This window comes from Mauremys mutica, chromosome 3, assembly GCF_020497125.1.
Source record: "Mauremys mutica isolate MM-2020 ecotype Southern chromosome 3, ASM2049712v1, whole genome shotgun sequence".
Classification (NCBI taxonomy): Eukaryota; Metazoa; Chordata; order Testudines; family Geoemydidae; genus Mauremys; species Mauremys mutica.
The window spans coordinates 98,779,493-98,919,405 of NC_059074.1; the positions used below are offsets into that span (position 1 = coordinate 98,779,493).

Here is a 139,913-nt window from a genome sequence, read left to right on the forward strand (position 1 = left end):
AGTTTGGTGGGTCAAAACCCACACCAAGACTGCAATGTAGACTAAGATGGAGCACCCTGATAAAGAAATAAATTTCCTGTTTAAACTGAGGTCCCTGGCTGTTGTCCAATTGGGCATTCAAACCTCCAAGGCTGTGTGGCCTAGTACAGGGCACATAAAAGTAACACATAAGGAAATATGGACTACAGTAAAACACTAAGTGTGTTCATAAGAAGAAAAAATACTAAGTAAACCAGTTTTCATCTGAAACATCTCTTTTATATATAAAGCTATAGACTACCCGTACGGATTATGAAGTGAGGCAGTCAAAACAAAAAGTTAGTTCAACAACTAGTCAGCATTGCTTTTGTGTACATTTCGTAGGCATAATAATTAAAATAAGAGAATTAGGAACAAAACATTGAATTATAAAAATTCTTTTTAAATAAAAAAAAAAGGTAATGGCACTAAACCAGCAACAACGTTATTTAAATTATCTAGCCACCAGGATGAAATTTTACAGCTGTTCTTCTCATCAGCACTTTGTTCCTGATTAGAATAACATCTAGAGTTCCAGTAACATGTAATCTGTTTTTTAAAGAACGACAGATAAAGTATTATGAACACACACAGTTTGTTGTATTACACATCTAAATTGCCTTAGATTCATTACATTCTAGACTCATAAATATTTGCTCAAGCATTTTTTTTTGTTTCTTACTCCTTTCCTTGTATTTACAGTATAGTCTTTGTTCTATCCACAAGACTGCTTGTGTTATAGAATCCCTGGGAACAATTCTTCCTGCCCCATTGCAATATTCTCTGTTGTTTTGATTAAAAACAAAAACAGAAAAATACCAAAAACACACAAACACAAATTGTTCATTTGTTGTGTGTCTTATCTATATGGAATAACTAACCAGCAGATGTGCACAAAACTCTTTCTATAAATAACACATTCTATAACCTTTACAGTTATATTCTATTGCAGATCTATGTTGCTGATGCAACAGATAGTTCTAACAGTGTAATTTTAAGTTCACTTGTGAATAATACAGTGTGAGAGCCTGATCCAAAGCTCATTGAAAAGATTCCCTTTGACGTCATTGGGTTTGGATCAGGTCCAAAAGGCCTGATTCTTCCCTTGGACGTGTATGCAAGACTCCCTTTGAATTCAATGAGATCAATGTAAGTGTGTCCAAGGGGAAAATTTGGTTCAGAGGGTATGTTTTCGCTGCAGAGTTAGATCAACCGAGTGGCAACAGCACTGATCTAGCTCAGGTGAGTTGCCACACTCAAGTTACTGGGTCTCCATTGGTGCTGCACTCATGTGTGTGTGGCGCTAAGGGGCATATCCCATGTTTCTTCACCCAGTGACTTCTGAGACTTGTTTGTCCTTCTGGGGACATGGGGGGAATTGTGGGAAAGCACTGATGGACTATCAGCTCTCAAGTGGTTTAGCCTTCGTACTCATTGCAAAGTGGGCAGGTTACTAGCCCAAGTGAAAGCAGAACTTGGGCTTTAGCCTATACCCCAGGATGGGCCAGCTAGTCCAGGTATAAAGCACCACTATAGTTGGGTAAGAGGGTTTTGCGTGTGGTCAGCAGCCAGTTTAGCAGCAGCACCAAGCAAGAGCCTGGGTTAACTCTGCAATGAAGACATGCTGTGGGGGGGGTTGATAGTTTGCTAAATGTGAATTTCAGACCACAGTTACTCGTCACAGTTGTTTTATTTATCCCAAATGTTTGTGTTCTGCTATTCATAAGTAACTGGCAGTTTTTGGCAGTTCGCAAAATGTTTTGAAATCTGTCAGATGGTCTAAGAAAATCCAAAGTAGTGTACACAATGTCCCTGTATGGCACCGTAAAACAACTCAGTGCCTCTGCATTGGATACTAACATTCCAATATTAGAAAGGACACTACTAAGGGTTGTAGGCTTTCAAATGGACCTTGACATGTGATCCCATTTAAAAAATTTTTACCATCAAGAATCAAATCAAATCACCAGACCAATAATATAAAAGGGTGTGCAACTTAGTTTGTCTAGCAGGAATGCTGGGCAGAAATAGAAGTTTTCACAAAAAAAGTCACTATCAGCCAATTTTCATCAAAATATACCCCAGAAGAAAAAAATTGGGGCACACTGATTAAGACAGAGATAGGATATATTACATTACAGTTTGTCTCCTTTGAATCTCACAGTGACCGAGGAAACTTTATGTCTCTGGAATCATACTTTTTATTTAATATTTATATTACTATAGCACTCAGAAGCCCCAGTCAGGATTGGGTTCCCCACCGTGCTAGGCGCTATAAAAAACACATATCTAAAGAAAGACAATATAGATCTCCCTAGCGCAAAAAGGTTATAGATACAAACATAAGACCTGCCAGATGGGACCATTATCAAGGTACAGTGGTTGTCACTGAAAAGTCAACATTTAACTTCAGTTACCATGCAATTACTCCTGAGTCTAAATATGCGTGGCGGGGAAAGCTAGGATCACAGATATTGCTGCGTGGTGACTGTGGTAAATGTTGTCAAGTTAGTGGAAACCACTTGTAAGTGTTTGAATAAGCTTGACAATATTCCTTTAATAGTACAATGCATTTGAATGATAAAACAACATCCTGTCCTTTTAGAATACACAGTATTACGAAGTCCAGTTCACAGATTTTTCTTTTGTAATTTGTTATGTGTTTAACTATGCTTGTATTTTATAACCCACTCAGCATTTGGGTTGAGTTGGTACAGGTCCTTCATGTAGGTATCATCATCAAGGCAGCGTTCTCCTGATAAAAAGAGAAGTGTGATTAGATTTAGTACACCTAAAAAAGGGAATTTACTTTCAACATTCATAGAACTATTCCAATCCATTTAGGTTTTTATACTGTGCCCATCACCATGGTATCTAACAAAGCGGAGGAAAAGTGATATCAAGAATTACTCTCTTATTTTTCTCTTCTGACTCGAAGGGGCTGTACTTTATCACTGGTCTACAATTTTTGAGAAGTCATCTGCTTCAGAGATAAAATGTGCTATTTATTATGTATTTTGATGTGCTGAATTCAAATATGACAATTAAAACAACTGATTGGCTACTGTTTCTAAGTTATTTAAGTTTTTACATTTTATGTCTATGTATATTGTGTAGATAGTAGAGTTTTAATCATAAATTGTAAACCTAGGTCTTTTCATGTGTTTATGGTTGCTTTACATGATAATATTTCACCTGTCCTGTTTATGTAACACTTTAAAAATCAGCAAAAGGGTTATATAACTAAAATTTATTATGAAACAAAAAAGGCAAAAAACTATTATGTACGTAGTTTAGTCCTATTCAGTGTCTACTCGGCACTTCTTGGCTTGTCTCTTGTATTCATTAAATGGAGCATCTCTTGTCACTGTCCAGCAATAGTCTGCAAGCACTGATGGGCTCCATTTGCCCTGATAGCGTTTCTCCATTGTTGCAATGTCCTGGTGAAATCGCTCACCGTGCTCGTCGCTCACTGCTCCGCAGTTCAGTGGAAAAAAATCTAGATGAGAGTGCAAAAAATGTATCTTTAGTGACATGTTGCAACCAAGGCTTTTGTATGCCTTGAGGAGGTTTTCCACCAACAACCTATAGTTGTCTGCCTTGTTGTTTCCGAGAAAATTTATTGCCACTAACTTGAAGGCTTTCCATGCCGTCTTTTCCTTGCCACGCAGTGCATGGTCAAATGCATCATCTCGAAGAAGTTCACGAATCTGAGGACCAACAAAGACACCTTCCTTTATCTTAGCTTCACTTAACCTTGGAAATTTTCCACTGAGGTACTTGAAAGCTGCTTGTGTTTTGTTAATGGCCTTGACAAAGTTCTTCATCAGACCCAGCTTGATGTGTAAGGGTGGTAACAAAATCTTCCTTGATTCAACAAGTGGTGGATGCTGAACACTTTTCCTCCCAGGCTCCAATGACTGTCAGAGTGGCCAATCTTTCTTGATGTAGTGGGAATCTCTTGCACGACTATCCCATTCGCAGAGAAAACAGTAGTACTTTGTGTATCCAGTCTGCAGACCAAGCAAGAGAGCAACAACCTTCAAATCGCCACAAAGCTGCCACTGATGTTGGTCATAGTTTATGCACCTCAAAAGTTGTTTCATGTTGTCATAGGTTTCCTTCATATGGACTGCATGACCAACTGGAATTGATGGCAAAACATTGCCATTATGCAGTAAAACAGCTTTAAGACTCGTCTTCGATGAATCAATGAACAGTCTCCACTCATCTGGATCGTGAACGATGTTGAGGGCTGCCATCACACCATCGATGTTGTTGCAGGCTACAAGATCACCTTCCATGAAGAAGAATGGGACAAGATCCTTTTGACGGTCACGGAACATGGAAACCCTAACATCACCTGCCAGGAGATTCCACTGCTGTAGTCTGGAGCCCAACAGCTCTGCCTTACTCTTGGGTAGTTCCAAATCCCTGACAAGGTCATTCAGTTCACCTTGTGTTATGAGGTGTGGTTCAGAGGAGGAGGATGGGAGAAAATGTGGGTCCTGTGACATTGATGGTTCAGGACCAGAAGTTTCATCCTCTTCCTCATCTGACTCAAGTGAGAATGATTCTGGTGCATCAGGAACCGGCAGTCCTTCTCCGTGGGGTACTGGGCGTATAGCTGATGGAATGTTTGGATAATGCACAGTCCACTTTTTCTTCTTTGACACACCTTTCCCAACCGGAGGCACCATGCAGAAGTAACAATTGCTGGTATGATCTGTTGGCTCTCTCCAAATCATTGGCACTGCAAAAGGCATAGATTTCCTTTTCCTGTTCAACCACTGGCGAAGATATGTTGCACAAGTGTTGCAGCATATGTGTGGGGCCCACCTCTTGTCCTGATCTCCAATTTTGCAACCAAAATAAAGGTGATAGGCTTTCTTAACCATAGTGGTTATACTGCGCTTTTGTGATGCAAAAGTCACTTCACCACAAACATAGCAGAAGTTATCTGCACTGTTCACACAAGTACGAGGCATCTCTGCTCACTTTGGCTAAACAGAAATGTGTCCCTTTGCAAAATCAAACACTGACAAATAAGAGCGCACGACACTGTATGATTTCTAGAGCTGATATAGGGCAATTTGTTCAGCAGAGTGATGTAAGCTTCGTTATGATTGCATCATTCATGACTTCTAGGAATAACATGATGCAATTCATATCATGTATGACGCAATACCAGCTTCAGATTGCATCATTCATTGTTTTGCCTAAAAAGCAAGTACAGTCCAAACCCAGTCATAGATTTATTCATAGATCCAGTCAAAGATGTATTTTAGTCATTTCTGATTTAAATTGAGATCCCTTCCCTTTATAACTCACTTATCCTCCGCTATTCCCAAGTCAAGGGTCGTATATACTGACCCAATAGCATACCTTGAAAACTAGAGCCTATCAACAATTTTAAGCATCATTTTCGTTCTCAGTGACCCAGAATTAGTAACGTTTGACTACATTTATTTCAGAAGCATTTTGCCTGTAGAGCAGTGTATCTTGTCCATAATTAGGTTAGATCCTTTGGATGATGTAAACTGAGGTATTCCATTGACTTCAGTGGATCTATGCTGATTTACACCAGCTGAGGATTTGATGCTACTGGGGATAAGTCAAAAGGCTTAGTTTTATATTTATATCTGAAGGTTGTTATATTTATGGTCATTTTCAATTCCTTTGGAGGGGAGTTCAAGAGGTGGGGCCTCTGACCAAGAAAGCTGTGCACCTTACCACTCCCAGCTCTTACCAGTCTTGATCTTGTTGTTAACAGTCCCTTTGTATCCAATGTGCACAGCTGTGTTGTGATAGGTCAAATCATGGAGAGAAAAGCAGTTTAACTTCTGCTGCTATTTTATCCTAGTCTAGTGTCTAGTAGCTGTTACAAAAATAATAATTTAAGCATAAATGACCATAAGAGTATTACAGTGATTAGAAAGGCAGCAAGTCAATATTAGTAAAGGTAGAACCATGAATATGTCTCCTTGTTTGGGTTGTAGTCTTCTATGTTTCCAAGTTCTTCAAGGAATTAATCAGCTATATATACGCGTATTACATCCGCAAACTATGCTGAAATAATATTATTAAGGTTCCAAAGTCAAGCATTCAAAAGTTAGGAAATGCCAGAATTAAGGTTGCACGAGCAACTTTAATTCAGCCCCCTGTGCACATGCATTATGATACAGTCGTTAATTTCGTGACTGCATCCCTGACACAAAGGGTGCCCTCTTGCCAAACTTCAAATCCCCGCTTCAAACATGAAGGCACAAGAGCGTCTCAAAAAAATGGTTAACGTAGGCAGTTTTCTCTAACTTTGCTATCAGAAATAGCCTATCCATTTAGGATGAAATTTCTCCTCCCTCTCTCTGCCTCCCCTCCCCTCAGCCTGAGGCAGACACACAGCATGGAACATTTCAGCCCGAACTTTTACATTTTTGCAAAGTTATAAGCAACTGAAAACAGGGTCTTATAATGCGTAGTGTCAGGCAACCTGCTGATGCTACCAGCCCTGCACAGATTATACATGAAGGAGGAAAGACTCAGCAGCAACAGTCAATAATTAAATATATTGGTCATATTGCTGCATTTTATAGTGAGCTGTTGGCTCTTTCCTCTTTTGTGCAATCTCTGCTTGAGTTTGCTATGTCATGAAGAAAATGACAGCCAAGAGAAGAGCCAGGATACAACAAATGAAAAGAGAGTCAGCCTGTCTGCCTGCCCAATAGCTTAAAGTCAGGAGGCTTCTCTTCACCAACCCCATAGTAACTGCTACAGTAATTAAAAGTAGAAAACATAAGGAGTGATAAAATGCAATTATCACCAAGAGTTTATTAGCAAAGTGGAGGATTACTCAGGAGACTTCCAGCATTCCACTATATGCCATAATAAGCTTGCAGAAAATCTCCAGCTTGCCACATCTTCACTTTAACAGGCACATAAAGTAACTACATTTCAAGTAGAGAGACTATTCAATAAACCGGTTTCTTCATTACAAAATAAGCAACCAGATATAAATTAGCAGTAAAAATTTCTCTCTCTCTCTCTCACACACACACACACACACACACACACACACACACACACACACACACACACACACACACACACACACCTACTCCCACAGCTCTTCCCAGTATTACAAAATATGTGTACTCAGATTATATACTATCATTACACACATACATGCAAAGCAACCCAGTGTTATTTATATACAAACATTATATACTACCACAATACCTGACATGTAGTACCATATAGGTCTCATTTCCACTGAAGTCAATTACAAGCTCTTTTTCTATAATATTAATATTGCTATAAAGTAAACAAATGCTCCTCTCCTAAAAACAGCATTATGAAACTGAGAAGATAGTCTTACTTGACAGATGCAGAGAATCTGTGCAGACAGACAAGGAGAACCTGTGCAGTCATTTGATATAAATGAATACTATTTTTTTTATCAGGCATTAGGCACAGAATAAAAACCTTTGTGACTAGTTGCCCTTATAATGCTGTATTAGAAAAACTGAAGCATGTCTATAACATATTGTAAATTGTGCCCATAATAAAAGCTGATATTGTAATGATTTTTGGTTTTGATATAAATGTTTAAACTATTTTTAAAGCAATAACATGGTAGAGAAAAAATAGGTTAGCATCTGCAGAGAGTACAAAAGTATTAAGTTTTTGCTTAAAGATATAAATTTTGGTAAACTTAACAGGCCACTGTTAATAGAAAAAACAATGTAAATCTAGTTCATGTTCTCTAGTTCATGAATGATTTTTTAATTTGCTCAGCCCATTAAAATGTGTGGCTAGGGAGTGATTCTCAGTGTAGACTTTAGAAAGAAACACTTTTTTGTTCATTAAAGAAGAATTCTAGCACTGCATTCAAAATGGTGTTCTGGCATTAATTATACTAAGCCACTCTCTTGTTTTAATAGCCTGTTATTCAGAGCTGGGAAACTTGCATCACGGGAAGGCCAGGGAATCTTTCCCATTGACAGTGACTTCCCCTGTGTTTGATGTGGAACACAGGAGTGGAGGTTGTAAGGGAAGCTCAAACAGTAAGCATGAAGAGAAAGACAGTTTTATTGTTCAGTGCGCTTAAATATTTTTCCTTTTTAAAAATAACTCATTAGGAGAAGCTATGATAATGTCTCTCTCCTTATAGGGAGATTATAAGATGCTATGGGCTACTGTGCCACCTACATGCTGAGGACACCAGCTCTGTGCTTCCTTCTCACTAAGATCTCCGTGATGCCTTATCGGAGTAAACTAGGGCCATGGATTAAAAGGTAGCTGGTTCAGGCTCATCCCAGGCAAAACAGAAGTGATGCCAGTTGGCAGGAGACAGCTCTTGAGAGAAATGCGAAAGCCTGTGACCATGATCTCATCTCTTCTCCACACTCAAAGCTTTTGGACTCTTCTGTTGCTAGACACTCAGATAGCAACAATGTTCAAAACCTCTTTTTCTCCTCCATGACTGGGCAGGAATTGGTGGTAAGCTTTCCTGCCAGAAGACAACCATGCTTTCATCACCTTCAGACTCGACTACCCTTATAAGGTACACCTGGTAAATACCAGGAAGGCTGCCCAGTTATTACAGTTTTTATGGTATTTAGCAGCCTAACTGCTGAACAGGACAGACCAACTTTGCCCAGGTTGCCTGTGCTGCTCTGGGTCCAATTCCAGGTTCTGGTCCTCATCTACAAAGCCCTGAATGATGTGAGCACATTACTTCAGTGACCACCACTCTCACCTCACACTGGCATGGAAGCTGCAGTCAGTAGGGACTCTTCTGTCCAGGGTACAACTTGTAGGGGCTGGGAGAGAATGTTCTTTTTTAGATGGCATAAAATGACGGAATCTGCTTCTGCTGTGGCTTGGACAGAGGCCATTGTTAGGGTGAGTTACAGACTTCACTTCTTTGTGTCTGTAATGCTAATATATGTGGCATGTGTGTGTGGGGGGGGTGTCTGAGAGTCGGGCCCTTCAAGTAGGAAGTTATGAAAAAGGAAGAACGGACAGTTTCTGGTTGGAGCATGCTTTGTATATAAACTTGTGGGTAAAAATATTCATATAATGATGATGGATACTTTAGAAATGCAAATAATCACAAATAAATACTAATAGGAATGCCAACTTAGCAGATATCCATGATATAGATTATTACATACTTTTGACCTACCTCTTACGATCCACTTTGGGCTTGATTCATCTGCCAAGGAGGACTGTGATATGATGTGCACCCTTGCCCATGCAACCCTGAGGCACAAAAGATCTTTCCCCAGACATTTTTGCATGTGGGAGCCTAGACAGGGTTCCACAGAACCCAAGCCAGCAGAGGGTGCCTGTGTTGAATCAGCGAACCCTCTGGATGTGAATATTCTGGCCCCTACTCCCTTTCCTTCCAGCACTGCCCACCTTTTAAGCTGTGCCAGGTGGCTCTGCATGAACATGCAGCTACTGGGGTCCAGAGAGCTACTGGCGAACCCATGGAATGAATGAATCAAGCCCATAATTTATTCTAAAAACTTTATGAGCCAAACTTTTGCCTCATTCACACCTACATGCACCCACAGTAAGTCAACAGGGGTCATGTGGATGTAACTGAGGGCAAAGTTAGGCCCAAGCAATCTCATTTCAGCAAGGGAATCTGTTGAGAAATCATCCTTACCAATATTTCCTCCAATTTCATATAAAAATACCTCTTCTTTCTTGAGAGCTTGGACAACTCCACTGTTAGGAACAAAACAAAATGATTAGCTATCCCACCAAATAGCTTGCAATCAAACCACTTAAATGTGCCTGGGAAATGCGATGGTAGTTAAGGAAACTGACAATGCATCGAAATTATCCCTTCATTTCTATTTTACCCATCTCTGCACACACAGAAAGGAAAAACACTATCACACCAGTATGATAATGCAAACAAGAGTAATCCTGCGTAGTAAATTATAAAGAAGAAAAATAAATCAGACTTGAAGGAATTGAGACTTTTAGAAAAGATTAATCTTTTTATTGATAGTTGATAGCCTGACTTTGTGCTCCTTGGCTCTGCTCTGAATTGTTTTTTTTTATTTTATTTTTTTTACTGTTGCTGCAAAAATGAGTGCTCCCATCATACATTTCATATCTCTGATATAGCAGCACAAATGTGTAGGGGAAGGCATAATCATGCTCTTATTTTCCTTTTTATTTTTCTGTAACTAAAAGGGGAGCAAACCATAATTTTTTCCAAAATTGGTGGTGAAACCAATAAAATCCTCATCTGATTGCGATGAGATGTGCCAACTTGCAGCTGAAAGGAATTTTTTGCCAAAATCATAAGCCCCTTTAAAAAAAAATAATTTGGATAAGAATAAATTCTTAATCTTAAGAAGAATGGAATGCTACTACATCATCATTAATAACTCTATAAATGATGTAGAAACTGAAAAGTTATTTTGCATTACCTCCCTCACACTCACACACACACACAAACACAGTAGGATCCAAAGTCCACCTAAGCTAATGATGTTAAAGTCCACCTAAGTTTCCAATGACGTCAGTGGAATTTGGATTACGCCCAAATATAGATACTGATTTACATCTGTGTGTATCTCTCTCTCATAGATGTAAATATATTTAGATATGAATTAATGTTTTTTCCTGAAGGGTTTATCTTCTCTTTTCCCCATTTCTTTTTCTCTTAGACTTCTTTTCTTAGAGTTCCCTGCTAAATTCTCCACAGGAAGATATAAAAACTTACTATGTTCCATGGATGCCATTCCTAACCCAGCTGACAAAACAGCAATTAATTCTCTACCAACATACTGCACTTTGGCATATTCCTGAAGGCCTCAATATGTAAGGATTTAGGCTGTAAGGAGCGTTAGAAGTGCTTCTTGGAACAATCCAAATCGTTAGTTCATCAAACGTTTATTTGGACGGGCTAAATTCAGCTCATGTGGTCACTGAAAACTCACCTTAATTGTTAACCATAGCTGCTCTTTTGTCAAACTATTTTAAAACGTTTTTTTGTGATATGAAATACTAAAAGCCACTTATTCTGAAATGTTAGTAAAACAAAAAGGGATTTGTACCTCTTCTGGCTGAGAAACCTGGCTACTATATCACTGGCTTTTAGTTCTTCCGTCAGCTGTATTGCCATGGAAACTTTCGAAAGATGAGGCGCTTGCACCCGTATCACTCCCTGAGGAACATCAGCCTGCAAAGCAATAATGAAATTGGAACAAAGCTGCTAGCAGCTGGCTTTGATGAGTTTCTCCAAATACTGCATGGAATAAGTAATTTAGTACAATGCTCTGTAAGTATGCTTAACTACTGTCTACATCACTGCAGAAAAATGTTAACTATGTTGTAATTTACTAAATTACATCAGACCCTCAAATCTCTTTTTAATGGCAATAGAGAACTTTATAACAAAAGAACAGTAAGGTTTAATTATTTTCCATAGATGTTATGAATGATAACAGTAACGATTATTGCTATATTAAGAGACAATTTCAGCATGTTATGAAGTTTGTGTGTTTGAAATAGTAATACATGAACCAGATTCAGAAAGGAGATGTTGTATGCACTAGCGCCAGGCAAAAATTTCCAGTTTCCTTTAACCTGAATTTCACAAAAGATCTTACAAATGTATTCACAGATCTGCCTAATTTGTTCAATTGATTTTTTAACAAAATCTTTTCCCTTTCATATATAGACACTCACAAATCATTTGTGTAGCTTTTATCTTCCTTTTCTTGTTCTCAAGACTTTGTTCAGCTACTCAGCATGCACTTTTGACTACATAATGGATATATTTTATTTCAATCTATAAATCCCGTGGTGATGAATATCAAACTTATATCAGTGCAGAGAAATGATTGCTTTTTCTATTCAATATACTGTACTGACATCTGGCATTACAAGAAGGCATAATTTATTTATATAGTCAGTCCTAATTTCTATTCTTAGAAAATTTAGATAATTTTTCTGTACACATAAACTACCATTTGCCTGCCTCCAAATGTCCTTGTTTTGATAGGAAAAGAAGTCTGAGTCAGGGTTACTACAAAGAAGTATGAGGAGTTCTGAGAGGTAATTCTCTTTTTTTTTTCCCTAAACACTGTGATTGTAAAGCTGAATGTTTGTTATTTCATTATCAATTAATAATATCAGAGGTACAGAGGTTATACAAGTAAGCCTTGAAATATTCACATACACCAACGTGAATCTGGAGCAACTCCATTGAAATCAGTAGAGTTAAAGCAGTGTAGAACCAGTAGAAATAAGATTAGAATCAGACCCATAGGTTACTGAGGGTATGGCTACACTTGCGAGTTGCAGCACTGGTGGAGGCTTTCCAGCGCTGCAATTAGTAAGTGTCCACTCCTGCAGGGCACATCCAGCACTGCAACTCCCTGGCTGCAGCGCTGGCCGTACACCTGGCTCAGCATGGGGAATAAAGATTGCAGCGCTGGTGCTGCAGCGCTGGTCATCAAGTGTGGCCACACACCAGCGCTGTTATTGGCCTCCAGGGTATTAGCAGATATCCCAGAATGCTTTTATAAATTACTCTCTTTGTTTTGTTATGCAGCCTCTCTTTGTTTTGTTGTGAACTCGTAGCTCCGTTGATCCCGGAGCTGCTTATCTACAAACACAGCTCCTGTTTGCTGTGATCAATCTGTGAACAATCAAATGAGATAATGAGGCAGGCAGGGAGTGAGTGTTTGCTTGACAGAAACGGGGCAGAGGGGAGAGAGGGAGTCCGTTGGCTGCAGGCTGTTTGCAGTTAAGAGTTAAGGGTAAGGGATCGGGAACATGTTCTGATTTTTCAAGTCAGGGAGCGGATACACAGTGTTGGCTCCAAAAATCCACTCTCTCTCTCTCGCCCGCTCCCTGTCACACTACGCCCCACCCCACCCCCCTCTTTTGAAAAGCACGTTGCTGCCACTTGAACGCTGGGATAGCTGCCCATAATGCACCATTCCCAACAGCGCTGCAAATGCTGCAAATGTGGCCACACACCAGCGCTGGTAGCTGTGAGTGTGGCCACACACCAGTGCTGGCCCTGCACAGCTGGACGACCAGCGCTGCAACTACCAGCGCTGCAGATTTGTAAGTGTAGCCATACCCTGAGTACAAATGTCATCAGACTGTAAATTGCACCATGGTGCTGAGCTCTGCAGTGATAAAATAAGTCTGATCTTAAACCAGTGGACTAAGAACAATCACAGCTTAGGCTGTACCCCAGCTACTTTCACAGTCTTTTCAAGTATTTTACAACTCTCAGAATTGAACTGCTGGATTTAACACCTAGTCATGTCTAAAGAATTTACAACTGATCAAGAGTTTGCAAGAAACTACTAGCAGTGATAGTGATCATGACCATAAGCATCTGTCAAACTGTATACACAAAGTTTACTAGCTTGTGCTTAAATAGCTCTTGCCTGTCTTCAGAACTGTTATGAACATATTCACTGTCAACAAGGGAGCAATCTTGAGGGTGGAAAGGCTATTATACTGAATAGCCTTTCATTGTGTTTTGCACAGTAAATTTAAATCAGCCTTCATTTTAGTATTCAGTTGGATTATAGTGATTAATTTTTTTGCTCATCTGGCATATGATGGATGTGTGTGAAAACTGCTTGGCTTGATTGTGTGAGTGGGAACAAGTGTGTTAAGAATTTCCACAATATTGTGACATCAAGGTCATAGGTCAAATGGAAAACCTGTTTCATAGCTAAGGAAAATGAACCTCTTGTCATCTTCAACTCCTAAATTTCTTGGGGGAGTTCATGTTCAACCACACCTACATCGAGGATACCTTACCTGCAGAGAGCGATCCTCAGCCCCACCTAGCCTATGTTCAATGCAGCTGATAGAGAAGAGGGGAGGCAAAAGTGGCTTTAAAGTATCTTTCTGCTTTTCCCATCTCTGAGGCTCATCATGGGATAAACTGGCTGCTACAAGTTACCTTGTGTGACAAGGTGAGAGAGACAGAAGTTGGTACAATAAAAGATATTACCTCACTCACCTTGTCTCTAATATCCTAGGACTGACACAGCTACAACACAGCTAAGTTACCTTGGACCATTATGCAGCCAAGGACTGCTCTGTCCTGCCTGTGACATGACCCCTCTCTGCCTTGTAATGTCCCCTATGCCAAGAGAGAAGGGATAGTGGGTGACATATAACTGGCTATGCCATCCAAAGATTTTCCTACCTCGAGGGAACCCCCAGTTGCCTGACGAAAGCTGATTTCAAGTCCAGCTTGGTCCTTGCACCGCAACAGTAAGGAGACTTAACCAGAGCCATGGATCTGGCCCACACAGCTGTAAATATGGATGTTTTGGAAAGCAAATAACCCTCTGGAGCTTCTAAGAAGTAGTCATTAAAGCAAAGCCTGTCTAACACTTAAGTCCTACTTAGCCCCTATTCTAAGAGTGGAACTTAAATGGTGCATAGGGAATGTGCTCTGCAGAAAGGTGAAGATAATCGCCCACACACAGGCTATAGGGTGAAAGAGAGACCCTACTGCCATTTAGAAACTATCCTGCACATTTCGGTAATTTTAAAATTATGGCATTAACTTATAATCCACACACTGACTTCTGTGGGACTGCACGGTATGTAAATTGTGTAGATATTCGCCCCATTTATTTAGAAGTCTAATGCTGCAAACAAGGAAACAGATGGACAATTAAAGATGTGCTCCTGAGAGTCCTGAAAACGCAGTATTCTACAGTTATCTCTGTTATTTCAGTATTCTAAAGAACAAGTCCAGACGTATCACTTACTGTCTCATCACTGTAAGAAGGCATTTTGTGTAATCAGGAACTATACATTACAATCACAAGTCTGAATAATATAAGATATCCAAATATGAATACTGTGCTTCCCTGCATCAAATATTATGGAATGCCTTGTACAGGTAACAAGGATTTATGAAATAAACTGAAATTCGATTTTTCAGTAACCCTACAGAGCCTTTTCAGACTTAAAGTCGGTACTTGAAATAATACAGGCATATTTACAGCTGGGTTATGATCCGTTACATGAAACGGTCCTAATTCTTAAATGGCTTGTGGGGAGCGGGGGGAGAGAGACACAGATGTTTTTGACTGTAAATGCTCAGCACCACCACCATCAGTTAAAAATAAAAAAGATCTAAAAATAGTGATTGATTGAACTACTTCACTATATTCTGCTGCAGTTTCTGTATTGCAGCAGATGATGGCAGCATTCTTTTAGGTGCCAACATCCTAATTGTACTGAACGGTTTTCAAAGACTCTATATGCCATTCCTATTTTAAATTATAAGTGTAAAGGAATTATATGTTAATGTTTGGCTATCTCCATTTTAAAAGATAGATAGATGGAAAACTCACTGTCTGCATGTGTATTTGGAAGGAAAGTTGAGTGGTGTCTGTTTTGAAATTGTGTCCTGCTCAGAGATGTTTCAAATCTGGCATCAGCCCTCTGAATATAGGTAAGAAACGTTGAAAACTCTAGCCCCCATCTTGCAGTACAGATGCAATGTTGCAGATTCTTTTACCTGAATGGAGTTCATTGTATACAAGGGTCTGCACTGATCCATTTGTTTGCAGGATCAAGGACTAAGCTTTTGCCTAATGGCAGAAATGCAGTCAAATACCATGCCTGCAAATGCCACTTCTGAGCCACTCTATACAGGACTTTGAAATGCTGATTTGTTAATGGTACAACACTGATACCAGAGCAACCATCTCTAGAGGTAGCACTTTTGCAAAGAATGTCGCACAATGATCATTCTTCAGATGGGTATTCTTGGGGTGACTGTGTGGAGAGGACTTTAATATCCCAATATAACTAGTTACTGATATATTTCTACTTCCTAAATTATGGCTGCCTTGCAAATACATCATCAGCTTTTTTAATTCTGTGAAGAAATGGACATCTAAGTTTAACTGGCAAGTTATTTAACCTACCTTTAAATGTCACATGCATACTTCAACTTTTCCTAAAAAAATCTCTAAATTACACAAATTAGGGGTTGTTTTCTTGTAAAAGTATATACTTCTCTGTTACATCACCTTGCAACAAACCCCCAGGGTTGTGTTTTTGTACAAGTACATGGATTTTTATGTGTACATTCTTTTCAGCCTCTCTACAGTTTGCCTGCCTGTTCTATTCCTGTGAGAAAATAGGGAACTGATATAAGCATGAATCCTATGCTGCAGTGTGCTGCGAAAAAACTAAATCCTGTTACCCAGGACAAAAGAACAAATTAGACAGGAAGATCAGAGGGATGTTGCAACATACACATGTGGCATAAATCAAACAGCTGACAGGTCTAATTTTTGGCCTAATGGCTTTGATAAACTTGCTTACCTAATGGCCTTGATGAACTGTAGTCCTTATGTATCAAAGCTTGCCCACAGCCACAAATGAAATAGGAAATCAGACAATTCAGGCCAGTGCAGTTTTACAGCCTTCCACAAGATGTCTCTAGCTCACTGAAATCTGGAATATGACCTCTGCTAAAGTAGATCTGTTACAGTCATCCAAGCCCAATTTTTATTCATTATGATACAAGGGAAACACATATTTGGTGTTACTTGGTTGTGTGTTTAAAATATCTATTACCTTCACAGGGTCTTTTTCAGATACATTAAATTTAATAAAGTAGATTTTACTGGTAAATAAACTAAAAAGTAAGTTATATTTAACTAATTGGAAATAATGATGCAACCTGTGTGTTTGGGGTAAACACCCCACATTAACAGTGACAATCCAATTAGAAGATCCAATGTTTCAGACCAACAGGAAAAAAATTCTCCAAAAACCACATGCACTTTAAAATCAGAATATGTTTATGCTGAGTGGCTGTTACATTGAAATCTATCCTTAGTAATCACTTCCAGGACTGACAAAAATTGGTTGCTTAATGAAGATGGTGCTGTAATGAATATGAAGCCAAATTGTACTCTCTATCTGAGAATACAATGGGGTGGAATCTTAAGACAGTGGAAACTTGGACAGATGACTAGGGAGGAGTATAGAAATATTGCTCAAGCATGGAGGGGTGTAATCAGGAAGGCCAAAACACAACTGGAGTTGCAGCTTGCAAGGGATGAGAAGGGTAACAAAAAGGGTTTCTACACGTATGTTAGCAATAAGAAAAAGGTCAGGGAAAGTGTGGGACCCTTAATGAATGGGAGAGGCAACCTAGTGACAGATGATATGGAAAAAGCTGAAGTACTCAATGCTTTTTTTGCCTCTGTCTTCACAGACAAGGTCAGCTCCCACACTGTTGTCCTGGACAACACAGGATGGGGAGGAGGTGAGCAGTCCTCAGTGATGAAAGAACAGGTTAAGGACTATTTAGAAAAGCTGGACATGCACAAGTCCATGGGTCCAGATCTAATGCATCCGAGAGTGCTGAGGGAATTGGCTGATGTGATTGCAGAACCATTGGCCATTATCTTTGAAAATTCATGGCGATCGGAAGTGGTCCCGGACGACTGGAAAAAGGCAAATATAGTGTCCATCTTTAAAAAAGGGAAGAAGGAGAACCTGGGAAACTACAGACTGGTCAGCCTCACCTCAGTCCCTGGAAAAATCATGGAGCAGGTCCTCAAGGAACCATTCTGAAGCACTTGGAGGAAAGGAAGCTGATCGGGAACAGTGAACATTGATTCACCAAGAGCAAGTCATGCCTGACCAACCTGATTGCCTTCTATGATGAGATAACTGGCTTTGTGGATATGGGGAAAGCAGTGGACGTGATATATCTTGACTTTAGCAAAGCTTTTGATACGGTCTCCCACAGTATTCTTGCCAGCAAGTTAAAAAAGTATGGATTGGATGAATGGACTATAAGGTGGACAGAAAGCTGGCTAGATCATCGGGTCTAACGGGTAGTGATCAATGGCTCAATGTCTAGTTGGCAGCCGGTATCAAGCGGAGTGCCCCAGGAGTATGTCCTGGAGCCAGTTTTGTTCAGCATTTCATTAATGATCTGGATGATGGGATGGATTGCACCCGCAGCAAGTTTGCAGATGACACTAAACTGGGGGGAAAGGTAGATACACTGGATGGTAGGGATAGGGTCCAGAGTGACCTAGACAAATTGGAGGATTGGGCTAAAAGAAATCTGATGAGGTTCAACAATACAAGTGCAGAGTCCTGCACTTAGGATGGAAGAATCCCATGCACCAGGCTGGGGATCGACTAGCTAAGCAGCAGTTCTGCAGAAAAGGACCTGGGGACTACAGTGAATGAGAAGCTGGATATGAGTCAACAGTGTGCCCTTGTTGCCAAGAAGGCTACTGGGCTGCATTAGTAGGAGCACTGCCAGCAGATCAAGGAAAGTGATTATTCCCCTCTATTCGGCACTGGTGAGGCCACATCTCGAGTACTGTGTCCAGTTTTGGGGCCCCTACTACAGAAAGGATGTGGACAAATTGGAGGGAGTCCAGCAGAGGGCAATGAAAATGATCAGGGAGCTGGGGCACATGACTTACGAGGAGAGGCTGAGGGAACTGGGCTTGTTTAGTCTGCAAAAGAGAAGAGAGAGGAGGGATTTGATAGCAGCCTTCAACTACCTGAAGGGGGGTTACAAAGAGGATGGAGCTCAGTTGTTCTCAGTGATGACAGAACAAGGAGCAATGGTCTCAAGTTGCAGTGGGGAAGGCCTAGGTTGGATATTAGGAAACACTATTTCACTAGGAGGGTGGTGAAGCACTGGAATGGGTTACCTAGGGAGGTGGTGGAATCTCCATCCTTAGAGGTTTTTAAGGCCTGGCTTGACAAAGCCCTGGCTGGGATGATTAGTTGGTGTTGGTCCTGCTTTGAGCAGGGGTTTGGACTAGCTGACCTCCTGAGGTCTCTTCCAACCCTAATCTTCTATAATACTATGACAGCGATTTTATAAGGGTTGTGTCTTGTACAGGTTCTACTGTATATTTGGTTACTTAACAACTTGACCATTTGTCCTCATTCCTGTTTAAAAAAAAAAATCCTCTCCGTCTACTAGATTTTAAAAATCCCTTTCCTTTCCCCACCCAGATATTGTATTATAGTGCCTGACAGGTGTTTCACTGCCCTTGTTATTGACTGTAAGTCAGTTGTGATCACATTCCAACGTGGCTACCATCTGACCTGGTAGTGTCCAGAACTGAATAATATGCACTACATATAGTTGCTGAGTGTAGTTCTATATAATGGAATTATTATAAAGAAGAATGTGGTGCATAGACCTTTATGCTTTTGTGGTGGCTTTCCACTGCTCTCTTCTATGGTTCACCATCAATTAACATTGTGCTGGAATCATGACAATGTACCCAGAAAATTCAAAGAGCAGCAGAAAAGGTATTTTCTAACTGGAAACGCAATCAATTCTGTGCATATTTAGCAACAATCATAATATATACTTTGGGAAGTTTAACAGTCTCCAATTAAGCCTTTGTACTATTTGCTAAAAGATAATGTATGAACATGTTTTAAATGTTATTAGGATATATAAACACAATAAAAGAAGACAATACTTCAGGACGAGATTTTCAGAAGTAACCGGTGGTTTTGTGTGCTTGTTTTTTTGAGTATCCAAACTGAAAAAACCCTAATGGCACTTGATTTTCACAGGATGGGTGCCCAGCACTTTCTGAAAATCAGGTCCCTTTAAGGTGTGTCTAGTTGGACACCCAAGAATTGAAAGTCACTTCTCAGTTACATCCAGGTAAATCAATTCACTTCACTCTAAGTAAAAGGAGAACACGGCCCAATAACTATGATTTGACAAGAGCGTATTTTCTTACATCATTGGGGCTCTTGTCTTGCTTTTCATGTTTTTCCTTGTCATAAGCCATCTTTTTCAGCAGTTTCTTCATAGCTTTGTCCTTTTTCTCCTTCTTCTGACTTGCAGTGTTTTGCTTTCTCACTTGGTTGACAATAAATTTAGGAATCTGAAAGAATATGCATCTTAATTATTAACACACATATAACTTCCTTGAAATACTAAACACCTACCAAAACTTTCTAAGTGACAGGCTGTCAGATGGGCCTTGCAAAAGTTAATATTTATTTCCAGTAACAAACACTCTTAAACAATCTAAGGCCTTGACCCCACATTTGGGATCTGCTGGTGTTGAAATTAATGAGGCTATTTAAGGAGTAAGGTCTCAACATGAGTATGAGTGGCAGAACTGGGCCCTCACATAGTGTCTCTACTTCCCTGAATCAAAAAATATTACGTAAGGAATCTGTATTACAGAGTTTGCCCCATAATAATTCTGTAAGTGTTAGACTGTTGGAGGAGATTGGAGATTGTTTAAGGTAGCTAGTGGAAAACAAAGCCCCAAATTTCACAGGGCTGACCTATATCCTGCTTGTAGGTCTTTCATAGGAACTGTCATGACACAACTAATTTTCTCAAAGGACAATTTCAAAACAGGCGACAAAGATCTTGAGGTTGAAAGAAACAAATTACTCATTAGATGGGTCACTGTTATAGACTATACACAGGTATCCCAGATGACTTATCTTTGAGGTCAGGTATTCTACATAGATATATAGTCTCTATATCACATTAATCGTCAGACTGAAAAAGTCTAATTTTCCTCTCACTTATAATGGTTTTACCATTCGTGTAACTTCACTGAAAATTACCCATCAGTTAGGGCCCAGCTATGCCCTTTGCTGCCTCTCCCTCCCTTCCCCTCTCCCCCTCCAGTGTGTCAATCTCACCTCTACATCACTGGTAGGGGTTCAGATGCCTCCTTGCTCTTTGAAAGCAATGATGGTTTGATTGTGATTTTGTAAGACTTAGGAAAAATGCATATTTTTTTAAAGAACAAACTTACTGTCCAAAGAAGTTTTTGGTATTTAATCATAAAGCGCATGACGTTTGCTGTTCCAGCAGCCATAACAAATTCGCTTTGTTCAATAGTCTTTGAGCCTAACCCATGAAACGTGAAGAGGTTTGGGGCCATCACCATTGCAACATTATTTAATGTCATTTTATTTTTATCACGATGTTCAATTACCCTTTCGAGGAATTCAAGCAGTATCTGAAATGAAAGTAGCACTTGAAGGCAAGTTCTGCACATGAAAACATCATATAGAGTGAAGAATCATGTTATTTATTCTTTGAAAACGCTTTTTATGTCCTTGTTAAAAAATAGAGTTATATAAAAAAGCAAACAATGATGGGAAGTGCAGATGGGTTTATACACAAGGTTGCAATATGAACCTCCTTACACCACTTTACTGATGAGGTCAAACCCTGACTTAGAATGTGAAGAAGTAAATCATTCTTCATTAGCTTTGGGGTAAAATTTTCTAAGGCATCTAAGGGTATGTCTACACTGCAATTAGGCAATGACTGAGGCTCATGGGGCTCGGGCTAAGGGGCTGTTTAACTGCAATGTAGACATTTGGGCTCAGGCTGGCACCTGGGCTCTGGGACCCTCAGCTGTGCTGAAAGCCGCCTTTATTTACTCCAGTCATGCAGACTACAGATGAGTAGAGCAGTGCTTTGTGAGCCACAGGTAGTCAGTGGAACTGCTTCTGTCACAGTGACAAAGCACCTGTCAGTCTCTAAGCAATGACACTTTCAGCTATCTCTAGCCCAGCCTCTGTGCATTTCCAGTGGGGGTTTTGTCAAACTAGACTAAAAAAAAACCCAAAAAACGTATCCAGGCAACTCTGCACCATATACAGCTCTTCTAAAAATTTTCTTTGGTGCAATTTCAACAGTGACCAAAATCAAAGCTTAGCAGAGGAGAACAGAGCCAAACAGCAAAGTGATCTGGAAGGTTTAGAGCAACGGGGGCAGTTGGTATCAAAGGGAAATCCTAACTCACAAAGAGGGAACATAAACAGTACAGATAAAAAATTGGGATATAGGCAAACAACCGCATCCATCACATTCAAGTGAGTTTATTTCCTTTTTATTTCTATGCTATTCTAAAATTGATTTTCCATGTAAACCAGCAATAGATGCTGCAGAAAAGGTACTGAATTGGGATTGTGATTAGAAGGTTTGAAGGAGAGGTGGTTCATTACAAGATCATTATTATTAGAATCTCTTGTAAAATTTTCAGGCGTGCTTAAGGCCTAGATTTTTAAAGGTATTTAGATTGTAACACCTAATTGATTTAGGAGCCCGAGACTCATTTTCAAAAGTGACTTGGGAACTTTAGGAGTCTAAGTCCCACAGAATTTCAATGAGACTGAAAGTATGTCTACACTGCACTCTGAGGTGTGATTACAGCTCAGATGGACATACCTATGTTAGCGTGATGAAAAATAGTTGTGTAGATGCAGCAGTGTGAACTGCAGTGTGAAGTCTACAAGCCAACCCAAGGCCCTGGATACCTACTTGCATTGCTGAAGCCTGCTCCACAGCATCTACACTGCTGTTCTTAGCCCTGCTAACTTGGGTAAAGCTAGCGCAGGTATGTTCACCCAAGCTGCAATCACGTCTGGGAACTGCAGTGGAGACATAACCTTAGACTCCTAAGTGCTCAAGTCACTTGTGAAAATGAGACTTAGATTTCTGAGTCACTTACACAATTTTGAAAATGTTACTCACTGTCTTAAGTTACCTCAAATATGAAAAAAGTAACAACCAGCTAGTTAAAATATTAAAAGGTACTTGAACTTTTCACACTAGATACATTAAAAATAAGCTCACTTTTCTAATGCATACTTTGTTTTAAAAAAATGAATAGCCAATCTAACCTTCAAAGTGTCTCTGTTTGCTTCAGGTAGGAGTAGTACCAAAAGATTCAATGCTTGCAGTTGATGTTTCTTAGTTGGAAGATCTGCCAAGGAAGCATATACATCTCATTTCTTTAAAAGTTTTATTTTTTTCCTCCAAAAAAGGCATGATTTTAAGTTAAATATTCTTGTAAAATGTCAAGTTTATCCTATTCATAGATTTTCTACGTAATGTTAATGAGCAACAGCAGTTGCAGCAGTGACCCAGCAGTGATAACAATAGTGATAATAGCAGTATTGAGGATGGCGTTGATAACTGTCAGGACGATGTTCCTATTCTCGAACAATTGTACTTATTTTATTGCACATGAACCTGCAGAACAGCCAGGCACATTTAAAATAAATAGTTATGCAAACGAATGATCCTCTGGTCTATTTTGCACCATCATCCTTAGCATAAAACAGACTTAAAAGTTGTGGATCTAATCTAATCATGCGAGGATTCCTTGGATGTGGTAGAGCCACCATAGGAGCTCCTATATGACCCTCTCCTGGCTGCCAACATGGCTAATGGAATGAGGACATGGACAGTGCCTTCTTAGTTCCCAGCAATCCCTGGTTGTTGGAACAGCCCCCAAAGGGCTACTGGCAGCCCATACAACTTAAAGCATCCCTGGGGCAACTCTAAGTTGCACCTAGGAACTGACCTATAGCTCACTGGCTGCAGAATAAGGGGTGCACAAAGGAGGCTTAAACCTTTATCCCTACCCCCTCATGACTTGTATCACGTGCTCTAGGATGTTGGCCACTTTCCTGTGACATGTGATGAGATTTTGTGTGTGTGTGTGTGTGTGTGTGTGTGTGTGTGTGTGTGTCTTGCTCTCTTGCCTCTTTGGGATCCTCTTAATGCCTTCCTCCAAAAGTGACAGTTCTTCTAGTCATGGACAACAGGAAATGGATTTCTTTGAAACCTGTCAGGACCCTCCTGCGTTGGCTGGAGGAGTTAATAAAAGAGGGGCTCCCCACACCTGCTGGACTTCTAAGAAATTGCAAAATCAGTATTACAAACACTCTCTTTTTAAAGCAACTGGTGTGTGTTCTTGCCCAGAATGGTGCTTTATTAGCCAATAGGCTACGTTAGAGTAGATTCTCACGGTAACTGGCTGATTATTGGGGAACTGATGGTAATCAACAGCTCTGATTTTTTTTCTGGCATTTAGATACCAAATATTAGCAGAAGCAGCATCTTTTATCTTCTGGTTGATTTCCGGCTGAACTGTAACTTCCTCACTGTTGCTTATTTAAAGAGAATGATCATTTATAAACTGCTACTATCTTAACTGTAGTTTTTTAGGGCTTGTTTCACTGAAACAGAGAGCTTGAGTTACCCAATCAAGCTAGCCTAGCTCCAGTGATGAACAACCACACTGAAAATCAACACTTGTGCTACATCGAGTTATTGGCTCAGCAGATGGTAAGTTGTTATACAAGCTACTGCATCCCCACTGCATTCCTAGTTCAGGTATCAGCATCACTTAAGTATCAACCCACATCTCCTTGACAAGCCAGCTAGCTCTAGCATAAAGCACCACTTAACTCACGCTAGAGAATTTTGTGTGTGGATGGGAGTCGGTTCTGGGGCAAAACTCAAGTTCTAGCTCTAGCTAGCAGTGAGTGAAGGCAACTCAGAAATCATGTTTGCCTTATAATTCACCTAGTTTTTCCCAAATACTATGATATAAATCTGCGTGTTTTCTTTCCCATGTGTCCTAATAAATGAATGTTCTGTGAAAAATGTCTCATTTGAACACCAGCAAAGCAACAGCCAATCTTTCCTGGACAGAATTAATCCTGTTGCTATTTAATGTATTGCTCGGGCTCTCATATTGTTAGTGAAAATGGTTTCACAGCCAAGGTATATTTGTAGAGATAACTCCCTTCTCTGTGTTTAATACACTGCTGTTTGTGGTGTTGCCTCTGTAAATCTGAGACCCAGAAGGGACGCTGCTTACTCTGCACGTCCTGGAAAGCTTTGAGATATTCCACAGTGAGCAGTGGCTGAGGCAGTTCTCGGATGAAGAGTTTTAAAAGACTTGCTGCATCATGTTGCTTTACACTTTCCCAGTTGAAAGTCCCTTCATAAAACTTTGCTTCCAGTTCTTGGCAAAGACTCTGAAAGATAGCAGAATAGAAAGCACCACCAATGTGGAGTTTTATTCACGCTGGTGGAAGATGTGTGCATTTCCCATGTAGCAATACCTTCCACCCTTTGAAAAAAACACATCTGAAATTATCATTCAAGCACCACCTGCTATTGCTACTTTGCTACAAAAAGAGAAACTCTAGACCAGAAGTATTAGAAGTGTGCAGTTAAAACCAAATGCTAATAGGCACCAGACAGCATAGCTGTTCCCAGGGCACTGGCATACGCATAGGGCCAAATCCTGCAGTCCTTCCTCAAGGTCAGATGATAATTTGTGCAGGAAAGAGCCTGATAAGAGCCAGATAATTATGCAAGTTGAGACTCAAGAGTCTCCTACTGATACCTTCCGCTGAGGCAAAGTTGGCCCCCTCTTCCTCTTGCAGCACAGGGAAATATCCAAACCTGTGCATGGCCTGACATCTGTGGAGAATCTCAAACCAACTGTGAGGCATGTGCACAGATGTTCAAGTCCCCACTGAATGGCTCCCATGGGAGTCTTCACTAGTGTTGGACCTTAAACCTGCCCTTGTTTTGAGGTGGGGATTGGATTCTACAGCATGGAGGGTAAGCAGCATCAAAGAACACTGACTGCTACAGCATTGTCTTTTGAAGATATAACTGTGTGGTTCTGAGGGGGAAGGCTGCTTTAGCCATCACCACCCTTTGACAACCATACTGGAGAGTCTTCACAGGGGTTCAGAAGGAGTGGGAGCATGTCACAGAGCTGCTGTTCCTGATTTGTGCCTCCCACTTCAGATTTCACTCCATTAATTTCTTGCACTACTGGATGGCTCAAGAGACCTGGAGGCACCTAGTTACCAAGAAAAAGAATCCAGGACCTGACCCATGCCAGGAGAGGGGAGAAGCCACTCCAAATGTGGGTGATAACAAGCACCAGGAAAAGGGAAGCGCTTCAACCACACCCTTTGGGAAGGGCTATCCCTGTATATAAAAAGATTGTGTTTTAGCTGACGCGCAAGTGTGCTTCATAACAGATGAAATTTAAACTGTCCACCCTAAAGAAAAATTGCGACAGAATTTAAAAGGAAGCATCAACCTAGACCATTATTTCCTTAGCAGAGATTTTCTGTACCAGCCTATAGAATTCTGAAACTATTCTATAATTCTCTACTGATTTCTGGAGGACAATAAAATTTCAAAGAAACCACAAAGAGTATTATTTTCTGTTAAATTCTCCGCTGTTTGTGTAAAACATTGATAATGCTCAATGTTTTACAAAAGCAATAGGTTCGTTCACAGGAGAAGTTCTTCCAAATGTTTGATCCTCATTATTTTTGCAGTTACTTAGTGAATGATTTCTTATCTGGAAACACTCCCCCTATTAAACAAAACAAAAAACAAAGTCACCCCAAAAATGTGAAACTGTTGGAAAGTGGAAATGAAGCACTAAGCAAAGTCATGAAGCATCTTAGTTACTGGTAAATCAACAAAGCCAGTTTCCATAATATTCTTTTCCTTCAGTTGTTTCTAATGAAGCAGCTGTTGGACAAAGTTCTACATGACAGAGACTGGCAGATATCTTGAGGCAGCTGAATCCATTTAAATATTCTTTCCATTTAGAATTTAAGGTCTCTTTAGACCATTCTTATAACAGGCCGCATCTTGATGTAAATCACACCATGTATTTGGTTTTCTGTATTAAAGCAAATACCGAGTTATGGTTTTTGTGTAGTTGGCAGTCACTCTGTAATGCGAAGAGACTGTGAATAGTGACCTGAGCAGTGTATAATGTTGTTTGTAGAGATAATGGGAGAGACTCTCTATGCAATTTGGCTGCTCGGTGCTATTCTGCAAGTTGAATCTGGCCCTTAAAATGACCTAATTAGGCCAGTGAATATTATCCTCCAGTGGCATACAGCCTACATAGCAGCCCACTAGTCATCTGGCTCAGGGGGCTCACCTGGTTCAGGTACAGACAAAGAAGTTGGAAATCTTGTGAGAACAACTCATGAGATTTTGGCACAGCAGAATCTGAATCTTAGCCTTGATTGAGCCTCAAACTTGACCTCCTGACCTCTTCCCCAAGCATAATCTGGATCAAAACACCATCTCTTTGGCTAGTCTAAATCAAATGTGTTTTATGTAGTTTTATTAAGATTTCATTGCCAATCTTGCCATTACAAAAGTGTTAACAAGACAAATGTAAAAACGGCAAATGGGCCGTTCAGGGTATAGGCTTTCAGGGTTTTGAGAGTCCATGCAATATTTTACCTTTACTCTTGCTGCTACTCCTGGTATTCGAAGAAGTCCTTCTGTATCCAATCTTGCCTCTTCTATCTGAGAAATCAGCTGTTAATAAACAGAAGCCAAGGTTCTAATTAAAATGTTACTGGAAGATAAATATGAAACAGTGAAATCTGTTTTTGAATACAAATGATTGCAAAGTGGATTATCATTGATACAATTATATGTGTCCTACAAGGAACACCTGATACTGCTCCTTTATTTTTCATGTACACTATTAAGAGTTTTTTTAAAAAGGAAAATGTAAAGTCAACACTTTCTACAGAGATAGGGAATTATTCAGATTTCAAAAATAAACCACCAACTGCTTATCACACTAAAAATCTACACTAATAAAAACTATTTACTGTAGTGCGAAAGACACTATATTAACTTTCATATACACTGCCATTTACCACTTTACCAAGGAAGATCTAATCACTGAAAAGACTTCAGGTTTACTAATACTGATGGTCTCATAACAGACTTAAATGAGTTGCTAATCCTATGCATGTTTTAGATGAATTAGAACAATCACTGTAAAAGATTTATACTATATTACATGTATGTGACTGATATGGCAATTTCCTGCAAGATTCTTGGAAGACCTTGTTGTATTAAGTTTATGTATTAGTGTGGGCTGGGATTATATGTGACCTCTCTAGGGGGAGATGGGATAGATGTGAGACCTGAGAGTTCAGAAGACTATACTGAAAATGTGCCAAAGAAGGATGGACTTTTTAGACAATAAATGTGAAGTGCATTTCCTGGGAAATGCCTAGAGAGAGGTTAATGCAAATTCCCCAACTTCTATTATGCAAAAACCCAGCCTGTTGAAGCTATGCTTGAGGAGAGGGTCACTGTCTGCCGATTACCTGTTACAGAAGGCAAAGACCAAAGGCCTCAGTTGTATAAAGAAATGGTTCATCTGCCCAGCCTCTGTTCTGGTTCTGGATGTAAGATGGATGAACTTGTAACCATGGAGAAAACCTAGTTGTGGGTGTTGAAAGCTGGAGTTGGGGTGACCTCTGTTAAGCTTTCCAGCACATGTGTAGATTCTTTTTATTGTTTTAATGTTTTCTCTGTAACGCTTTTACTATAATAATAAATGTGGTTGCTTAGAAGGAGCTGTGCAGTAACTTGTAACTACGGGCAATACACTGGGCATAGCTCTTAGAGCAGAAACAAAGTGGAGGTGCTGGCCTGTTAGGCAGTCTGGCTTGCTGGGGTATCACAGTATCGGTCAAGGAGCTGTACAGTCTTGTATCTGTGGTCAGAGGGGATTGAGATGCAGGATTTCACTTAGGGGAGGTGACAGGTAGGAGTCAGAAGCCTTTAAGTGGGCGCCCCCCAGAGACGGCAGAGGGGGAGCTACAGGTACAGTGGCCCTGAAACTGTGACAGTGTATTTGGTTGGATAAAGGATATAGATGATTGTGCTCACAAAGGGATAAATCTAATTATCACCCAAAGAAGTCTGTAAATATCAAATGGTTACACCACCTATTATTTCCTAGATCAATGTTTTCCAAACTTGGGACGCCGTTTGTGTGGGGAAAGCCCCTGGCAGGCCGGGCCGGTTTGTTTACCTGCCGCGTCCGCAGGCCCGGCCGATCACAGCTCCCACTGGCCACGGTTTGCTGCTTCAGGCCAATGGGAGCTGCTGGAAGCGGTGGCCAGTATATCCCTTGGCCTGCGCCACTTCCAGCAGCTCCCATTGGCCTGGAGCAGCGAACCGCGGCCAGCAGGAGCCGGGATCGGCCGGCCGCGGACGCGGCAGGTAAACAAACCGGTTCGGCCTGCCAAGGGCTTTCCCTACACAAGAAGCGTCCTAAGTTTGGGAAACACTGTCCTAGATTAACACTTGATGCAGTGTTTAACTTGGGCAACACTTGTAATGTACATGTTTCTGTGCCAGCTAAGGTTTGAACTATAAACTATGCTGTACAGCAGCATTTTTAATTGCACAAATAAAAGGGGATTATTTACTATTCAATGAATTTATGTGATTGATACAGATCATGAGAATGTAAAAAAAGCCACCAAAGTTGGAATACATCATAAAAGTTGATTTGTTCAGAATATATTTTCCTGGTTAAAGACTTCACTTATTAATACTCATAGATCCTGATTCCCACATCCAAGTTGCGCTTGGACATAGTGGACAATGGCTGTGGGGAACAGCTTAATCCTTGGCCTCCTGATCCTCACAGAAGTTAGGCCAGCAGCAGGACTATTCTAACTTCTGCCACTGGGCCTTATGCCAGTGATGGATCAAATTTAATGGAACTCTGCTCTCCATGCCCCCTCCCACCTACACCCATTCTTGAACGCCTCTACGCCAGAGGTGAGAAGTAGCAGCTGGCACACCACCAGCTGTCCCCCAACTGAGTTTCTCTGAATGAGAGGAATTCTAACTGTCTATGTCCAGCTGTTTTAAGGATGCTTTGCACTGCTAAGTGGTGCAAAGTGGCCTTAGCAGACCAGATAATCAGTACCATAGTCTTTCTGCAGGTCTCCCCATTGATATAAATAGGGAATTCCATATACATATTCTTAGTTTTGAAGGTCAGAAGGGACTGTTATGGTCATCTGGTATGACTCCCTGCAGAACACAGGCCGTAGAACCTTGCCCAGTAATTTCTAATTAAGTCTATAACTTCTGGTTGAGCTACAGCAGATCTTTTAGAAAGACGTCCAGTCTTGACTTAATGACTGTATGTGAGGGAGAATCCACCACATCCTTAGGGAGATCTAGGTGAGTCAGGCTCCATGCATCTTAACAATTTTAACTAGTTTGAAAGTTCTAATATAGGAATTAGCTTTTCAAAGTCTGGAACCCAGCAGGCCATATCATGCCATTAGTTTTTAATTAGGACTCCCTACTGAAATCATATCTATAGGACGTTCTTAAAAAACGATGTTATGGTATTAACCAATATTTATAAAATTCACAAAACTGGAAGTAAAAATGACAGAGTTGGCGTTTTGTTTTTTAGGGAGGTGGAGGTTTTTTTGTTTTTTTTTTACAAAAATGCTTATTTTAAAAAAATCTTCCCGTTGAATTGGTTTGTTTCAGTGATGTGCAACTGATATTTTAAAATTCCTGAAAATATTCTCTTAATTTGTTATGAACCCCCAAGTCCAGTAGTGGATGTGCTGCAGAAATGAGAAGGGAGAGATGGGAAATCCATTCACATATTTCCCCATTTAAACAAAAAAGGATTATTATCAAGATGAGATCACACAGCAAATAAATTAAGTGTATTTTCTAGAAATGTTTATGTAGAACTTTCTTCCTGGAAAACTATACTGAATAAATTGATGGTATAGCGAGGTGACCGGAATATATAATTTGCAGTGCAGTAGGGTGAAGACCTATTTGGAGGAAGTGGGGACTTTTTTTTCCCTTTTTTTATTACTGTCCATTTGGTACAATCTTGTCCACAGAAAAGGTAAAAAAACTGTTCTTCAGAAGTATGTTTTGTTTTGGTTTTGTTTTTTATAGTCTCTAAGAGATAATTTCTGGCACGAATGATATAGCAGTAGTGCCTAGAGAGGGGTAGGAAATTACTATAAGTCTCCTTTTGATTTGGTGGAAAAAAATAACAAAAAAGCTCTCAAAAACCTCTAAAAGGCCTCTCTAGCACTTCAATTATTTGTCTTGAAAAATAACGGCCTATTCTCCTAGGAATACATTTCTACAACTCCTGTTAAACAGAATTTGGCCTGGAATGGTGTTAGATGTTGGACATCTAATTTCCCGGGCTTACTAATAAACCCTGACCAAATCATGGCTGACTTAATACACCTTAGTAATGTATTTTTCTAATAATAATTCACTAGATGTCCTAATTAATTACTCTACTCTAGCACTGGAGCATGCCAATGGCAATTCACAATACTTCTAATGTAAACAACTTAAAATTACTTGCTGAACTGTATTCTCTACTCCACTAACTCAAAGCTCATGCTAAAATAAATTTGTTAGTCTTTAAGGTGCCACAAGTACTCCTGTTCTTTTTGTGGATACAGACTAACATGGCTGCTACTCTGAAACCTGTCAACTAAAGTAAGTTAGTAGAGCAGAGAACGGTACAAAGGCCATGTATCCAACTTAGTGCATTAATAGTACAAAGCACAGCCCTTAATAAAAGCTACAGTCTCTTCTAATGGAGATGAATGCTACATTTGAGGTTCACAGTACAGAGATGGTATGTCACTGTGAAAACTTAATTAGAGTGAGCATATGAATCCAGGACAAATGCTATCACCTCTGCAATCCAGTAGGTTTGTAACAAACTGACTTGTTCATGCTACTCACTTTGTGAAAGATCAGTGGTATCCTGGTGCCTGGTACTTTCTTCTGATCCTGTTCCAGCAAAACTGACAGTGGGACACCAAAAAGACCTGAGTCTACACAAAGAAAAGAAAATAGAGACACAATCCACATCTGCTCGAATACATGAGATAAGTGGCACAAAACACATTTTCAAAGAGATAAGCCTATTCAATACATTCAGAGCCATTGATCTTCTCTTCAGCATATCTGAATGTCTTCATCAATCAAGTCATTCAGAGCATGATTAAACAAAGCACTTGGCTAAAAGCAAAGCACTTGTTCATCTCCTCCTTCACCCATAAATGAGGAGTCCTCTGTTTTACCTTCAAATTGCCATCCACACACTCTGCAGTACAGTGAAGGAAAATGCATAAATGAACCATCTGCATGATTCTGATTTGTGGAAAACTGTTGTGTTGATGACCCAGAAATGCAGATCTTTATCACTCAATACAAGTTTAGATGCCAATAGCTTTAGTAAGCTTCCCAAGAATTTGGCTGCTAAAATGAAATAGATGTAATTATACTGTAATTCACATTTACTCTAAACAGTCCTCTCCCTCTGTATTTTGAAAGAAGAGCTAGTCAGCATTCATTGTGCTTTTTTGCATCCTATAGTGTAAATAGGTTGATAGTGCATCTCAAAAAAGGAATATTTTAATATGAAAATTAAAGCCAAGCTTGTTCCATGCTCATTGTAAGCTCTTGTTTAAAATGGCCATTATCTCATCTTATCTAACTTTACTTTATTATATGGTCCTATATGTTTATGGTAAGAGTATTCTGCCTTAGATAAATACTAATCAGAAGTGAATGGTTTCTGAGAGAGAGGTACACTGGCAAACTATTGAACCTTAAAGACTTGTGTTTTGTAACTACTCTGCTGGGATAAGGTTAATGCCTACAAAGATCATTTTTCTGGAACTGCGTATAGAACAGTGATACAAGGTAAGTGGACCAACTTCTGTTGGCAGAAGAAACAAGCATTAAGCTTCACAGAGGTCTTCCTCAGGCTGAAAGAAGATAATCAACATTTCCCAGCCTAAATACAAGGTGAGAAAGATGGTTAAGCATAAAGTGTTCACACATGCTGTAGAAGACCACTTAAAATGAAACAGGCAATTAAGAGTTAGAAAATAGTAGGGTGTGTTACAAATTGTTGTAATAAGCCATAAAACCAGTGAATCTGTTAAGTCCGTGGTTTTTAAGTGTCTTGCAAAGTTATGAATTTAAGTTCCCAGGCACATCTTTTTGAGGGTGTTGTGCAGGTTTACTTTGAGAACCAGGATTGAGAAGTCAGCTATGGAGTGACTGCTTTGGGAACAGCGTTCACCCACGGGTGATAGGGTGTCTGTTTTTTTATCATTTTTCTGTGTAAGTTCATCAACAGGGTAGTGATTATCTGGTTTTACCCTCGTAGTTGTTGTTGGGGCATTTGATACCCTGGATGAGGTACACCATGGGTTGTGATAGGCTCTGTTTGCCAGAAGCTGGGAGTGGATGACAGGGGATGGATCACTTGATGATTACCTGTTCTGTTCATTCCCTCTGGGGCACCTGGCATTGGCCACTGTCAGAAGACAGGATACTGGGCTAGATGGACCTTTGGTCTGACCCAGTAGGGCCATTGTAAGGTTCTTATGTGTAGTAGTTCCAACACACAAATCTTTAAGATTCAATAATTTTCCAGTGTACCTCTCTCAGAAACCATTCATTTCTGATTAGTATTTATCTAAGGCAGAGCAGTCCTACCGTAAACATATAGGCCCATATAGCAATGTAAAATTAAATGAGATGAGATAATAGCCATTTTTAACCAGGGCTTACAAAAAGTATGGAATAAGACTTGGCTTTAATCTTCATATAAAAACATTCCTTTTTTGAGATGCATAATAATCACATGGATCTCGAAAAGTGTGTTGTGGGGGGTATTGATCAACATAGCAGTGAAGGTATGTCTGCAGGTTTTGTATCTGTTGTTCTGACAGCCGCTGGTGTCACTTTGAGGTGGGGAGCTTGCTTCTGATAATGAGCTGGGCAAGGCTCGGGGGTTGTTTGAAGACCAGAAGAGGGGGTTCAGGAAAATTTCTCTCAGGATGTGGTCCCCATCAAATATGGGTTGTAACTGTTTGATGACACTCTGTATGGGTTCTCATCTGGGATGATAGGTGACATCCAGCGGTGTGCAGTCAGTGAGGTTTTTTTCTGTACTGAAACAGGTTCTCCCAGTCATTTGGGTGGCCGGTTCTATGATGTGATCTACTTCTCTGGTGCAGTATCCTTGTTTAGTGAAGGCAGTCTTAAGTGGGTTTAGGTGTGAATATAGAACCATGATATCACCTCTTATGTCAATGTAAGTGTCAAATGAGTCACCATAAGGAGTTTCTTTAGAATGTGCCTTATTTAACAAGTATATTGAAAACAGGCCATTATCTGTAAAATATGTGCACTCACAACGACCTACACACACACAAAATCCTTCCTGTGCATGCTCGCTGAGCTACTAGGTAGCAGAACCCATGTGGATCTGCTGTGGTGAGGGATGAGGTGCAGGCTATAGGAAGCCCATGCAGAGGTTTCACCCCCGCTTTTTGCAACAGAGCTGTGTACTCTCCAGCATCTCCAGCCACCCAAACACAAAGGGAAATGGCTAGTGGACCCACTACCGTATGAATCCAATGGCCAAACCATGCTGCATGAGGTGGGAAGATGGAGATGCTGCAGACCACAGGTCCGCTGCAAACAGAGCTGTGAAAAATCTGTATGGACTTCCTGCATCCTCCCACTATCGCATGGATCCTCTGACCAAATTACATTGCAGGTGAGAGGGGAGAGAGACAGAGAAGCTACAGGGTATGTCTACACTGAATCTGGGAGCAATCCTCCCAGCCTAGGTCCTTGTGCTAGCATGCTAAAAATAGCTATGTAGACTTTGCTTTCATATTGCAACTCAGGCTGGGGCTGGAGCTCGGGCTCAGGCTTTGAGTCACAAATCAAAGCGACATCTACACAGTTATTTTTTGGAAATTGGTGCAAGCCCCCTTAGCATGAGTCTGGGCCTGGCTGGGGGGCTTGCTCCCATATGTAGTATAGACATCCCCACAGAGGGTCCTGCACCCTTGAGGTGGGAATAGCAGCTGTCAAGCCACTCCATTTCTTGGGAGGCAGGGTGACACGCTATTGCCTCTTTAGGGCCCCTAAATCAAGTTAATCTTTTTGCATTGGGTGCAGGACAAATAATTTGAGCCAATTTACCTGTTTTTCCCGCTGGCAGTCATTTAAAAAACATAACAGAGATAATGTTACATTAAAACGACATAGGTTTGGTAAGAAGGCCTATTCAAATACACAATTAAAAAAATCAAGAGAAAGAAGTATTTTGCTTGCACACCATTTTCTATTGGTTGTCGCACAGGAACTTCTGCAGGGTGGAAATTCATTTAGGAATCAAGGTCACAGAGAGGGTTGTGTGTATGCTTTTGCATTTAAAAAGTTATTTTCTTCTACTGTAAAGCGAAGAGTGTATTCAGAGGAATCAATTGCATCCTGCTGTATGTCTCTCAACACTGTTGCTTTCAATTATTTAAAGGGAGCTATTTCACTGTCACATCCACTGAACCTTGACAACAGGGTTTTGGCCAAAGTGGGTTTGTGATTAACTGGTAAATACATTTTGAGCTCTTGTAAAACAGTTAGCAGAAGGTCAGAAAAGCAGACAACTACCAAAACACTGAAAACTTCTTGCAACTTGAAATAGGTTTCCACATATTTCTAGCTTTTGAAAAGGAGTCAGGATCATACATAGGCTCCAGTGGCTTGATGCCACAGTGACTTGCTACAAGAACTGCCTCAACAGACTCCCTCCCCTGCCCCCTAGTGTGTATGATGCCATGCCAACACACAACACAGAAATGGGCCAGCAACGGAGATCTGCAAATGCCAAAAAGAGGTTGCGATCTGAGAAACACAGGATGTGTTAGGGCACATCAATATTAGTTACTACAGGAAAAAGATGGCAAATTATTGCCCTGGGCAAGAGATGCAGGCTGAATGTGGAGGGACCATATAGGGTGGCACATGTTGTGCCTTATACAGAGCTCGGCACAATGCAATAGATCAGGATAAGGGTGATGACGAAATACCTACTCCTAAGCAAATCCTCCCATCCTCATGAAAAGGGGCTGCTTTAGGGACTATGGAGCAGATTCTCAGTATAAGGCTGGAGAAGTGCTTTCGTCAAGCCAAACACAAGTTATCGGGCTCACAAAAGGAGGAATTACAATGATATTCTATGGCCTGTGTGATACAGGAAGTCAGCCTAGGTGATCTAACGGTCCTTTCTCACTTTGGAAGCTCTGAAACTATGAATCTCTGAAAGGCTCTGAAGCAATGCTTCCATCGTACTGTAGTGCTATCCAGAGGATTCCTTTCCCTTGCTCCCAAAGACATCTGCCCAGTGCCTGGCCTAGAATGCCTGGCCTAGTACTAAAGTTAGCTGCCAGAGGATTTTAGTCCTAAAATCCTCCTTAGCTGGAAAAGTTTATGTGCATGAGGCTGTTTAAATGTGGAGAGAGTCTAGAGCTCGCTGGCTACAGTGTAATGCTGAATCAGGGCCTATATTACCAGCTAATGTACATCTCTTCTTCCGGAATCATTTAAAAACAACCCCACAGAGACCCGTTTGTTTCTAAAGAATTTATAACTGTACTACTCACCTTTTGTTTTGATTTTTATGGCTTTTTGTTGCTTGAATTCTGTCCCGAGTAAGTCATACAGTGCGGTTAGCTCAATCAGTGCTAAGGAATAGACTTTCTTCATGTCCTGAGGGGCCAGATCACCAATCTTTGTGGTACCCGTTTTGTCCTTTGGCAATCTGAAATTCTAGAACATAGGATTTGCATCATGGCAAATAAACAATCTCAACACATTGAAGGACAAAGAAAAGTGACAAGTATAAAGGCCATTCTGCTGCGGTGGCACCATTTTTGTAATGAAACACGTTGCTACAGATGGGTGCCACAGGAGAGTGACATAGTTTAAAAAGCAGTCTGTCTGCAGCATGTAAATTCCCTATGCTTGTTGCATAATCAAACTTGCCTGGCAAAACCTATACACTGCAATGACCATATCTGATTGCAAAAAGCAAATCTCTGATGGATAGAACCCTGTCTAGCACACACAATTTGATCAGTATGCACTTCTGGGTGGTATCTCTTTCCTTTTTCCCTTTTTTTATGTTGTCTATTTAGGTTCCAACTTCACTGGGGCTTTGAGTAGATGCAGAAGTCTGCCTAGATGCAGTTGACTGTAGGATCAGGGTCACAGATGATAAACTGTTTGGGGCAGGAACCTGTCCTCTTATGTGTGTGTTTACACCTCACTCATTCTTGGGTGCCACCTAAAAAATTAGTAATAGGAGGCTCACTGTTGTTCCCTCCCTAATTATTTACTAGTGGTATTACCATACCACCTTGGACCCCAGTCATGGTGCAGGGCCCATTGAGCTAGGCATGGTACAAACACAGAACAAAAAGATACGCCCTGCCCATAAGAGCTTATTTGACTTTACTTCTGCTTCCTGTGATACAGGAAGTCTAACTCTAGCAGGCAAGGGCTGGTTGCATCTCTTTTAAAGTATAACACACCAAGAACCAGGCAGGAGGATTACTCAAAAGCTAGACGTGGCATTCTTTCTGCTGGAAAGGACCCTGGATACCTTCATAGTCCTCTAGCCTCTGTTGGCTCCAAGGTATAGCTGAATTTGGGGTTGAAAACTCTGTATGGCTGCTGAGCCAGCCCTTATTTATGATTGGTGGATGTAACCAGCTTCCTGCTTGGGATTTAATTAACACACTTTATACGCTTCTTGTTTCAAATCAATATATAGGACCATGTGAATATGTGTGGGTGAGGAAGGGAAGGTCGGTACAGATCACACATATCAATCGTCAGATCACTCCTTTTCTGAAATGTTTCGCTGCCTTAGGATTGTTCACCCCTAAGGTTATGGAAAAGGCCATAGCCACTTCGGTGTGTAGAGAGTCAATAAGTAAAACTCCAGTAAACTGTCCTTTGAATGTGTAAATAATGTGTGACTCTTCTATAATTGAGTCAAAGACGTCTCATAAGCCAGGCCACAGTTTGCATTCCTATTTTTCTCTGCATTACTGAAGTGTGAATCAAACATTTTTCAAAGCCATTTCTCAGTGTTTCATTAGTGTCAGGTTTATTGTATTAAAACTAAGGGAACGTTCAGTAATTATTACTGGCAGAAATGTTTGTGTGCTTATCTAAATTGAGTGTTTGAAGAAAATTGAAACATTATTATTCCAAGCATTGAGTTTACTCAGACATGTTTGCACACAGTGTTTGACAAAAGAAATTGCTATGTTTTTTTACACTGGTTATTAATTTGTAGTTTGTGTATGAGTGCATGTTTCTAATGTTTGTGAAATTCTAAGGCTGTTAGTATTGATTTAGCCTTATTAAGAATAAGACACAGCTGTTGAGAGATGGGAATGTGAAACCAGGGAGAAACGAATCCTTGACTCTTTGTTATAACAAAAAATAAATCTTTTCTGAAGGGTTAAAATGCCTCATTCCTATACATGCTCATGTGTTATGTGCCGGGCATCTTAGAAGGTGCCATAAGCAGTATGCTTATGCACAGAAAATGTGAAATCCAGAAATGATCAATGTATCTGTTGAAAAGGGACCCCCCCCAACCTGTACATCTCTATTACAAGTGTAAAGATAAACCCATTCTTCATTCTCATCCTTTCACCTCAGTGGCCACATGAGACTTCTGCTAGAGTCCATTAATGCTCTTTAACCAACAAAAGAGGTCTCTATTAAGTGATGCAAGGTACCTCACCCCTATTAGTGTAGTGAGCAAGGAACTAGGGCCAACACTAAATGGGGAAGATCCTCAGCTGGTGGACCTTGTCAGAATTCCATTCATGTCTAGCTGAGGGTCTGCCTCAATAAATATAACCTGAGTTTTCTGAACTGCAATGAAAATAACTATTACTGAGCAGACCATGTCAGGCTAAAGTCCTAATTTTTAAGCATTACTAGTCCTCAATTTCTTTAAGATAAGGTACAGTGTTGAAAAGGTACTGGCATATAGTAGGCATAAGAATAAGATTTCCATATTTATTAAGGGCCGAATACTACTCTCCTAAAACACACACACTGGAGGGACCCAATCCAATGAGAGCAGGACCTTTAGGGGCCCGAAAGAAATAAAGCTATAGCATTCTGAATCTTCCTGTTCCAACCAATATCACAGAAACAATGTCAAAAAGGCTACAATGAAGTTTATGAAATGACTACCGCAATGAATGAGAAACACCTACAGGAAGTTGCGTATCGTCCTCTTTGCCTTTGCACATTTTGCCTATTGAGCTGTCTTTGAGATTGGCTGCCTGCTCTGCAAATGAAATCTCTAAATTGATATCAGTTTCAGAAACTGGCACATCCTCAAGCAGGGTGGTCTTTTCACTGATACCAAGGCTGAACTCCGGATCTGAAAACAGAGGGGGGGAAAAAAGTCATCAGCACTTTCAAATATTGTCTCCCTCCTCCTCTGGTTTGCATGAAAGTAAATGTTTAGGACTCCAGACAGGTTAATCCTGTGCAGGGGGTGGAAACTCTTGGGATGAAATCTCTTCTGGAGTAACTCCAATGACTGGAATTATGTCAGCCGAGAATTTTCATCTCATGGAGTTGCCATGGAATAATTCTGCCAAGGGGCAGAGTTTACCCACTCCTTATCCTTCATGGAAAAGGCAAAGCATTCTATCCCAAATAAACCAGAGATTCCTGGGGTCTGCCAGAACCAAGCAGCTTCTGCTCAGAAGTCTCTTGCCTCAGATCTGCTTCCCATCCTCCTCTCTTCCTCTGGTGCCCTGCAACCATTAACTACCCAAGTCCGTCAGCAGCCAAGCTTCGCGGGGCAACCCTGAACACCAGTTCTTTGTCCTGCAGGTCTGAAACTGGGGTGTGGGATGGGGGTGCAGGTGTGGGTGTGGACATTCAATAAAGCATGACCGAGTTCTACCATTCTTATCCCCTTCCCCTCGTGTAGAGCCTGAATCTCTCAAAGCCGCTACAGAGACGCTTCTGTGAGGAAGAGGTGAGCAGAGAAGAGTGGGAGCATGTGATGGTGGCACCACTTCTCTTTTCTTGTTGCCCTCAAGAAGGAACTGAGCACTGAACAAATGATTTAGGATAACAATTATTTTTTGTTTTGTTTTTCAAATAGAGGCAGTTCTTTTACCATTTAATCCAGAAACAGCCTGCTTTTATAGGTAATTACCAGATGTTTTTCATTACCAATGGGTCACTAGTATCAGGCAACAAAAGAAGGGTGCAAAGTGTTTTCAGGGGAAAAAATAATTTTAAATATTCTATTCTGTAAAAGAAAAATTCCAGTCAATACACAAAACAATTTATCTTATCACAAAGTACCAAAGAGAACTCAATCAGTCAAAGGCTCTGACTGGGTGAACATTCTGACATCTTCACCACCACCACCACCATCGTTGTTATTTGTAACCTGGTATCCCCACAAAGCTCCCCATCAGGATTTTGGTCCCATTGTGAGAGGTTCTGTACAAGCACACTGGAAGACACTCTGGCTCCACTGACATCAAAGGCAAAATTCTCAGTGACTTCAATAGGGCCAGGATGTCACCCTCTGGTCCCTGCCCCCACAAGCTCACAATCTGTTTAAAGACAAGATGCTGCAAGTGAGTGTGAAAAATAATGGAATGGGAAGTGGGATGGAAGGATGAGGAAAAACATAATAAGAGCATGTGTTTGTACAGACTAGCTGTTGTGTAATGAAACACCCAATAGATGCTTTGTTTTCACCGCTGTGGGAAACTTAGGGGTGCCAATTCTCAGATGTCTCTGAATTCCCTACCCCAAAAGGGGTAAGCCATGGCCCCTAGGAAATAGCCTCACCTTGAACAACTTCCCTATACTACTTCACTCTCACTGACCCTAGTGTAAGGGCTATGGTTGGGATAGTCTGGGTAAGGGAGAAAGTGCAACTGAAACGCTGCTGCACTCCAGCTATTCTCTGCTCTCCCTGGCCCACTGAAGGGCTTAAGCAGTGCTGCTGTTTCCCAAACAGTGTGGGAAAGAATAAGTCACAAAATAAAAAGTTTTGTTTTATTTAAAAAAGTTGGCCCACACTGGTTTGAAAAGTCTATATTTAAAGTAAAACTATTTGTGGAGTGCTTGGAGTTGAGACCATCCCATGCAAACTGCCCCAGCCAGGGCCATACCCTTGGAATTCTTTACCCTGAAGGGCTGGCCTTAAGATCTTCAGCGTTGTGAAACCAGCAGCATCAGTTTCAGAGTAAGCCATAATGTCTAGCACGCGGTAGGCCTTTAAGGTCCATTCAGCAGAGACTGAAGCAGCTCCAAAGAGAGGAACGGTTTTAATTGGGGGCAGTATGCTTTTATTCTACTCACAACTGAGTGTAAAGCTATGAGAAGTAGAATAAAAGAATTGTAAAATATACATATACGACCAGTTTCTCTCTTCTGAGTAGCTTCAGCCTGAACTATGTTAGAACCTCAAAGGCTTCACTGAGCAGATGTGAACGCTCAAGCTGAAGCTGAAATTGGAGCTGCTGATTTCAGAAAAGCGATATAAAATGTCTTAGAATCACAACACTTTTTGGGCCAAATTCAGCCCTGCATCAAGTCTACTGACTTCAGTTGGATTACACCAGATATATTTGGCCCCAGTGTTTAATACATTTAAACTGATTTTTTTAAAAAGTAAAAGGGGAAATAGGGTTCTTGTTCCTCTATTATTATTTTTATCAGGATGTTGTGGTTAATGTGGCTTGTCTGATCCATGCATCTTTTGCCCCAGATCAGCTTGGAACAGAACTGTTGCTAGCAAAAAGTAATGCAGTAGTTCCTGTTTCAGCCCTCTGTTTAGATGGAAGTTTGGGGTTTGTTTTTTGTTTTGTTTTTGTTTTTTGAGTACTGATGGCTTTGTAATGCTATACAAGCTTCAAAGACGTGTGGAAATGCGTCTGTTCTTATTTGGGGGTTTGATGTTTGTGCAGGCCTGATCCTACTGCTTTGTGTTTATTAACTAGGAAACAGCTGTAAGAGGAAGTAGATTTGCTGTGCTGTCAATTTGCCAGTTGTGGTCAAAGTTTCGTATGACAGAAATGTGAGTGTGATACAAAAAAAGTAAACACTGGATATTAAAGGGGACAGGCAAAAGGTGTGTTTTAAAACTGGGCCTGCATCGTCATTTTGCTTCCGTGTGATGTATAAAGAAAGCTTGTGTTTAAAAAAAAAAATCATGGGAACATCAGAAAGGTTAAGTCTGGTCTTTCCTGGAGAACATAATGGATGTCCCAGAGGATGTATACTCTGTACTCTGACTTATGTAACTGTTAGGTCTCACATTTTTATTGGAGGGGTGGAGTGGTTTCATCTTTAGTTAACATGTTCTTCCTAAAAAATGCTAATTGGTCATTGAATTTATACACACAAACTAACAGACAGTTTTAGACTGTCATTGTTTCACTAGCTCTCCAAATAGAGAGTCTTTCAGGCAGCACAGTCATTTATTTCTAACATTTAAAAAAAGGCAGGAAGAAAAACTTTTGAAAAAATGTTTCAGGCCTTATTTATACACCATAAAAAAGCAAATAAGGGCACAGCTCCATTTTTTCCTTTAAATTACCTTTAAGGAGATTCAGTTCTTCCTTCAGTTACAAGGGTACTACTGCCACTGACTTCAATAACTTATGTAACTGAGGCAGAAATAGACCTTATTTTGGGGTTTGGGTGATTTTTCTCTCAATTTGGAATAGGAAAACTACTACACGGAATGTTTGGAGCCTGATCCTGCTTCCATTGAAGACAATGGGAGTTTGGCCACAGTCTCCTATGGGAGCAGAACAGGCTCCAATACAGTCGACTATATTTATGAAAAGTTTGGGAAACAAATGTTGTACTAATGTGTGCATTAAGCTGAAACTAGCAAACAAACATCTCTCACATTTCCGTCATTCCCCCTCTTCCACCTCAGTGCTGAAAGGGGGATTAGGGACTTCTAGGAATCACTAGGGCATTTTGTGGGCCTCCTTGCTCCTTCCTGGACAGATACGTGGGGCATTCTCCATTTAAAGAGAACAATTCTCTCCCACTCCCAACCATGCCTCATTCTTTCCTGACTGACATCCACATTCCTGGGGCCAGCCAGGAAGAGTTTATAAATGCTGCTGGCCTCAAGTGTCTCACAGTGGACATGTGTCACAGAGGGCTGAATCCCCCCTTACCCTGAGGCTTGGGCTGGTGCAGAGCCTGAGGGAGGTGGCTTGCCCCACCTCTTGCCTGCCCTGAAACACCTCCTGCCCCAGGAGCACCTGTGGAGCGGGGGGGAAGGGGCATTCTTCACCTGGGAATATACCCGGGGGGGGGCTGCTTTGTAGCCCCTTTGTGCTGACACAGCCAACACAGTGGGCTTGCAAGGCGACCATGAATGGGCCCATATGGAGCACACTATGCCACTGGTCCACAGTCTGTGTTGTCTGCATATTAGTTTCCAACTGGAGTTGGTTTTGACCTATATAGGTTACATCCATGTATCATATCTACCCATGTGCTAGCGCTGCAATCATACTCAGGAGGTTCTCAGGCTAACAGTCATCCAGTAAAGAAGGGCAGAAGCTAGTGATGGGACAGTGGCTGGAAAAGCGCCTATAGGTTTCTTTTGGTTAAGTGATGGTAAACGTCAAGCAAAGGAGTCAACTGATGTACACAAGGGATGTGGGAATTTGCATAATCATAAGAGAAAGACATGCCCAGCTTGCATAGGACCCAGTCTAACTCCCTTTAAAGCCAATGGATATCTGTCAGTGAGTGTTGGATCAGGCACGAGACACTCCAAGGCCATATTCCCAGAGGCTGTTTATGCGCACAGTTTTACTAAAATCATTGGAATGTTGCCAGCTGAGGATCTGGCCCCAATTCTGGAAATTTCAGAGTGTCTTTCAACTAAGCCCTAGTCCCTCCAGGTCTTAGATGAAAGTCCCTTAGCAACATCTGTTTTCTAACTGCCTGATCATTATGCTTTGGGTTTACCCTTCTAAAAGCATCTTACTCAGCATCTTACCCTGGAAGCTGGCCCTCCTCCTCTGGATGCTTCAGATACCTAACTAGGAGCAATCATCGCTTTCAGAATATAACAAACCATAGATTTCACATCCATTAACAAGTTTAAAAATGTGGAACATAGAAAACAGAGGCATCATTATGATTTAAATTTCTAAAAACAGTAAAAATCTATTATAACAAATGATACTAGTGCACTTTTCAAGTAAAACTGGTAAAAGCATTTTAACTTTACAATAATGCCTCTGGATTTAGATTTCATAGGTATTTGGTGTCTTTCAAACCCCAGACAATGTTTATTTATTGCCTTTAAAGCCAATCACTGTTTACATAACACCATTAGTCTTGAAGAAAGGGATCGTGGAACAGCCCTGAAACAGGTGCAGTAGTTTTTAATGCAGCTCAAGTTGGATGGCTTTCCTGCAAAAATGAACTGATTTTCTTCTTGTTATAATCTCATGAGCAGAGCCCACTTTGGCATGTTGGCAAAAGCAAACATGTATTAGGATGTAAGTAGGCTGCATTTGCCTTGCCCATCGCAATCTGTGCTGGGGAGAGCTAACATATGGAATTTGCCTTTCACAACTTCCCATTTTTAAAGGGTTCATCGGGGCTACTGGAAAAAAAGCACCAGATGTGATAAAACACTGCAATAATTGCTTGGTAATTTTCCAGCCCCAAATTTTAGTATAGTTTATTGACACAAGCACCAGGCTTCTCTTCCTTCCTTTGTGCTGACCCAGCATTTTGGCAGCTCTCCCAGTTGTTCACAGTTCTTACCAGCAAAAGGTTTGCTGAGAGCAGGAGAGGGTAAGATTAATAATCCTTCTGGAAACATAAGAATTGTGTGGGGCTCATTTCTACCCCTCTCTCTCTTTTTACATTGTTTATGTTTTGTTATTCATCGTTCCTGTTTTTATCCCTGTTAGCTATTTCTCCAAAATACTTTCTAAAATTTTGAGGTGGTTAATCAGTCTTCCTGTCTATGCAGCTACAAAGTGTCCAGCATAATATCTAGATCGGGGTGGGCAAACTACAGCCCACGAGCTACATCTGGCCCATCAGGGCTTTGGATCCAGCCCACAGGAGTGCCACCCCAGTGGCACCGTGGGCCCTGCGCCGCTCCCAGAAGCAGCCAGCACCATGTCCCTGCGGCCCCTGGGGGCAGGGGCAGAGGGCTCCATGTGCTGCCCTCGCCTCCAGGCACCACCCCCCACAGCTCCCATTCATAGAATCATACACTTTAAGGTCAGAAGGGACCATTATGATCATCTAATCTGACCTCCTGCACAACGCAGGCCACAGAATCTCACCCACTCACTCCTGTATCAAACCTGTGTCTGAGCCATTGAAGTCCTCAAATCATAGTTTAAAGACTTCAAGGTGCAAAGAACCTTCCGCGGCCAATGGGAGCTTTGGGGGAGGTACCCACAGGCAAGTGCAGCATGAGGCGCCCTCTGCCTCCCCAACCCCAGGGGCCACAGGGACATGGTGCTGGCCACTTCCGGGAGTGGCACGGGGTCAGGGCAGGCAGACAGGGAACCTGCCCTGGCCTCCGTGCACGCCGCCCCCAGAGCCGCTCCAGGTAAGCGGCGCCGGGCTGCACCCTGCACCTCTCCTACACCCCAACTCCCTGCCCTGAGCCCCCTGCCTCACCCTGCACCCCTCCTGCACCCCAAACCTCTGCCCTGAGCCCCCTGCTGTACCCCACATCCCTCCTGCACCCCAACCCCTGCCCTGAGCCCCCTTCCGCACTCTGCACCCCTCCCCTGAGCCCCCTCCTCCACCCCAACCCCTTTCCCTGAGCCCCCTCAAACACCCTGCAGCCCTCCTCTGCCCACACTCCCTCCCATACCCTAACCCCCTGCCCTGGCCCTGCATGCAATTTCCCCACCCAAATGTGGCCCTCGGGCCAAAATGTTTCCCCATCCCTGATCTAGATGCTCTCCAATCACTTGTTTGGGTTTTTTTTGTTTTTTTGTTTTTTTTTAAGGAAAGAGTAAGTCTCTAGAAAAATAACAGAAGTATTTAGGCCAAATTCAGGACTTGAGTGGCTGGAACTATGACTTCATTGTACCTTTATGGCCCAGAGTACTGTTGCAAGAGGTGAGCAGCTACATAGTCCCAACAGGAGCTCCAGGAGACATGCAAACCAGCCACAACCCCTTACTACGGGGGCTGGAGAGCTACTGTCAAGCACAAGGGGTGAAATCCGGATTCACTGAAATCAGTGGGAGTTTTGCAATTGATTTTAAGGAGGCCAAGATTTCATCAAAGGGCTGCAATTAGGCCCTGTCCCTGTGTGGGCTGGTCTTTATGCCCTCTCTCTGTACCTCACCCTGTTGTTCAACTGGACAGGGCAGGGCAGAACCTACCCCTAAAGGCAGGGAACTCCCCCCTACTTTCTGTTCTCTCCATGAATATAGTCAAACACGGATATTTTCTCTCACTTTGAGCCCTAAATATATAGCAAATCCTTACATTTTTCTTAGTTCTTTTGCTCTCTCCTCTTTACTGATGAGCTTATCCACAGCTCTTGTTTCTTGTGCTGAAAGTGCAGAAGAGAGACAACCAAGGGGATAAAAATGAAGAGCTGAGAATCAGCCATTACAGCGGACCTTTATCAAATTGTTCTGCTGTAAAATCATCACAAGATTTACCAGACTTTTCAAAGGACACCATCCATAAATGCATTTTAAAATGTTACAAACTTGGAAAGATGTGGGCCACAGCTACATTCATCCAGTTTATCCAGTGGCTTTTTTTTCTCTGAAATGTTACTGAAAACGTGGACCTGTTCTTCAGTATGCTGTGAAGCTAAGACACTATGGAACACACACAAAAAAAAAAAAAGAGCAGAGGAGCTGCTCAGCATTACCATCTTTCACTTCATCTTGAGCTTCATTTTTATTCTCTATTGCTGTCACAGATGAGGGCTCACTCTCACCAGAGACCTAAAAAAGCAAAAAGAAACCAAGCCATCTTTAAGCTCAAATACCAATAGCTTATTACAGCAAATGACAGAATGTAAGCAACTCCTTTGGCCCTGATCTTGTGTGTAGGTAGACTTGCAACCCAGGAGAGCCCCTCTGAAGTCAGTGGGACTCCATAGGGGTGCAGCAGTCCACCCATGGACTGTCAGTTGTGGGACTGGGGTGTTTGATAGGAGCCTCTTAATCAGACATGGGACATAAGAAATTAAGTCCCTCAACCAGAAACACAATTAGACACAAACTTAGTTCTGGTGTCACTACTGCTTCACCATAATATGCAAAATGAATGGGAAAGGCTAGAATTTGAATTAAAGCCACAGTCTGCACTAGCACGGATGTAGAGGGGAGATTATATATAATATAGGCACAGAACTGGGACTCAGGAGACCTGAGTTCAATTCCTGGCTCTGCCCCTGGCCTGCTGTGTGACCTTCGGCAAGTCACTTTAACCTCACAGTGGCTCAGTTTCTTTATCTGTAAAAGAGGCATATAACGCTGACCTCCTTTGTAAAGTGCTTTGAGATGTTCGGGTGAAAAGCACTATATAGGAATTAGGTATTATTATTATATTATTTCAATGGGAGCTCCCAGGAGGAATTCTGATTGACTCAGCCCAAAAGTGCAAGCTGCAGCAGAAGCACTGTCACCCTGGTGCAGAATGTAGCATGCACTCCCTCCTGTAATTTGATGGGTCCAGGACAGCTCTGGCCCTGCTGTCATCCCAGTCCTTGTGGGGGGAGGCTAGCAATGTTAGCTGTGCATACTGTTTGCATTCCCAGCAACAGTATCGCTGGGCCATTCCACAAAGGGACAAGAGGGAGGGAGGACAAAGGCCACTTGTGCCATTTGTACTCCCATAGAGCAGCCTTGCAGGGCCAACTACAATCCAGCCCTGAGTTTGTAAACAAACAAGACTTGTGAAGTTCCATTGCTTGTTTATGTCTAAGATTATTATGGATACAGTATTCAGAATTTGCCAGGAAATCTTTATACTCATGGTCCATACAGTTTCTTATTTCCATATTAAAGTTTTATTAACTCCCTGCACAGCCCAGAATGTTTACTAGATGCTGTGTGATCTGGCTCTTGCCTGGCATTTTAGATAAATGCTGTACAGTCCAAGACTTGGGGAGAAGAGTGAACTGCAAAACTTTGGTAAAAAAGCAAGTCAGGTTCATTTTGTTTTAAAATCCAAGATCCTGAAAGGCAAATCCTACTCCTACCTCTGTGGGTGCAGAGAGCGCCAGAACTACTGCTGTTCCACAGTGCTGGGGTGGGGCGGAGCAGGAGGTAGGGGGGCTATTGAAGGGTATATGCAGTCCCAGTGCATAAAGAGCATAGCTCCAGAGGACCCTCAGTGAAGTCACACAGCTGCTCTTTGAGGACATGGCAGGGAAGGATGTCATGGAAGGATCCATGACTCTATAGCTTTTTCCCTGTCCTACCTCTTTACCGTTGGTAGAGGAGGGATACAAAAGATAAGCAGAAGCTGTATTAGGTTGGAGTATCAGCAGCAGAGTGGCTTCACTCGTGTTTTGTGGCATAGAAGGGACAGTGGTAGGAAGATTTTTTTTTGTTTTTTGTTTTTTTTAATTTAGACCCTTCTCTTTGGTACATGCTGCAGGATTACAGGTACTTGTTTGTGCTGCATAATTTATGGCTTGAATACAAGAACTTAAATGTCCTTTTTCATGCTGAATTAACACAGTTAAGAGTGAAATGACACTGCTCTAAACTGCATTTGATCCCACCTCTGCGATGTAACAGTATAACAATGTATAACATATTAACACAACTTCACTTTTTGGTATAACCTGTTTCATACAAAATTGGGCCCCAGAATGTTTTGCGGAATTAACTGTCCCAAGTCCCATATTCCCCTCTCCATCCATATGCAGAGGGGAGCTTGATCTTGGTGAAGGGGAAGTTCTGTCTCTGCAGCATGTATCTTACAAACTTCCTCTGGAGAATTTTAGTTCCACGGTGTTAGAAGGGATGGGTCAAATGTGGGGGGGGAAATCAACCGGTCTTGGTTTCTCCACCTCGCTGCCACCACTTGAAGTATAATGCTCAGGAACAAAAATGAGGGCAAGTGGCCACAAAGCAAATGTCAAGGAACCAGGCCTCCATGTGGATGGCCTTGCGCCACCATCAGATCAGTGTCTTCTCCCAGCTGAAGGCCTAGCTGCTGCTTTGGCGGGCTGGAGGGGAGAAGAGGTCAAACCCCAACCCTCTCAACAGAAAAATTACCAGGCAACTCCCTAAACTGAATCCAAGTTTCTTCTCCCATGTGTGGCTTACTCCTGTGTAGGGAAGAATAGCTCTTCCTTTTTATGTTTAATATTTTCTTTTGAAAACTCCACTCTATGTGCTAAAAGTATTCAGCATTGGCCTAACCTTGCTGCCACTGAAGTCAATGGGAGTTTTACTATTGACTTTAGGGAGCAGAGTTAGGCCAGTACTGAACCCTTCTGAAAAGGCCAGCCAGTGATTTAGCAGAGCAGAACAAAGCCAAACCACACTAAGGAGCTTACTTTTTCCTTTGAATCACTTTGTTGCCTGAAGATATCTCTGACGTCAGGAACCTGGTACGGCTTGTTTTTTTTCCTCAGGGTTTGTGAGACAGTCTCCACTCGCTTCTGTACTGCTGCTGTCTGAGTTCGTGTCAATGTGGACAGAAACACCATGCTGTCTAGGGACTCTCCTGTGCTCTCACTAAAAAGGTTTGACAGCCCAGCTTCCTTTAACCACTCTTCTTCCAACTCTCCCTCTGTGCCAGGAGAGAAGAGAAAAATCAAAGGACATGAATGCTAGATTTTGGGTCTGAGCTCTGTAGCTGAGCACAATGGGTTAAAGTCACACAGTGTAGTCTGTGTGAACCTACAGGAAAAGGTCCAGGAGGATCTGCAAGTGGAGTGCAATTCTTAGCATGGTCACACATTCTATTAAGGGGATGCTTATGGTGTCTAAACAGTTAATAGGTGATTAACCTTTTTAAAAAAAAATATTTTACTGTAGATTGTGATAGTCTGCCAAGTCAACAGGTGATCTATAACAGTCTATAGCACCTTAAGCTGAGGTGCTTATAACCATCTATCTCATAACATGCTTATTAATTTTATGAATTAATCCTTCATAAGCATTTACAAACATGACCCTTACTGCGCTTCACTGTTTCAACTTCTAACTAAGCAGTACAGATCTGTTTATCTGACAGCTGTCCCTATTCCAGTGGAGGGGGGTGGGAGGAAGCTTGAAAGCCTTTAACCAGCACCGCTTTATTTATAGTTCAGTGCTCAATCTTTTTATACCATTAACTTAAATTTGTTTGCCTTGTTTTTTTAGTACATTAATTCCTATAGCTTTTCACTAGTGTGATCTAGTTCAATTTGATCAGGGGTGATTCAATCTAATAGGCGATTTTAATGCAATTTTTAATTATCTCTACTGATGCCATCTCTCATCAGTACTGATATCCAGTAAGATGATCATTGCTTTGTTGTTTCTAGCTGATAATGTATCTTAAGGCAGAAGGCATCTGTTAATTATTGCAATTGACCAAGAGTGTAATATAACTTGTACGCTTCAAACAAATGTTTACATAATGGTGCTTGATTAAAAATTGCTACCAAACCCTGTACTGATGTGGAGTGGATTGTACTGACCTTTGATGTTGCCCTCAAGTTTTTAATGGTCATTAAGTATATAGAGCTGGAGTCTCATGTCAGTTAAGTCAATGGAGTAGCCCTGGATTGACATCAGTTTATCTGAGATATGAATCTGGCACATACTCTTCAATATGGTTATTCATTGTAGCCTAGTTTCTCTTAAACCCCAGTGAGCATCTTTGTATTCATGGACAAGTGAAAGAGTAGAGCTCTTACTGAACAGCAGCAGAGTCCGTATTAAGCATTTGTTACTGCACTGGGGCCATTGCCTGAACTTCTTACTCTGACAAAACTCAGGGGAAAGTGCCTACGGGAGCTAGTATGAACACAAGGCTCCCTGAAAGTCTATGAGACTTGTGATCTTAACTCACTGATCATCTATGAAAATCCCACCCCAAAACTTTAATTTACCATTTTCAGAATTGTGTGGGGGGGTTTCCTAACAATTTTATATCTTCGGGGGAAGCACACACCATATTGTTGAAAATAAATCCTTACTTTACATTTACATTACTTTTACATTCTGGTATTCAGGGCTTTGGATCTTTATTGGAAAAGTCGTCGGTTGCCATATTGGATCAGTCCACCTCATCCATAATCCTGTCTCCGACAGGAACTTGTACCTGATTTTTCACAGGAAGGTCTAAAACCCCCATCATAGATTATACCATGTCACAACTGTAGCAGTTGTTGCTTCTTAAACCCAGGCAGTCAGTGGTTGGCTTCTGTTCTGAAGCATGAGATTGTATGCCCATTATGCAATTTTATCTTACCTATTGTAATTACGAATTGTATTAACAAATCCTTTTCTTCTTAAAATACAAGAATATAAATCTGTCTATAAAGTTTAAACTAGTATAATCTGAAAATAAAGAACATCTGGAAATACCTTTTAAGGAAAATAAAACTGGTATTTTATCTCTTCTGGCATAACTCTCTTTAAGGACAGATTTTTTTTTTTAAAGCAGGCACTAATTTTGGGTACCTCATTTTTTGGGTGTCCATTTAAGGCACCCAAGGCCTGGTTTGTAGAAGTGCTGGGTACCTCCTATTGACTCATTTGGAGTTGTTGGATCCTCAGCACCTCTGAAAATAAATCCTAAGGTGTCTCAAAATCAGTGGCCACTAAAATAATCGTTCATCAAAATGTTACCATCAGGCTCTTTCACCACAACCACTTCTTGCTCTCTATGATTATTTTTGCTGGTTTCATGGATGTTCTCAAGTTCTTTCCAATAGTCATCCATAGACAACTCATCCAAGGAATCCTGGGAACTTGAGCGGTCAATTTGTGGCCTCTCTGTGGACTTCTTAGAGTTGTCATGGTTCATTGTATACTGGCCAGATCTGCGGCTATAAGAATACACAAACAAATTAATCTTCAGTAAATAATTCAGAGTGCAAGATATAGCGATATCAGAACAGACAGTCAGTATTAACTGACAAAGATATAAAAGCAAACTTAACACTGAAATGAACAACAAGACACTAATTACACTTTGTCTGGTATGTTTTAAATTAACATCTCCACTATGCACATCTTCTAAATCTGGAAGCCCACCAGAGCATTTTCATGGAGGCCAAGTACTGGGGGGAAGGGAGAACAGAATGGATCCCAAGTTCTCTGAAATTAATCTGAGTTTTATTAAAAGTTTCACTAGTTTTAACAATATCCCAAATTTAGCTCCACTGATGTTAAATAACAGGAGATGTTTTCCCAGTAACTAGCAATCATTTCTTCTCCAGCTCCACTATGAATTACATCTCTGTCCATGAGTGTCTGCATATAAAGATAAACTTCTAAAATATGAGCAAATTTCCAAGGGTGATTTATGTTGAAAAACAAGCTGCTTGATAATTAAATGAGGAAGTGCTTGGTATTCAAATTGTGGATAAGGCATTACCGATGCAGCTCCTCCTGATGAAGATATTGATTACTTGTCCTCAATAACATTCAGAAGAGGCAAGGTTCATGGCCTAATACAACTGTTCTGGCTGAGAGGAAGGGGAGTTTTCACATTAATACATGTTTTAGATTATTCATAAATTTCAACATCAATTTTGTTACTTACAATGTATACTAAGCCAGGTTTTTCCATCCAAGTAACATGCTAATCATAGAATATTAGGGTTGGAAGAGACCTCAGGGGGTCAGCTTGTCCAATCCCCTGCTCAAACAGGACCACCACAAACTAAATCATCCCAGCCAGGGCTTTGTCAAGCCAGGCCTTAAAAACCTCTAAGGATGGAGATTCCACCACCTCCCTAGGTAACCCATTCCAGTACTTCACCACCCTCCTAGTGAAATAGTGTTTCCTAAAATCCAACCTAGACCTCCCCCACTGCAACTTAAGACCAATGCTTCTTGTTCTGTCATCTGTCATCACTGAGAACAGCCGAGATCCATCCTCTTTGGAAACCCCTTCAGGTAGTTGAAGTCTACTATCAAATCCCCCCTCACTCTTCTCTTCTGCAGACTAAATAACCCCAGTTCCCTCAGCCTCTCCTCATAAGTCATGTGCCCCAGCCCCCTAATCATTTTCATTGCCCTCTGCTGGACTCTCTCCAATTTGTCCATATCCCTTCTGTAGTGTGGGGACCAAAACTGGACACAATACTCCAGATGTGGCCTCCCCAGGGCCGAATAGAGGGGGATAATCACTTCCCTCGATCTGCTGGCAATGCTCTTACTAATACAGCCCAATATGCCATTGGCCTTCTTGGCAACAAGGGCACACTACTGACTCATATCCAGCTTCTCATCCACTGTAATCCCCAGGTCCTTTTCTGCAGAACTGCTGCTTAGCTAGTCGGTCCCCAGCCTGTAGCCGTGCATGGGATTCTTCCTTCCTAAGTGCAGGACTCTGCACTTGTTGTTGTCGAACCTCATCAGATTTCTTTTGGCCCAATCTTCCAATTCATCTAGGTCACTCTGGACCCTATCCCTACCCTCTAGCGCAGGGGTCGACAACCTTTCAGAAGTGGTGTGCCGAGTCTTCATTTATTGACTCTGATTTAAGGTTTCGCGTGCCAGTAATACATGTTAACATTTTTAGAAAGTCTCTTTCAATAAGTCTATAATATATAACTAAACTATTGTTGTATGTAAAGTAAATAAGGTTTTTAAACTGTTTAAGAAGCTTCATTTAAAATTAAATTAAAATGCAGAGCCCCCCGGATGGGCGGCCAGGACCCGGGCAGTGTGAGTGCCACTGAAAATCAGCCCATGTGCTGCCTTCGGCGCGCGTGCCATAGGTTGCCTACCCCTGGGTCTAGCGTATCAACCTCTCCCCGCAGCTTAGTGTCATCTGCAAACTTGCTGAGGGTGCAATCCATCCCATCATCCAGACCATTAATAAAGATGTTGAACAAAACCAGCCCCATGATACTGCTTGATACCGGCTGCCAACTAGACATGGAACCGTTGATCACTACCCATTGAGCCTGATGCTCTAGCCAGCTTTTAATCCACCTTATAGTCCATTCATCCAATCCATACTTCTTTAACTTGCTGGCAAGAATACTGTGAGAGACCTTATCAAAAGCTTTGCTAAAGTCAAGATGTATCACATCTACCGCTTTCCCCATATCCACAGAGCGAGTTATCTCATCATAGAAGGCCATCAGGTTGGTCACCACGACTTGCCCTTGGTGAATCCTGATCATTTTGAAGCACATGGAGGAGAAGAAGGTGGTTTCCTTGAGGACCTGCTCCATGATTTTGCTGGGGACTAAAGTGAGGCTGACCAGTCTGTAGTTCCCCAGGTTCTCTTTCTTCCCTTATTTAAATATGGACACTATATTTGCCTTTTTCCAATCATCCGGGACCTCCCCTGATTGCCATGAATTTTCAAAGATAATGGCCAATCGCTCTGCAATCACATCAGCCAACTCCCTCAGCAACCTTGGATGCATTAGATCTGGACCTATAGATTTGTGCATGTCCAGCTTTTCTAAATAGTCCTTAACCTGTTCTTTCCCCACTGAGGGCTGCTCACCACCTCCCCATACTGTGTTGCCCAGTGCAGCAGTGTGGGAGCTGACCTTGTCTGTGAAGACAGAGGCAAAAAAAAGCATTGAGTACTTCAGCTTTTTCCACATCACCTGTCAGTAGATTGCCTCCCCCAATCAGTAAAGGTCCCACACTTTCCCTGACCATCTTCTTGTTGCTAACATAGCTGTAGAAACCTTTCTTGTTACCCTTCACATCTCTTGCTAGCTGCAACTCCAGTTGTGCCTTGCCCTTCCTGATTACACCCCTGCATGCTCTAGCAATATTTTTATACTCCTCCCTTGTCATCTATCCAAATTTCCACTTATTTTAAGCTTCCTTTTTAAGTTTAAGCTCACTGAAGTTTTCACTGTTAAGCCAAGCTGGTCGCGTGCCATATTTGCTATTCTTTCTGCACATTGGGATGGTTTGTTCCTGTGCCCTCAATAAGGCTTCTTTAAAATACAGCCAGCTTTCCTGGACTCCTTTCTCCCTCATATTAACCTCCCAGGGGATCCTGCCCATCAGTTCCCAAAGGGAATCTAAGTCTGCTTTTCTGAAATCCAGGGTCCATATTTTGCTACTCTCCTTTCTTCCTTTTGTGAGGATCCTGAACTCAACCATCTCATGGTCACTGCTGCCTAGGTTGCCACCCACTTCTACTTCCCCTTCCAATTCTTCCCTGTTTGTAAGCAGCAGATCAAGAGGGGGACATGGCCCCTAGTTGGTTCCTCCAGCACTTGCACCAGGAAGTTGTCCCCAACACTCTCCAAAAACTTCCTGGGTTGTCTGTGCATTGCTGTATTGCTTTCCCAGAAGATGTCAGGGTGATTGAAATACTCCATTAGAACCAGGGCCTGTGATCTGGAAACTTCAGTTAGTTGTCTGCCATACTGAACAGTTATTTCTGTAAACCTAGTGCTTCCTTTGAACTGGACCCTGAGCGACCAATGACAGAGGAAAGATGGACTGGTAGTTAGTGCGCTAGTCTAGGACTTTGGAGATCTGGGCTCAAGCCTCTGCTCTGCCACAGACTTAGTGTGACCTTGCAGTGTTAGCTTGTGGCATAACTTGAATGTTGCCCCTAACCAGACTGTCCTCTGCACACACAAATCACTAGCTCAAGTTAAATGGCTTTTTAAACTGTGAGCGAACTGGCCCATCAGTGGATGTGGGTTAAACTGCGAGTGCTGCTGATGCTGGAACTAGTAATGAAGTGGGGACTTCGCTACTCTATGCCGCTATTCCAATTACTGCGGGCAGCCCAAGTGGCGTTTTGCAGCGTGGTTACTCACACTCGAACTAGCCTAACTCAAGAGGCGTTAACCAGTGTAGATAATTTGAGCTAACACTGCAGTGAGGATGAGCCCACTGTCTCTCTGTGCCCCAGTTATCTGCCTGTAAAATGGAGATAACAGTACTTTCCTACCTCAGCGTTGAGGATAAACACATTAAAGATTGTGAGGTGCTTAGAAACTATGGGCTTGCCAAACACCAGCTTGCCACACAGTAACATCATATGTGGACATTTTCAAGTAGTGCCAAGCCACACTCTGGGACTTCCTGTGAGCGATAACAGTGTCCACGTGGACTTTGCTGCACAGCAACCTGGTGCGCTGCAGATTCACACCCTGGCTTGCTGCACAGTAATCTGCAGTGTTGACAAGCCCTAAAATGGACAGAATCAAGTTATTTTATAAATTCTGACAAAGCTTCAGTGTGTCATGGGGGGAGAGGGTTATACAAGACACGCTGCTCATTTTGAAGACTGGGTTTCTCTGTCACAACGCAACATCTGTTTCTCCATAAAAACGTTCAAGTAGTAAAATGTCTGCTGTTATATAAAAATAAATTTTTGGCTTAAAGACTGGCTGAAAATAACTGCTACAAATCACTACATTTCTGTTGTTTAGCTCCTCAAAACATGAAGTTTGCTTAGTGAATTATATGAGTAATGTGTTCATTCTGACTGGCTGCAGCTGAGTTCAGTGGGAAGTATTGTTTGCCTCTAATGAACCAGCTAGATAGCATCTGGATATGTAAATCTCTGCTTTCTGATTGCATTAAAAGATGAGTATGAACTTTATCTCCCATATGTAAATTTAAATTTAAAAAAAAAATCAAAAGCATAACTGCTTTTTTTTTATTGCCTTAATGGGAGAAATATCCAGATATTTCCAACTAAGACATTCAGAATGAATGTAACAGCCAAATCACTTTATGCTGTAATGAAGACAGATCTTCAAAGATAAAATAGGAACAGGCTGGGTCAGTACTTGAATGGGATATCTCAAAGGGTTTGTGGAAAGTTGAGGACTTGATACAGTAGATAGAAATTTCCCCCTGATTCTGTTCTGGACTGTCTATATTGAATTTCATCTGCCATTATAATGTTCATAATTTTCACTCAGCTAGCTTTGTTAGGTCCCTCTTAAGTTCTTTGCAGGCTTCTCTATGGGTGACCTAAATAATTTCATCTGCAAAATTTACCACTGCTGTTGTCCTCTTGTCCTCATTTTCCAGATAAGTAATACATGTTAAATAATACAGTCTTACTACGATTCCTTGGGAAACCCTGCCATTAACCTCTTTCCATACTGAAAATTGACAATATATTCGTTCCCTGTTTTCCATCTATTCACAAGTTTTTCTAATCAAAACAAAAAAGTTTGCCTCTCACTGGATGACTGCTTTCTTAATAGTTTTTTTTTTTTTTAACAGCTCAACCAGTCTCTAATTCTTTCAGTACTCCTGGATTGATACCACCTGGCTCCACTGATACTGGATTTTAAGGGTTTGATCTTGCTCCCACTGAATTATCAGTTTGTTCTAGGATAGTATGTCCCCTTTAACTTCTCAATCCCTGACAGTGCCTCTTCTTTATTACCTTCAACAACAAGCTTTGGGATAGCTATCTTCCTTAGTACCACTATCTGTGGTAAAGAATTTTTGAAGGGTTCATTTTTTGCTTGAATAAACTTTTTGTGTCTTGCCATTCATCCACATGCTTTTCCTTTGCCCTCCTGCTTCCTTTATTGTTTAAAGCTATGCACAATTTCTATAACCTTAATGATAGTGTGCGTGGTTTTCGTGGGGACAGGGGAAGTTAACACCACTATAGTTTGCTAAAGTAGCCCTCATGATGAGTCTAAGAAATGTATTTAGCTTTTGTTTCTTGTCTCTTTCTAGCTTGCTTCTTCACTACTTTTAAACTCACTCTTCCAATATAGTTTGATAGTACAGTCCTAGATTTTGGTACAGTCCAGTAAACAATTGTTCAGAACTATAATTAACAGTTTTTGGAAAGTGCAGAAATCTTTTACATTTTAAGTGGTAGAGAAGGGAAAACTGCTGAATAAAATGTAACATTTAGTGAGCTGCTACCTCCAGATTTGCTTAAATAGTAAGAGTGAAATCCTGGCCCCATAAAGCCAATGGCAAAACTCCTATTGACTTCAGCAAAGATTTCATCCTATGGGTGCAAAGTTCACTACTATGTCATTCAAGTTACAGGTAATTCTTCCTGCCAGTTGAATACACTAATCAGCCAACAAACTGATACACAATTCCAGGAAGGAAATACAGATGAAATGGGTTATACAAGGGTTTCGGAACAACTTTAGAAGTCCTACATGTATGTGTGTCCAATTCATGATTTCTTTTATACCATATGTGCAGGGGTGAGCTGGAGCCGATTCGCACTGGTTCGCGCGAACCTGTTGTTAAATTTAGAAGCGGTTTTAGAACCGCTTGTTAACTAGCTTCCCTGCGAGGGAAGCTTTGATGGGCTCTGCCTGGGAAGCCTGTAATTCCTCCTCCTGGCCGCCCGGGGGCGCTGCGCTGTGCTGCGAGAGCCATGTGAGCTGCCTCCTGGCCCTGTTGCTGCTCCTGCTCTTTGGAGCTATGGCCCTGGGGCTCCTGCTGCTGCCTGGTGAGTCCCCGGCTGCGTCCTGCTGCTCCCAGCCCCCCCCCGTGTGAGTATCTGCGCCCCTCCCCCGCCTTCCCTGCCCGCAGCCGCCCCCTGCCCACAGCCGCCCTCTGCCAGCCCCAGCCAGTCCCTGCCCCCAGCCACCCACAGCCGCCCTCTGCCCGCAGCCACCCCCTGCCCCCAGCCACCTGCCCCCAGCCGCCCCCAGCCGCCCTCTGCCCGCAGCCAGCCCCTGCCCCCTGCCACCCCCTGCCCCACCCCCTGCCCCCAGCCACCTGCAGCCACCCCCTGCCCCCAGCCGCCCTCTGCCCCACCCCCTGCCCACAGCCGCCCCCAGCCAGCCCCTGCCCACAGCCGCCCTCTGCCCACAGCCAGCCCCTGCCCACAGCCGCCCCCTGCCCCCAGCCAGCCCCAGCCACCCCCTGCCCCCAGCCACCTGCAGCCCCCCCCTGCCCCCAGCCAGCCCCTGCCCCCAGCCGCCCTCTGCCCCACCCCCTGCCCCCAGCCCCTGCCCCCAGCCACCCCCAGCCGCCCTCTGCCCGCAGCCACCCCCTGCCCCCAGCCACCTGCCCCCAGCCGCCCCCAGCCGCCCTCTGCCCGCAGCCAGCCCCTGCCCCCTGCCACCCCCTGCCCCACCCCCTGCCCCCAGCCACCTGCAGCCACCCCCTGCCCCCAGCCGCCCTCTGCCCCACCCCCTGCCCACAGCCGCCCCCAGCCAGCCCCTGCCCACAGCCACCCCCTGCCCACAGCCAGCCCCTGCCCACAGCCTCCCCCTGCCCCCAGCCAGCCCCAGCCACCCCCTGCCCCCAGCCACCTGCAGCCACCCCCTGCCCCCAGCCAGCCCCTGCCCCCAGCCGCCCTCTGCCCCACCCCCTGCCCACAGCCGCCCCCACCCAGCCCCTGCCCACAGCCGCCCTCTGCCCCCAGCCAGCCCCTGCCCCCAGCCACCCACAGCCACCCCCCTGCCCCCAGCCAGCCCCTGCCCCAACCCCTGCCCACAGCCGCCCTCTGCCCGCAGCCAGCCCTTGCCACAGCCGCCCTCTGCCCACAGCCAGCCCTTGCCACAGCCACCCTCTGCCCGCAGCCACCCTCTGCCTGCAGCCCCTGCCACAGCCACCCCCTGCCTGCAGCCAGCCTCTGCCCACAGCCGCCCGCAGCCACCCCCTGCCCACAGCCACCCGTAGCCCGCCCGTCTGCATCACCTGCCCACAGCCAGCCTGTGTCACTCCCTGCCTCCAGCTAGCCCTGCCCCACGCCCCTATCTGCAGCCAGCCCCACATCCACCGGTGCCCTGCAGTTCCCAGGGCAGTAACCCTGCACACCTGCTTTAATGAGGGGGGGCAGGGAGCAGCTGGGACCCACACATGTGCACACCCTAGAGTGACCAGACAGCAAGTGTGAAAAATCGGGACGGGGGTGAGGGATAATAGGAGCCTATATAAGAAAAAGACCCAAAAATTGAGACTGTCCCTGATCACCACCCACACATGTGAAACGGAGCTCATTTCTAGTTCAGCCCCATCTTTTTAAAAAAGAACTTTAGGTAGGGTTAAAATACATCTGTATTTTCCTGGACATGTCAGGCTTTTCGGTTCTTAATCACCTCCTGGGAAAATATGGACGTATGGTAACCCTATTGGTACAAAAAATACATGCTGTCGCACATCCCTTAAATCAGAACTTTTTATAGGGAACCCGTTGTTAAATCAGAACTTTGTATAGGGAACCCGTTGTTAAGATTTTGGCAGCTCATCACTGCATATGTGCCTTTGCAAATTATGCTTTTGAAAGTGCTTGAGTGTCTGATAAGCAATGCAGACTATTTGTGGACTTTGCCTCTGTAGCCTTAGTACTTTTGATGATGAAAAGCACTCACTATAGAAATGTTATTTTCCCCTCCCCATGCTAAAGGTATAAATTAATTAATGACAATTAATTGCCACCCAATATATCTACCACTACCCTTCTGTTCCCCTTCTTTGGGCTGAATGCTCAGGACCTAGAGGTAAGAAATGTGATTTGACTGGCCTACCTGCAAAGATGAATACTCTTGGCTGGAGAAAGAAATTGCATGGCAGGGAGTGTAAGGGTTTGCAGGTTGCTACCTATCCACACAAGGTACAGGACATTCCAAACACTTATAAACACTAGACTAGTGTCCCAAGGTTGGCTTTTGCAAGGCAAAAAAAAGAGAAGTATTAAACTTTTGGCTGTTGCAATGTATTGTTAGTTTATGATCAGTTACATGTACTTCCAGGATCTCAGATGACTGATAACTATAATGAGTGGATCCAGTAGCAGGTAGCTGGAGGATTTTGGGAAAAGGATATCCCAATAAATCCACCTTTCATGTGTCTGGTTAGACATCTGTGACCTTTGTCATGGGTCTGGAACTTGCCATTGTGATCCATCCTCTTGTGACTTCTTGATCCATTGCTATAATGAGATGTTCATGGGGTTATAGTTGAAAAGCACTCAGAAGCTAAAGCTGATGCAGGATGCGGCTGTGCACCTGCCTAGCAGGTTTAGCATCAGAAAGATACTGGACTCCTAAGCAACTGCACTGGCTTCCTGTTTCCTTCCTGGTATAGCTCAAGGTGCTAGCTGTGATCACTAAAGCCCTTAGTGGTTTGAATCCATCTTAAACACAGTTTCTGTCCTCAAACTGCAGCAGCAGGTGAGGGTAACATTTGAGCTAAGAGTCCCTTAGTTAGCTAACTAGGCATTCAGTGGCAGCCCTTCCCTTCCGAAACTCACTCCTCCTACTGGGCCAACAGTGCACAGTTAACCTTCAGGGGGAAGTGTGAGCAGGACAGATAAAAGGAATCAGACCTCGAAGCTTATTGTGGGTCTAAGGTGACTCTGGCCCTACTGAACATTTTGTAGCAGTCTGCAATCCTGTGCTACATTTTCAAGTGTTCACCGTATTGGTAAAACAAATAAAGTCCCCTATATAGAAGCTTCACACTGCCAATGACAATCCTGCATCTGATATTTATTGAGATTTATACAAAATGCTAAAGCCTCTCTGTTCCGGGCTCCAGGAACTTTTGCCATGTATTAAAAATATAGTCAACACTCTGTAATTCTTGAGGTCAGTTACATTCATCACATGAGCAATAGGCAGAAATATCAATCCAATTGTGCCAGAAACGATGAGACACAGAACTATGGAAAACAAGCAATGCTGCAGGCTCCAGAGAAGGATGGCTGATAGACCTGCCTAGACACAGATCATCTGGTCTTGTCCTGCCGTCTCCCTCATCCTACCTCCAAAATTCTCCTCCACCGCCTCAGAAGAATCCCCTTTGGAGCTGGGTTTCTGCACCAGTTCCAGGCATCCTGGTCACTGCATGTCCAGTGTGCAGAGGCACAAGTAAGAAAAGTATTTTTAATGTAAAAAAAAAAAATTAGTGGCAGAAATCCAATCTCATCTGCAAGTATACAAGGGTGGAGTCAGAGATGTGTTTAGATTATTTCATTCTATACTCACAGCAAAGCTTTTTTCTGGCAAAAAATTATGATGGAAAAAAATTGTCAAAATGTAGCATATGCCCCAGGTTGGGAAGCTGCCCAAAGCATTCTGGAAGACTGCTTTCTTAAAAGCAATCAGACCACAACACACCTGGATAAGCACTAAGCTCACTCCACTATGAGTAGGGCCCTACCAAATTCACAGCCATGAAAAATATGTCACAGACTGTGAAATCTGGTCTTCCCCCATGAAATCTGGTCTGTTGTGTGCTTTTACCCCATACTATGCAGATTTCACGGGGAAGACCAGCATTTCTCATATTGGGGATCCTGACCCAAAAGGGAGTTGCGGGATGAGGGGGAGTTGCAAGGTTATTTTAGGGGGGTCGCGGTATTGCCACCCTTACTTCTGCGCTGCCTTTAGAGCTGGGCAGCCAGAGAGCAGCGGCTGTTGGCCAGATGCCCAGCTCTGAAGGCAGCGCCCCGCCAGCAGCAGCCCAGGAGTAAGGGTGGCAATACCATACCATGCCATCCTTATTTCCCCAGCTGCCCAGCTCTGAAGGCAGCAGCACCACCAGCAGCAGCGCAGAAGTAAGGGTAACAGTCCCACAATCCCCCCTACAATAACCTTGCGACCCCCCTCACAACTCCTTTTTGAGGCAGGATCCCTACAATTACAACACGTGAAATTTCAGATTTAAATAGCTGAAATCATGAAATTTATTATTTTAAAACTCTTATGACTGTGAAATTGACCAAAATGGACCATGAATTTGGTAGGGCCCTAACTATGAGAATAGTAGAGCTGGTTGGAAAAATTTCTATGAAAACAAAAATAATTCTGTTTGTAAGTAGGTAAGTAAATATAAAATAAAACCCAGAAAATGCTTAAAAATTTACCAAAACATCAAAAATATCAGGGTGTTCAATTTTCCACCAAAAGAAATTTGAGGGAAGCAGCCACTTTTCATGAAAACTTTCCAACAGAAAAAAATTCAGTCAGTCCTAGAAAATACCATCACTTCCAAGTAATCTTAAAAGAAGGGATCTATTTAGAGTACCACTTCACTTAGAGGAAAGAATAGACAGTTTTAACAGTCATCTCCATTCAAACCCTAGCAACATCTACTTTCAGTCACAACAAATATTTTGCTCTTTAAAGAACTTGATTGGGAACAGTGTGATAATCATATCTAAAACCATCTGTAGGCTCAGTTCTGCCCTCTGATAAATGGGCACAATGCCCATTATAGTCAGAGAGACTTTCGCCCGCTTATCTGAGGACAAAATTTGACCCCAGCTATAAAATAATTGTTCTATATGCTTAAGCACACTTGCATTGCAATCTATTAACAGAGCTAATCATCTTTCCCCACCAACTGGAGAAGTATTCATTTATTTGAACCATCAAGGACATAGGGACAAGCATTGCCATGCTCTTTGGGGGAACCCAGGGGAAAAACAAATCACTTCCTGTAATGAATAATATTCACCGTGCCCTTTGTACAATTATGAGGCCACAATTTACATGAAAAGAAAACTGATTCAGATGATTCAGACTGGCATTGTTAAACATTAGTTATGCTAAGCACTAAAGTGAGAAGATATGAGTGTAAATATTATCTAAGGCTTTTCCTTTGGCATTTGGCTGCTTACCTTTCTCAGCCTGTACGATAAATATGACCCTTAACATTAGTCAATGTCTTATATACTCATAACAGCAGCTTTTGTTCCTTCAAATTCTTGAGGCCTTTATTTTGATCTCACAGCTGTTCTAAACTGATTGAGCTCCACTGACTTCAGTGAAATTACTCCTGAATTACACTGGTCTGAAATCAAACTCTTCCTGAGTGTTTCTTAATCATCTCCTTCTCAGTAGTTCATATCTAGCATCAACAGAACTCAAAGCACACTGACGTTAGCTAGGTAGCCTCTCAGTGTTAGTGACTGCTTGAGAATTACCAATTAATAAAAAGGCGCCATGTTACTGGATTTCTATGTTTCATTCCGCTCACTGAAGGATAACTCTGCCTTGGGTTTTATTTTTTCCCCTTTATAAAACTGGGCATTGTGGGTTTTTTAGGAGAGAGTTGTTGGAGGAAATAGTTAATGGTCAGGAAAGCAACAGACTAATAGCATGTGGCTGAACCAGGAAATGTAGACTGGCATAGTAGTAGTAGTATAGTATATTATTGGTAATACTGCAGTTAAGCCAGCGGCGTATTATCGCCTAGGCCGACAAGGCCTAGGCCTAGGGCAGCAAATTAGCAGGGGCGGCAAATTTGAGCACCCACGGAGAAGCTCCCCTCCCCGCCCCTCCAGCTCACTTCTGCCTCCTCCGTGAGCGCGCTGCCATGTCCTGTTTCTCTCCTCTCCCTCCCTCCCAGCGCTTGTGCCGCGAAAACAGCTGTTTCGCGGGGCAGAGAGGGAGGGGGGAGAAGGGGGAACACGGCACGCTGGGGGAAGAGGCGGGGCTGGGGCAGGGATTTGGGGAAGGGATCCAATAGGGGCAGGGAGCGGGCGGAGTTGGGGCGGGGACTTTGGGGAAGGGGTTAGAATGGTGGCGGGGAAAGGGTGGAGTCGGGGCAGGACTAGGGGTGGGCGGGGCGGCAATTATTTCAGGGCCTAGGGGCGGCAAAATCATTAATCCGCCACTGAGTTAAGCCTAGGGATTCCAAGCAAGGATGCTGAAGTAAACAGAAGATTGCTAGAAGTAGCAAAAAGAAGACAGTCCCTGACCCTGTAATCAAGGTTTATGACTAGAGTGACCATATTTCCCTATGCTGAATACGGGACACCTGGTAAAATTACTCGTATTCAAGCGAGTTCAACAGCAATCAATCAGAACTATGCAGTATAAGCGTTCAAATTAACATCAAGTTGACTGAACCCCTGTTAAAAAGAAATACTGCGGAGTTGGATTCTTTTTATTTACCTTCTTATCTTTAAGGCTTTAGGGTTTACCCAGGGAGGGGTGACACACACATCCCTCCCCCCACACACACACAGGGAGATGTCTCACACACACACATTCCCATACACCTCTCTCACATATGGGGGTGGGAGGGGGAGCCCGGGAGTGACCGACCAATCTGACCCTCCCTGACTGGCACTGTTCGCCCTCCATGCCTGGCTGGGCCCCTGGGATGGACCCGCCTCTCCTGGTACCTGGCACTACACCTTCCCAAGGCAACACGAGGGGAGGCACGCAGGGTCACGTATCTCCGTATCCAGATTTCAGCCAGGGCTCACACCAGAATGTGATCAGCGTCAGGCTTTCGGCACTGCGCAGGAGGGAAGGGATGGGAGCTGCTTCCAGCTGCAGGGAGGGAGGAGTAGAGTAAGGGATGACCTGGCCTGTGTCTTTGCAGAGCTCATCTCTTAGGAGAACACACCAGTACTGATAAGAGAGAGACAGAAAATACCGGACAATTTTTTTTTTTAAGAAAAAGTCAGGACACCCGCAGGAGGGCTTAAATACGGGACTGTCCCTTAAGAAACAGTACATCTGCACACCCTAATTATGACAAGATGCAACTATGAATGAAACACAAATGGGGACAGAGAAGGCGGGAGGATGAGGTAACAGTAAAGCAGGCATGTTTTGCATAATAATCAGTAGTCTCCAAGTTTTTCCTACACAGGGAATCTGTCAATGCTCTACAATCTGGCTTAAAACATCTGTTATTCCAGTCCTGGACCGCTCCTGAACAGAGAATTAAAGGATGTGATGGTTTTGTGATGTACAAAAATGGAGGCTATGTAATTAATTTCTGATTTTGACCTGAGTTCAGTGGACAAATGGGTTTAAACCTGTTAGTCTAGCTCAGTAAGGGCTGGAACCATAGCCCATTGAAGTCAATGACTCTTCCATCGACTTAAACTGGGCTTTGGATCAGGCTCTAATTATTGCTCCTACCAGGCTGAATGTTTCATGAAACATTTACTTTAGTAATCGTTTATCAGTGAGATAAAGAAGAAACAAAAATTCACCAATCATATTTGTTTTCCATGACAGCATTTAGTCAGTTTTACAATCCTGTATCAGGCCCTTTAAATTCCACTGTATCTTTGTAACTAGAAAGTATGACCGATCAGCATTTAAACACAATTTGTAGTGTTAAATATATATATATATATATATATCAATAATACAATCTATTAAACTAGGTGAATTTTGATTGTAATAAATAGCAACTTTCCTGATGCAAGAATTTCACAGAACCATAACTGACATGATACAAAGTGTCTGGATATAATCCCGGCCTTTACAAAATGGTGCCCGAGTGGTATTGACATAGATGTAGAAAACAAAATGATTTTGAGATTTGTGTACGTGCATCATCTTCCCATCCTCTTGGGCAGTGCTAGCCTTTCAGATAAACTCAGCAGCACACCAGTATCTGTCTAGGAGTCTCACAAGACCCTTATTACTGTAGTAACTGAACACCTCACAATCTTTAATGTGATTATCCTTTCAACATCCCTGGGAGGTAGGGCTGTGCAATTATCCCAATTTTACAGATGGGGAACTGAGGCAAGGGAGAAGGCCATGTGATTTGCCCAACCTCACCCAAAAATGTCTCTGCAAGAGCACATTATTGAACTCAGGTCTACTCAAGTCCTAAATTAGTGCCCAAACCACTGACCCATCCTTCTATCCGCCAGTCTGCTAGCTAACTTGTACAACACGACAGAAAAACTAAATGTGACTAAATCCATCTACAGCATGTGAGTAATAAAATGCCTGTACTGGACAGCTAAATTCTGGCCCCCTTGAAATCAATAGGAGTTTTGCAACTGATGTCAGTGCTGTTTTTGTCTATATTATGGGAGCAGCTCAAGGTGCCCCATCAAGACAGGGGTCCCATTGCATTAGGCACTGCACACACATGTAATCTGTAATGTCAAAATGGCTGAGAACTTAAAAATTGGATGGTAACAGGCTGTGAAACCCAGTGATGATTCAACCTGGTGATATTCTGAACAAAGAGAGCTCTCAGCTATGCTTGCAGCTGCTTCCATCACTTCACACTGACTCTACAGACATTATAGGCTTCAGAGTAACACAGGGTGACAATCCTGAAATCTCTTTATATAGGCAGATGGGGGGAGGGGAAGAGAGTGGGAGTGGAAACAGAGGCACAGAGATGTGAAGTGTTTTGCCCAAGTTCACACACCAGTAAAGTGGCAGAGCCACGAATACATCCCAGGTCTCTGCAGTCCCAATCCACTGGACCACGCTATTCTAGGGAATCAGGCTTTGACCTATAGTAAATTGATAGTTAAGAGTAAGCACTAGCATGTTTATGACAGGATTCAGTTCTTGGTTTATAAATAGACTGAGTGGCACTCTTTAAGAGTGCTATTCTGTTGATATAGAAATTATGACATACAGCAGTGATTCACGGAAGTGATTTAAATTTAAATTTACCTACAGGCCAAGTTGTAATTGCCTTAACTAGATTTATATAAACATAAAAATATTTGGAGAGCCATTGTTCCATTATGAAGTTATTCTATTTACTAAGCAATCAAATCAGCAGCCAGGATGAGGTATTGTCTATATATAACAACAAACCAGTACCTTCCAACTCTAAATAAAACCAGAAATGATGAAGATTTGGGGAGGCAGTCAGTGTGGTCTAGTGGATAGCACACTGGACAGGGAGTCAGAAAATGGGGGTTCTATTCCATGCTAGCCACTGATATGGTTTGTGCCCTTGTGCAGGTCATTTTGCTTTGTGCCTTCCCCACTTTGCCTTGTCTATTTAGACCGTAAGCTGTTTAGGGACTATCAACTAGAAGGCCCAGCTGAAACCAAGGAACCATTTGTGCTAGGTGCTGTACAAACACACAAAGGTTCTTCTTGTGTGTTTGCACAGTGGCTACCACAATGGTGCCCTGATCTCAGCTGCGACATCTAGATACCACTCTAATCCAGATGATCAGTAATAAAGAGAACGTATGACCTTGAGTCTGAGGAAGAGTTGACTGAACAAATCCTCAGTGCTCAAAAAAAGGAAGTAGAAGAGACACTGCTGTGGAAGGGAGAAGATTCATGCACTGAACCACTTTTTCTAACTGGGTGAAGTTTAGAAATTAAGGAATCTTTTTCTGGTACTTATACACAGTGTTGAAGATTATGCAGTCATCGCTTTAAGTGGCTTTTCAAGTCTCCTATTAAAGTTACCAAGCATGCAGCTGTGAGAGCTGGCTGTTCTGATGCTATTGTACATAAGGCAATGGAGCAGTAACACTTCCACATTGAAGTTTATGAAGAAGTTGTCGAATGTCTTGTTTTTTTATATTAATGGCTCAACGTATTAAAGATTCTGGTATGGTACTTGGAATCTCAATCTCCTGGTAAACGAAAGCTGATATCATCAGTGTTTGCAAGCAGCAGGCATGCCCCGGGTAACTGCTAGTTTAGAATCAGGTTGTGGGCATTTGGGATCCAACACAATGCTGTGCTATTTCTTGCCCCCTTTAAAATGCTTTATGATCTTTGGAAAGCATTAGAGAGATCTTATACCACGACTGTGTTTACATTTTGTTGTTAGCCCTAGTCATCCATTACAGTGATTGTAACCTTTCCTTGCATTCCTTTCCATTACTTACCTTATTCTTTCCATTACTGACTGCAACGTCCCCGTTCTTCTTCCCAGTCCTTTCTAACAGACATACTTGAACATATCAGGTAACAATTAGTTGATCAAAGCCAAGAAAAAATGATCAGTTTCAGGATAACTGCACTGTATCTCCCTCTCTGTGGTTCACTCCAGGAGCTCCCAGATCTCCAGCCAGCACCTGTGTCTCTGGGTAGGGCCCCTTATCCCACTCCCTTAGGAGGTTTTAAGGCTGCACAGGAACCTGCCTTCCTCTGTGATATCCCAGCAAACTAGTCTACCTAGAGGCCAGCACCTGTGCTCTACTTTCTTTCTCCAAGGGCTATGAACAGTGTATTGCCAGCAGTTACAAGCAGGCAGGCCATTCACCTGGTTCTTAACCTGACAGTCCTGTTTTGGTAACCTTTGTCCCTATCCGGTACTGGATGCAGTTTTGTCTGGTATTAGAGCATGCTGCTCCTCCCTAGCTGGCATGAACTCGCACGCACCATGCATGCTAGCTCACACCACATGGAGGAAAGTGCCACCCTGCCCCCACTGGCAGCAGCAGCCCATGCCATGCTGGAAGGATCTGGATCTCTGGTGTTCTGAGGATGTATCAGTGGCCACCCTAGTTCCAGGTTACCACACAGCTCTTTCTAAGCAAGCACCTTTATTCTTAAGGCAAAAAGCTTTACAAAGACAACATATAAAAACAACAGAAGTTCCTATATTCGTGCTAAAAGCTTACCAGAGATCACTCATCAGTCTGGTAGGTCAAAGTTTTTCTAACCCTTCTGCAAGGGTTGGGACCCTTGCACAGAAGGTCCTGTCCATTTGCTGGATCAGAAAGAAGGCCCTGAGTCAGTTTAACTGTTGCCTTTTTATGTCAAAAGCCCTTTGTCTTCCTAGTCTCTGGAAACCCAGTTTGAACCAGAATATGAGAACTTTTCCAGGGGTGGTCCTTCTCTGAAGGTATTTATAATGTGATTCAATGTAATCACTTCCCACTATTTTAGTTCCTGATGGAGCTGTGGTAACCATCGCCTATGGAATAGAAAACAATAAATCATTCATACAATCACTGGCCCACCGTGATACATAAACTTCATGCAGTGAGTTGCCCCGAACAGACTGCATGCGGTCGCAATATCTGTCACAAAGAGATTTCTGGTTAACTTACCCCAGGCTCCTTCTCCCACAACTTTAGAGCTGTTGTAAAGCTATGTTGTGACCTTTTGGGCGTTGGCGTCGTGAACGTCACTTGCAAGTTCAGGCTTGCCCAAGTAACAAGGCGGGGGGGTGGGTAGATCAGAAGCAGAGTAATGTTCACTTCTCAAATCTTTGGAAACAGTGTAGTAGTTTTACACTCACTTTGCACTTGCTTTGTAAATGACTACACAAGCTGCAAGGCAATGGAGGACCAGGCCCTTGGGTTTTCTAAATGCCATCAGCAGCTGTCAATGCTGATTCAAAAATGCTTTGGAGATTAAAAGAACAATATAAATTCTTATTATTCATTTACAATTTTCAAACACTAAACTAGAAATGTACCAAACTGAGATCTCGGGGGTTTTAGAAACTGAGAGTTAGTGTGTCTGTTAGTATAACTACACTGCTGCCTGTAGATGCCTCATTAGTGCTCTGCAAGACTTGAATGCTGCTTCTCTCCCCCTCCATTTTCCTGGGAATCTACTGCGCATTTGTGGAAATGATACAGGAGAAGATATTTAGCTAATTCTCTAATGGATAGTGCTAGAAAGGCGGTTTTTAGATATGAAGCCATAATCAAGCAGCCCAGATTGTATGTATAGTACAATATTACCAAGGGCATAACTGTTGTGAAATGGTTTAACCTTAAGCTATCAAGGACCTGCCGTTCATGCACCACCATCTAAACTAATCTTATCACAAAATGGAAAATAGGTGTCAGCCATCACTACGATAAGTTGCTAGTCTCCCAGGCTGCCACTTTTTCCAGTCTCCAGAAACTAGAGGCAAGTATACATGAAAGCATACTGCGCAGCAGACTGTGGTGTAAATCTACAATGCTCCAGCGTGCCATGCACTGTCTGCGTGCCATGCACTTCACTGCTTGACGCACAGTGAATGTTCACGTAAACATGCCAAATGTTGTCTACTGAATAACTGCACATTTGGAGAGGCCAAGGGAGTTCTATTCAGTGAGCTGGCTGAAACAAAACACATAGGTCTTGGCTACACTTGCAAATTTGCAGCGCTGCAGCAGGGTGTGAATACACACCCTCTCCAGCGCTGCAAATTGCGGCACTGCAAAGCGCCAGTGTGGTCAAAGCCCCAGCGCTGCCGCTGTACGTTATTCCCCACAGGGAGGTGGAGTACGGACAGCGCTGGGAGAACTCTCCCAGCGCTGGCGCTTTGACTACACTTAGCGCTTCAAAGCGCTGCCGCGGCAGCGCTTTGAAGTGCAAGTGTAGCCAAAGCCATAGTATCCAAAATAGCACGTTAGTAGCACATAAGTGGACCACAGGCCTTGTGTGGAGCTCTAAGCATGTACAGGGTGAATCTAACCCAAAGAGCTTTCAGTGTTGCCAGTCCCAAGCATTCAAGAACCATAAACCAGCCCCCACCCCCAAAAAAATCCTAAAATTGGATTAAGCTATGAGGTTTAAAAATATATAGATATATGTTATTTGCCTTCTGGTTCCTGAGGCTTTAGAGCGATCTTGGTTCATGTTTTTAAGTTTAATTCTGCAACCATGAGGGCTAGAAACTTGATTTCTTTTTTCAAATGCAAGATGAAATTCTCATGACTTCAGGAGCTGGGCCTTGAAGTAAAACACCAAATATCACAAGACTCACAGTAAAATTATGACAGTTGGCAACACTGAGAATTGTTTTTAGAAATCAATTCTCTTTTTACCTTCATTTTGATAACAGCGACCAGGCTTTCATGCTAGATGTCATTCTAATCTCCCTTCATTCTTGAAATATTTGAACAGAGAAATTCTTGGGCTTTGGAAATATTTTCCTATTGGATGCAAATGCATAGAAACTCCTGCTCACAAAGGGTTTCTGTTCTTAAAATGTGAATTTATTAGAGTCAGACTTCTCCAGATATGCCTGGGAACATTTCAGCAACCTGCCAGGAGGACAAGGAGATAGATGGAAACCATGGCTGACTCTAATAGATGACCTTTGTGAAGTGTAGGTCATGTAATTGGTAAAAATTTTCAAAAGTGCCCAAGTCACTTAAGAGCCTAAGTCTCACTGAAAGAATATGGGACTTAGACTCCTAACTCATTTAGATATTTTTGCATACTGTTAGGAAAACAAGAAAAATAATGTAACCAGCTGATCCTATTCTGCTATTCTTTCAACCTTTTGGCATCCATTTACCAAATTGCCAACTATGGTATCTATTAACCTCATCCTTTGACAGTTTTTTAGAAGGCCTTTAATGGAAGAGAGAAACATAGTAATATTGAATGGGGTTGTAGTTGTATCCATATTAGGACAAAGGATTAGAGAAAGAGTTAAGAGGAGTGAGAGATGCTGTGGAGTGTGCAATCAATCTATATATTTAATATTCAGAACTTTTATTCCACTTATTGAGAAAATTAGCATGTAGTGGGCACATGTTAACGTGTTATTTTCTGTTTTGAAAAATTCTGCCACCTTCTGAGATCTAACCCCTGGATCTGATAATATGTCTAAGAATAGAATGAAACCTAAGGGTGACCACCGTACTGTGCAAACTCTGCACACGTTGTGCAGCTTGGCTCTGCAAATATAAAAGAATAAGTTTGGAGGTGATATTGGAATTACAAATACTGTCCCTTTCTTGAGAGAAAGGGCTGAATGCTCAAAAGAGTTATTTGCAGTTGGTCCCAGGATATTAGAAAGACGCAGTAGGTGAGGTAATATCTTTTGTTGGACCAACTGGAGTAAGACTCCTAACTTCTACGCAGGCTCCTAACCTGCATTGATTTTAATGGAGGTTAAGTCCCTAACTCCATTAGAGCAGTCAAAGAGCCTAAGAGCTCCTTAAAATATTAGTCTTCTACTCACAGTCAAAGAGTCATGTGAATAATGTTCAGTTAATTTAAGATATTTTTTTAAAGTCCCTGGCCATCTAGCTGAGCATGGTAACATCCGGGAAGGTACACTAGGTTTCTTTGAAAACCCTCACAACTTCAGAGCAATAGTGGTATAAAATTGGTGCACTAACAGCACCGGCCCTACTGCATTAGTTAAAGGAGACTCTCCATTAGCTATTCTAAGTGTAGGATTTACAGCACAGATTACTATCTCCGATTCCATCTGAAGGTCAGTAGTGCACATACACAGCCAGTTTATTACAGTATAATTGCAATAGCCAGATTAAGTTGTAAATGAACTTTTGTGAGCCTTCCCAAACAGTTTTCAAGGCAACCCAGCTCCCGAAGGTGTTTTTATTGTCCAAAGGAGAGCCACAAGGACAAACATGCTGTCACAGGAGCTGGAGACCTGCCTGCAGAGCAGGAAGCTGTGCATGCTGCAGCTGGATGGAGAGCCCCATGCAGAGCAGGCTGTGACTGCCCAATGCTGCAGGGGAAGACAGGTCTGTGCAGAATTTGAAGGGAGCAGCCAAGACTGAGCCAGGGGTCTAGTAAAGAGGAACTGACTGAGCCTGTCAAAACTCAAAGCCAGAAGCCAACCCAGGCTCTTAAAAGGGCAGTAACTCGAAGAAGGTTTTTTCAAACAAAGTGCCAAAGATCACTGTGCTCTGACTATATGTTTGGCCCGAAGAGAAAATGCTGCTGTAACAGGCAACTACATACAGCCAGGGACAGCAGGCCCTGTAGTCCAATTGCTGCCCATAGTTTGCTAGTAGGATCTGAGCAGGAAGCACTTCAGCAATAGTAGAATGACAATGCAGAGCCCGCAAAGAGAGACACCACAGAGTGATCCAGATTAGGAAAACCTCCAGGTTGCTTAATTACTCCTAACACAGGAGTGGATTGGAAAAGGCCCTCTGCCCCCAAGGACCAAGCTAGGAATAGCTATGTTTCATTTTGAAGTGTCTTAAGCCATTGTGACCCATGAACCCCTCAATGCCAATTGGGTTATAAGAATATCTTGACTCTGGTGTGTACACACCAGTTCACCAAAGACTGTTGCATGAGGTTTTAAATGAAAGCCAGGGTCACACTGGTCATTAATATTGTGGGGAAATGTATTACAGATATTACATACGTATGTATGTCTACTGGCAATATGTTCCTGAAGTCTGTGTCTATGCAGAGCTGACAAACAGGTTTTCTGCCAGACAAAAGATTACGCACCTCTCTCTCAATTGGCATGTAAATTAAGCTTTGTAAGCCAACCCAATGGGAGCCCCATTGTGATGGGGTGTACTCCCCACATTGGCCCTGCAAGTGCTGAGTTAGGCTAATAGATCCAATCAGCCCATTAAACTGCAAAAGGGGGAGACACAGGGGAAAAGTTAATTGGCTCACCTGAGAGGAAACAGGCCAGGGCTTATATAAGGACAGGAAATTGGAATCAGAGGGTGCTGCAGGGAGGCAGTCTGCAGTTGCTCCCTGGGAGGAAGAAGCTGTGTTTGGGGGCTATAGAGACAGATAAGTAGCCTATGTTAGTCCCTGTGAGGAGGGTGCTGAGAGGCTGGCAAACCCAGAAGTGTGGGGAGGGCCAGGAGGTAAGGAAGCAGCTCTAGGAAAGGCAGCGAGGTGAAGGAGGGAACCACACCTCAGCTGCTGTTTAGAGTGTGTCTGAGCTAGAACCCTGAATAAGGGGTGGGCCCGAGTTCCCCTGCCAGCCCCTGAGGGAGTGGCACCTGGGGCAGTGAATGAGTGAACTGCCTGAGACTGCCATTGAACAGTCTACAATTTTATAGTTCATATGAAGGTTTTTTTGTAAGGTAATCTGGGAAAAGGTCATAATTAAGGTTATAAATTGGTGTAAGTGGATGGATTCTGACTGGCCACCTGTTTGGGAGTGAAGAGCGGGTGAGGATTCTACAAGGAGAGTATCCCAAAGGAAGAAGGGAATTGGGGGTAAAGAAGAGGCACCTACAGGATGGAGGGCATGCACAGGCACACAATGCAGGGCAGGTGAGGAAGAGACAGTCTGCCCCTCCACCCAGTCTGGGGCAAGATGGTACTGCACTGCCTGTATTCAGAACCTACCTAGCACAATTTAGCCCTTTCTGTATGTATTTGAAGATACACTCCATTCTCAGTTCATCCCTCACAGTATCACAGAAATGTAGGGCTGGAAGGGATCTTGAAGTCATCAAGTCCAGCTCCCTTCACTGTGGCAAGACTGAGTAAACCTAGACCATCCTTCACAGTTATTTGTTCAACTTATTTTTGAAACCTTCCAATGACAGTGACTCCACACCTTTCTTTGAAAACCTATTCCAGAGCTTAACTATGCTTACAGTTAGAAAGTTTTTCCTAATATCTAACCTACATCTCCCTTGCTGCAGATTAAGCCCGTTACTATTTGCCCTACCTTCAGTGGACATGGAGAACAATTGATCACTGTCCTCTTTATAACAGCCCTTAACATATTGGAAGACTATTATCAGGTTGCCATGTAGACCTCTTTTCTCAAGACTAAACATGCCCAGTTTTTAACCTTTCCTCATAGGTTAGGTTTTTCTAAACCTTTTTCTCATTTGTGTTGCTCCTCTCTGGAGTCTTCCCCATTTGTCCACATCCTTCCTAAACTGTGGTGCCCAGAACTGGACACCCTACTCCAGTAGGGTCTTGGCCAGTGCCGAGTAGAGCAGGACAGTTACCTCCTGTGTCGAACATACAACAGTCCTGTGGATAACTCCAGAATCACACTGGCCTTTTTTGCAGCTGCATCACATTAACAACTCTGTTCAGTTTGTGGTCCATCATAACCACCAGATCCTTTTCAGCAGTTAGACAGTTATTTCCCCCATTTTGTAGTTGTGCATTTGATTTTTTTTCCTTCCTGAGTGAAGTACTTTGCACTTGTTGTTGTTGAATTTCATCTTGTTGAATTCAGACCCATTCTCCAAAGTCATTTTGAGTTTTAATCCCATCCTCCAAACTTCTTGCAACCCCTCCCAGCTTGGTGTCATCTGCAAATTTTATAAGCATACTCTCTACTCCATTATCCAAGACACTAATGAAAATATTGAATAGTACCAGATCCAGGCCTGAGCCCTCCTAGATGTGCCCTCCCAGTGTGACAGCAAATCATTAATACCTACTCTTTGAGTAGTCTCCCAACCTGTAATGCACCCACCTTATAGGAATTTCATCTAGACTGCATTTTCCTAGTTAACTTATGAGAACATCATTTGGAACTGTGTCAAAAGCCTTACTAAAATCAAGATACTGTATATCGTGTCTACTGCTTCCCCTCAATCCAGTAGGTCAGTCACCCCATCAAAGAAGGAAATTAAGTTGGTTTGGCATCAAAATAAGGAACCTGGACAAACACTGATGAAGTCCTGCCATTTTGGGTAGAGAGCTGAGAACTGGTATACTTCACGTATATTCCAGGCTGTAAAGCACTGGGGGGCACACCCACTTAGATAAATGGACACAGCTCAGAGCTATTGTTTCAGGCTGTATTCATCTCCATGGGGAATTCTCCTTCAGCTAAGAACATCACACTGAGATAAATGGGCCACTTCACATCTTTCAGAACTCCTGTGCTGCAGATGGATGTGTAGAGAAGCCCTTTCCCTCCACTGTCATTCTATACTTCCTCTTTACAGGACCATGCTTCCAAGTGTTCTAAAATGGCATGCTAACCCACATTTTCTTGAAATTTGCTTGGGTCTTTTAATAGTGTTAGATAGAATGTTGTGCATGAGTGAATGGATGGTAAAAAGAGGTGAGGAGCTTGTACATTTCAGCAGCTGTGGGGCTGGAGCAGTACAGGTATGGGTTAATGGGCATACTGGGGCATTGCTGGAAGAGTGCATAGTTAAGGTTGCATGGGCAACCTTACCTGTGCATATCCTGGTTTTCAGAAGGTTGAGTTTTCCTTAACACATTCTTATGCAAGGTGACTATATGCCACCAGGCAATTTCAACTCTGTTAATGTAGATTTTTTTGCCATTTGCCCTGCTAACCCTTACTGAAATGGACCCTCTGAATTACTAGTATTTCTTTCCTGTTTGTTCATGTTTTTGGAGCCCACTTCTTTAAAGTCTTACACTGGCATTGTTCCCAGCACATGACCTCCCATGGAATTCAGTGGGAGCTGTGTCAAAAGCTTTAGCACAAATGTTTATAACAAAGTTTGCATATCCCAGAGGTTGAGGAAGTCATCATTTATGGGGATGGTAAAGGAAAAAATGTTTGCCTGCGTTCTTAATTATTTTAAAGGCGTTGGCAGAAGCAAGAGTGCAGTTAAGCTGTGTACTGAATGGGAAGTTTGCAAATGATCAGCTCCAATTTGAACAGAGCATGTAATCACTAGAACACACATAAATATTACTGTATTTGGAGAAAAACTACCTTATACATTAGATGCATTATTGCAAGTCATTGCCTGATAAAAGTAACAACAATGGCTATGGGTGAAGCAGCTTGGGATGGCGATGAAGTATCATGTCAGGCTCTGTCATGCTGGCTCAAAATAAGAGAGTTAAAAGTTATGATCTGAAAACTGTCATTCAGTTACCAGTTGTTGCGGCCTACATTATGTGTTAAAAGTCATCTTAAATTTTTATGACTGGGACAAGTTAAATTTAAATCCTGTTACTATTGTATATTAAGATATTTAAACTGCAAGAAAATATTAGCATAAAATTAATTTCCTTTGCTCAGTGGAGAATCTAGGTGTATTTTAAAACTAGAGGTGCAAAGCAAAACCAGAGTCTAAAAGCTATGCAAAATTTCATATTCATAACTAATACAGCAACACAACTGTAAAAATATGTTTTTCATTCAAAATGAGGGGCATGTATTTCTAGCAAAAAATAGCAAGGAGACCTCATTATGTAACAAAGCGTGTGCAAAATAATTCCACAGCATTATGAAGGGTAAGAGAGTCTCTCTAATATTAATACCTTCCAGAAGAACCTGATCTTAATGACGTTTTCCTGGCTATGTCTCACCCCAGGGTAATTTTTGTTTCTGAGAAGTTTGATTAAAAAAATAAGAGACTTGAAAATAATGGTGCTTTGAAAACTTACCTGATATCTATTTTTTTTAAAATGTCTAATTTTTACTCAAACATCAAGTAGTTGTCCTACACACCCTGAATTTCTAGTTATTTTTGTAGGAAGTAATGGCATAGTACATGTTAGTGTTAAAGTATATTGGAAATGAATTACTTGAATAGGATGCCTTCTTGTCAACTGTTTGAAATTGGCCACCTTGATTGCATTGGCCTCATTAGCACTACAAAAGTGATTTTTCCCCCTCCCTTCATATTCACCCCTTCTTGTTAACTGTTGAGAATAGGCCACTTCCATCTTAATTGAACTGACTCGTTAGCACTGACCCCCCACTTGGTAAGGCAACTCCCATCTTTTCATGTGCTGTGTATTTATACCTGCCTACTGTATTTTCCATTCCATGCATTTGATTAAGTGGGTTTTAGCCCACAAAAGCTTATGCCCAAATACATTTGTTAGTCTCTAAGGTGCCACAAGGACTCCTCACTGAATAGCAAACTGGATTTTAATCTCCTAATTTGTTTTGATGTTTGCATATTTCACATGGCAATGTTTTATTGGGCACTATAAACAAAATGGGAGGATAGTGAATGATAAACTTAAGAACTGGCTGGCTCCATTAACTGTTCAATTTCAAACATTCAAATATTTGGATTTCTTAAGATGTAGAATTTTTGCAAAGAATGTGTAATACTTTGGAGTATTGGCTAGACTCCACTGAAAAAAACATTTGCAACTTCAACTTTTTACAGTTTTTTATCTAAATATAGAAAGCTTTACTATAAAGAACTGATTTTATTTTCTGTGGTTCTTGCACAGTTTAACAAAGTGACCTTTCTTCCTGATCCTCACTTTGGAACTTTAAATCAGAACAAAATGAACAGGAAACAAAGAATAAGGAAAAACCACAGATTGACATGCATAAACATATAGAGAGGGGCTCAACCAACCCCAAAAGTATAATCTCTCATTCTGAGAAAAATAGACGTTTGCTAATGCAAAACTAAATTAATCATAATCTGATGTACATAATCACGTGGTATCCTGGCTCCACTGAAGATAGTCATCCAATTCCCATTGATTCCAGTGAGTCCAGGACTTCAGCCATGGATTTTTTGTTGTTGTTGTTTGCTTTTTGAAAGAATGGAACTAAAGAACCTCCTTTTAAAACAAAACAAAAACCCCTTATCATTGCCAAAATGTAGTAGGTCAAAGGGCTATGAAAAAAAATATCAAAATTGCTACCTACAGTCAACACTGGCCTATATCAGCAGCTAAGTGTTGATTATGTCCCCAACACACCAATTTGCACTTTGACCTCAGCATATTAAATTAAAAAATTTTAAGGCACGTCAACTCCTCTTGTAGTGGAGGATTAAGATATGCATGAATTTACAAGACTAAATGTATTACACACACACAGATTATCTGTATCCCTATATGTAAGAAATTTTACAAATAAAGCAAACGCATATTATTTTATTATATAGCCAGGCTTTACTTTAGTTATTCAGCAAAATAATCTACTTGGTCAAACATTCTAGCATTATTTGAAATACTTTAAGGATTTATGTCCAAACTGTATTCTCCTATGGGAATAGCCATGAAAGAAGAGTTGGGGGCAAAGGGGGAGGAAAGATATGTGAGGAAACTCCATGAAACTAACCTTGTGGGAATTTTCCTAAAAACTTCCAAGCCCTTCTTAGTGTAAGTCTATAAAAGATCCTGGGGTCCACACAAAAGGGAACTTCCAGTCTCAGAGAGGGTTGTTCCCTCTGCACTGTTCCGCTTCCCTGTAGGAGTTATGCCATTGACCATGCACCTGGTGCCTGTCTAAACACTACTGTACTGGTACAAATATTACTAAGTTAAGATTATGTCAAGTGTTAATAATGTAAATATATCTGAGTTATCTACACCTTTAGAGGGGAATGTCTACAGAAAGCTCCTACTACTACAACCCATTTTTCCTGAAAACCTAATGAACCTGAAACCACACACATGACTTCTGTAGGGGGAGGAGGTTGCAAACAGTGCCACAGAGCCTCCAGTAAGGTTCTACATAATCAAACTATGCATTCAGCTTTGAAAGCTTTTTTTTTTTTTTAAAGAGAAAGGACAAAACAACTAAGCCACAAATACAATTAGTAGTTTAAAATTATTCAGAATATAAACACCTTTTCCTTCTCAAAGTGGCATTAGGTTCCTGTAGAACTATAAATCAATATATACTGAGTTTGCATGATTTGAAAGGCTCTGGTATAAATGGGAGATTCATGCTTGCTCTGAATCACATTTTAGGGCCCAGTCTTGAAATTGGCTCAGTATGGGCTCCACCATGGCTCTGATTGCAGAATCAGTGCTCTACCTGTTTTTTTCAGATTGGCTAATTATGCAGCCACTTAACTAATTATTTTAAGTATATGTACCTAGAATATTAATCTTAATCAGCACATTCTGTTCTTGCTTATTCTTTTCACACATGCACCACAGTAAGAAACAATGCTGAAATCTTAGTTCCTGAACTATAATTAAACCAGGTGGCATTCACTGAAATTCTGAATTTTTCTGCTTCTGGTGGTGCAATTTAGAGACTAAAATAAATAAAAATATTTTATTCTTTTGAAGATTATCAGCAATGTGGTGAGTTTTTACAGTCAGTGTAGACTAGTGTCTTAAATACATGGAAATCTGTCAACCTGGTGACTATTAAGTCCCTCACTTCTTTAAACACAAAGATTCAAGAAAGCATCCCTAATCCTCAAATGGTTTCCTGCACTGGGAGAAAATAGATAATGCAAATATCCCAGTGTACCCTTTCCATCTCATAATAGAGGAGGACTATCCACTCCTCTCTGACAATCTTGCAAAAAGTTAGAGAAAAGTCCTGAAGCAGCACCATCCAACAGATTTTAACAGCCTACAGTGTCAAACAGTGTTTTCAGATCAGAGATATAAAGTGCTCATGTGAAGATTCTAGAGAATTGAACTCCCATTAAAGTTAATGGGGTTTCATGAATGTGCAACTCCTGCTTTAACCTGGTGTGAGCAGAATCGTAATTTTTTTGGATCTTGTATGTGATTAGCATTCACAGAAATTCAAATATATACATTTTTTTCCTCAATGAGCAGTAAATGCTGAACTTTGAATACAAGTATGATTCTCCTTCTCTGAAGGGGGAAGAAGGAATGAATTCAGTCTTAAATTCTTAAACATTTTTTAAGAAAAGCTAACCACATTCAGTCTTTTTTCCTTTAATTTCCATAGTAAGGATGTTGCTGGGGTGAAGATAATGGGAGCATACTCAAGTATTTCTTATACTTAAATCACAAACAGCTGATTACACTTCACATTTATGATGTGCTTTGATGTATGTCATAAAACTAATCTCTCTGGTGTAAAGTTCAAAACCAACTAAGGTGTGTAAAATCTCTATATATTAACCTACCTTTGGAAAAAAAAAACTCATTGACCACACTATCAGCTAATCCTGTGATACAGACTGGGCACTGCTGTATGTTGCATTTCATTGTACATAGTTCTGGTGTTGGTGGTTTGATTCTTTTGCTGAGGCATTGTTTAAAGCTCAGTGAACAATGTTCAGCTGTTCTGAATATCGTGTTTTCTGTCATTACAGTGCTGCCTCTACCGTTAGAAAATAATTCATATAGCTTGCATGCCTTCCATTCCACATTATATCATATTAATTCAGAATATTAAAGCTAGTAATTCATGGATATTACCAAGGATTGCTTCCTAAATTTCCATTAAAATAAATCATGCATATTGCCCAAAGACAGGCTCCAGCGGAGTACCAAGTCAATGGGACACTGGCTTTTGCCCACTGTGGAGGTAAGCTCTCAAAGCTTCCATCACCTGCACAGCACTTGCGGTGGTATTAGTAACCAACCTATTTTCAGGCTGATAGTGTGCCTGCTGAACTTCTCATTCTCCACCTTGTCAGAAGAATTGCACAGAATACACAATGCACAGCATCCAGCAATAGCTGGATATTGGGATATTTTTTCTTTGCTGAGATCAAGCCATGCCAGGAGGCATCTCCAATCCCCCAGATGCACACTCCACAGTCATTCTGCTCTGGCAGTAGTTAATCATCCCTCACTTATGTCCAGATGCCTGGTATATGGCTTCATAAGCCAGGGAAGTAAATGGTTGGCAGGGTCACCAAGAATAACAAATGGCATAGAAACGCCATTAATGTCAATTGGTTGGTCTGGGAGAAGGTTCCAGCTTTCGTCTTGTCAAAAGTCCTCTATTTCTAAAAATCCAAGTGTCATGGACGACTTCTGACCACCCAAAAATGATGTCTGTCCATTGCCCACAGTGGTCTACCACGGCCTGCGTAATCATAGAAAAGCGGCCCTTTTGATTATGCACTCAAGCTATTCAGGGGTGTGTAGTATGGAGATGTGTCCCACCTAAGCCCCAGCACCATGTGAGAAGCCCATGCCTTTGAATCTATTTCCTGAACCCTGACCAGCCATATTGCTCTGTACAGTAGGATACACTTTATGGCTTGAGATGGGGTATCCACCCACACAAGGCCTGAAGGGGTTAAGGTGGCTAGCTGGGCCAATTACTCTCCAGGTTGCACCTGGAGGAGTAGCCAGGGAGCAGTGAAGTTACTATACATGAGGCTCAGCTGAAGAGGATGGGGTCTGTATAAATGCTCAGGAGCTGGGAACACAGAGGGACTGCAGGAAGGTAGTCTGCAGTCACTCCTTAGGAGAAGGGAGGTGTGTTTGGGGGTTACAGAGTGAGGTAGCCTACAGTTACTCCCTGGGAGGAGGGAGTTTGGGCTTGTAAACCCTGAGAAGGGGGGAGACCCAGAAAGGTAGGAAAGCTCAGGGGCAAAACAGCAAGGTATGAGATAAGACAGACCTTGGCTTCTGACAAGAGGGCCCTGGAACCTGGAGTAGAAGGTGGGCCCAGATTCCTCTATCAACCACTGGGGAGGCGGCATGGACCAGAAAGCAGACTGCCTGAGACAATTTTCCTTGAAAAGACTTTGATATCTCAGAAAGGGAGAACTATAGTGACCTCACTGGAGGACTGATTTGGAAACAAGAAGCCACAGCTCCTGGAGCGAGAGGGGCCACAGCATATGATAAGACAGATAGAGACACCGCCAGAGGCAGGCACAGCACCTGGAAAGAGCTAATCTCCAGAGTAACCTAGTGGTGAGTGGACCCCTGTGACATGGACTTACATGCCTTGATAATAACCTACACTGTTTTTAGTGGAGGGTTTTCCTTCTCTTTTTTCAATGCCAAACTGCTATCTGTCAGTGGTAGTCAATCTGGGGTTGCATGCTTTCATATGGCTATTGCCACGCTTTCTCCACTACCAGGACAGGAACACTAAAGACAGCTGTCCTGCAGGCCTGGATTGAGTTTGGTACACAACTTGAGGAAAATGCCCTTCCACATCTGGAATGCTGGGTCCATTGCTGGTCATCCTAGGCTTGCATCACAGTCTGGTTCCACTACTTGGTGCTCATAGGAGTAGCTGAAACAAACTGTTCTACCATGTGCAGTTGTTCTGTACCAGTGAGTCTGATGCATTCAATGTCCACTCATTCTCAGCTGACTGAGCACTGCAGTTTCGCAAATACAACTGAACTGTATGCCTTGTACTTAAATATGGAGAAAAGTGATGTATTGCATCCATGTTTCCGGCATAGTTCAAAAACATATCACTAGAGCAGTAGATTATGGGAGGAACAGAGGGAGTTGTGGGACTTTGACCCCAAATTCCCACAGCTCCCTAAGAGTGGCCACCTGTGCTGGAGCACAATGTGAATCCACTCTACTGAAATAGCTTTGTCAGTGACACTATGCTAATAGGACTTTTGCTTGTACTACTTTCTAGTATAGCCAAGGTCTAAAAAGTACTCTGCAATGCTATATTGTGTTTATAATACTCAAATATTCAGGGACATAATCCACTATTATTTCCCTTCCAATATCTGTCTTCAAGGGAATGAGGAAATGTTTCCCAAGTATGCCATGCCTTTGGAGTAGGCCTACAACCAAGCACTTTGAAGCCAGTCTTTCTAATAACATTTTGTGCAGAACAGGACACTTATTAAATTGAACATAACAATTACCTTGTCTCCAAACAAAACAAACTTCCACAATGTCCTGACTATTACATGGAGCTGGTTCTCAGCTAATCCTAAGTGATATATAAAGGTCAAATAATTCTCATCATCCCTGTGAAGTATTTACATATGATTTTGATTTTTAAATGGGAAGTGGAGCCAGAAAGACTGACTTGCCCAGGGAAGAGAGTAAAGGCCATCTCAGTATGTTCAGACTCAGGAGCAAGGAACAAGAGTTCTGTATGCTGGTAGGCCAGAGAAATTTTTGTACTGACATTCAAATAAAAAAAAAAATAGTATCTCACCTCACATAACTTGGAGCCAGGAACAGGTGGCAGGATAGTAAATGTGATCCTTTGTTTAAAGGAGGCGGTGATATAAAAGTAATACCTTCTCATGTACAAGCTGCTTTGAACAAACTTCATGAACATATTAGAAACAGCCCAAATCAACTTCCCCTAAACATGAGGTATAATTGCCGCCTTTCTTCCAAACATTTTTGCCTTCCAAAATATTTATTGTAGATACTGCAGGGTGAAAATTTTATTCTGTAATATTTTTATTTACTTTTCTTAGAGCAACTCACCATTGTGAAAGTAAAAAATCTTGCATCCACTTGGAAAATGCAGTGCTGGAGAACAACTGACATTGATCCCATGTTAGCATGGGTAGCAATGCCCTGTCATGGAAAAATCCTCAGATCTCTCTCCGTAAAAAAAATCTTGACGTTTTCATTTCCCATTAAATCCACATTTCTATAAATCACTGGACAAACTGCACCCCAGAGATCAGAGTTTGGTTGTGTATTTGAACATTCATTCAACAGAAATGACTGAGTATGCATAAGACTCAGAAGAAAAATGATGCATGTGCAAATCAACAAAATATCAATGATTGTAGAAGAGCAAAGTCAAATATGGTACACAGCTGATCATGTGTAACATTACTGTAGTACAAATTGTAAATAGTAGAGATTACAAGCCAAGATCAGGGCACCATTGTTCTAGGTATAGACCTATCCAAAGAGCCAGTCCCTCGCCGAAGAGCTTAACAGATAAAAGGTGACTAAAAGTAGTATTCCCATTTTACAGATGGGGAACTAAAAGACAAAGATTAAATATTTTAAAGACTCAAGAGCCTGTAACTGAATGCAGCTCTTCTGAGTCATAGGCCAGACTATCCTTCCTTCATTGAATTCCACCTCCCTCAATGGAAAGGTCCTTTCCTGTGATGTATTAAGGACTGTTTTGGAATTGCAAGCTACCACTTTAAGAGTGTTTGGGAGGGGGAGGATTTTCCTAGCCCTGCTTGTAGGCAAGGGGGCTTTATAGTAAAGTGTGCAATCGAGCAAGACTAGCAGCAGTCAGTCTGAAGAACCAGTGTAGAACAAGGTGGGATGAGCTGTACCTCTCTGCCTTAGGGAGCAGCCTGCTCTCTCGCTCGCGGTTGCTGTGTGCTGTTCTGGATTCTAAGACTAGAAGTAACATTATATTGCAACCTTCCTGCAAGAGTATTTGATACTTTCATCTAACTTCTATCTGCATGCTATGAACACAATGCTGGAGTTACTTACCTTTCTTCCCCTGTGACTAGAGAGGCCAGGCCCCTGGTCAGGCAGATCTACGGGCTGTGGAAAGTTGTGGTGGAGGGTGACTAGCTTGGTAACATTGTTTTCCTCCCTGGTATTCCAAGGAATCCCATCTTTTGAAGCTTCACAGGGTTGGAACTCCATGGGTTGTTTGTTGGGGAGAAGACAAGAGAGACAGAGGAATTCCAGTGCACAACCTTCCCCCTTCATTGGGGATGGATATTTAACAGGATAGCCACACCTACATTAATCTTGCTCTGCCAAATACATACACGGGGAAATGGTTTAAATGTTTTATAGAATAAACTGGTTTTGATGGGTTTTTTACATCTAGATTCTTAAATATTTATTTCTGCTTTCAGTTTGATCTGATTTTTTTTTAAACTCTCACTAATAATTCTGAGGTCAAGATTCCTGGGCAGAGATGGGTTCATTAAAAACAGTACTCATCATGTAGCCTGTCATCTTGTTCAAAATCGTACTATAGTGGAATCACTCTTTCCTCAATCAAGTTCATTAACAGGAATCTACAGAACCATTCACGGCAAGAACTTCTCTGTAGCAGAGTTACTGTAATCATGGGCTCAGCGTGTAGTATTCTGATTCATAGAAAAACGTAAAGGTACATATTAACTCTAGTGCAAACATTAATTATAGAGAAGGGTGTTCAAGTTCAAGTTACAAATGTTTCTGGGGCACCTATAAATAGCTTTTGTGAAAGCCTTACAGCTTTCAGCTCCAACTTGTCTCGTCACAGCTCATTTTGTTAAACAATGATACAAAGAGAAGAATATTGGCAGTGACAATAGTTTAACAGTTTTGCAAATTCTGACTGAGGCAATACCAGCAGATTGACATTAGAACTCATTCTAAAACTGGGACTGCAAGAGTAACTATTCTGATCTTCAAAAAGATTTCTAGGTATACACTTCAAATAATTACATAAAATTTTAATGCACCATACATAACTTTCTGAACTTTAATATTCACCTCTAAGATATAAAGCAGGCCTCTGTACCTTTCCTCTTAAATTTGTTACTTACACTCTGCTGTTGAATAAAATCTAACTTTTTCAACAGCATGTCATTACACTTCATATCTATCTAATCATTCTATATTTACTAATAAGTAAAAATACAGACCTCTTAATTAAAAGGTCTGTACACCCTATATTCCACATATAAACAGAAAAGGGCATAACATCTTGATTTTTTTGTATGTCAGAAAATAACATACATGGAGTACTTGTGGCACCTTGGAGACTAACAAATTTATTTGGGCATAATCTTTCATGGGCTATTTTCCACTGCATGCATCCAATGAAGTGGGTTTTAGCCCACAAAAGCTTATGCCCAAATAAATTTGTTCGTCTCTAAGGTGCCACAAGTACTCCTTGTTCTTTTTGCTGATAACACAGCTACCACTCTGATACATGGAGTCCTGATTCTCTCCCACTAGTTTGACACTGATGTAACTCCACTGACTACAACTGTTACTCCTCATTTACCAAACTCCACTGAAGTGAAAGGAATTCGCTCCCTTGACTTCAATGCACTTTGGTTCAAGCGTTGAGTAAGGTGAGGTCCTATGGGTAAGAGGAAAAAGAAGTGAAAACTATCTTAAGTTGTGCAGTTTAAATAGCACTCATGTCAATTAGTTCGAGATGAATTTGTAAGATGAGCATCAAATTAGGTGTGGTTTAAATGAGCAGGAAGATCCAAATAAAAGACGACATTTATCTATCTGCAGTAAAAACTACATGTACAGCTCTGAGGACACCACATGCAAGACTGCAATGGTTAAGTGCAATCACTCTTGATGTAATAGATCTTTTGTTTTAGTACGGGGAAAAGGTAGTGCAAGGCAGCACATGTGAAATGGCATGTATAAAATACTACAGAACTCCCTATAGAAGCATAATGAAAGAGGTTACAAGACTTAAGAAGAACCTGTATGGTGAATGTAGGGAGACCTCCGCCTCAGACATCTGGCAGAAAAACAGATTATGAAAGAACCCAATGTGGGTGGAAAGGCTCCATCAATATAAGTTGCACCAATATAAATTGTATAAATCCGTGATGGTGCTTCAATGTCTCATGCAGCATTTTACTGTTTGGAGGTTGAGCAAATCAGTGGTACTGCTGTGGGTACACCGCCTCTCCTTGCAGGGATGGAAATAGACACACAGAGAGGGCCTGGATTCATACTGACAACCGCATCTTTTTTTAGATGTTTTGGTTTGGGATGTAAGTGATTCAATATTCAGATTAAAATGAGTAAATATTGGGACACATTGTCTGAAACCTATTCTGCTGATGAGTAAACCTGTCCTTGGTGTATGTGATTGCTGTTCTGTCTGATCTATCTGTCATGGTCAATATTACAACTCCCATTTCTGGTGGGGTGATACATAATGCAAGTCTGTCTTTAACCTTCCAGACTCAAGATGTTCCTACCTTCTGACTTCTTTCTAAGAGAGACCAAGTAGCAAATGAGTCTCTTTATGTGGCAGTGTTTGTATAACATGTTGACAAAGTGAAAGTGTTCCCCTTTAGTGATGGTTCAGAGTGGATAAGAGCTTACTACTGCTGACAGCTAGTACAGTAAGTCCTTTTGCTCAAGTGGTGAAAGCGTGTATTTTTGTTGCTCAGTCTCAGGTTCTATCAGTGTTGACAGATCTGTGGTGGAGCTCATTTCAAAGCCTATATGCCAGACTTTGGATGATCAAAAGGGAGCACCATATTGAATGGAAAGGACGAAGATAAAGGTGTAAGGAGTGGGCTGTCAATCCAAAGATCCTCCTTCCTGCAAGAGAACATAGAAGGCAGCAGTGGCAGGAGGATCAGGGGAAGGACCCATCCATGACGATTCCCTTGCTCTGAGGGAGCACTGGAGATTTAGGAGCTGATGGGGATAGGGGGAAGAGTGAGGTCTGACCTTGAAAGCTAAGGTTCAAGTTGCTCTTTCCTTCTCCACTGGCAGCTCAGGAGGGCAGTAGTAGCTGGAGTGGAAGCTAGGTGGATGTGTAAACCCCACACCTCCTGGGTGTGGTGCTCTCTACCATCTAATGGCACTGAGACCACTTAGAGGTTAATGAGTATGCTCTACAACCCTAGCTAACAGCCACCTGGCTTTTAGCTCATGCAGTAGATGCTCATGGACTGAGGTCCCAGGTTCTATCCCACCGGACAACAACTGGGGTCTGTCAATATTATAGGTGCACATGAAGGCTGAATGACAGTCAGTAAGCTGGCTGAGTGAGTCACCATAGAGAGAAAGGAAGACTCAGAGCGAGGGTAGGACAGGAGTAGAGAGAAACAAAGGATGGCAGCCTAGCTCTGAGAAAAGAGAGTTGGAGAAAAAAAAAGATAGGAATGAGGAGAGGGGGGAAATAGTTAAAAATGAGAAGGGAAAGGAGGAAAAGCCACAATTTCATCATATTCCTTGGCTCTCGAAGACTGCAATATATAAATGTTGTTTAAATACCTTAATTTTTTGTTTTTCCTATGGCACCAGTGAGTGCACAACTAGTGCTGCTGCATGCAGTCACTTGACTTTTTGCTCTATCCCATTCCCTGTCCTTTATACTCCATTTAGACCTTTATCCTGCAAACCGTTACCTGAGTGTAATATTTACATAAAGGAGTAGTGCCGTTGAACTCAGACTTTTCATGAGAATAAACATCTGCCAGATTGGGGTCTTTAATTGTAAATTACTCAGAGCAGGGACCTCTTTCTTCTTACCTGCCTACAAAGCACTTCATGTACCCTTGGTCAATATGAACCATAAGTGACACACTTAATTTATTTTACCAGGGTGAAAAGGCAGCAGGGATACTCAAATCATATACAAGCAATGAATCCAATGATAGTGGATCTATGCTGTGGATACATGTGGCCGGGGGGGGTGGGGAATGACGCAATGTGGACAGAGGACAGTTGTTAAAATGGAATTTGACACTGGGTCAGCCATCTGTTGTTTCTCTCAAAGGGTTTGAGACAAAATTGAACCAAGGTTAGAAACCACCCACAGCTGTTACTTAAAATATATAAAGGAGAAGAGACTACCAGTTGTTATGGTTACACTAGACTATCACAGGAATAAACATACTAGATTTCTGTGTGGTAAAATATCGGCAGCATTTATAAGATCCTGGCTGAAGGAAATACTGCTGGATTGGCAAAAATGTTAGTGACCACAAAGAAGCCTAGTCTAAAGTATTGCCCCTAAAACCATACTCCTGTAAGCCTGTTCTAGAGGAGATATGTGAAAGGTTTTTTTTTTCCCCAAGGACCAGCTTGGAACAGGTTTACATCTTTCATCCATCAGCATGGCTTTGATCTAAGTTTTGTAAAGGAAGACTTCTCATATGTCTGCAGAACACAGAGTGAACTGGCTTGGCTATTTTTGCATGGGTATGATCTCTGGAGCACAGTAGTGTACTGCTCCAGTATTACCCAGTTTGAAAGGAGGATTCCTTAGATGAGCAGAAACCTTAAGGTAAGTAGGCCAGTAGGTTGCAAGTAGGTTTCCAAGGGCTGGCTGACTATTTGAAATACTAGCAGTCACAACTTAAATTTAAATGCTCCAGGAGAATGATTCCACGTAGTTGATTATACTGTCCTATAACAAAAGAATGCTTTGATAGGATAGTCATCACTTGAGACTGTGACCATACAAGCAGTGTCCCAGTGGAGAATGGACCAAATCATTTAGCCACTTGCTGAGTCACACTGTTAATTTAATGGTGATCAAAATATTAGTAAGAGGAATATTTAAGATAGGTGGCTGCCAAGTTAGAGACTGAAAGTTTTTTGGACTCAAAGTAAAGCCAAATAAGTGACTTTCAAACCAGCACTAAAGTTACACTATCTGGAGCACTGAGCTGATACGTGCATATTGCAGAACAAAGCAGAAGCTGTAGATAGGGCATCAAATTCTACAGAAGATCTCAGTTTCATTTATTTGGATGTTTCCTGCATAACTGTGGCGCATTCCTACACAATCTGGCAATGCTGAGTAGAGCTGGCCAGAAAATGGAAATGCCTCTCCAAAAATTTTTTGCTTTTTGAAGGGGGTCAAAAGTGTGAATTTTTTCCACAGGAAAGGATTTTCAGAAGAATTCCATTGAAAGAACAAGAGCAGAATTTTTTGGCTGCTGGTGGTCCTCCTGGAAGGCTCTTGCCAATTCCCTGCAGGCAGAAAGTGAAATTGAAAAAGCCTTTCAGGCAGCCAGCAACCTCTTTATATTTTCCTGATGGAAAATCAGTTTTTCCTCCCAAAATTGAAATTTTTCCTTGGAAAATTTTAAATTTTGTGAAAAGGTCATTTTCCGTTGGGAACTTTCCCAACCAGCTCTAATTAGAAGCAGCATTGAGGACAAAGTTGTCACACAGCTTTTCAGCAAGCAAAGGTACGACTTGCAAAGAGTTTCTCTCTGGCCGTTTAGCACATACCTCATAAATCCATATATGGACCCATTATCTGAAAGCCTCACTCACGCTGAATAGTACCTTAATACACAACACTGACGCCAGTGGGGATACTTGCATAGCAAGGCACTATTCAATACGCCAAGGGTGTGAAAATCTGGACCAAATGACCAGTGAGTAGGAGAGACCCATAATTCTTTCAAAAGTTAAACCAAATTATGCCCCGATAGTTTAATGAAATAGCCACCAAGCTCTGCCGGTATGATGTAGAAGTTAGGGTAAGTATAACTTAATAATTATCCACATGTAAACCCCTATACAGCTTGTGCTATATGACTTTAACATGTATAAGTGACTCCCAGGATGTGTATGTAATGTGGTGTCCTAAAAGGTGAGTCACGCCTGTGCAGAAGGCCAACACATTGCATGAAGCCCACAAAAGAGGGGGTAAGTGGGATAGAAAGTGGTACACATACTTTGTAGCTGGCATTTTGCATAAGCGTGGCTTTCACCCAAAGTCCGCAATGAGCAGCAGACAGCATAACCAACCATTGATAAGAGAATACAGTATGATTCTTTTGGTATCAATATGACTAGTATCTAATGTTTGTAATGCACTTTGAGATCCTCAGGAGAAAGGTGTTATGAGAGGGCAAACTACCATTATTCTTACATGCACTGATTTGCTGAGCAGCTCTTGTACCAGGATTTTTCAAAAGCAGGAGGTGGACACATTTTTCATTCCACATTCCCCTATCTTTAGTAACAAATTCCTAAAACTGAAGTTATTAGCAGCCTGGGTAAACAGTTTGTTTTGGTATTGGTCTGAGCTGTCTGCTCACTTAGTTTAAATACTTTGCATGGTAGGGAACCCTAAACTCCAAACACATCCACAATATATATTTTGAAAAAGTGACAGATGCCTAAATTGTACTGTAAAGATTTCTTACGCGTGAAAAAAGAAATGTACTGCTGCTATGTCTTAATGTCATTTAAGCTCATGCAAACAATGCTGTAAAACTAAGGATTGGATTATCCGCTTGGAGGAAAGCCAGATAAAGTACATTCAGACTGGGGGTGAACTAGAAAGAGGGATCGAGAACTCCAGAGCATGTTCCCCATATTTCCACCATCCCACAGAAGCCTGGTTGGGAGTAGAGAAGTAAAAGCACTAGGGAATGACTGTTCATCACATTAGATGCCCCCCATTTGGCTTCTCCGTGTAAAATAATTCTGATGGCATCAGAATTTTATGTGGCAACTCCTCCCACTCAAGGGAGCATTCAGGGGCAGCTGCAAATTAGTGGGGACCACGTGGGAATGCTCCTCCTGAATTAGCTGTGTTGCCATGGGGAAGAGGTTCCCAAGCAACAGAGCAAAGGCCTTGGGCCTTTGTGCATTTGAACAACTGCAGGTGTAAGGCACCAAACTTCCAGCCCACCGTTGCAGAGCTTCTAGCAGAACATTCCTCCTTCAAAAGTTCTCTCTCTAGGGAGTGGGATAACGTTTTTCATCCTGTTCTTCCGATGACATGAGAGAGTGGGCCAAACTTAGAAAAAGTCATTACAAATACATAAGAAATCAGGATCCCTCCCAACATGGCAGTGGGGTTTCACGACTTCCTCCCTTTGAGTCCCGGCTCTCTAGTGTGGTGCTTTCAGTATCCTTGTCTCTGCTTTCACTAGTTTTAGCACCTTTAGACACATTCAGAGGTAAGAATAGGATTGCACTACTGTGTCCATGGATCTCCATGTTTATAGGAGTGTACCAGCCTTGCAGTGTCCTCTTGTTTATACCCATGAATATCAATGGAATGAAAGCAGAGGAGCAGATGTTACTTAATATGGGGAGAGGGATGGTGGGAGTCATTAATCTATATAAAACCAGTTGGTTTTCAATAACCTAAACAATATCAAACTTAAACAGCTCTGGTGATCTAAACAAAATGGGCAGATAGTCTAACTCCTAATAGGGAAATTAGCAACACTACAATGAAAAGAGAGATGGTCTTGTGGTTAAAGCACTAAACAAGGAGCTGCGATTTCTGATGGCAAATCCTGGCTCTGACACAGACTCCCTGTGTGACCATGGGCAAGTCACTTCACCTCTCCTCAGATATCTATAAAATCAGGATCCTAGTACTTCCTTCCTCCCACCCTTTATTTGCCCTGTCTATTTAGACTGGAATCTCTTTGAGACAAACACATGTACTTACACATGCACATAGTAAGACAGTGCCATGCTCAATGGGGCCCTCAATAGTCTACATATTATAAATCTCACCACTGCTGCTGGCACTTTTGTTGACTCTCTCTCTCAGCAGAGAAATGGTAAATGATCAGAATGAGCCACGGGGACAGTACTCCTCACTCTCATAGGTGATTTCTCTACAGATTATCTTTATGGGGGTCGATGTGGAGAAGTCTGCAATGCTGCTGCCTGTGCTAAACCTGTTCTATGGAATAATATGAGATCTTCAGTCTGCATGTCAGTCTGACACCTTTCCCATGCACCAGTTTTGCTTTTTTTTTTTTTATGGCGAGGGAAAATACTAAATTGAAAGATTTTTTTTTCTCTTTACCAGCACCATCCCTTAACTTACCTAGGGTAACCAGATGTCCCAATTTTATAAGGACAGTCCCAATTTTGGGGTCTTTTTCTTATATAGGCTCCTATTACCCCCCCACCGCCTGTCCTGATTTTTCACATTTGCTGTCTGGTCACCCTAAACTTACCACATACAAAGAACAGAGCAGTACAATACATAAAGGCCCCATGAAGAGTTGTACAGTGCTTAAATTGAAGGGCCTGATCTTGAGACATGTTTTGCTACAACTCCCACTACCATCCATGGAAACTGGACATGCAAAGTGCTCATCAGACTACAGGCCTAGGTAAAGGTGCACAAAGAACTGCAGCTGCTGTGTTTTTAAGTAATACACACTCACGTACTAACTGAGTTATAACAGCATTCACTTTACAAGCAAGTTTTCCACTCAATGCCTTGCGCTGCTGTGAATATTTACTATTTCCAGCACACACACTGAAGCAGGAAACAATTCACCAAGTATCGAGGTAATTAAAAAAAAATCAGTAGGAGGAAAAAAGAACAAAGTACACAGAGCCTATTTGCACCTCAGTAATCTATGGAATACATGTTCCTCTCTCTCCCTCTATGTAACATCACCTTGTGACAGGGAGATGTTTTGTTTAAGTCAAAAACTTTTGTTCTTATGAACGGTGATATATATATCTTAATGTGTAATATATTAATGTGTGTATATATATATACACACACACACATATGAATTGGGCACAACTAATGTCTCTCTTCCACCCCCACCCCAAGTGAAAGGGCAGCACTCCAAAAAAAAGCAAAGATCAGGTAAGCCCAGTGACTGGGGGGAGTTTTTTGCTGCTTGACTCTTTTCAGATTGTGTTTACCAGTTAAGAATAGTAACTTTGCTGGCAGAAAGTGTTTCTACCTGCTGTACACAAAAGGCACTAAAGACTCCCAACCTGTGTGAGCTCATGTGCTCTCTCTGCAAATGCACCTGTTCCAGACGTTGTTAATTCTCCAAACCATGCCCTGCGCCTCATTGCAGAGAGCAACTTCTGACGTTTTCTAAACGTTGCTCCTCTGATCTGTAACCTACAGACTGCACCCCCCGAGCCTTTGTACTGAACCCTGGGACAGCATTCCTGCGTCAACAGGTTGCATGGTAGCGGTGGCGGCGGCGGCGTCTCCCCCAGCTCACCAGACTGCCTCTGCCCTGCTGTTCTCCCTGAGCAGGTGAAGTTTCCCGAGCGCTCTACCTTACCTTGAGGGGGACGTTTCTTCGCTCTCTTTCGCATGACTCCCGGCCAGGGCATTGTTGCCGCTGGGGTGGTAGGCTGTTAAAACGACTCCCGGGGAAGCAGACAGCCAGTTCATGGTGCGAGTAGCAGCATAATTTGCCGAGATACTCAGGCAAAGAAGGGTAATGAAGTTCCTGCTAACGCCTCGCTTGGCAACTCAGCTCATTAGCATCCCCCAGCTCCTCCTCTGAAGATCAGCGTTTGCAAAACAGAGGAGGAAGGAGGGGAGGAGTTATTCATGTGAAATGCTTCCTGTCTCTCCAATTAGACTCTATGATTCATGAGTATTGTTAAACGAGGAAATTTCTTGCTCCTTTTCAGAGTTTTACTATTATCTTATTTAATTACTTAAACATCTAAATAGGGTACATTCAACCAGTCAGAACAAGTGTAGAAAGAAACTTATTCACTAGATAATACGAGGTCCCAAGAAAAGATAGTTTTGTTTTCCAGTTCCTGTTTCCAGATGATGAGGTTTTGTTGCTTTTTTCTGGTCACTGCAACATGAGTTGCCACTTTCCTTAACCCCTTGCTGACAGATTCAGAACACATACAGCAAAGGCAAATATGAGTACAGCATAGAAGAGCTGATATAACCAGATTCATATAGATCAGCTCAGACTGTACTCATAATGATTACCCAGCTTAGCTTTCCAAAATACAGCAGATTCTATTTTTGTCAGTTTGAACCGTTAAAAAACTTACAGGCTGCCTATCAAGCCAGTCTGCCCCCCCACACACACCCCTCAATAAGCATTGGGTGTATACAATACCAAAAATAGAATGTATTTTTTTATATGATGGTAGTCCAGGGTAGGCAACCTATGGCACGCGTGCCAAAGGCAGCATGCGAGCTGATTTTCAGTGGCACTCACATTGTCCAGGTCCTGGCCACCGGTCCGGGGGGCTCTGCATTTTAATTTAATTTTTAAATGAAGCTTCTTAAACATTTTTAAAACCTTATATACTTACATACAACAACAGTTTAGTTATATATTATAGACTTATAGAAAGAGACCTTCTAAAAAATGTTAAAATGTATTACTGGCATGTGAATATTTAAATTAGAGTGAATAAATGAAGATTCGGCACAGGACATCTGAAAGGTTGCCGACCCTTGGGGTAGTCAGTCACGATCTGGGTCCCATTGTGGTAGGTGCTGTGGAAACTCCAAAATTGACAAAGTTCCTGCTCTACAATCTCAGGCCCTGATCCTGCACATTTTTTTTCTTTTTACTCATGTGACGAGTCCCACTGACTTCAATTTGATTACTTGTGTTAGTAAAGTTATGTGCACACACAAATGTTAGCTGGATCAGGGTTAATTTATGACTGGACACAACTAATTATTGTCACAAACAAAGAGAGGAAAAGGGAGAAAGAGAGTAACAATAATAGCTGTTTCCATAGGATAGCAATATTTGTAAATCAAAGGTTCTGAATCCGTTCATTTCCATAAAATATATAAATGAGTTTATAACAGCAATCTCCACTAGCCTTCAATGTAAGACAGCTTTTAAAAGCCTTAATACAATATTATTAGTTTAGAATTAAAAGGATACAGTCAACTGAAAAATCAGACTTCACTCTGCAAATTTTTTACCTGTTACAAGTGATACCCTAAGAGTGCTATAACTAGAAGATGAGAAGAAAAACATATTTTTTCTCTTCCATTGGTTTACTTTATGCACCAGACAGCACTTAGTGCACAGTCTGTCACTGAATCACTATAGACAATTTCCCTTGTTGGCATTTTTCACAAGTTTTTTTGTTTTAATTAGAAAAAATAGTTAATTGTAAAACTTCAGTAACTGGCAGTGGGAAGTAAGGGTGGGTGCTTTGTCCCCAGCATGACTGAGAAGCTTCAGGGCTGTTCCAACGTGCACCCAGCTGCCAATAGCTCCAAGGCAACATTTTGACATTCAGGGACTAATTGGGGTAGCCAGAGTGCAGGAGGTCCCTGGTCAGGCCTCTTTCTCCTAGACATACCACCTGCATGGAGGGTTGGGGGGGGGTGCTATGGCTCCATACCATCCATGAATTCTCAAGAGTCCAGATCTATGGGCTTTCCAGTTGCTTTGTGTTGACATATCAGAAAATCAGAGTCAAAGCAAAGGTTCTGTCCCAGTGTGTTCAAAGCTATGATTTTCATAATTCTAACGAGTCCCTTTCTGTACATGTATATAAGTACTTACATCATAAACCTTGGTATCTAAATTATGATTCTGTGTACCATAAATGAATTCCTTGATGTCTGCATATTGTAATTTCCTTGGGCTTTTTTAAAAAAGAAAAAAAACAAAGATTACACATAGAAATAAAAGCTCCTATGCACATGTGTGTGTGACTTCTGTGCACAAAGCAAGCTGTTTGCTAGCATGCAAATACCTGGAGTTCTGTACCTACATTTATTTAAATGATCACACATTGAAATAAACATCTATGGCACTGGTTAGTCCCTTTTATTTTTCTGCCTGGCTGATCTCCAAAATGGAGATCCAATAACTTTGACCTATGGCCGCTCTGAAAGCCTTCCCTAGTTGAGAATCAGCCAGGGAAGAATGTGCCCTCATGTTTGAACACTGGGAGAGTCACTAAGGAAGATCAACATGTCCTTCAGAAACACAAGATCTCTGTGTAAGCTCAAAAGCTTATCTCTCTCTCTCTCACCAACAGAAGTTGGTCCAATAAAATATTACCTCACCCATCTCTCTGTAATATCTTGGGTCCAACATGGCAACAACAACAGCACTGCATAGAATGTGTCCTTCAAAGTCAGTCTTGAGCACAGTTGCTGCTTATAACCATTGATGTGGCAGAGTTAACGAGTGAAATCCTGACCCTATTAAAGCCAATGAGATTTTTTGCCAATGGGACCAGGACCTCATTCAATGGTTTCTCTTTTGGAGGGGTGGCTACAGAATACCTGACTGCATGTTCTCTCACTGGTGGGGAAGGGGTAATATCCCTGTAGAACTGAGAGAAGCTGCCCAAGGAAATTCAGTCGAGCATCTGTAGGCCAGTAATTGTAGAGGTTCCTTTCCGCTATGCAACCTTTCAGGGCCGTCTTCTGCCTGGTCCATAGATATTTATGCAGTTGGGTTTTTTTGTTTGTTTTGTTTTTTCGGGGGTGGGAGGGTAGAAGTGAGGGGGAGAAATTGCAATTCTGCCTGACCCTAATGTGGGCTCTGTAAGGTACTTTATACGACTATGCTGGTATGCTGCCTGTGTAGGGCTAGCAAGCTGGTTGAAATGTTTTCAACTGAACTTTTTGTGTAAAAATAGCCATTTGTAAATGAATTTTTGTGTGAAACTTTTCATTCTTTGACTTTTACAATTGAAATTATCAACATTTTAATAAATATTCTTAATCTTTTCCCTAATAATGGGATTTTGTTAAATATGAGGAAAAAGTAGAAGGTGGGGGAGGATAAAACCAGTCCATTCTGAACCCTTTGCAAGTTTGCCGGGTGTATCATGCAGAACTGCACCCCATACCCAGAGGGAAGAGCAGAGGCTGCTATCACCTTATTCCCCTAGGAATGCCCAGCACCCCAAAGGAGATGGGAAGGGAAGAAAGCAGGACCACTGCTCCACCTTACAACTTGCCCCTGCTGGTGGGAGTGTAACTTCATGCCTCCAAACCCTAGAGGAGTATAGTAGCAGGGGTACTGCCAGAGCATATCTTGGAGCTGTGAAAATGCCTCCTTAGTGCTCTCCTTGCCCTGATGCAACTCCACAGCATATCTTATGGGCTCTGTCTTAATGGCACAAGTTGGGGCCTGATTCTGGTCACACTTAGCTGACAATTGGAGTTACTCGAATTTTACACCAGTGTAAAACCAGAAACTATAGCCCTGTTAATGTATGTCAGTGCACCTACCATATCTGACTTTTACCTACTGCTCTTTTTGTTTTAATACACATGAAATAATTAATTGTTAAATAGTCCCTTTTTTAAGTAATGAAAGTTCTTTTGCATTATTTTTCTTTTTAATATTGAAAACATATATCAATACTAAGATCTTCAGGACTTTGTGAATTTTTAAAATTTCAGGATATTGAGTATATGCCAAACATTTTACTCAGTTACAAAACATCCTGTAAAAACTAAATAAAAATATCTAAAGTACTGTATGTTGACTTCATGCATTTCAAAGTAATTTGCCTGAACAGAATACAGATTAGGTGCAAAAAGAATAAAAATGTAAGATGCCTTTTCTTTGATAAGCATCCTAAAAGACACCATAATTAAGGCATAATGCATGGTGCTTCTTCTGTAAAGGAAGAATACAGGAACAAGATGCAGCCAATGTGGTGACACTAGGGACTGCTCAAAGAAAATTGTACTGCAAATGGAAAAGGAAGAAGGCAGACAAAGAAGAATATTCACACTCCATTTAAGGAGTGCAGGCAAAAGATTGGGATGGCAAAAAACATTGAATGAGTTAATACTAGCAAAATAGAGAATAAGAACTTTATTAAATATATTGGAGGGGGAAAAGTTATTAGAAAGAGAGTAGTTCCATTAATAAATGACAGTGGTTGAATTAATGATGACTCAGAATTAGCAGAGATACTGAAATCTCCTCTTAAATCTCTTTAACAAGAAAAACAAGTTTGGCCCAATAAATTATTTGATTTTTTTTCAAATGTGCTGAGCACACAACAGTTCTCGTGGTCTTAAGAGCTTAATTCTAGGGATGCATTTTTAAAAAAAACCTTGGACACTGCATTTGGCAGTCCGCTGGAACCAAATGCCATTCTTTTACATCAGTGTAAATCCAGAGTAACTCCACTTCTTTTATATCCAAGTAACCAAGAACAGATTTATATCGAAGTAACCAAGAACAGAATCTGGCCCTAAATATGTACAGGTTATGTTGTACATTTTCCTCCACTAATGTAAGTAATGTATTTTCTCCTAATAGAAATATTGTGTTCAGTAAATACTGAGTTTGCAATAAATATTTCTGTTCTTACCAAGAAGGGAAATATGTATTTGAAAGAAGGCATACAATTTAGTATTATCAATCAAGTATACTTGAGGGCAAGATTGAAATATATGGCCTTCAGCCACTTGAGAAATATGACTTATTTGCTGTCTTGTATCAATCTCTTTTGCTATGGAGCCTAAGACTTTAAAATATTACAGTACCTCGTTTGATGTGCATTGGTAAAACATGACTTGTACACAGTTACATTACCCCAATCAGATTACTCAGATTCTGAACACCAATTATAAAGTGTTTGGTGTGAGATCTTTACAGAGAAATTGTATCTACAGTAATATTCTTTACTACTATTTTTACAGAGATTATGTATAAATTAGTTTGAACTATATATTATTAGCAGTTCACTATGTAACTGAATTTTATTCTTTCATTTTCCTTCCTTTTTCCCCCAAAATACTTTCATTGTACAGATTTTTCCACATTGATGTTATGGATGATTTTCAGATTTTATGTCTTCTCTAGATATGACAACATCACCAGTTTAAAGGGCCGACCACTAAGCAACCCTGTGTTGTGGTGCCATGTCAACATGAACAGGTTCCAAACTGAATTCTATGGCACTACACCAATTTATTCCAGTTGATGCTCTGACTATACATATAAATGTCCCAGGGCCACAAACAACACCACAATGAGATCACAAGTTTGTTCAGTGACTCACTAGGTATATTTCTAATGAGCTGGTACTTGGGAATCCCCATCGCTGAAGATTTTTAAGGCCAGGTTTTACAAACGCATGGCAGGGATGGTCTGTGTATACTTAGTCCTGCCTCAGCATGAGGGAATGCTCTAGATGACCTCTTGAGATCCCTTCCAGGCAGTGATGGATTAGCCAGTGGACCAATGGGTCCCTGGCCAATTGGGCGGTCCCAGAAAAATGGGCACCCCTGCACCCTGACCCACCCACCCAGCATGCCTGTCAGGGAGCGGGGTTGAGGCATGGGGGCTTGCCCTGCTCCGCCCGCCTGGCACTTCTGCCAGAGAGTAGAGCAAGTCCCCTGTGCCCGGAGCCAGCTCCCTGGCAGGAGTGCTGGAGGGGGCATAGAATCATAGAATCATAGAATCTCAGGGTTGGAAGGGACCTCAGGAGGTCATCTAGTCCAACCCCCTGCTCAAAGCAGGACCAAACCCAACTAAATCATCCCAGCCAGGGCTTTGTCAAGCCTGACCTTAAAAGCCTCTAAGGAAGGAGATTCCACTACCTCCCTAGGTAACCCATTCCAGTTCTTCACCACCCTACTAGTGAAAAAGTTTTTCCTAATATCCAACCTAAACCTCCCCCTCTGCAACTTGAGACCATTACTCCTTGTTCTGTCATCTTCTACCACTGAGAACAGTCTAGATCCATCCTCTTTGGAACCCCCTTTCAGGTAGTTGAAAGCAGCTATCAAATCCCCCCTCATTCTTCTCTTCTGCAGACTAAACAATCCCAGTTCCCTCAGCCTCTCCTCATAAGTCATGTGCTCCAGCCCCCTAATCATTTTTGTTGCCCTCCGCTGGACTCTCTCCAATTTATCCACATCCTTCTTGTAGTATGGGGCCCAAAACTGGACACAGTACTCCAAATGAGGCCTCACCAGTGCTGAGTAGAGGGGGATGATCACATCCCTTGATCTGCTGGAAATGCCCCTACTTATACAACCCAAAATGCCATTAGCCTTCTTGGCAACAAGGGCACACTGTTGACTCATATTCAGCTTTTCGTCCACCGTAACCCCTAGGTCCTTTTCTGCAGAACTGCTACCCAGCCATTCGGTCCCTAGTCTGTAGCAGTGCATGGGATTCTTCCGTCCTAAGTGCAGGACTCTGCACTTGTCCTTGTTGAACCTCATCATATTTCTTTTGGCCCAATCCTCTAATTTGTCTAGGTCCCTCTGTATCCTATTCCTACCCTCCAGCGTATCAACCACTCCTCCCAGTTTAGTGTCATCTGCAAACTTGCTAAGGGTGCAGTCCACACCATCCTCCAGATCGTTAATGAAGATATTGAACAAAACCGGCCCCAGCACCGACCCTTGGGGCACTCCACTTGATACCGGCTGCCATCTAGACATGGAACCATTGATCACTACCCGTTGAGCCCGACCATCTAGCCAGTTTTCTATCCACCTTACCGTCCATTCATCCAGCCCAGACTTCTTTAACTTGCTGGCAAGAATACTGTGGGAGACTGTATCAAAAGCTTTGCTAAAATCCAGAAATAACACATCCACTGCTTTCCCCTCATCCACACTCTGATCCCATTTTCCCAGCAGGAGCGCAGGGCATGTGGGGACTGCAAGCAGAAGGGGTTGGGAGAGGGCCCCACTAGAGCTTAATCCACCTCTGCTTACAGGCCTGCGTTTCTGTAACCCTACCGATACAGTACTTTCTTCTCCTGGACAGTGTGTGTTTGCCTAAATTAGCCTAGACAAATTTTAAACTGAGCTGAAATCATCCCATCACCCCTGCATCCTGATCCACATTCATATAATACTGTGGCAGCCTTTCCTTTTTCCAGTTTGTGTTTGTGGGTTCCAAATAATAGATGAAGGCATGAAATGAAAAGCTGCTCATATAGTATATGCTGAATACAAACCTATATTAAATTGGCCACTTGATATGGTATTCCACTCTATTATGTAAAGATCCACATATGTTAATACTATTCTATAGCCGCAGAAGAATACTAGAAATAATTTAGATGAGGTCTTGTAGAGAATGCTTAATATGGTTCTGTGGCGCTGGCAAATAGCAAAGCAGATTCAACAGTTTAATTTAGCTGAACGTGCAGCATGTAGTACATAAAAATCAGAGTAATCAAGACTTTACTGATATACTGTACTGGTGTATAGGAGGTGATTTAGATCAGCATAGTTATGCAAAGAAATTAAATCTGGGCATGAAACCACAGTCTTTGTCCAGAGAGAAGCTGATCACATGTTCAGTAGCTGGCATGTTATGTGCATTCTTAGGGTCTGATCCTGACAGGTGCTGAACACCCTAAACTTTCATTATATTGATGTGTTGGGGTTGTTCAGCAGTACCCAAGGATAGCTCCATACAAAGGGAATTTTTCGTGAGCAGTATATGACAGATACAGCAGCAGCGAAATGGTGCAAGAGAACAAACACACTTTCTGTTCTCACACAGTCCCACCAGCCTCCCCTCCATTTGTAATCTTTTTATACAGATAATTAATTAATTTCTTTTTTCTTAATTAATCTGTATAATTAAACCAGCAACACTTTTCACTGTTCCCCTTCCTCCTGGAAACTGTTCTAAAATGCATGTGGTGCACTCTGCTGGCTGCTTTGGTAATTATTATTTTTCAATGAGTTCATGATGAATTATTGGTACATTTTTTGAGATTATTCTTATGAAACTAAAACACACATGAATTAATCTAAAACAAATCTCCCTGTAGTTTTGATTGGATGAGGTTCTTGACTGATTTGTTGCTTTTGGCTGATATGTAGCTGCTCTGTTTAACAGAGAGGTGGCCACGTTTCAATGGTGGGTAAAGTGCACTCATTTATCTGCTTTTTACAACAGATGTCTGGGAGAAGTGGTTAGCCTAGTGGCTAAGCATAGGACTTGGGAGTCAATAGTCCTTGGCTTTATTCCTAGACCAGTCATTTACTTTTTGTGACCTTGTACAAGCCACCTAACAGCTCCCTGCCTCAGTTTACCTTTATACAATAAGATTAATAATATGCATATTACAGAGCTTTCTGAGGCCTATTTAATCCTTGTTAAATTGTTTTAAAAGTCACTCCCTATGTGCAAAATATTGTTATTTGTTAGTCTTTTCGTGCATGTTACATTGAGGATAAAATTATGCTGATTTGGACTGAACTGTCTGTATTAATGAGGGCAGGGTAATGTCTTCGGAGCAAATGCTAAATCTACTGTGCTTGAGTTCTGGTCAGTGACTTTACCTGAGATACAGGAAGTTTGGGGAGAACTATATGACAAAACCTATGCTTTGGACCCAGGTCACTTCTGGCTAGTGAAAATCAGTGTTGAGGAGCTAGGTCCATTTTCATTGCTAACTGTCAATACCTCCGTTACCGTAGGCAGATTGCTGCCTTCTCAGTTTTAGTTCAAGAAACTACCACATGGCCCTGACAAATGTGGCCAGTTATAATGCTGAACTAAATCTTCTAATTTTTGTTAAGACAATTCTTGTCATCTTGTCTTTTCGATATCCAACTGCCTTAAATCTCCTTAACCCAGCCAAGTCTGGGTTTTAACCTGGGTCTGGCATGGAGAGTGCCCTGGTTGCATTAGTGGCCAATGATGGATGCAGATCAGGTGTCCATTCGAATACTGTTCTCCATGAGGAGTTGTTGATTTGCCTGCAGACTGTAGCAGGTATGGGGGAGACTGCTCAGATACTTTCTTACTGTGCATTCCCAGAAGAAGGTTTTTGTGCACTTCCTTTCTTGCACTGAGGATGCTCTCACATGGGGTTTCAGAAACTTTTTTTTTATCTCCCTTCTTGTACAATGGGTGTATGGGACCATTGTCAGGGTCAGTGAGCGGCAGAAGCTGTAATGTATTCAATATGCTGATAACTCAAGTCTGTGTCTCATCCAATCCAGGCAGTGAACTGAATGCTGTATCCAGTGTCTGGTGGATACAGTGGGAGTTGGATGAGAGTTAGTTGGCTCAAGCTTTAACCAAGTCAGATGGAAATGATGTTGGTAGGTAGAGAGAAGCTATCTGAAAAAATCCAGATGCTATCTGCTGCTTTGATTAAAGATGTGTGTCTGCCACTTGTTAATATTCGGTTCACAGGAAACCTGTGCGTACAACTAGTTCCCAGGCCGGTCTTGGATGATCAGGTCTGAGAGTGGGCCAGGATGGCTTTTGTCAATTTACATCTGGCTAGGAGTTAGCAACCAATTATTTCAGATGCTCTCCAAGTCAGCAGTTTGCAGTTTGGCTCTGTCCTCTTTTCTCTGTTACCCCTCCAATTTTGCTATTGCCTGTAAATTTGATCACAGCTGAATGTACACCAGAGAAACACCTGTTAAAGTAAAACATGAAGCAGCCAGGCAAGATAGAAAGGTGCTTTTTTTTTTAACGTAAAAAATGTCGCTGAGCGGAAATGTCGCTGAGTGAAGATAATAGATGCTTCAAACTGCAAGAGAAGCAATTGCATGGCCCACCATTGGTCCACTGACCACAGTTTGAGAATCATTGCCCTAATGAAGAGTCCGGTGGCACCTTAAAGACTAACAGATTTATTCGGGCATAAGCTTTCATGGGTAGTCTTTGTTGTTTTTGTGGATACAGACTAACATGGCTACCCCTCTGATATATTGCCCTAATGGGATAATATCTGTTCCTCAGAAGTATTCCTCTGATCTACTACTGGTCTTAGTGTCCTAGGGAGTTGAAGTTCCCAAATTGCTGCCGGTCTTGGGTTTCCTGACAAGTTGCCAGACTCATTCTTGCTACACTTGCAGATTGTAGAAATGATCAAATGAAGAAATCCAAGTACAACGTTACCATGCCTTGGGCGTAAATTGGCTCTGACAGCACAGCTGAGCACTCAAATTTTACAGTTAGGTTTGATTATAAGTATCTAACTTTATGGCACCTTGATTTTTTGATTCTGGAGTTGAATTCTTAGTACAGTTTCTTGTAACTAGAACTGGTCAAATATTGAACAAAAATATTCACAAACATTCATCAGAATAAAAACTGGGGCTTTCCTTTAATACCATATGAGGAGAGATTAAAGAGGCTAGGACTCTTCACCTTGGAGAAGAGGAGACTAAGGGGGGATATGATAGAGGTATATAAAATCATGAGTGATGTGGAGAAAGTGGATAAGGAAAAGTTATTTACTTATTCCCATAATACAAGAACTAGGGGTCACCAAATGAAATTAATAGGCAGCAGGTTTAAAACAAATAAAAGGAAGTTCTTCTTAACGCAGCGCACAGTCAACTTGTGGAACTCCTTACCTGAGGAGGTTGTGAAGGCTAGGACTATAACAGCGTTTAAAAGAGAACTGGATAAATTCATGGTGGTTAAGTCCATAAATGGCTATTAGCCAGGATGGGTAAGGAATGGTGTCCCTAGCCTCTGTTTGTCAGGGGATGGAGATGGATGGCAAGAGAGAGATCACTTGATCATTGCCTGTTAGGTTCACTCCCTCTGGGGCACCTGGCATTGGCCACTGTCGGTAGACAGATACTGGGCTAGATGGACCTTTGGTCTGACCCGGTACGGCCGTTCTTATGTTCTTATGTCCCCTTTTATTTGCTTTTCACAATCATTCATCTGAGTGAAATTTATTTCATATGAATATTCATAGGAAGGAAAAACACTGTGAAGAATTGTGCAACCATTTGCACTAGAAATCATGATGGGCATATGCAGATGGCTCTTTGTGGGTTTGGGAATCAGCCAGTCAGAGCTGAAAAAATACCACTCATATAGCATGAATTGTGAATCCTCAAAGCGACAGCTATGGTGAATTGTGTGTAAGCTAACACACAACCATGTAAATTATTCACAAATAATTTTAAATAAGTAGCAGATTTGTAAAAGATAATCCTGTTAACAGTCAAAGATTAAATTTTTGTTTGTGGCTAGCTTGCCCTGCTCTGCTTACAACAATGCCCACTCTATTGTGATAGGGTAGTAAAGCAATGTGATAATAGTATAGGAAGAAGTAGAAAAATATAGGGCACAAGAACATATTATTAATGCTGGGTATTCTGGATGTAGTAAATTGAGTTACAAAAGGCTAACTTAAAGAGTTTACCTAGATCAGATGCAAACTGTGGTTTCTGCAGAGACAGCTATTTTTAGGGTTTACTTGAGATTTTCACATAAAAGAGTTTCTGTGACATTAGTCAGACTTATTTTGACTATCAATGTAGTAGCTTAATATTTCCTGGCTCTCGCACTACCATATATTTACACGAGAACATACTGCTAACCCTGAGTACAGCAAACAGATAGCAGAAAAGATGAAACACTTGTTTCAAATTTTACTAATCTGCATGTGCATATATTGCAATATATATGCACACACACTATAAGGGCAAACTCACCCTTCCAGGAGGGAGCTAAGCAGAGGGCATGGAATGCTGCTGAGCGTTTAGTATAAGGGACTACTGCGCTCACTGGCAAGCAAGACTCAGTGAGCAACTGCAACATGCTAATGAATGCACTTCTTTGCCTCACTTTGGAGGAGGAACCACATGCACCCCCCTGACCAGCACATGCTGCTGATTCCACCACAAGTAATAGCAAATTGGGAGGATAATACACATCCTCCTTAACCAGTGGATTGGATCTTTCTGTGACAGGTGCAGTGACTGGAACTGTAGTTAGCACCCCTTCCTACAACTCTCTTCAGTGCTGTTGTCAGGGTTCCCTCCCCCTCTGAACTCTGGGGTACAGATGTGGGGACCTGCATAAAAGACCCCCCACGCTTATTTTTACCAGCTTAGGTTAAAAACTTCCTCAAGGCACAAATCCTTTCCTTGTCCTTGGACGGTATTGCTGCCACCACCAAGTGATTTAGACAAAAATTCAGGAAAAGGGTCACTTGGAGTCCCTTGTTCCCCAAAATATTCCCCAAGCCCCTTCACCCCCTTTCCTGGGGAGGCTTGAGAATAATATACCAACCAGTTGGTTACAATGTGAGCACAGACCAAACCCCTTGGTTTTTAGGACACTGAAAATCAATCAGGTTCTTAAAAGAAGAGTTTTATTTAAAGAAAAAGTAAAAGAATCACACCGGCAAAAATCAGGATGGATATTACAGGGTAATAAAAAGATTTAAAACAGAGGATTCCCCTCTAGGCTCAACTTCAAAGTTACAAAAGACAGGAATAAAACTCCTTCTTAGCATAGGGAAAATTCACAAGCTAAAACAAAAGATAATCCAACACATTTCCTTGCCCTTAGTTACAATTTTTGTAATCTTAGATGCTCATTTCAGGTATGTTTTCAGAAGATGTTTTTCCTGCCTGGTCTCTCTCTCTCCGTCCAGAGAGGGAACAACAAAGAGAGCACAAACAAAACCTCCCCCAATTTGAAATTATCTTCTTTCCTTATTGTCCTTTTGGTCAGATGCCAACCAGGTTATTTGAGCTTCTTAACCCCTTAGAGGTAAGGATTCAGTACAGCTGCTCAAGAGCAATTTTATGCTACCCTTAGCTGTATGTTTATGACATACTTTTACTTTTGCTGTTTCCGTTGACTGTCTTTGCTTACTTCCCATCTGCACTGTTTTAGTCTCATTGATTTAAAGATGCTATTGCTCAAATTTTCTTGGAGCAAGATTTGAAGTAAGAATGTATTATGATTTTTGTAGGATGTAGTATTTAGAAAGTAGATGTTAAGCCTGCTTGCAGCCTCTTTAACCATCAACTCAACTACCCCTGAGAGAATCTAGCAGCTATTCATTTTGCTTTGATTTGGAACATTTTGCAAAAGTACACATATGGAGGCAATAATTTACTGTAGCTTTAATTTGGTTGCCATGTGCTGGCTGAAATATCAAAGCTCCAGCCAAGCTGAAGTACCCCTGCTTTACAAGAGTCTATAACTTTCTCAATTCATAACAATGCCATTAATGAATATCATGTTGTATTACGTTAGCAAAGCGTTTCATGGGGTAATCCAGTCACATTCATATGAAAATGATATTGCTTTGTTTTGTCCCCCTCATATGGTAATACCATATTATCTGGATTTAAGAGGGCAAACTACAGTATCCTGAGTTAAAGGTTAAGTCCAAGAGAGGTGGTGACATGTTTCTTGCTCACTCATGCATGTCTGTCTACGCAGCCTACCGATCAGCTGAAGTTTACAAGTAGAGGGGATATTTTAACTTTTTGCAAATGCCATTTGTAAAGATTTTAAAAACAAGCAGTCTATCATGCATGCAGACAGCTATTACAGTACAATGAGTTCATTGCTACATTTTCCAAGAGCTGGTTGTTGAAAGATTAGTTGCTGTATTTTTGCAGATTGTGAAAATCTGTATTTAAAAGGAAGATTGTTACTGTTCATTGCATCAAAATAGGAAGTTGTGGAAATGAAATAGCCTAATTCAACTGTCTTGTTTTATAAGCTTGTCCACTGTTGAACGACCTCAGAGAAATCCCAGCCCCATTAAAATCAATGGGTAAAACACCCATTGACTTCAGTGGGGCCAGGATTTCCTTTCAAGCCAGCTCAACACCAATCAATCATGATTTTAGCATGTTCTGATCCACATCTGACTGGTTCCAGAACATGCTAAAAATATTCTTGCTTGATGGGCTAAGTGCTGAAAAAGCAAAGCAGTTGGTGAATTTGGTGAAAGTGAATTAGTGTCTAAGAGCAGATACAAGAGACTGGTAGGCATAAGTAGTTAGTAAACAGTGCACTCAGATATGTTCTTGTCTTTCTAGCTTTTCCTTTGGGAAAATATTTTTTCAGTTTTGTTTGTTTGTTTGTTTGTTTGTTTGTTTGTTTGTTTCTGAGGCATAAGTGTGCTTGTGAGATGAATCACATAGTATGTTCCTGGGTTTCACCTCATAAAACCTTTGTGGCATTTTTTCCTGGATATGTCAGTGTTTTTAACTATTTGTGGGAAATGGCACCAATCCTGCAAATAGCTCAGATCAACCCTGTGAGTCCCTAAAGCAGTGGTTCTCAAACTTTTGTACTGGTGACCCCTTTCACATAGCAAGCCTGTGAGTCCAACACCCCTCCACCCCCCATCAAAACCACTTTTTAATATATTTAACACCATAATAAATGCTGGCGCCAAAGTGGGCTTGGGATGGAGGCTGACAGCTAACGACCCCCCATGTAATAACCTCATGAACCCCGAGGGGTCCTGACCCCCAGTTTGAGAACCCCTGCCCTAAAGCAACTGAAAGGAAAAAGCAGTAGGAATTGGGGTGGGGTGAATATGAATGTTTTTAGAAGGCAAGCTTCTCTTTTTTGTTTGTTTGTTTGTTTGTTTTCCTTTTCTCTCGACTATCCACGGATCCACACTGACAGGGAGATAAAGATAATCCCAGAGGCAGCACATGTGGGAGAAGAGCAGGGGCATGAAACTCTGCAAGGTTTCACTCATTGAATTTTCCCCAAATTCTTCCACTGAAGGGAGGGAGAATCAAGGTTTGTTCCCTCTACTATCTTCTCTCCTGTAGGAAAAACTAAAAGTTCAGGTTGGGATTTTCTAAAGCATACAAATGACTTAGGGGCATAGATGCTGGAACTAGGGGTACTGGGGGTATGGAGGCACCCCGATTTGAAGTGGTTTCCATCATATACAGGGTTTACAGTTGGGTTCAACGGCTCTCAGCACCCCCACTATACAAATTGTTCCAGCATCCCTGCTTAGGAGCACAACTTCTGCTGAAAATCAATGGGATTTGTGCTCCTAAGGACTAGTCTACACTTCAAAGTTTTGCCCCTGTAACTATGCCAATGTAGTTAAATCAGAAAGCAACCCCAGTGTAGATGCAGTTATGGCATTATAACAGTGTTTATACTGGTATAGCTTATTCCAATTCAGGAACAAAAATAAACTATACTGGCATAAGACACTCTGATACCTGTAAAACTGCATCTATACTAGGGGTTTAACTGGAATAACTATGTCAGCAAAAAAAAAATCCCTACCTCCCCCCACACACAACCAACTGATACAGTTATGCTGGTAAATCTTGAAAGGGAGACCAGCCCTGAGTCACTCAAGGTGTTTTGGAAAATCCCACCTTTCAGCATCAAAGCCTATGGCTGTAAGGGATCTGGCAGAGGCAGAGGTCCACCAGCTCAGAGTCCACATGCCTGTGTGCTGCCCCGGGACTATCTTCATCTCCCTGCTAGTGTGGATCTGTAGATAGTTGAGAGAGAAATGAGAAGCTTGCCTGCTAAAACCATTCATTCCCCTTCCCCCACCTCCATGCCTACTGCCTTTTTCCTTTCAGTTGCTTTAGGACTCACTACAAATTTAATTAAAAGTTGTTGTCAGAAATAACTACAACAGATTTGACACTGAAGAGCCCTTCCTTTTTAGAGCCCTAGCTTGAGTATGATCTATTTGTGGAGTCCTCAGGTTCTACACCTTAATCTATGCAAACTGAACTTCATTAGAATAATCATAGAAAGATATTTTCATAAGGAATCAGCACTCTGCATAATGTGTAATATAACATTATGCAGAAGTGTATATTTAGTATGTATGCAAAATAGTTATTTCATTTCTTGAATGCTGTCTAACGTACTTGTTACATAGGCAAAAGGGCACCTTTGTTGTTGCCCCATGCAGCAGGTACATAATTTTTGAAGTGCTGACATGCGAGTGGAATTCTGACACCTTAGAACGCTGTCACATTCTGCCTCCGAGAACGCCTGCCTCCAAGGGGTTAAATGTTCTGCTTGTGGATATTTGTGGAAATACTTTACATTCCCCACCCTTAACTCCCTTTTATAACATGTAACCTAGTTCAATAAACCTGATTCTTCTGACTGCAACTGACATTTTTCTAGAAGGCTAAGGCTAGCACTTTCTAAAGGGGCCTTAAGGTAGTTAGGCCCCTTTTGAAAATTCCAGTCTAAATTTTTGTGCACATTTTGTGTTCAATGTTTTTCCCATTTGGGCCACTGAGGACAATGTAGTGCACAGGTTTAACTGTGGTCAGATATGCGCTGAAATCTCCATGATAAGTCAATAGGAGTCTTACTTTTACCTTTAATGGGAGCTGAAGGCTGACTCTGGGACCATTTAGCTTTTATTTTAACTGGTATCACTGCAGTTTGCTTCACTGGAGTTTGTTTTGTTAAAAACCTCAGAATGTGAGCCATTGTCTTTTTATTTATCTCTGAAGTGCCACACTCACTTATGGCACTGTATGAAAATTAGTACCCAACAAGAGTCTTTAAAATTACTTTGTATACCTGCAAACAGGCCATTGTTCTTGGATATTCCACTACTCGATTAACTATTTAAGAAGTATTCCATACAAAAAACTGTTATGAGAATATAAAGGTTGCACAGTTAAGCACCCAATAGTCAATAAACGTAGTTTTCATGCTAAGACTCAACTCTTCCCCTTGTGTGTGTATTACTATAGTCTTTATAGTTCTCAAATATTTACAATATAATGTATTCAGGGGTGAACATAACATAAATGTCTTACCAGTATGGGCCCCCGGCTCCGGGCCCCTGGAAGGGGTGTGGCCTCAGGTGGAAAGGGTGTGGCTCTGGACAGAAGGGGTGGGCTTGGGGGGGGTCAGCCAGCCCTCCCTTGCTGCCTGGCCCGCACCGTCCAGGGCTCCAACGGCGATTTAAAGGGCCCAGGGCTCTGGTCACTGCCATGGCAGTGGCGGTGGCAGCTGGGAGCCCTGGGACCTTTTAAATCGCTGGGCCCCAGGGCAGCTGCCCCTTCCCCCCCCCCCCGCACCCTCAGCGGCCCTCGGGGGGACGAAAGGGGCAACGACGTTAAAGTGCTGCCACAGCAGCACTTTAAGGAGGGTCCTTAAAACACTGCCACAGCAGCACTTTAATGCCAGCTGTACACAGGCCTGTACGGGCGGCCACTTCTTACCAGTATGCCTTACCAGCCCACTTACACCTGTGAATATATTCTACAACTTTAGAAACTCAGGAGTAGCATTGGCTGTGCTTTACTTTGTGTATGCCAGGTTCTTTTAAAGTCACTTATATTACAAAGTACACAGTGAATTGTTCTTACACAACATACTCCGAATTAAGGACAACACCACAGAGTAATAGTGAAAAACTGTTGGCATATATAGGCTACCTATTTTCACAGCCAGGTCATTTTTCTAGTTAATTTTCCTATCCCCCAATTCCAGCTAATAGAGGCTGGGCTGATTATTGAAAAGAAAATATATCAGTCATGATTGCTGATTTAGGGCCTAATTTGGCAACCCTTGCTTATGCCAGTGATGCCAATGCCAGATACCACAGTGACAGGAGCAGTACAATGACCTGAATAGCACAGAGTAAGTAGTAATCGAGTTGCAGAATTGGTCCCTAAATTAATAAAACACAACATAGCTTAGAGGAAATAGAACTAATTGTATCAATAGTCTAAGTGAACAAGGACATACACTATTTTCATTGTCATCAGGATCTAATAAGTGTACAAGAATAAAGAAATTACAAGTATCTAAGCCTGTAGTAAAAACTGCATATTATATTTGTATTTGAGAAATATAATCAAGTCAAATTAACTTGATGAGGGTAACCCTTTTCAATGTTTTGACCATAAATGTTCTTATTATACAGAAGTGCATCACCCATGCAAGGAGCCATTTAATCTACTGTCCCCAAGAGCAGGATCCTAAAAGTGACTCCCAAACCTGGATTCTCCCTCAAGTGATGTTCAGTTTGACCTTCCTTGCAGGAATAAAAGCAATTCTACAGCTGCATCCCCTGTAGCTGCAACTTTTTAAATACAGAATTAACATTGTTGGCATACCTATCTCCAGCCCACAGGCTTTTTCCCTAAACTGCAAGCCAAAAATTTAAGCTCATAGTGAATTTTAAATGTTATCTTAATTTCAGTGAATTATGTATCAGCACAGTAAATATTCTTTTAAATTTGAACACATTTCAGTGAGGCAATATTTTATGTTCAGTTTGTAAAGGTAAATGTCAGAGTTGTTAATGGGGAAACAGACATTGAGAGATACAATGCCCTATTAATTTTTGACTGTTTTGGTCAGTTGGGTCCACTTAATAGAACACTTGTTAAAGGAATACGACTGTTTAAATACATTTTACTTACGTAAAATATAAATGCCTTGAAGACCATTACACTGAGCACCTTAAAAAGGGACAAAACGATTAACTATAAAATACCCATATAACTGGTCAGCTTCTGTATTCTGCTGAAAAATTACACATACACACTGAGTGAAGCCTAATCCTGTTCCCGTTGATTTTTATTTTATTTTTTTGTCATTAGGATTGGAGCCCAGGGATATATGTTAAATACAATTAAATTTCCTATATGCCAAATCAAGGTAAATGTCACAAATCAAACAAGCCCTCTTAGGAATACTTACAAAACCAACACCTGTTTAAAAACACATTGGCTGTGGTTTTATTTAACAGGGTTTTAGTATAACAGAACATACCATATTTCAGACATGGTGGCTTGACTCCTAGAACAATTTCTACATTCTGCAATATCATAGAATCCGTGACTGACCCTATTATTATCTGTTATGCTCTGTGATCCTTTTTATTTTGCCCCAACTGTTCATGCATCTATGCTAAGAGTCATTGTTGGGAGCAAGCTATTAATTTATCTCGAAACAGTACTGCAGTATCAAATGGTTTGCTATGCAAACATTTTTTGCATGAATGTCACCACTGTGCATCCAAAGTCTTGCTAAAATGCAACTATTTTCCATCTACAAGTGGGTGGAAAGTTCAATCTACATGCCCATTCAATCCGTGGCCTCTCTGCTGAAAGTGGCAACAACTAGCTCATTCAGCTGCTCAGAGCATTCCTTTCAAAAACAAAGGACAAAATTCTGGCAGGTGCAATAGGAAGGAGAGGAGGAGCCCCTTCTCCCCTTCCACTTAGGAGACAGCCATGATCAGCCTGTCTGAACTCCCTGATTGCAGAGAGGGTATTGATTGCATTTCTGGCAGCGCACAGTGGCCAAAAGGGGGGCATGTCTTGGCAGGGTATGGCTATGGTCCAATTGTCCCCCAGCAACTATTGGGAGCACCTCAGTGGGAGGGAGTCTAAGAGCCACCACTGAGCAGCCTTCCCCAAGTCATTTGGGTTGCTCCTGACCATTGTGGGTATAATGTCTACAGTCATTGCTGCTCACACAAATAATTTCCTCCTCCTCTGTGTCTAAAGCTCTGGAATCCTTAGTTTGGTCCGAGACTATGTTCCTAACCTTACTCTTGCACAAGTCTGGTATTGCCAAGGGTAGAAGGCTACCACCTGGATTCAAGTTGGGACTATTTCTTGGCTTTATTGGTCTCCAAAAATAGGGTTTTGCATAAACAGGAGTATACAGTACCTATTCCACAAACCTCCACTTTGTCCCAATCCCTTCCTTGTCCTCCAAGTATCTTATGCTGGGGGATAAGGAAGGGATTGCTGTAACATGGAGGTTTGGGTAATAGATCAGAGACACCTGACCAGGGCTACGAGGAGGAGGAAGACGATGAGCCCTTGGCCACAGGGGAGGCTATCCTGCTGCTGAATGACTCCTGTGGCAGCGCAGGGAGCCCTCTGCAGCTTGCTGCCATGGGAATGAGTGAGTGGGGCCGTGACAGCAGGACTGCAGAGGGCTCCCTGCACCACCTTAGGGTGATGACATCAATCCCTGTGGGTGCAAGGTGCATAGAAGGCTGTAGTCCTGGCAGGGAATCAGAGTCCTGTCTGGGAGTCCCTGCTCAGCCCTGGGTCTTGCAGGGGTTGGGTATCACCAACCCTTTGGCAGCATGGGGAGCCCTCTGCAGCACCACAGTCATGGGAGTTGCTGAGTGTGTCAAAGCAGAGACCCCCGGCCAGGACTGGGAGGAGAAGGAGGAAGATGAGCGCCCAGCTGCAGGGAGGCCATCTTGCTGCTGAATGGCTCTCGTTCTCTTGATTATCCAAATAAAAGCCATCTCCCCCATGCTAATTGGATAATGGGGAGTATGCTGTATGTCTATATTTTGAGATCAAAGGATCTCAGTTGGAATTAAGCTGCCTACATTTATGGAGGCTTACCTTCATGGAGTCTAATCTTTTATCATAAGAAGTGCCAGGGCTCTGCCTTTAAATCCACGGTTCTGCTCTTGCAGGTTCTGGAATATTTTTTTTATTTTTTTGCATGAGCCTGAAATTTGCCACCTTTGTTCTCTCTCCTTTATATTCACTCTGTCTTTCTCACTGTGACCCCAGATCAAATGTACAAAACAGCACCTTTCCGTGTTAAGGATAACTTCTGCCAATCCATGTATATGTGGCCATCCGTCTGAGCACCATGAACTGAAGATAATGGGAGGAATGGAGGTAATATTTTAATTATATTCAGCATTAAAGAGCATCACTAACCCCTCCAAAATCAAGAATTGTATCTCCTGCACTATTCTACAGGAGAATGTTTTTTTTCTGTTTAAGAACAGATGGTCTCTAGTCAACACTGAATATCAAATATAATCAATACATGTCATGAAGACATCTTGCAGGGATGCTGAACACAGAAGAGACAGATAAAAAGAGGTGTCATCGCCTTCTCCAGCTCCAATTCAGGATGTAACATCTTTTGTGGCTTGCAGAGGCTCTATGACCATCTACCTCTGTCAAACCTGCAAATGACTAAGCAATATGATATGCATTTCCTCTTCTGCAGTACTTATTTTGTATCTTCCACATGAACTAGTAGTCCATGGCTCTCCCTTGACTCATTTTGGATTCTGTTGTGCCAGACAGCTTTATTCTTAATTCATATAACTTGAAGAAAGCTTTGGTGTAGAACCACATCCTGTTCTGGGGATTCATACTAAAGTGGATGCCAAAAAGAAATAAGAATGTATCGTGTGCAATAAGGCTATGCATTTAACTGATTTCTACTGTAATAAGGAACCCAAACTTATTAAATACAAAATATGGCAGCAGCCACTAAGCTCAACATGGTGCAGGCAGCAATTTGCCTACAGTTTTCCCATTTAATTAAATAGGAAACAGTTGATAGTTGTCTAGTGGTAATGTGAATATTGTTGGAAAGGAGGGATTACAGAATTCTAGTCACCTTAATCCTAGTGCATAAGCATTAATGGCAACTTTCCTTGCATTGCAAATGACTAATGTGGAGAAAACTGACATTCGCCTGAGCTTCTGAAATCTTAACTAAGATTCTGTTAGCTGTGTTATAGATAAAGTAATGTTTCATTTAGTAAACATGTCATACATGGCTTATAGGACAGCCATTTTTTTGTTTTCAAAAGCCTTTCAGATGGATGGCAACATTTAAGCTAAAACATGTCTAATCAGTATCTGCATACCGGGTTTAAAGACACATTTTGAAAGAGAACATAGCACTCCTTAGTGGAAAAGTACTGCACTTAAATCCATTATATATGGTTCAACATTATTTCCTCATAAGCAAATTATCTGTCTTTGGGGCTGACTTTGTACGGTGTATGTTCTGCTTGTTGAGTGAACAAATGCAAAGTAAACTGTTGAGAACTGGCATTTGTGTGAGTGAAGTTAAGTGTGCACAAGCTATCCTGGCCTAGTAGGAGTATGGTTCAAGAGGGGAGTGAATACCCCAGCACCGTAAGCCAATTTTTCTCCAGACCTGCCTGTTCTCCAACCAGATCTCATGCCATTTTTACCCTTCATTCTAGAAGGTAAGGGAGTGGGTCTTTGTGGATCCTCTGATGTACTATGTGTGTTAAATATCTCAGAGAAATTGATCATGTATTTTTTTTAAATAACTAACCTTAAGACATACACTAAATTAGCTTGTATCACCATTGTATCTGACAAAGGTAGTTTTTGGTTTAAAAGGCCTTTACTAATATGAACAGATACTCCTAAACTTCACTTCTTTTTAAAATAATCATTTAGATCCTTTCAGCAACTGATCTCTATAATTTGCCCCAGCTAACAGCATGGTTAACTAATTTTGTCTCACTGACAGCAATATTACATGTATCATTTAACAGAAAGAAGAGTACTGCTATTGCATTGGTGCGGGAGGGGAGAGGAAAGCCAAGGACCAACTTGATACTGTAGGTAGATGAAAGGATTATCACATAGTCTAGTCCTTAAGTTTTATTAGAAATTGATCCCTTAGCTGACTTAACTGTCCACTGCAGGCTTTTTCCAAATCATGTTTACTTCTTAAGTTTGGATGGTAACAGATGGCAGTCTTTAAAGGTTATTGAAGGTATAAAGCATTCCATCTTACATAATGACAAATCAATACTGGGTCTCTAATTCCCAGATAACATGTTCTTTTCTCTGTGACCCTGGTGTGCTTGTATGTTCCTAAGGCTAGTTCTAATTGCACTTAATGGCATAAAGGCACAAAGCAGCAGTTAGCAGGAGTGTTGATCTTCAGCCAAAGGTAGCTACCAAACAAAGGGTCGTACATAACACTCTGCTGTGAGGAGCAGAGGGGAACAAAGATGATTTAAATGGAACAGAAACATTCCCATTGGCGTAGAAGTGGGAATCAACACCTCTCTGCCATCTCCCTAGTCCACTTTTGGCAGCCCAGATTAGTCTTTCACAAGTAACTTTGAGGAACGTGTGCAGAGGAAGGGCTGTTCATGGAGTGAAGGGGCTAGGATTTGCCCCAAAACATACTCCCTTCCTAGCTTGTGGAAATATTGACTTATCAGTTCTCTTTCCTGCTCTCCTGATCTATCCTGCAGTGCAGATTGTAGTTGGAACTCATTCTTCTATTAATCACAAGTTCCATTCCATATCTGAAGCATTACTAAATACTTTTTAAATTTTAGGTCCAATATAGTAAAGGTATGTATGGCTTTTTTATTTGTAAAAGTCCTGGGAATTACTTTCCAACAATGATGATGTCATGACTGTTCTCAAGAGCTCCTCCAAAAGAACACCAAATTTCATACTTTTCTAATAGTCAAGAATCTAATAGCCATCCCCCCTCTAAGTTTTCATTGGTGAAATATTTTGCAAGAGCAAAGAGGGTACTGATTTTGCTATTCCTGTGCCAACTGTACCACTTAATGAAATGGTTTTTTATGCTTGATTTAATAGTGACTGCAGCAGAATGTCTCTTTGACTCCCACCGTCAAGAGTTAAATATTTATTTGCAGCATCAGTGATTTCTGTGCCAAAAATATTGTTCCAGACATTCAAGTACATTCACTCGAGTTGAAGCTTTTCCAGAAATACTTTGTTTTTTGCCATGTTCATTCATTTCAGAGATGCTGCTCTTTTGGCAAGGAATAATTTTCTAAATGTCATTGACATATCAAGCAGCAAAATAAATTTCATTCAGTGCTCCTCTCAATACAGCCAAAAGAACAAGTTGATTTTCATTGTTCATACCCACTAGAATGGATGATAAAATGGAGTTATTATGGACAGCTTATGTCTTGTGATAATGAGCCTGAATTTGCTGAGTTTGAGACCACAGCCACCTCTTAAGTCAAAAGTACTTATGGCAGTGTCATCAATCAAGCCAGCATTATTACAACTCCAAAGAGATACAGTGAGATTGTTTTATTTAGACTATCTACACTACCTTGGGATCGATACTGCTGCAATCAATGCACCAGGGGTCAATTTAGTGGGTCTAGTGAAGAGCCGCTAAATCGACGGCAGAGCGCTCTCCGGTCGACTCTGGTACTCCATAGGAAACGAGAGGAATAAGGTAAGGTGACACTCTCCCAGTGACCCAGCACGGTATAGACCCTGCAGTAAGTCAACCTACGCTGCATCAACTCCAGCTATGTTGTTCACGTAGTTGGAGTAGCGTAACTAAGGTTGATTTACCAAGACATAGCCTTAGTGTGAAAATTACCCCAGTGTTGTGGCCCTGCCCTAAGACCCAGATTGTGAAACTTAGCCTTAGTCATGAATATAAGGTAGCACCGTGTTTCCAATAGGCTGCTTTTGGTAGAAAAAGGAAAGGATCATGGGAATAGATATTGCTGCTTCCCTTTCTTTAGCCCATGAGAAAAGGGAGAGAAGACACCCTAGCTCTTACAAGAAGAATCTGCAGAGCATGGGGGTGAGTGAGCTCGAGGGGAGAGGTGTGTGTAGAGGGCATTGGAGGGGCAGGTCATTGGATTTTTGGAGGATTTCTTAGCTCTTTAGGACTGCCTCAGAAATCTCAGTGTTGCCCATAGCATCACTGCCATGGGATGCCACTGGCACAATACAGTTCCACATTGCAACTGTGGAAGCGACATTAAATAAAACAGAATAAAATAGAGGAAGAGCAGCGAGCTGCGTCCTGTCCTGTCCTGTCAAGACTGACCACAAGGCAGATGTTTAATGAATTCTTAACCCCACAATAGTTTTCATATGTGATTTTTTTAAAATCAGTTTGTGAGGTTTCTTTTCCCCTTTTCTAGAAACAATCATTTTTACTGCATGTCTGGCACCGCTCCCCAAGTGCTGGACCTCTTCATGTCAGTGGTGCAAATTCAGATATTTTTAGAGGGGTGAAGGGTAAATTCCAGTCCCCACCCTTCCCTCGGGGGGGGGGATCCTGTTCTAATTCCTGCTCATGCCCTGCCTCCTCCGAAGGGACCCTGGATCTCCCTTTGCCTGGGAGTCTCCCTTCTTGGTGGCTCCCCTGTGCTCTGCTGTACACAGGTACAGATTCCCCATGCACCAGGTCATGATACCATTTGGCCTGGTCTCCCCTCCATCTGAATGGCAGGGCAGCCAGGCAAATTTGAATGGTGTTGCCACCCTGTGCACCAGGTCCCAACACCATTCACTGAAAATTGCCCTGGCTGCCCCTTTGTCTGCACAGAGGGGTACCTGGATCAAATTTCAGTATAATTGTGACCATGCAGCCAAAGCAGCACTCCAGGTACTGCACACTAGCAAAAACTGACTAGGGCTTTGTCTACATGGAGAGTTGAACCAGGTTAAAGGTATGGATTTAAATAAATTGAGTGCATCCTCCTGGGTGAAAACTCTTATTTTGGTTTGAGAGACTTTTTTTTATTATTATTTTGCTTAAGTTGATAAGGAACAGTTTTAAGCTAAACCAAGGTAAGTCAAACTTAAACTGAACTAAGGGTGCAAGTTTGTGTGTAGACAAAACCTAATCCCTCAGCTCTTATGGGCTTGTCAAGGGCTTCTTCTTGTGCTCAAGAACCTCTGAGGAAAAAGACATGGGAGGAGTTGTGAGTACCTCAATAAAGATGACTGACCACTGTGCAGCAACTTCAGTTGGAAAAGCAAATAAATGGCTGGGCAGATTCATAGCGGCACAGGGAAGAATACAGAATTATAATAAAAGCAAAAAACCTGTAAAATTAAATGGACGGGAGTAAAAACTTCCAAAGTTAACGGGTAGCCATAACTAGGTCCCCTTGTTCATAAGCATTACAATTCAGTATTTTAATTGTGATCACATACAGTTTCTCAAACAATGCAATTAAGGGCCTTTAAACCCTAATACTAGCAAGAAAGGACTAGTAATGTGAGTCAAGTTTCCAGGATCAGGCTAACACAATTCTGTTTTTTCTATAAAGTAGGGGCCAGAATGTGGCCCATCCTGCATGCCAGTGCAAGGCAGTAAGGCGGTTTAAGGCTCCCCATTACTCCCTCACACCAGTGTGCTGTACTGGGTCTTCCAGGGTGCAGAGGTAGCAGACTTTGCAGAGCCACTACATGCCCAACTTGTGCAGCTGGGTCAGAATGGGAGGGAATGGCTGGAAGTGGGTGAAACCTTGGCTCCAGCCCCACAATATGGCCAATGGCATAGTTACACAGAGCAGTTGGGGAACATACACTTTGCCAAGTATAGATCTCTTGCCATGTACTCCCTAGCAAGAGCAGCAGGGAGACTGGGAGGGTTATTTCTGAAAGAGATGCACCACAATGGTGAGCTAGCTCATAACATCATAATCTACCCTAAGTGGCACATCCTACAGTCCTTACTCAAGCAAAACTCCTGTCTAATTTAACTGGAATTTTGTGAGAGTGTAAGAATTCAGGACTGGAGCCAGAGGTTGAGGGATGAAGGAAGACCTGACTAATGGCACAAAGAGAAAAGTACATTTTATTCTCTGACCCGTTTTTCTAAAAATATAAATAAAAAGGGGAAACTACAAAATCTGGCACTCTTGTGACCACTCCACAACAAAAGGCCTGGCCTTAGTACTGGCTATTTCAATATATAATCTTGCAGCATTTCCTAAATTCATGTTCTAAGCCACTTTATAACAAAACATCCAATTAATGTAAAATAAATACTAACATTACATTTTTTACAAAATAAGTGTCCTATTTAAATGTATTTCACAGTCTTGTTGTTTTCCTATTTCTTTAGCTTAATGAGTTTTTAAAACCTCCTAAAATAAAAAGAAATAGGATCCCCACACACAACCATGCTCTCATGAATGTACAGTCTCCTTTATATGATATACTGGAGGTATATCTTTGGTAGCATCCAGTGGCCATTCTCTCCATGAATGCTGTCTTGTCTTTATGGGTTTATTATGTCTTTGTAATCTTCTGTTTGTTTAGTGTTTCTTGGAGTTGGGGCTGTTCTATCTGCTTCTGTCTCCTTTGTTTGTTGTTCTCAAGTATTGATGTGCATCTGTTTTGATTTATTTAATTATATGTTATATTTTCATATGGTGCAAAATATTTATTCTCTCAGTAAATAATTATTACAAAAAAGAAATTATATGAAACCATCTGACTCGTGCTGAGTTTTATTTTTTTCCAAACAGCCAACTTTCACAGCACAGTCAGCTTAGAGTTGAGAAGGATTTATATTTTTCTTGAATTAAAATATAAAATTGTTTTGTTATCTATTTGTTTAAACAGATAGCAAGACAAATAATAAAGGTTCATAAAAAATCACATCACTGGCACAGAACCTAAATATTTCCTTTTATAAAACATGGTGTAACAAGATGTTAGAAAAAAATCTTTTCCTAATAATAATAATTAATAATCTGATTAAGCATGAATTAAAAATAGACATTATGGCCCCCATCCCCAAATGTGTTTGGCACCTAAATCCCATTGAAATCAATAGGTGTTAAGTGTCTAAATACCTTTTGAGGATCAGGACCCAAGTGTCTGATCATGTCCCACTGAAATCAATGTTAATTTTACCATTGATTTCAATAGGCATTTTACCATTCTCCTCTTATTGAACTTGAGCCTATAACATCATCAGTCCAAGTAGGTGTTTGTGTCAGGTATCTATCAAATATTCATACTTGACCTGCTTATATCTGTTAAAGAGGTATGTTTATTTTTGTTTTTGTTTCAGGAAGGATATTTTTGAGAATGTCACGGCATCAGGCAATATCTGGTTGTTCTTGCAACTATCACTTTGGGACCGTATTTCTGGGTATATTAACTACAGCAAAGTTCAAAGGTGAATCGGGTAGGCAAAAATCCAAACATCCTTACATTAGAAGGTGCTCATAGTTCTCCTCAGTAGTTGTTCCTATGTGGTGGTAACCTCATTCTATTTTTCAGTAATTACTGAATATGATCTCTATATGACAATCATCCGTGACATCTGTGCTATTTCCGTAGCATAGGCTTATCTTCTCACAAATTATGTAGTTAAAATCTTACAGGATAGAATCCATGTCATCCAAGTCCTCACTATCCAAACATCTCTTTCTATTGAAATGTCAGTGTAATATTTGTTGTTTACTTGCACTGTAGTAGCACCTACAAGTCCCAGTCATAGTCCCCACTGTGCTAGACAATATAAGCTCTTTGGGGAAGGGATCATCTTTTTGTTATGTGCTTTTACAATCTAAGTATAGGACAACACACACGAGTTGGATACATATAGATGGGGAGCAGACGTTAAAAATGAAACAATGCTGATCAGCACAAGGCATTGGTCTCAGCACACCAATTGCCCAGCCATTCTCAAGTCACCAACATAGCTTCCTGTTCTATTGATTCCCTGCCTATCCACTTCCAACAACCACATTCTGGTTTAAACAGACATTATATTGCCCAAATTTTGGGTAAGCAGAAACCTATTAAAGGTTTGTTGTTTTTTTTTTTAAATCATGGCTCATAAATGACTTTTTTCTCTTAACTTCCAGTGATACTTTATTAGTACATGTCTCCTCTTTGCTTTATTGTATTCTGGGTTTATTCTTATTACATTACAAGACACTAGATAGTTGCAGCAAGTATAAGCACAATTTTACAGGGAGCCTAAACTATTGAAACTGAGTACTGTTCAACTAAGTTTAGATAATAAAATATCAATGTTTATTTTTACTCTTGTCTGTTATACAATTAGTATCTTTTAGGGTTGCAAGTTTCTTCTCTAATCTTTACTGGGAAATGAAGGGGACACACCCAAAGCAATTTATTGATTGAATGTGGGTGCATGGCAGGTCACTGCTGCACGGTGACTCTACCTACCTTATAATTAGGGCCCTACCAAATTCACAGTCATAAAAAATGCATCACAGGCTGTGAAATCTGGTATTCCCCCATGAAATAGTGCTTTTGTCCTATACTATACAGATTTCACTGGGGACCAGCATTTCTCAAATTGGGGGTCCTGACCCAAAAGGGAGTTGCTGGAGGGGGTGTCACAAGGTTATTTTAGGCCATGATGGTATTGCCACCCTTACTTCTGTGCTGAATTCAGAGCTGGGTGGCTGGTGAACAGCGACTGGTGGCTGATCGCCCAGCTCTGAAGGCAGCTGCGCAAAAGTAAGGGTGGCAATACCATACCATGCCATACTTACCTCTGCACTGCTGCTGGCGGTGAATCTGCCTCAGAACTGGGCTCCCAGCCAGCAGCTGCCACATTCTGGCTGCCCAGCTCTGAAGGCAGCAACACCCCTTACAATAACTTTGCAACCCCCCCCCCCCACACACACACACATACATACACATATCCTTGTTGGGTCAGGACCCCTACAATTACCACACCATGAAATTTCAGATTTAAATAGCTGAAATCATAAAATTTAAGATTTTTAAAATCCTATGATTGTGAAATTAACCAAAATGGACCATGAATTTGGTAGGGCTCTATTTATAATGCTTAATCATGCCAGCTCATGACTGTCTGGCATGGTTAGGACATGCATGTCCTTATCACTTTTGTTATGTGGATGGAAGAACAAGATTACATAACAATGTTAAAGAATCAGATTACAGGCCAGGTCTAGACTATAATCCATGCAGGCTCCTTGAGGATGCTTGAATAGCCTTCCTTATCGTGTTATAAGTCAAAGTATGAGCTATACCTTCTGCTGTATATTGACTCAAATTGCACCTTTACTTGTCTACCTGCTTTCAGATATTGCCACCCTCCACTGCTCCAAGAGTGCAACATTGTTTTCTGGCTGCAGTTTTGCCCTACTCATGCCCATTCAGAATGCTGCTGCCAAGATAATTTTCCTAGCCAGTAGCTTTGACCATGTCTCCCCTCTCTTTGCATCCCTCTACTGGCTCCCTTTTCTCAATCAGATCAAAAATAAGCTACTTGTCTTCATTTGCAAGGCCCTTTGTGGCCCATTCCCTACCTACCTGCCATCTCTCATTCACTATGGAAATGTCTGCTCCCACCTCCAGTCAGCCCACAGTCTTGGCCTCCAATGCCCCCTTGTGCTTTCTGTCATGCTGCCCCTCATTAACAAAACTAACTCATGCTGCTTTAAATCTCTTCTCAAAAAACCTCTCCTTTTCACTGAAGACTACAAAAAAATAGACAATGGTTAGGCTGCCAGTGTGCTCAGACCACTGCCTATCATGCTGGCCAGCATTGCCTGTTTCCTTGTACTCTCCCATCTGTCTGTCTGTATCCATTTGTTGTCTCTTGTTTTATACTTAGATTGTAAGCTAATTAGGGAAGGGACCATCTTTTTGTTCTGTGTTTGTACGGCTCCTGGTCCATCGCTAGGGCTCTTAGGGACTATGGTAATACAAATAATTATTAATAATAATAATAAATCCAGAAGCTACAGAAGGACCACATTGTAAGGGAGCTGAGATCAGAAGAACCACATGGGTTAACTGTGAAGCCATATAGTAGGTCTCCATAGTGTCCCATTCCACTGGAGTGTGGAGGAGTGCAGGATCGCCGCCAGCTTTTTTGCCGCCCTAGGCAGCGGAAGTTCCCGCCCCCAAAATGCCGCCCTCAACAGAGGCGGTGGAAGGTCCTGCCGCCGCGGTTGCCGCCCCCCAAATGTTAGCGCCCTAGGCGACCGCCTAGATGGCCTAATGTGTTGCGCCAGCCCTGGAGGAGTGAGGCATAATAGTGGAGGTTGGAGCACAATGAATGGGTCTGCACATTTCACAATTTTACTGACACACAAATACACAGAGTGAAGGAGCAGGAGCATACAGCTGCAATTCTTGCCCAATACCTGCATTATGTAGTGATTTGACAAAAACAGAGCCAGATTTTCAGTTAGACCTGTGCAACTGCACAGATGCATTTGTGTGCTCTTAATTATTTGAGCAAATAGGCAAAGTGCACTTTTGGATCACGTATTTGTGCATAGACGTTCCCAGTTAAATGCCTAACTGGATGTGTGAGTGTTCATGTGCAAGACCAGCTGTTTGCTTGCCTGATTTGTCAGGATAAAGTGTGTGCATGCAAAAGTGTGCACACATTGTGTGTTTCTAACTTTGAAAATGTGTGCCCTAATTTCTCTTTACATATAAGATTGTGCTCCCCACATTCCAATTCTATTCTTAGAAAATATTCGGGTCCATGATTTTGTAAGTATTGATATGCTCCAGTTAACTATGGATAATAACAATTTCAAATGAGTGTTGTGAGGATTAATTTGTTGTACTCTTAATGTTTTCTTGTGACATCAGATTGCTTGAGCAATTATTCAGCACCTTTAAAGTTCTGTAAGTAAACAGTTATTGTAGCATCAGACTAGAAGCAACTCATATTATGGACAATTAATTCCCTTTTGAGAACAGTGCCCATTGTAGTTATTTAGGGCCACTGACTTCAATGGGAGTTGAGGACTCTCAGCATCTCATAAGAAGCCCAGCACCTTACAGGAAACTTTGTAGGATCAGTTTTATAAAGTTATCCAAAGTACATACTCTAATCACTTCACTGCCTAAGAAAATAAAGTTAAGTCTCTGGTGGAATGACATGCCTTTACAGTCTATATAAAATCACTGTTAATATTTAAAATTTATTTTAAGACATCTATATATCAACATTCCAGGAATCCAGCTTAAAAATAACCAACAAAAATAACTCAAATTGACCATTCAATTGTTTGTTTGGTGGTGTTTTTTCATGTATTCCTTCTAAAGATAACTTATTTTTATAAGTAAATATTTTTAAGTTAAATCCAACATTTTAATGCATATTTTCTGTTTTGAAAATGTTTCACCACAAATGTCACTGCTTTTAGAAACTGGATTTCTTATCGGGAATATGCTCCCTTAAGTGTCTTATAATTCTTTTGATCTTTGACTATTGCAATATATGATCGTTTACCTGATCACACAATACATGCTTTTATATTTGTACCCTTACTTTCTGTCCATGGGAATCAACAATATTTATGCTCGTATTTCAGATTCTAAAGGGAGTAGTTTTAAGAAAAATTGGCTCAGCAATGTTGTCTCTCCACGGCTATATTTAAAAGAAAAAAACAGAAGCAAGCTTATTTAATCCATTTTGTTATAAGCCAATTACACTATTATGCTGATCACAGACCTCTGATATAAAACAATAGCTATCACATTTTAAAAAAAATCTTTAAAAAGAACTATTTATTGTAATGAGTTTTCAATAAGCTAATCATATAGTATCATATAATAATATATTAAAGCAATTAAGTCTATCATTTGTATTTTTTCTCCTTATAAATTAATGCCCTTCACAACTACAGGATATGCCATGGAAAACGGTTGTGATTTTTCACCTGTATTTCACTAAAATAGAAGCAAGTGAGATGACAGCTGCAAAAGTTGCTCTTCAGTTTTCTATTTAGGAACAACCAAGCACTTGGAAAATAACCTACCAGTTACCATTGTATTTGCAAAGCTAGTACCGCATAGGGGGATCTGTCCCAGGTTGCATTCAACCATCATCCCAGGAGAGAGAGGGTGGCTGGTGGTGGCAACTGGACGCAGTGCATTTTGTAGGAAGAGTGTGTGTCTAGGCAGAGTGGAGGTGTGGGTGGGTGGCAAGGGATGTTTGGGAGCAAGTGTCTGAGTGTGTGTGTGGGTGGAGGGGGTGTTTATGGTGTGTGTCTAAGAGACAAATGTGTCCTCTCTTACCTTAGATGCAAGTAGTGCACCAGCTTGGTTACCACAGTAACCATCTTGCTGGAGTCCAATTTCTCAGCCTGTGGCACGGGAATCCCAGGACCAAGAGACGGTCAAAGCTGCCCGTGGACTCCTCCTCCCCAGGCGGCTCGCTCCTGGCTGCTGCCTTCCTCCTTTGTCTCCCTCAGGACCAGGCACTACGGGGACAGCGGCGGCGGCTTTGCCTCTGACGCTTTCACCTGCCCTGCATGATTAGCGCCGCTGAGCCCGTGCCTGCCGCTCATCCCTGCCGCGCGGACAGGACCCGGAGGGCAGAGGGAGGAGCGGGGCTGGCACCGCTGCGGGCGTGTGGCAGGAGCAGCAGCTAACCCCCCTCCCACGCAGAGCTGCGCCTCGACCCTACGGCACCGCCTCTCCCCTCGGGGGCAGCCCTTTGGACCCCCATTAGCACCCAAGACCCCCGGCCATTTCCTCCGCAGACACGCCTCAATCAGTCAGATCAGATCCAGTTAGGGCTCCAAACGCTTTGATTCAGCATTCATTTATAATGCGTCTAGCACAATGTTAATGTAGGGCACCTTACAGGAGCAAAGCTTAAGCTGGCATGACTGAAATCTTCACAAGTCCACTTTGTGTTGTTATGGGAAACACCCTCCATCCCTTTCCTCCCCTCCTCTCGGTGTCTTTCTATTTTCATGCCTCAAACTAAAAGCCAGGCACCTGTACCAGGAAAAAGGGGAAGATGATAAGATTTGCAGAGTCAGGCAATAAGCCTAGCAGTGGCTGGAGTGATTCTAACCAAACATCCCGTCTTGAGCATCTGAAAGCTGCGTGTACTTGTTGCCTACTTCACTTTATATTTTGCGCCATAGGGTGCCTCATGGGATAGAGGTGTATCTATAACAGCTTTTGCAGTAGCTAAAACTATAGATTAGGGGAAGATTTTCATTCTCCGCCTGTTCTGGCATGCTCACAACTTGCAGTAGAAGTGTAAGGTATCTTTCTTTCCCAGACCTGAAGAAGAGCTCTGTGTAAGCGCCAAAGCTTGTGTGTGTGTCTCTCTCTCTAACAGAAGTTGGTCCAATAAGATATTATTTCACCTACCCTGTCCCTCCCTTCCTCCCCTCGCTCTATAGATATAGATATATATTACAGACATAAAAATTAGGTTAAAATATATGCAAGGATATATAAGCAGGGGAATACCAAGTAGAAGTAGGAAGGTATTGTTACTACTGTATATGGAATACTGTGTCCAGTTCCAGTGCCCACACTTTTAAAAGGATTTGGAAAAACTGGAAAGGGTTCCACAAAAAGCTACAAGAATGATTCAAGTTCTGGAAAACCTGTCCTACAGTGAGAGACGAAAGAAGTTCAATCTATTCAGTTCAACAAAGAGAAGGTTTAAGAGGTGACTTGATCATGATCTGTAAGTACCTACAGAACGAGATTTGTGATAGCAGCGATCTCTTTAATTTAGCAGATAAAGGCATAACAAGAACCAAAGGCAGCAGAAGCTGGACAAATTCAATTAGAAATAAAGTGGCAATTTTTTGTTTGTTGGGTTTTTTTACAATGAGGCTGTTTAACCATTGGAATAATTTACATAAATATGTGGTGGATTCTCTATCACTTAGATTTTCAATCAAAATTCGGGCATCTTTATAAAAGACATACTCTATCTAAATCAGACATCTTGAGCTTGATGCAAGAATTACAGGGCAAAATCTATGCCCTAAATGATTGTAATAATGGTCACTTCTGGCCAAATCTATGAACATCAATTTAAAGCACTCAAAAGTTAGGAAATGTCAGATTTATAGTAGTTCATGGATTTTAATTCTGACTCCTTATGCATCCTGTGTACTGAATGAGGCAGGAAAAATAGAAAAAAACTGTATGTAATGCAATTAAAGAGTGCATCATAATGTATACACACAAAGAAGAATTAAGGTTGCATGGGCATCCATCTGGCATTTTCTAACTTTAGACTGCTTGACTTTACAACCTAAACAATGTTGTTTTAATGTGGGTGGGGTTGTTTAGAGGTAAAAGCAAATTATATTATTAGGGCTGCCAAGCAATTAAAAAATTAACTGCGATTAATCACCCTGTTAATAATAGAATGCCATTTATTTAAACATTTTTTGATGTTTTCTACATTTTCAAATATATTGATTTCAATTAAAACACAGAATACAAAGTGTATAATGCTCACTGTATATTTTTATTACAAATATTTCCACTGTAAAAAGAAAAGAAATAGTATTTTTCAATTCACCTAATACAAGTACTGTAGCTCAGTTTCTTTATCATGAAAGTTGAACTTACAAATGTAGAATTATATACCAAAAAATAACTGCATGTTTTATTTTTTAAATGTAAAACTTTAGAGCCTACAAGTCCACTCAGTCCTACTACTTGTCATTCAGACAAACAAGTTTGTTTACATTTGCAGGAGATAATGTTACCCCCTTCTTGTTTACAATGTCACTTGAAAGCGAGAACATGCATTTGCATGGCACTGTTGTAGCTGGCGTTGCAAGATATTTATGTGCCAGTTGTGCTAAAGGTTCACATGTCCCTTCATGTTTCAACCACCATTCCAGGAGACATGCGTCCATGCTGATGAGAGGTTCTGTTCGATAACGATCCAAAGCAGTGCAGACTGACTCATGTTCATTTTCATCATCTAAGTCAGATGCCACCAGCAGAAGGTCGATTTTCTTTTTTGGTGGTTTGGGTTCTATAGTTTCCGCATCAGAGTGTTGCTCTTTTAAGACTTCTGAAAGCATGCTCCACACCTCATCCCTCTCAGATTTTGGAAGACACTTCAGATTCTTAAACCTTAGCTACAGCACTTGATCCATCTTTAGAAATTTCACATTGGTACCTTCTTTGCGTTTTGTCAAATCTGCAGTGAAAGTGTTCTTAAATCGAACAACATGTGATGGGTCATCATACAAGACTGCTATAACATGAAATATATGGCAGAATGTGGGTAAAACACAGAGCAGGAGACATACAATTCTCCCCCAAGGAGTTCAGTCACAAATTTAATTCATGCATTATTTTTTTAATGAGCAGCATCAGAATGGAAGCATGTCCTCTGGAATGGTGGCCAAAGCACAAACTGGCATACAAATGTTAGCATATCTGGCATGTAAACACCTTGCAATGCCTGCTACAAAAGTGCCATGTGAACGCCTGTTCTCACTTTGACATTGTAAATAAGAAGCCGGCAGCATTATCTCCTGCAAATGTAAAAAAACTTGTTTGTCTTAGCGATTGGCTGAACAAGAAGTAGGACTGAGTGGACTTGTAGGCTCTAAAGTTTTACATTGTTTTGTTTTTGAGTGCAGTTATGGAACAAAAAAATCTACATTTGTAAGTTGCATGGTAGAGATTGCACTAGAGTACTTGTATGAAGTGAACTGAAAAATACTATTTTGTTCATTTTACAGTGCAAATATTTTTAATAAAAAATAATATAAAGTGAGCACTGAACACTTTGTATTCTGAGTTGTAATTAAAATCAATATATTTGCAAATGTAGAAAAACATCCAAAAATGAATAATACATTTCAATTGGTATTCTATTGTTTAGCAGTGCGATTAAAACCGCAATTAATCGTGATTAATTTTTTTAGTTAATTGTATGAGTTACCTGCAATTAATTGACAGCCTTATATATTATGTGTAACTATAACAACCAACCAAGTAGAAGGGTCACTTCCAACTCCTCTGATAAGTAGAACATACAGAGAGAGCTATGTAGCATAGGTTCACAAACATTTTCTAGTGTGGATCACTCTTCTGATTCATGGGCTGTGGCTACACTTAGCACTTCAAAGCGCTGCCGCGGCAGCGCTACCACGGCAGCGCTTTGAAGCGCTAAGTGTAGTCAAAGCGCCAGCGCTGGGAGAGAGCTCTCCCAGTGCTGTCCGTACTCCACCTCCCTGTGGGGAATAACGTACAGCGCTGGGAGCCATGCTGGGAGCCACTGGCTGGGAGCCCCAGCCACGCTCCCAGCGCTGGGGCTTTGACCACACTGGCGCTTTGCAGTGCCGCAATTTGCAGCGCTGCAGAGGGTGTGTTTTCACAACCTGCTGCAGCGCTGCAAATTTGCAAGTGTAGCCATGGCCATGATCCCATAGCCCATATCCTTCCATACCACATGGACCACCTCTTCTCTCATCCATAATAGCTTATTATCTCTGTATGAACTACAGTAATTGCTAATGTACACAAGTAATATTAGGGAAGAATCATATGTGATTTTTTTTATTCTTGTAATGAAATTCAGTTTATAGAAACAAAGAGCCGGAACCATATCATCATCCAGGTCTTTATTAGCAAGTAGTCCATGAACCATTATTTGAAAACACTTAAATGTGTAATCTCATGCAGGTAAACTTTTAACATTATTTGGAACAGTGTAGCTAAAAGCAGGACTCAGACTGTGGCACAGTTGTCATTTCTTTTTTAGAAGTGATTTAGATTCTGTACACTGCATTGTAGTTTGTCTGGGATAGCCCATTGGAAATACCCAATAAACCACTGGAATTTCAGCTTATAGTTTGTGGTCTGTTATATGCAGCAATAACCATCTCTTGCTGCCCACATACCTTTGGAAATACTAAAATACTTGTATAAAAAACATCAGATTTGGGCTTTGTTTCTGGATCAGTAGATTAATAATACATATAACTAAAATGGTAGCTTTTTATTATAATTTATTTGCAATGGTTTGTAGTGTTGTTTCTGTTATAGTCCTCGTATCTCCGACATTCAGCCTTCTTGTTTTCACTGATAAGGTCTTTCTAACTCTGCCCATACCTCCTGTACTTCTCAGCTCTTGTCTCCAACTGGTCCCACCTATGTGCCCCTCATTCTGCCTACTGTGCTCATATTGATGCTCTTTGCGGTCTTAATCCACTTACATTTCTTCTCCTGCTTTTCTTCTCCCTCTTTAGACTAGCACAGCCTGCTTCTTTTCTTGTGCTTAATGAGCTCACTCTACTCCTTCAAATTCTCCCTCAAAACTCACTATTTTTGCTAGCATCCAACAACTAATCTCCATGGGGTTACTATCTGTAGCTACTTCTGCCCATAATAAAATTATAACACAAAAACATTAATATTTCAAAAAAAAGAACAAGAATTATCCATAACCTAACAAATCACATGATCATAACCGAAAGTTGCTGTGCACAGAATACAGGGGTATATAGGAATGGCCATGTTGAATTAGACAACTGGTACAGCTGGTTGAAACTTGGAATTTCCATTCCCCAGAAAATTCCAGCATTTAACTGTCCTTTCTAACTAGAATTGGAACAAAAAATTGAAATTTCAAAATTTCCTGTGAAACAAAATCCCCCAGCCCCCAAAATATCTAAGCAACCTTATTGAAAGGTTTCATTTTGGAAAGGTAAAAGCATTTTATATTATAATGTAATAGTCAAAATTAAACATGTTGACCTTATACAAACTAAACACTTCTATAATTCTTCATCAGATTTTGACAAAATTGATCCATTCCCACTAAACATTTGATGTCATTGAATTTGCATTTTCTGGTGGAAAACTTTTATGTTGGGAAAATTTTCAACCAGCTCTTATAACTGCTCCATTTATCCCAGTATCTTCACTATGTCAATGCCAAGTACCAATTGCTTCTGAAGAAGGTACATGGAAGCCCATAGTGGATAATTATGGCATAATGTGCCCACAAGGGAGATTTGTTTGTAATCCTGTTATTTAGAAGTTTATTCCCTAAAACCATGAGTTTACATCCTTTAAAAAAGAAGCTTTTGACTTACTTATCTAATGTAACTGTGGAAGTTTTTGTTATTTCTACATTTTCGGAATGTTGCTTATGATTGTCATTGTATGGTCCATAAATGAGCATAACAGAAGAGACAGAGCTGATGTAGTTGTCGAAGAGGAAGTTCAATATAACAGACAGATAATTTTGAGGTTAATATAAACAAATGTGGATAAACCATTAAGAAAAAGTTCTAAAGGCAAACCAGGAGAAGCACCCTCAATTACTACCCAGTAAGACTTTCTCAGTCACAGCTGTGGCTGCACATGCTCAGAAAGGGATTCTGAAGAGCTCCATCCACAGGAGGAATAGAGCCTTCAAAGGTATTGATCTATTGAACAACAGGTTCATAATATCATTACTGACTTTAAAAGAGATCATGTGGTTAAAACTTTTCAAAATCTAGGGGGAGTATGTGTGATATCACAAGTACACCTCTACCTCGATATAACACTGCCCTTGGGAGCCAAAAAATCTTACCGCGATATAGGTGAAACCGCGTTATATCGAACTTGCTTTGATCCACCGGAGTGCACAGCCCCGCCCTCTGGAGCACTGCTTTACCACGTTATATCTGAATTCGTGTTATATCGGGTCGTGTTATATCGAGGTAGAGATGTATTGAACATATCATGTGCTCTCACATAAAAAATCTAGTTCCTCTAGGAAACTGACATCCATTATTTAGTACAATCTATGGACATAGCACTAAAGAATAGGTAGAAGCAGATTCCAATTGCAAAACTGAGTTGCTTTTTGTAACTTGAAGCAATTTGCATTATTTGTAAGAGGCTTATGTTCTATAGCAACAGTTGTTGTCATTATAAGCTTGTACGGTTTATGTGGGATTTAGTCTTGGTACTTTTTGCATTCAGAAGAGTTTTTAATAGGGATAACAGGCTTCAAAATAGAAGCAAAACATAAACTAATAAGTGTACGCAACATTCTGTTTTTACTGCAGCTTCAAAAAGTAACCATTTTTAATGCAGTTTGTATCATGGCATTTTTATGGATAACAGGATATAAGTAAATAGGTTATCTCCTAGTAAAAAGTGACAGCTGTTAAATGGCAATTTGTAATGTCTATTTGCAAATTGGCCTTGTAAAAAACACAATACTTTATAATTAGCTTTCCTCAGTAATCTAAAGGACATATTTCAAATGTTAAAATGGAATTACTGTTTAGAAAAGACAATTGTTTTTAAAAATCTGGCTTTCTAAGAATCTCCCATAGCATATTTATTGATTTAATTCCATGAAAAGCATGTAGACCACAGTATTTTCTAAACTATTTCTATATAAATGATTCTTGTTTCACATTTGTCAATCTGTTTCTTTATTGGTAGTCAGTTGTCACTTACATTCACTAAATTCACAAGATGCAAGCAGAATCCATATGAAAAGAGCAATCTTACACTTACGTGTAAAATAAATCTTCAGGGGGAAAAACGGTATTTTGCAAGGAAAAAGGTGCAGTCTCAAGGTAACAGCAAGACATCAGTTCTCAGTGCTGGAAATTAACAATGTTTTACATAATGATACACTTTACTGATCATTAAAATAACATAGTTACCTGGGCAACTGGAACATTCTGCTAATGTTAACTAGGGATATATAATTCTAAATATATATATATATATAAAACAATATGAGGTGTTCTCCCCACCCTGCCTTTTTAGGGCAGAAATTTTTCAGTGAAAAATGCCTTTTTGATTAAGCAGAAATTTTTGTGAGGAAAAATTCAATTTTCATCAGTCTTTAGATTTTCCATTTAAAAAAAAACCAAGAATTTTTCACTTCTTGACAACTAAAACTGACAAACTGTTAAATTGGAAAACTTCAAAGAAAATGAAAATGTCTTGTTTTTGTCAAAAATTTTCACAGGTAATGAAATACACTTACTGATCAAGTCAAATATTGATATGCTTAAAAGCTCCTGGGCAACACAGCCTACCAAAATATTTAACTAATTAATTGGATTTATAGCCATTTCTAGTGTTCATCACTTGAGGATTTGAACATCTCACAGACACTAATGAACTAAACCTTGCCACACCCAGTGAAGTGGGAAAGTAGTATTACTATTCCCATTTTACAAATGGAGAAACTGAAGCCCAGTGAGTTTTAGTGCCTTGTCCAATGTTGCAAAGGAAGTCTGGGACATCTAGGGATAGAACTCTGGTCTGCTAAGGGACAAGTGAAGTTTGAATAACTAGAAAAACAATACTAACATGTACTTCATGGGCAATAACATATTTCAGTATGCATATATCTATAAATTTAAAGACAGGACATTTGAGGTAGGAAATGCATTACTGCAGCTTGGAATGTGTAGAGAATTAGGAAAATTATCTTTATATTTCATTAGCTTAAGATGCACCTCAGTTCATCTGGGAGCTGCAACCCAAAGATCCAGTCCAAGAGTGGTTGTACCATGGGGTTCCACCCAAGCCTGTCACCTGAAGGGTGCACTAAAAGGAGTCTAAAGCATAGCTCATCCTGTGACTGTGAGAGGCTGTGTATGTCAATATCTTAACACAAAGTTACAGGGCTCTATCCTTGTATACCCAAAATCTCTCATTAACTTCACTTTAAATTTTGGTTGTGCATGGGATGTAGGATCAATTTAATATTTTCCTCTTTTTACATCTGTTTATATGTAATGGGAAAATCCATAGAAAACATGAGAGAAGCAAAAAAGTATTTTACAAGAGGCAAGGTTTCTTAATTGAGTGAGTCAATGCATTCTAGTCTTTCATTTTCACTTTGGGGGAGAGAGCTAACTGAAAATCTAGGAAAAAGCCATCTCCAACTACATCTATCTATCACTAAGACCCTGGCCTCCCTCCCCAGTCAGGTTTCTGGTCAGCACATGGAATGGAAATGGCTTGCTGATTAGATTATTTCTTGCCCATATATGGGGGATAAGGTCAGTTATCATTATTAAATTGTTTTGTGGCATTCAATGGCCAAGATGTAGCTTTCTGAGAAAGAACTGAGCTAGCTGAGATCCTTGCTTTCAGACTTCAACCTTCCTGGGAAAGAGTGATGATGGGAAATTTCTCTGCTACTGGCCTGCTCATCTGTAGAGTCCCTGAAGACATCCTCTTAAATATCTACATGAAGCCACTGAGGAATTCTGGCTTCCAATGTTACCGGACTCTCTCTTTCACTCTTTCTGACAATAATAGTACTATTGCCCAACATCTCAGTGCCTGGCAAAGATTGGCAAATGGATGAAAGGCAAATAGCTGAAGGTAAGCTGAAGAAAAACACAAGTGATATAATGTTGGTGGAAAAGGTAAGACGGTTTGAAGATCTAGTCACTACTATAGCATCTTCCATGACTGAGGGAAACTGCCTAGGTTTCATAGGCTAGGATTTCTTCTGAACTTCTCATTCCTGGGCACTCAACGCACTAAAACACCTTCTTCATCTGCCCTTTCCAAACAGATGTATCACTTGCTGTCAGATGCCACCTTTCCTTCTTTCACCATTACTGCTATATTAAAAAAAAACCCAGATCCCACAGAAACATACACTTTTGAGATAGTGTTATGTTAACTGTTTAGAAGACGGCTTAATTTTCAATAGTCATAAACAATAAGTCAGCTCATACCTGATTTTTTTTGTCCCTTTTGAATTCACATATGTAAATAATGTGACCACTGACTAAGTCAGGGTTCAGCAACCTTTGGCATGCGATCATCTGGGTAATCTGCTGGAGGGTCGCCAGACATTTTGTTAACGTTGACTGTCTGCAGGCACAGCTCCCTGCAGCTCTCAGTGGCTGTGGTTTGCCATTCCTGGCCAATGGGAGCTGTGGGAAGCGGTGGCCAGCATGTCCCAGAGGCCTGTGCTGCTTCCCGCAACGCCCATTGGCCAGGAATGGCAAACCGCAGCCACTGGGTGCTGCAGGGAGCCATGCTTGCGGACTGTCAACATAAACAAAATGTCTTGCAGCCCACCAGCGGATTACCCTGGTGGGCCATGTGCCAAAGATTGCTGACCCCTGGACTAAGTTCTCCCTTTACCTTCAATAGGAGGCATCTACAATTTTTGCACAGTCAATCTGTGGAACTCCTTGCCAGAGGATGTTGTGAAGGCCAAGACTATAACAGGGTTCAAAAAAGAAGTTGATACGTTCATGGAGGATAGGTCCATAAAGCTGGGAATGGGCGACAGGATGGATCACTTGATGATTACCTGTTCTGTTCATTCTCTCTGGGGCACCTGGCATTGGCCACAATTGGAAGACAGGATACTAGTCTAGATGGACCTTTGGGCTGACCCAGTATGGCTGTTCTTATGTTCATTTACTGCCATATGATCTACCAAGCAAATTTATTTCATATTTATTATTTTAGCCCCTATTTAAAAGTATTTCTATGTCAGAGCCCACATTTCTTAGGGATCTTGAAAGTGGATCAAATTGAATATTCTATATATATAAAAATCTATATACAGAGAGATTTGATATAGATCATCCAATTTAGATGTAATTTTGACACAGAGATAACTATAGACCTTGATATGAAATGGGGAAGACATTATTTTGTCTTTTTCCTCACATACATGTTTTATTTAAATGACATATTGTTGCTTCTAAAAGACTGACAGTGGAATAACTAACAGAAGAAAGGAGATACAAACTAACCTTGTGTACTGTCCTTCTGTTGGAGTTAATGGGAGCTTTGCCATTGGCCTCAATGCATATGAGTACATAGCAGCGGGGAGGTGTGATTCCCAGTGCGGATAGACAGATTTGCTCCAGCTAGCATGCTAAAAATAGCATTGTGGATGTTGTGGCACTGGTGGTGGCTCAGGCTAACCACCTGAGTCCAAGCCTGCCTGACTTCCAGGGTCCAAATTCAGGTGGCTAGCCCTGCCAGTGCCAAACTGTCTACACTGCTATTTTTAGTGAACTAGCTCAAGCTGAGTTAGCCCAAGTCTGTCTCCCCACGCTGGGAATCACACCTCCCAGCTGTAGCATAGACATAGCCAATGGGAGCAGAACCAGACCTTTTGTCTCCAAGTCTTTTTCAAAGAGGATGGCAAATTAGTTAATTTAAGGATATATTTCCCTGATCCATATGGAAAACTAGGGTTAGATTGTTGTGACTAGCCTTTGGGTAGGTGCGTGGCAGTGAGGGACACTCCTCCTCTTGCATGCCCCTCAAAAGGTCCAATCCCTCCCTTGGTCCCCCTTGGAAAGTGTGACTCTGCACCACTCAGGGCTATGCCTTTAAAGGAACAATCTAGCACTGAAAGGTTTAAAGCCAGTAACTAATGTATTAATTGCATCATCAAATTTTACAGTCATTGCTAAGACTCTTATCCTCTATGACACCTAATGAGAGAGTGCACACTGTCTGGGGCGGTGATTACCTGACAAAATGGAGAGATTAAAGCATTAGTCATTACCTGAGCAGATGGGTCATTGCATAGGGCCTTAAGCCAAGAAATAAACATATCAATTAAGTCACATTTTGGAAGGTATAAAGTATCAAGATAAAGTCTTAAGTATCTATAAAGATTAATAAGGCTCTAATGTTATGGTGTAACTATATGCACATTGGCTTAAGGTATATAATATGCATAACATATCACCATCTTTTCTCCATTTAACAAACTTTGCTTGGTCAACATTGTTATTTCTAGATCAGATTCTGTGGGCCATATGGTCTTCTGCAGGAATTGCCTGCTTAGGAGACTGCAAACTCCATGAAGTGCCTTATCCATTCATTGCTGATTATCTGGTACAATTCATACTGTTTTACAGATACACTGGTTTGATTCATTGTTTCATGCATGCATTATGAAGACAGATTGATGTTACTGCAGATAAATTGGCACTGACTACACCTCTACCTCGATATAACACTTTCCTTGGGAGCCAAAAAATCTTACCTCGTTATAGGTTAAAAGGTGTTATATTGAACTTGCTTTGATCCACCAGAGTGCACAGCCCCCTCCTCATGCTGCTTTACTGCATTATATCCAAATTCGTGTTATATCGGGTTGTGTTATATCGAGGTAGAGGTGTAGCTTTTTTAAATTTGGACTCATTGCTGCAGTCCAAAATATAGAGCTACAGTGATATTTGATGATCTAGCATATGACAGAGATATGCAGGTTGACTATTGACTAACTAGTTCTTTACAGCTATGAGTTTAAACACTGTCTAGATATTTTCTCAAGTACATTCCAAATCAAATACTTTATCTCACTGTTTATATTCTGTGGCATGTTATTTTACTGATTGGTTGGTTAGAACCAAGACCAGAATTAACTGCTTGTTACAGTAGAACCTCAGAGTTACTAACACCTGAGTTACAAACTGACTGGTCAACCACACACCTCATTTGGAACTGGAAGTATGCAATCAGGCACCAGCAGAGAAAAAAAAAAGTAAATACACTACAGTACTGTATTAAATGTAAACTATTTAAAAAAAATAAAGGGAATCTTTTAAAAAAATATTTGACAAGGTATGGAGACTTTCTGTGCTTTTCATTTAAATAAAGATGGCTAAAATCAGCATTTTTCTTTTGCATAGTAAAATTTCAAAGCTATATTAAGTCACTGTTCAGTTGTAAACTTTTGAAAGAATAACCATAATATTTTGTTCAGAGTTTTGAACATT

At 41.5% G+C, this 139,913-nt stretch overlaps 1 protein-coding gene across 3 annotated transcripts; it reads right to left on the reverse strand.

Moving 5' to 3' along the window:
• Positions 1–255: 255 nt before the first annotated feature.
• ARHGAP18 (Rho GTPase activating protein 18) lies at positions 256–94,678 on the reverse strand. 3 transcript variants are annotated; one of them, XM_045011277.1, is made up of 16 exons: positions 94,448–94,565; positions 87,932–87,998; positions 51,475–51,674; positions 49,188–49,423; positions 46,539–46,614; positions 38,860–39,029; positions 36,217–36,382; positions 31,484–31,575; positions 27,149–27,226; positions 24,726–24,885; positions 22,735–22,817; positions 20,853–21,059; positions 19,809–19,955; positions 11,103–11,227; positions 9,695–9,756; positions 256–2,773 (listed from the first exon to the last, which is right to left on the reverse strand). In XM_045011277.1, the coding sequence occupies exons 1-16, from the start codon at positions 94,497–94,499 to the stop codon at positions 2,682–2,684; spliced, it is 2,013 nt and encodes a 670-aa protein (XP_044867212.1). In that variant the 5' UTR covers positions 94,500–94,565; the 3' UTR covers positions 256–2,681. The 3 variants fall into 3 exon arrangements, with proteins under 3 accessions (XP_044867212.1, XP_044867213.1, XP_044867214.1); XM_045011278.1 differs by lacking the exon at positions 87,932–87,998 and having other exon boundaries at positions 94,448–94,678; XM_045011279.1 differs by lacking the exons at positions 87,932–87,998; positions 94,448–94,565 and adding an exon at positions 94,146–94,174.
• Positions 94,679–139,913: the final 45,235 nt, after the last annotated feature.

What these genes read in the sequence shown, in the direction of transcription:
- ARHGAP18 (XM_045011277.1), bottom strand. Translation starts at nt 94,499, where the DNA reads ATGCCCTGGCCGGGAGTCATGCGAAAGAGAGCGAAGAAACGTCCCCCT. An exon ending in CAAACAGAGACACTTTGAAG is followed by an intron (nt 21,060 to 22,734) that starts GTTAGATTGGCT and finishes CTTTCATTTCAG; the next exon opens with ATACTGCTTGAATTCCTCGA. An exon ending in AGGTTTCTCAGCCAGAAGAG is followed by an intron (nt 9,757 to 11,102) that starts GTACAAATCCCT and finishes TGTTCCTAACAG; the next exon opens with TGGAGTTGTCCAAGCTCTCA.